General features: G+C 35.4%; 1 protein-coding gene across 1 annotated transcript; it reads right to left on the reverse strand.

Moving 5' to 3' along the window:
• Window positions 1-30815: 30815 nt before the first annotated feature.
• Window positions 30816-90575, reverse strand: LOC149934896 (uncharacterized). The gene is made up of 2 exons (XM_090153065.1): window positions 89547-90575; window positions 30816-31330 (listed from the first exon to the last, which is right to left on the reverse strand). Exons 1-2 carry the CDS (start codon window positions 90496-90498, stop codon window positions 30951-30953), a joined length of 1332 nt encoding a protein of 443 aa, XP_090009191.1. The 5' UTR covers window positions 90499-90575; the 3' UTR covers window positions 30816-30950.
• Window positions 90576-143037: the final 52462 nt, after the last annotated feature.

The following is a 143037-nucleotide window of genomic DNA, read 5'->3' on the forward strand; positions in this document are numbered from 1 at the left end:
ATTTTTATAGCGTACTTGATTTAATTGGCTTTAATCGATCCAAAAATACAGCTATACTTCGGCTATCTTTAGGTATTTTCCGTAAACAAAACCTTAACTAAAGACTCGGCTTTTACGAATTATCTGAAATCCAGCTATCTGTATATAGTGTTCGGAATTGTTTATTCATTATCCACTAATTTTCCGATTTCTTTAAAAAACGTTGGTAAAAAGAATATCATTTTAACTTATTTAATTAGGTTTTTTACTCAACCAAGCATTTATTTGAATAAAAGTGGTATTTATTTAAATAATTGTTTGTTTTATTTAAATAATAGGCTTATTCACTTTCGATTATTTAAACATTTTACAATTTTTATTCAACTATTGGTTATTTAAATAAATATTATTTAAATATAGCCTAATTTATTATATTCACGGATAAAAATTAATCGACTGCCGAACACTATCTGTATAGGAGGTATTTTCCATTTACAAAACCTTAACTGAAGGTCCGAGTCATACAAATTATCTGATTAAGCAAAGCTGGAGTATACGCCAATGAACTTTATAGACGAGTCTATCAGAAGGGGTTGACGTGATATATTTTATCCATCAAATGACGGCCTCTTTCCTTTAGAGGTGTTTACCTGAAATAAACGGTTCCTTTAACGGCTGGATGGTGTCGTCTAGCGGCGCGGAGTGATCTTTAAATAGCGGGGCTTTATTGAATGGGAGGACGTATAATAATATAACGTGAGGACGCGATATAATAATCCGTGGCCATTGAAATGTACGGTTGAGAGGTCTTCTCGGCCCGTTATTGGGTGAGTCTGTCAAACGAGCGAGCGTCAAATTTGACATTCGAGCCGTAATCCGGGGCCTTCTCGGCCCGACAATAGTGGCCACCGAATGCCTGTTTACTTCCAGACATCTCCGGAGAGGCGCGTGCACACCTTATCGCCCACCCTGGCTCGCGTCCCTCCGACCGCCCAATCGATGCCCACCTGATTCCCTCTCGCAATAAAGCCAGGATGGCGCTAGTTCATCAAAAGTGACTGCTTATAAATTACTCCTCCTTAATTCTAATCGGCGCTTGGGTAACCGCGAATGGCCACCGCCTTGTTTGGACGTTGTATCGCAATAAGCGTCGCCTGTTAACTTCCTCGTCGCCTTATAGATCAAAGGATGACGTCCGACGTATTGACCATAAGGATGAAAATAGGTTTCTGATTTCCAAATATTTCCGATATTTCTGAAATTTACGATATTTCTAAAATTTACGATATTTCTAAAATATTTCCAGTATTTCTCAATTATTTTCGGTATTTCTCAATTATTTTCGGTATTTCTCAATTATTTTCGGTATTTCTCAAATATTTCCGATATTTCTGAAATTTCCGATATTTCTAAAATATTTCCGGTATTTCTAAAATATTTCCGATAATTTTAATATTTCCGATATTTCTCAAATATTTCCAGTATTTCCGAGATTTCTCAAATATTTCCGATATTTCTCAAATATTTCCGATATTTCTCAAATATTTCCGATATTTCTCAAATATTTCCGGTATTTCTCAATTATTTCCGGTATTTCTCAATTATTTCCGGTATTTCTCAAATATTTCCGGTATTTCTCAAATATTTCCAGTATTTCCGATATTTCTCAAATATTTCCAGTATTTCCAATATTTCTCAAATATTTCAGATATTTCTCAAATATTTCTCAAATATTTCCGATATTTCTCAAATATTTCCGATATTTCTCAAATATTTCCAGTATTTCCGATATTTCTCAAATATTTCCGATATTTCTCAAATATTTCCAGTATTTCCGATATTTCTAAAATATTTCCGATATTTCTCAAATATTTCAGATATTTCTCAAATATTTCAGATATTTCCGATATTTCTCAAATATTTCCGATATTTCTCAAATATGTCCAATATTTCTTTGGATTTCTCGAGATTTCTAATATTTCTCGTGAATTTCAAATATTTCCGATATTTCTCAAATATTTCCGATATTTCTCAAATATTTCCGATATTTCTCAAATATTTCCGGTATTTCTCAATTATTTCCGGTATTTCTCAATTATTTCCGGTATTTCTCAATTATTTCCGGTATTTCTCAAATATTTCCTATAATTTTAATATTTTCGATATTTCTCAGATATTTCCAGTATTTCCGATATTTCTCAAATACTCCCGATATTTCTAAAATATTTCCGATATTTCTAAAATATTTCCGATATTTCTAAAATATTTCCGATATTTCTAAAATATTTCCGATATTTCTCAAATACTTCCGATATTTCGCAAATATTTCCGATATTTCTCAAATATTTCAGATATTTCTCAAATATTTCCGATATTTCTCAAATATTTCCGATATTTCTCAAATATTTCCGATATTTCTCAAATATTTCCGATATTTCTCAAATATTTCCGATATTTCTCAAATATTTCCGATATTTCTCAAATATGTCCAATATTTCTTTGGATTTCTCGAGATTTCTAATATTTCTCGTGAATTTCTAATATTTCCTATATTTCTTGTGGATTTCTAGATTTCCGGAAATAATTATTCGGATTTCTCGCTATTTGTACACCATATTTCTTAAGTGGCTACCCCTTCGGTGAAAATGTATCAACATTCTAATACCTGGATACTGACGTCGTAAGGCTATAATTTCAACGAATTTTAACATTTTGCCCTTTTAACATAAATTACTCAGTTCCAATTGAGGTATCCCCCCTCACAAGCGGGTTTCTATTTGTACCGGGTTGTAATTGTTCGGAGAAAGGTGAATTTTGCGGGGTACTAGCGAAAGGGTGCGATTCCTTATTGGATAATAATTAGTCCAATTATCGACTTTAATTCCAAAACGGTTGCTCTGGACGAAGAGTTTCGGGGCACGGTGAAAGCTTCGTTAATAAATTTTTCGGCGAGTCGACCAGATTAATCACGAATCAGATCTCGCTAATTGCTGATTTATGTAAAATTCCCCTTTTCCCTTTATAATTCGGGCCGTCCTTTCCGACAATTTGGGGGACCCAAAGCGAGGTAAATAGAGACATTTCCGCTCCTGCCCCTCCCCACCCGGTGTCCCCCCCTCCAGCTTCGTCCTTTTAATTATTCCGCCAGGCGCGTAATATTTCCAAGGAGGAAGAGAAATGATTGGGGCGCCTCTAACTTCGCTCTAACGAAAGAGAGCGTGGTCGCGGCCGACAATCCCCTTATAATGGGCCCAACGCTTGTTTGTTCTGCCGAGCGTACGCGATTCTAATGCTCGCTAATTTAGTTCCAATTACAACTGCCAACTGTTTGAGAAAATCGCTCGAGTGTGCTGGTTTTCATTTTATTGGAATATTTAAGAATACCACTCACTCTGTTTTGATTTCAAAATCAGGTATGGGTTACAAAGGGTAAGAATTAAGGCGTTAATATTACGGTATGAAAGTCGTAAATTGACTTACTTGATTGGGGAACTAAGTTGTATTGCCGGTTCAATAAAATACCCACCCCACTGTCTTGCCCCCAGCGTCATGCTGCCAGGCATTCTTTGTTGGAAGCGTTTTCCTTATGAAGTTACATTTGGACCTCGAATTTGAAATTTTGCGCGCTCCTAGGTCGAGAAAAAGTTTTGGTTTTTATGAAACCATTTTTTATACATAGAAATAGCTAAACCCACAATTCCCAAGTGCAATTTATCGCGTCAAAAGACGGGGAAGGAAATTAGATTTAATTTTCTCATCATTTTCATAAGGAAAACGCCTTCCGATTCTGAGCGCTCGATAACTTCGGTTCATTTACTTCTGGTTTTATTGAGTGGTTATTTTTGAGCCAAACTACGAAAACGCTACTGAAAAAAAGGAAACCTAGTACAATTTGAAACCCTGAACAATTCGTAAATTATAAATTCAATTTAATTTGGCTATTTTACCACTTAATTTGGGCTATTTCCAGCTTAATTTGGGCTATTTCCACGGCATAATTTATCAGTATGAAGCGTTGAAAATGGACGGCTAGCGTGTTAGGTGCACGAAGGAGGAGAGCGCTTGCTAGGAGATGTTGATTGGAACGCAATGAGGTATAGATTGGAGGAGAAGCTACAGCGCTGCCGCGAGTGTTTACGATCCAGCGCGATCTGCCGAGGAAACGCTTGTAATAACGACGCGAATTAAGACATAGACAATACAAGGCGCCACGTACCAGCTGTAGCCGTAGAGAGGATAGATGGAGTTTAAAGGCCACCAACCGGCGGAAGCCTTCCCGAATTCTTGGCTGCCAGTGGCTTCATAAACGAAGATTCCTAATAATAATAGACGAGAGAGTCGGTCGGTTATTAGGTCGACGCTTTCAAAGTGTTCCGGAGACGATCTCGAATCTATATCAGCCCATACAGCTCCTCTTATCAAGCCCAAGGTATTCAGCGCCCACCCAATTGGCCTCCTCCCAGTCGCCCTTTTGGTTAATAAGTATATTAGCGAAGTTAAATCGCCAATCGGATCGAAGCCGTATATAGGGTTTCCCTATTAGGACCATATCGATTACCGCTATTCGCTACCCCACCCCCTCCCATCCTTTCACTCTCTCTCTCTCTCTCGCCCCCCCCCCCCCTTGTAGCCCCCCTGTATCCCCCCCCCCCGTTGGCCCGATTGCTTTGTAAATGTTATCGAGTTACGTCTAGTGTATTATCGCCGTCGTTACCGGCCCAATAATACCCGTGTTAATTAAGCCGATACGGACTGACGAGTTTATCGGGAGCTACTGTGCCGGATAAGACCAACTACGTATAGTTACCCTCCCCCTGTGCCCCCCCCACCCGCGTTTTCCGCCTTGTATGTTGGGTTATACGCGTTTTAATCAGGCTCGAGACATTTTCTATACGGTGAGTTAGGCGCTCTAGCAACAGGAATTGTGGCCTATAACTAAAACGCTCCAACAATTTTGCGTTGATCGTTTACTAATTCCATCAGGTCTCGATTGGGTGGGGTGCTAAAGATATCGTGCTGATGGTAACTAGAGTAAGTTCCGCTTTTGTAGATAGGGTTTTTCGTTTAGATTCAGAGATGGCTAATATTAAAAATGTATTTATTTATAGTTAGAAATAATGAATATGTTGAAATGATTTTTAGCAGTTGAAACTTCAATTAAATCAGCCCGGTATTTTAATTCGTTCCCTAAAACCATTGAAACACGGATAAGTTTTTTTAGAAATATTATTTCCCGTATTTTAGGGAAAAGTCCTATCGATTCCAAGCATAAGTGGTCGAGTAGATAATCGTGTTCATTAGGAAATGATTGAGAATGAGTTCATTATAATATAGACTATAATATAAATAAATAAATAAATTAAGTCTTGGTAATATTAAAAAAGCTCTTTCCCAGAGGTAAGTCTTACCACAGTTTGAAAGGAAAACAATTGATATTATTTAAAATATTAATTATTTCTTGTTAAATAACGCAGGTTTTTTTTAGGAAATGAGTGTGGGCGAGTTCAATATAATATAAACTATAATATTAATAAATAAATTAAGTTTTGTTTATATTTTAAAAAGCTATTTCCCAGAGGTAAGCGACATTAGAAAGTCTATTTTCTAACATCCGAAGTCTTACCACAGTTTGAAAGGAAAAAAATTGGTATTATTTAAAATATAATTTTTTTCTTGTTTCATAACGCAGGTTTTTTTTAGGAAATGAGTGTGGGCGAGTTCAATATAATATAAACTATAATATTAATAAATAAATTAAGTTTTGGTAATATTTAAAAAAGCTATTTCCCAGAGGTAAGCGACATTAGAAGTCTATTTTCTAACATCCGAAGTCTTACCACAGTTTGAAACGAAGAAATTTTATATTATTTAAAATATTAACTTTGTCTGGTTTCATTTTGGGGATAGTTTTATCTGATTGGAACCTTTATTAAAAGTTTTTACATATAACGTTGCTTAAAATGATGTTAGAAGTTTTCCGTATAAATACTAAATTTTTATTTATAATAGTTTAAAATGGCTCCACTTAGTAAAAATAAAAGAGACGTACTTTTTTAATATTTGAATGAAAGATTTTGCTACATACAATTATATAAATTTTACGGGTGACCACGCGAAGGGTTGATAATATGTTCTGGTTTTTATTATAAACAAGTATTGGTAAATCGAATTTATTTTTTTGAAATTTCGTAAACAGCTTTAAGCGTTGATGCAATAGAAGCGTTGGGTGTACCAGATTGGTTGTCTATTGTCTAGACGTTAAAATAATATTTGTTAACATTACAGATCGTTGTATTATAATGGCGGATACAATTCTGGGAAATTGAGAGCCCATGAAAGTTAAATTTGTATTTGTTTTAAAGAGGGTCTATTTATATTCAGGAATATTAAGGTGGTTGGGGTGGGGGGACCGGGGGTGGTCTAAAATGCGTAGAGAATTGGAAGATGAGAAATGGAAAATGGACTTTGACGAATTAGAGGTCACGAGGGAGGCAAACCTTTGCGAGAAAATGGGGGTTTTATGGGATGCGCGCCGTATCAGCGCCAGGAGAGGTCAAGTGTCGGCTTGAAACTGATGGATGACCCCGCTATTTTTTTGGGCATTTTGACGAGACCTGGCCATTTCGCGATAACGTCTTTACTGCCCTCTACGATGTTATATACGCAGTTCGCCCTCTCTTCTCTCTGGAATATACATTTTTTAAGCGCTGTCACGTTTCCTTATACCTTTCTGGCACGCGCTCTCGACGAGAAAAGAAAAGGATAGAGTGTGTTGCCGGATGCACCTAAATCCCGCCAAATTGGGCGGTTTTGTCGCTAGTTTAATTGCTAAAATATTGTAGCATTTTAAAATATTTATATTCATGTCATAGAATTTGCAATAAGGTTTTATTAGATAATATTATTTCATTATGTTATTATAATACTATAATATTAATATATTATATTATTCATATTATTTGATGATGAATAAAACTACGTTAAATTTGCATATTTATTTTTATTAATCGTGATTATAAATATTATTTTATTATATTTATATATTACTATGTTATTAATATTTTATTATTATTTAATAAATATTATTTTATTTTATTATTATATAATAAATATTATTTTTATTTTATTTTATCATTATATAATAAATATTATTTTATTTTATTTTATTTTATTTTATTATTATATAATAAATATTATTTTTTATTTTATTTTATTTTATTATTATATAATAAATATTATTTTATTTAATGTTATTATATCTTTGATATATTATATTATTAATATATTATATTATTAATATATTATATAATTATATTACTATATTATTAATACATTATATTATTATATTACTATATATTAACATATTATTATATAAGGATATATATTATCTTCAATATCTGGTGTGTTTGGGTGATTCTGATAAAATGTTCGCGATTTTTGAAGTATTTTGCCACTCTATTGCCAATGTTGTTGGCTCGAGATTTGGCTCGCTGTTGCCTCCAATAATGTAATATCTCATTGTTTATTCTTTGAGGCATCGCTGAGTCAAAATGGAAGGCTATAAGAGAGGTGAGCCTCCCCATCATCGTTTTGTTTAACTTCTGAGGCGTTTAAAAATTCATTCTCACTGCCTCATCCTCGCTCCGAAACTGATGGATACTCTCTCACTCGTAATGCATTTTTTATTTGCCCCCTGAAGCTGCGCTTTCCTCTCGGGGTTCCTTGCCACCGGTCGATACATTGACTGAATCGTTCCAGTTTAAAGAAGTCTGCCCCTTCACGCTACCACCCCTTTCTCTTCATTCGGAAAACTTGATATAATTACGCAGAGACGGGAAAAATGTCTTTGAAAATGCGTTTAATAGAAAGACGCTCTCATAATCATGTTTCCGTCTGAGTTTTATCGTTATTTTTATCTTTATGGAAAAAGAAACAAAAAAAGCCTTAATAGCTTTTCTAGTATAATAAATATGAAATATTAGCCTAGTTTTTTTCCCCTTCTACTACCGAATAACTTTTTTATCTACGTTATTTCTTTCGGATTTAATTTTTTTCTTGTTTTTCGTAATACGCGAGAATCGATTGAAAAGAATTTACGATAAAATATACAATATTTGTCGTTAAGTACTTGGAAAATGTAACGTTGCCCCTAAAAGTCGGCTGACCGAAAAGTCCCCGTGTTTCGCGTGTACGTCGACATTTAGGCGTAATAGACCAAAATGTCTACTTTTAAATATTTTAATATTTATTATATTTAAATAAGGATATACGTACGAATTTAACAAGTACTTTTTACGAAGTAATAGTTTTTTCCACGGTTAGTATTAATATAAACGATTTACCTCGGTTGAAGAACAAAGTGTTAATATTAATAAATCTAGGTAGATTTTTTTGCTATTATATTTTTTCCACGAATAGTACGATCGTTTTACATAAAAGGTCGCTTAATCTTTGTAATTGCCTACGAAGTAAAATCAGAAAAGACGCTATTTCTTTGTCACAAAATTTCTTGGAAACGTAGAAGTGGCGTGGGCGTTTTCCACTGGTTATTATTTTTGGGGGTGACATGTCACGTCGTCCTGATTAAAAGGAGAGCCCCCTCTCGGTTCCTCGCCGAAATCTAGTTTCGGCTCGCCTAATAAAGAGCTAGTCAGCTCGCCTCGAACATCCCTCTCCTATTATCCGAGCTCCTCTTTTCATATTGTTATCCAGACCCCGCTCCGTTAGATCCCTGGACCAAAAAATCTCCCTCCGCTATCTCCGTGGGAAGCAGAATGCGATCGTATAGGTCGCCGCTAGTGCAGATTGAAGCTAGACTCGTCGGCTTTATTTCCGCGCTCCCTAGCGCCATCTAGCGCCATCTGAAGTTAAGAGGAAGAAACGGAGGAGGGAGAGGAGGAGATGAGATGGGCCTGGGGCTCTTTTAATAACTGTCTTTTATGATAGTGGCCGAATCGCCTCTTTAACGCCGCTTTCTGACAGCAGGGGGCGCCGCGAATTGCCCCGAATATATATATTTTTTATTTCTTACCGATACGGCCCCTTTAGTCGCCTATTCTCTTCCATTAGCGTCCGTTCGCACTATGATACGCCGCAAACGACTAAATTGCAAATCAAGCGCGATAAATTTTATACGAGTTACATTCTTACGGGTACAGTCACACTGTTATAGGGCCGTCGGTGGTAACGGATTAAGCTGGTACTGCAGGCCGAAACTGGAGTGGATGGTAACAGTCTTCTATGTCTGTAATTATACAATTCGCTAATCATATTCACCCATTGTATATTTTAGGCTTAGCTACGATCCCGGTCGCCTCACTCTTTTCTCTCGCGAATCTAAAGCTTTATCCTTGATCGTTTCTTCGCTCCGTTTAACCTTTCTCCGGTTAATGAGTAGGCGGAGCTTATCAACGCCGCCAATTATCCCTTCTCTACAGGCCCACCCATCGATCGAGGCACCCTGACTAGTCCTTACTCTTTAAGACTATTTTGTCCTTGTCCCTTTTATTCCAAACCCTCCTACCACTTCTCCAAATTCAGACTTATAAGTGGGAGTAGCTATTCCCCTCCAAATTGTTTTAAAAGTTTTCAGCGACAACTTTTCCCAAAGTGTTTCGCGTCGGGGTCTTCGCGTTTCCCGCTCTTACAAAAGTGGAGACTCTTCTAATTTTTAGACAGACCCTCCTTTTACTTTGTTCAATTAAGCTTTATTTCGCCAGCTGCCGTTTTTGATATCTCATTCGCTTCGCTCCCCGTTCTTTAATAATAATAATTCCACTCTCTCTCTGCACCCCTCTCCGGCCCTATTTGGAGACGCTACGGGGATAAAGGGCTTTAAAACCTTTGCCTCGAATCGAGGAAGAAATATGTTTTTAACGTGATATTGTGTCATCCACTCCAACCTCCTCCTCCTCGCTTGTATTTGTGATTTGGGGATATTAGCGATAGTTTTGACGTTTCCCTATATCACCGAAAGATGGCGGGCGTATCGCCACTCTGGCGAAGAGATGTTTTGTAGTAATTAGTTTCTAATGTCTTCTCGTCGCGTACCATAAACAATCACCCCGTTTTTAATCTTTTACTTATATTTATCAATACGGTATCTATCTTTCTGTAAAAGTCAGTTCGATGCTATGACGTGGTTTTAATTAGGAAAAGTTAGTTGGACGCTCGGAATTGACGCGCCATAGGACACGCGTATTTCCCGAAATTAATTTCATTTATTTATAGCGAAAATACCCTTTCCCGTTTCCCTCTTAATACCGAAAATATAAATACCTGTCTACACATTTTACAGACTGACTAAGCTGTCTTTTTAACCGAATATTTTGTTTTTAATCTTGTCCATTAACTGGAAAAATATCTAAACTTTGAACTTTCGTTAAAATAACTTATCTATTAACTATTAGTCTAAGCTTTGACCTTTCCTTAAAATAACTTATTTTAACTATTAGCATATGTAACATAATTTACCATAAGTATGCCACTGTACCTTTATTCCATTCAAAAATCTTCACTAACGGTTTGTTTCACCACGAACCAGTAAAAAGGTGGACTTTTTATTAATCCTATTAATTTTGGGAATCACACTATTGGCTACTAACATATTTATTTAAACTAATGGAAAAACTCTAAATTGAGAAGAAATGTTTTGCGTCGGAATTTTAGTCAGTCCCATGTAGTTTTATTGAAATTAATAAACTCGCTCGGTTTGTGCGGATGAAGTTAAATAATGAGTAGTTTAAAAAAATAAAAGGTTGGGGAAAATGACCAATACGGTTCGGTTCAGAGATCACTTTCCGAAAATGGAACAAGTCGTCGAAGTTTGATATTCCACCAGTGTTATTAAAACCCTTACCAAGCCTAGCAGAGTTAGGCCTAGGCTCAAAAGAATCTGCGCCAGAAAAGCTCAACCTGAATTTCAACTATTTTTTCAATAAACCTGCTTCTTTTATTTGACAATGCAAATTTATTTTAGAACCTGAGTCTCCGAAAATTTTATTAATTGCATTAACTGCTCTTGACAGTATATTGTAGTTCATTTTAGCTCCTAAGCCTTGGTTGTTCATACCGGTTTGTTTACTAAAATAATGGCCATCGGTTTATCAGAAGTAGAGCTAATTGAGCGACGACATAATCAGCATTTGAGATTCGATGACGTCAAATATTATATCAAATATGACGTAAATTTAAAGTAGGGTACGGATGACGCAATATCTGTGAAACAAACCGTTAGTGAAGAAATAGAGCTAGTTGCATACTTATGAGTAATTATGTTACATATGCTATTAGTCTAAGCTTTGATCTTTACTTAAAATAGCTTTACATAATTGGGGTAAATTCCGGATTTTACCCCAAAGCGTACTGGCGTTTCTGATTTTACGTGTCTTATTTTGCCCACTCACACGAACCCTTACTTTGTAACATTTTGTGTTAGGTCTTGATAAGGGTGCCAAATGGGCCTAGGGGATGTATTCTAAATAAATGATGAATTTGGCGACCTAAAAATAATTGTGTACAATCTAAAACACGAAACTACGCATAATCGATATAAAAATATTCACGTAATTTCTTTAAAATATTTTATCCCATTATGAAAGCCATGATCGCCTGGTAAAATGAAAAGTAACCGTTATCGGATCCTGCTTCTTAACAAAATTCATTTCGAAGAATTCGTTAAGACAAGCGTGGGCGGAAGGGTGGGCGCGTAATGGGGCGTCTTTTCAATCTAGCAGCCCCTTCACTGCATCGCATCAGGCTACCGTAAGATATACGCTACAGCTATATACAGAAAGGTGCCTTTTAACAAGACGATTAGGGAACGTCTTCGAGCTTTTTCAGCGGCCCTAATTTCGACTCTTTTAACTTTTTTTCATGGAAATGTTTTTGCCTATCTCTTATCGTGGCCATTTGGAAGCTAGCTCGTCTTTAGAAAAAAACGAAGGGTCTTTTTTAATCCTTCGGTGTGGGCGCTAGCTCGATGCCCCCCCCCCCGATGGAGATGGGTGGGAGGTTCAGGCCCTTGATATAATTAGCGCATTTTTGAGGGTTCCTCGGTTTCAATTCCCGGCCGTTTGATGAGCGGAAAATGAAGGCGAGCTCTCGATAAGACTTTGAAGGAGCAGCCACGTTTCTTTCACTCTTTTTTAACGCACTTAGTTTCTTAATCAAGAGCTAATTAAATTTCCTCGCCGAAAGAAGGATAAAAAAGAGAACGCCTAGAAGAGTGTGACCCTCTTTAATTTGATTGTTTGCCACCGATATTGCACTGCTTTCTTAAGTTCCCCGCTAAGAGAAGCAAAGTCTTATCAGAATGAGCCCAATATACGTCTCTCTTTTTTATTGGAGGAAAATTAATGGATATTCTGGTGTACTACTAAATCTCAAAATGTTTTTGTCAGCGTGCGCCTGTGTAAGGATTATATTTTGGAGGCGCGTCCGAGATATTTTTAATTTTAACTATAAAACAATCGATTATGGTGGCTATAGATGTGAAATGTTATTGGTTGAGTGAATCGAGTTCTACTACTAAAACTCGAAATATTTGTGTCCACGCATTGGGTGTACGGAATAAATTTTGGAGGCGCGTCCGAGATCTTTGCAATTTTAACTATAAAACAATTGGTTATGGAGGCTATAGATGCGAAATGTTATTGGTCGAGTGAATCGAGTTCTACTACTAAAATTCGAAATATTTGTGTCCACGCATTGGGTGTACGGAATAAATTTTGGAGGTGCGTCCGAGATCTTTGCAATTTCAACTATAAAACAATTGATTATAGTGCTTCTCTGTTTAGGTTTTAGTGTTATTCCGAAATATAGTTTTTAAAATAAAGGGATTTCTGAAACTCTCCTTCCTAATTGCATTTCCTTTTATAATAGTTTGAAATAGTCAAACCAGACTCGAACCATTTTGTTAATTTAAAAACGACCAAGCGCGGCAACGGTTCCCAATTTCGTTAGTTACGGATTATGTTACATGGTTTCTTTACGAGAACCTATGGTTAGGCATATTGTTTCAGTGTTTTCGTTGGTTTAGGTTAGGTTAGGCTAAGGCTAAGTCCCTATACTGTATGAAAAAAAAAGTAAATAAACTTTCCTATGAGGATTTAACGTTACGAAATTGGGTCGTAGATTTAACTAAATCCTAGCATTAATTTCATTATTATGATTTTTTTAGGTCTGTTTTATAACATATTAACATGTCAAATAAATGTGGTAATAATTGCATTGACGGTCTTTTGGTAATAGGGCAAAATCTAACAGTGTTTAGAGAGTGCCAGAGAAAGCTTACAGAATCTCTAAATTGTGGCTGGTTAGGGGCGCCAGTGGAAGCCTTAATGTTTTTTTTCCCAGCGAGGCTTGTAAATCTCTCGTTGTCAATGGAAGACCGTCAAGAGTTGAACGCCGCTCAAATGTTTCCGCTTTCCATCGTTCTATTAGCTTCGTCACTAATAAGAAGCGCTCTGCAGCCCATTAATCATTTTCCCTTTAATCGTAAGAAGCCCATTGAGGGATTGTGGACGACACAAGCTCCCTCTGCCGTCGTTCTGTCTAAACTGCGTATTTTAACTTTCCCCACTTCCTTCCCTCCCCCTCGTTCCCTTTATCCCTCAGTGTCGAGTAAGGCCGTTTCCAAGAAACCGATCAATTAATGAAAATGGTGATAGACCACCCTTTTACATTCACTTTATAGCGATTAAACATTCATTTACGTTTGCTCATACACCGTCACATATTTTACCAATGGGCGTTATTCCTATTTCCCTCTAGTGGCGGTTTTCGGAAGCTCGCGTGTTGAATATGGTGAAGCAGACCCTATTTCGTATGTATTTTTACGTTCAAAATTATTTAACATCGAAAATGTATGGCAGCCCTGTTTTTTTCCAGCGACTGATTAACAGGGTTGCCATACATTTTCGATGTGAAATAAATATTTTGAACGAAAAAATGCATGGAAACCCGGTTAAAATAGGGTTGCTTCACCATGTTCTACACGCAAGCTTCCGAAAACCGCCACTTGAGGGAAATAGGAATAACACCTATTCAGATTGGAAGTATATTACAATAGAACTTACTTTTAAATCTCTAATTAATATTATAACTTCTGGGGAGAAAAGAGTCGGCGGCGTAAATCAGCTTTAAATACCCCAGCCAGAATTTGATAACGTATAAGAGAATCTGATAAAACATCAAATTCACAATTGCGGGCCTTAGATCGTAAGTCATTTAAAAAGTCAGCAAAAGGTTGTTGAGATTTTTGTACTGTGTTAAAAAAAGCATATCTATGTGAGTCAGCATTATTATACGGTGCATAATAAGCATCAAAGGCTTGAAATATTTGGTCTAGACTCAAATGCGTTTGGTTTAGTTCCAATGGGATGTCAAAGTTATCATAGATATTACGCCCTACTGGGCCTAAGGTATATAGGAAACTGGCTACTTGCGAAACTCGAGGTTCATCAATTAGTTTAGAAGCTGTTGCAAAAATCTTGAAAGTCGCTTGATATTGTGCCCATGAAACTGCCGGATTTGTACTTCCTGGTTCAAAATGGTCCGGTGCGCGATAACTTGACGCCATCATTTGTGGCGGGCTTAAAATACGTTAAAGGCAATTTATAATTGATAATTCAAACTAATAAAATTCAGAATATTAAAATCATCCCAACTTCTTGACACCATATTATAAGTTCAAAGTAGACGAAGCGTAATCATAGTTAAAAGAGCGTTTTATTGTATCTCTCTGTCTAATGGCTAGGTTTATATACAGCATTTCTCCCGGGCAAGAAAGGTCAAAAGATAAGGCGCTATCTATTACTACAAAGGCGCCATCTATTATTACAATTAAGAGTGAGAGTGAAGCAAGATACTATGGTCATAATAATTATTGTAGATTACACCAGCGGGTGCTAGAGTCACCAGACGAATTTCGGATTTTACTAATAAAGCTCCATCTTGTGGACGAAATAGAAACTTTTAATATTTCTACTTCTAATCATTTTTTTATAAAAAAATATATATTCTTTTGTAATTTACCTAACTGTAGTTTTTCTTTCCAAGTTCGAAACGAATCAAGAAATGCTCATTTGAATAAATTCTAAATTATAATTTAAGAAAAAAATAAAAATTGTATTAAAAAAAGTATTTTATCGTTGAAATACGCGTAGAAGTTAATTAGTCAGAAATGTCTCTGGCGAATACTTGGGACCCTCGGAAAGTTTTTAATGTCTTACTTTTATGGCGTCAAAGATAAAGAAGTCCCCCCTCCCCTCGATGGTGATGATAATAATGAGAAGAATTTTCCTTAGATGGCGCTTAAATATAATTAGTCTCGTTCTATTATAGATAGAAAAACGTGGTCAAACCAGGCGAGTTGGAACGCGCAAAGCGGAAATATTATCTAGACCACGCAATGATAAAGATCCGCGGGAGCTAGTTGAGACGGAGGTGGAGGTGGTGTAGGTGGCGCGGTTAGGATTGTTGCCTCCTTTGAGGCCATAAAAAGCGGAATGATGTCGGGTATCGCTCGTTAGGGTCCCGGAGTCGTGGTCCCCCTTAACGAGCCCGCAATGCCACTAAAACAAAGCATTAAGGAGAAATGAGTAAGGAAAAAATAACTCTGGAATATGGCCGAATCGAAGTAAAAGACAAGCTTGGCTTGACTTGGCTTGGCTCGGTGACTCGCCCCCCCCCCCCGGATCGTTTTGCACCCATCGCGACCCCTTTGTTTTTTCTTCTATGGCGGCTTCCCCCTTTTTTCGGGGGGATGTTTTGATTAACGGTTTAATTAGGTCCTCCTGGCCAGGCCCGTCGTTCTTTCCTTATTTTTCTCTCCACCTAATAGAAACAAGAAGAACCTTAAGGGACTATATGACAGTTTCACCGGGGTTATAGGTAAAAATCGAGGGGTTCGACCAGATGCGTAGGAACTATAGATATATGAACTAGAATAGAGGCCTTACGCTGCATACGGGTCCGTGGAAAGAACACTGAGGAGACAGCTAGCAGAAGACCCATATTTTCTGGATGCGCTACTTAATAGTGCCATCTATCGGTGACCAAAATTACTATTTGGAAAATATTTTCTGGATGCGCTACGTAATAGTGTCATCTATTGGTGTTCAAAACTTTTATTTTGAAAATATTTTCAGGATGCGCTACGTAATTGCGCCATCTATCGGTGTTCAAAATTAGTATTTGGAAAAAAGAACAAGATAGATTAGGCCTAAAAATGGTGATAGCCAGGGGACCCTATAGTAACGTGGAGTTGAAGTCACGTGTCATTTTTTTTCTTTTGGTGGAAAAATGCTAACGGTCACTTCTGTATCAGTCCCTCGTAGAATTGTGGATCTATACTATTTCATATGTCTATGGTAGGAACCGGGGGGGGGGGGCAAGGAGGTCAATACGCCTCCCAAACCATTTGCTGGGGGGTAGGCAACTAAGGTAACTGCCCCCCCCCAACTTTATGTTCGGCTAAAAATTAAACTTTATGAAATAAAGGTAGGAACGGTTTAAAAGTGCTCAAGTATTAAAGTACAGTTCCTTAGTTTTTTTTTAAGAAATATTGGTTTTGTATAAAAATAAACTTGAATCTTACTCAAATATCTGCTATTTTCTGTTAATTATCAACTTAAATTAATCTTTAAAATTTCCAAATCAAAATAAAATACTAAATCTGGTTCGTTTTGGGTTTCAACTTGTTCTCGAAAATACATTTGACACATGATTCTATCATACTGAATTAATAAAAGTGAGTTTCAATAACCCCACCGCCATCTTTCGGCTTTAAAAACAACTATTGAGATAGTACTTTTCACAATAAAGGGAAAGCTGTCGTTAATTTATGTCATCGGTGACATGTTTATGACGACCACACGTCTGTTTTTCAGTCAGAAGGGCCCGAGATGACCAAATTTGCTCTCGGTCCCGAGATGAAATAATATGCGCCAGGGCCCGAAATTACACGATTTGCGCCAGGGCACGCGAGATGACATAATTTGCTATCGGGCCCGCGAGGACATAATTTGCTATCGGGCCCGCGATGACATAGTTTGCTCTCGAGCCCGAGATGACATAATTTTCCCCGGGGCCCACGATGACCATTTTCCCCAGGGCCCGAAAAGGGCCGTGTAGGTGGGAGGCCATTGGGGGCAAAATCTCACGGGCCTGATGGAAGCAAACGTTTTTGTGGCACGTTCACCATCACCCCATTGGAAATTTCAGTTAGAAAGGCGTTGACTAATTTGCACCAAGGCCTGAAACGTACATTCTTGGTATCAAGTAAAATTTCTTCATAACCCTTTTATCGTCCTACACAGTGGCTGATTACATTAGTTTCTAACAAAGCGTTTGAAACAGATTAACGTTTATAGAGGAGACGGACGAGGAGAAAAATAAGGTGCAGTATACAGTTATCTCTATCGGGGGGGTGGAGGGCCGGTGGTTCCGGGGGTGCTTCGCTTATTGAGAAAGCGACGGTTCACGAAATCCATCTCTATACATACACCGTCTTCGTCGCGAGCGAGGTCTTGTTGCAGAAGCTCTTAAGTAAACATTTCTTTGCGCCGTTCTTCCGCGGTATATATTCGACTAGCGTGGAGATGAAGACCGATCCGTAGCGGAAGACTTTATTACCCTGGACGGTGTGTAGGGGAAGCCGACGTGGAAGGGGCGGCCACCGGGTCGCTGAAATAATAGAGAGAGAGAATTAGGATGGCCCCCGGAGAATTGTTATTGTAAGAAAGAAAGGCCAGGAAGAAAGTAGTCTTTCTCTAATTAGCTAAAAGACGAAATTGAAATAAGTCTTTCCCCCGGAACATCGGCGAAAGAGAAGGGGGCGAATCAAAAAGAAAGAAAAAAAATCTCTCTTTTCTTACGCAAATACGAAGAGCCGAGCGTTTCCCAAAACGAGAGATGACAAGCATTTCCCCCTTTTCTACGAAAATGAGCTTTTTCTAACCATTCTTTCAACTTCCTTTGCCGTTCAATTTTTTATTTCTTAATTTCGCTCAAAATTCTTTCGTTTAAAAGATTTCTACTCCGATATATTGAATTATTACTTTTTTTTTATCTGTACCTATTTTAAATTAACTCTTGGTGATTACATATTTTTTTAAAACTTTAACATCCTTTTTAATAAAATAATAAGGCTACCTAGCAACAAGGGGGGAAAAGTTAATAACTAATTAGGTTTGATTTTGCCGAATTTCTAGCGAAACATTTCGATTTTATTATAATCAAAAATCAATTTTTTTATTGGTTTTGTGGTTATTTGGATGGTAAATGTGATTTTGCGTTCTGAAAGGGGTCGTAAGTCCCGTAACCTTTTCCATTGAAGTAGGAAACTCCGGATAATTTAAACCATACCGCGATGGGGTCGCCATCTAGTTTCTCAATTTTAAACTACTTCTTTTAAGTAATTTATTTATGGTATAAATTTGTTTTCAAAAATTGTTTATTTAACGTTTAAGAATTTAAGTGGTACTAGTTTTATAATCCTAATAACTATTAAAAAACATTGATATCAATAGCGACGATAGAGGGCGTTATTATCGTACTGTACAATTTTTATTGTAGTTTTTCCTTTTTCCAACAGATGGCGAGACAATCTTTAAGCCTCTCGAAAACCAATCGAAAGCGTAGGATATCAAGAGAGGTAGTTTGAATACGATTTGCAACCGCAACTTTGAATAAAACCAAAATAAAACCCACGCTTCGGAAAAATATAAATTAAAATTTACTCCAACGGGAATAAAGAAATAAATTGGGAGGTTAATTTGCATGGAAAAGGGCCAATTTTTCGGGTAATTCGGGCTGAAAGAATAATTCGCGGCTTGTAAAGGGAATAATAACGATGCGTACCGCAGAGTTGTAATAACATCCCCGGGGCTTCGATGAAAAACGTTACCATTTTATTAATTAAAAAAATTGCCGCTCGGAGTTAGGCCGTACGTAATTCGTTTGAACTCTTTCTTCGCGTTTCGTTTTTGGAAAATAAAAGATTCGCATTTACACGCTTCAGGGGTGGCATTGGGTGGTCCGCATTTTTTCGCTTTTCTAGGGGTACGCGCCAAAAGTGGTCGAAATTTGGACACCCCTTCGAAAGAATCGAAACGGGTAAGGAACCAAGTTAACTTGGCAATGGGCGCTTCTTCGATCGGTCAACGCCAGTTGTCAGTGGTTCGGGACATCTTTCCACCTTATCATTTTCACACCTGTCTCTGCCGGTGGGCCAAAGACGTGCTTTGTAATCAAATTCGGACGCCGCCGACAACACCGCTCCGGTTTCTCGCTATGGACGCTACTCCCACGAACCTCGCAATTTCTTAACCCATTGTTTTTACCTTACACGAGCCTTTTCTGTCTCGTCTTCAATGGAGAAATTAAAGGCTCCATCGATCCGTTATGGAGTTGAGAAGGTAATAGTAACTTATCACAATCTATCTTTTGGTTATTTTGAACCTCCAATTATTGGACGATTTCTACAATACTAAATTAATTGGACTAAATGTTTCAGTTTCTACTTTTGAATCTTGCCGAACAAAGAAGAATTAGGTTATGTGTTGTTATGAATTATGTAACGTTTAATGTTACCAGAAGTAAATGAACAGAAGTTATCAGACTGCTATACTTCCCATATTGGAGGCGTTTTCCTTATGAAGTTACATTTTGTTCTCGAATTTGTAATTTTGCGCGCTCCTAGGCGGAAATAAAAAGTTTTTGTTTATATGAAAAAACGTTTTATACATAGAAATAGCTATACCCACAATTCTAAAGTGCAATTTATCGCGTCAAAAGACGGGGATAGAAATTAGCTTTTATTTGACCCGATTTTCTCATCATTTTCATTAGGAAAACGCCCTCCAATTTTGAAGGCTATTTCGATAACTTCGGTTCATTTACTTCTGGGTATGTGTTGTTATGAAATATGTAACGTTTAATGTTACCTTATGCAGTTGAGACGGTAATATTTTGCAAGACTAAGTTAATTAATTAATTCAATTTATACTTATTAATTTGTCATAACAAAAAGAATTAGGTTTAGCGGTGATGCGTTGTTTTGTATAACGTATAACTTCTTGTAAAATGTGTCAAACCATGGTTTGATTTTGTTCCGGTTTTCAACGCTCGAAAATAATTAGGAACTAATTTGTTCCGCCTCATCTCTTTCCGGTACGGGATTTTCGGACTTGATGGGAACCAAATGCAAAATGTGGCTTTTTCGTATAGTTTTGACTGTCTCTACATCTCGCATCTTTAGCGGGCCGTTGAAGAGTTCGTTTAGTCATGGTGTGATTTTCTCGCCCTCAAATTTCGCCAGACTGATATTTCCGTATATTCCTTAGGAATGCTCATCTTTCGTGGACATCGTGGCGCCATGATATACCCCTCACGATGCCCCATCCACGCGTTTTAGCCTAGCAGCCACGAAAACCCTTTGATCAATTGGCTTGATCTTTTAACGTCCCAGCGTGGATCGAAAGATAACGTTTCGAAACTCTGATTTCGGACAGTCGTCCAATAAATTTCTACTTATCAGATTGACAAGTTTGTTAATTAGGATATGCATCAAGAAAGGAATTAATTTCTAAAAATAACATTTTGAAAATAACACAGCTTTACGTCTGTGACTTAAATGAAATAATTAATTCTAAATAATTAAGAAAAATTAATATAGTACTAAACGTATTTTCAAATGGAAGTGCGTAATATATCTCAAAGCAAAATACATAATTTGTAAGTTTATAAATCTATTCTACCGAAAAATTAAACTTATAAATAAATAACTATTCTTAATCAGTGTAATTTTGACATTTTACATAGCTAGGCCAAGTAATATAAACCATTACAGCTGTGCCGTGATACCATAAGTCTATAGTATAGTTCCATAAGTTTGTCACTTTGAGGAATATTTTACTGAGAGCTAGTAACGAGTTTTGAGTTTTTAAAAACGCTTAATATACTCTCAGTACAAGAAAAACGGAAAATAGCAAGTCTTTAAAACATGCTAAACATTACAAAAGTTTACAATTAAAAATTTGAACAATTGTAGGTAAGCTAATAAAGCCAATTATACCGAGTTGGAGCAAATATGGGGATGAATTTGGGACGCGTTCGCTAGTAACGAAGTGACGCCATCACAAGAAGAAAATATCCCCCTAGCGAGGCGCTGTCAAAGGCTATGTGACGCGTTAGCAAGTGGACGCAAAACGGTGACGAAGCCCGTAATGCTGTCTGTTTTGTAAAACGTTTGCATGTGAAGAATTGGAAGTGTCACACTTCTGATAATATACATATACACCTTTGATTTTAGGTATTCTCCGCGAAATGATCGTACACGGACAAGCGCGGGTATACGAATCGGAATAACTTTATTTTGGGTTCTTTGAAGGGCCATTTCTTCGAATGTCAAATTAAGAGGCGACGCCTTGGCTTTCTTCTTCTGGCGTAAGGAATTTTACAGAGGCGCTTTTTGCAACGACAGTTTCCGCGCACATCCAGAAGATGAGAGACTTAGATACCGTGAGAGAGAGAGCTGCCTCCACTAATTTAAAAATAAACTGGATCCGGTCCTCCTTCGACGAGAGCTAATTCCTGCACATCCATTTGTTAAAGTATTCTAAGCGAAACGCGCGCGCCAAAGAGAGAGATTTATTTGTACAAGATTAAAGGAATAAAAAGGTGCGCTAAAAATGAGTGTATAGGCAGGCGTCCTTCAACTGCCAACGACGGTTGTCTCGGGGTGTTTGCCTGGGTGTCCCACTTTGTCTTAGACGCGCCGCTAGAGAGACACGGGGATGGCGCTTTGCGCGTTAGGACCAACTTGGCCCAGCCCCTAAACTAATAGCTTTTTCCCCGCTGCCCGTGTACGTTGTTAATATTCTACTGAATTCTGTACTTCAAAATGAGCTTATATATTAAGCGAGTTTCAATCTTTCGGCTTTAAAAATAACAATTGTGTTGGAACTTTTAGCAACAAAGGGATAGACTAAGCTGTCGTTAGACCACGTCATCGGGAACGTGTCTATGACGTAAAAGCGATATCTTCAAGCGATATCTTCAAGCGATATCTTCTTCCATTTTTTCGCCGAGATGCGTATGAGTTAAATATTATTTAAATATTGATTAATATTAAATTAATATTACAAATTAATATTAATTAATATTAAATTAATATTAATTAATATTAAATTAATATTAATTAATATTAAATTAATAATACAAATTAATATTAATTAATATTAAATTAATAATACAAATTAATATTACAAATTAATATTAATTATTAATATTAATTAATATTACAAATTAATATTAATTATTAATATTAATTAATATTAAATTAATATTAATTAATATTAAATTAATATTACACATTAATATTAATTATTAATATTACAAATAAATATTAATTATTAATATTACAAATAAATATTAATTATTAATATTAATTAATATTAAATTAATATTACACATTAATATTAATGATTAATATTACAAATTAATATTAATGATTAATATTACAAATTAATATTAATGATTAATATTACAAATTAATATTAATTATTAATATTACAAATTAATATTAATTATTAATATTACAAATTAATATTAATTATTAATATTACAAATTAATATTAATTATTAATATTAATTAATATTAATATTAATTATTAATATTACAAATTAATATTAATTATTAATATTACAAATTAATATTAATTATTAATATTAATTAATATTAATATTAAATTAATATTACAGATTAATATTAATATTAAATTAATATTACAGATTAATATTAATATTAAATTAATATTACAGATTAATATTAATTATAAATATTTATAATTAATATTACAAATTAATATTATAAATTAATATTAATATTCAAAATGAGCTTATATATTAAGCGAGTTTCAATCTTTCGGCTTTAAAAATAACAATTGTGTTGGAACTTTTAGCAACAAAGGGATAGACTAAGCTGTCGTTAGACCACGTCATCGGGAACGTGTCTATGACGTAAAAGCGATATCTTCAAGCGATATCTTCAAGCGATATCTTCTTCCATTTTTTCGCCGAGATGCGCATGAGTTAAATATTATTTAAATATTGATTAATATTAAATTAATATTACAAATTAATATTAATTAATATTAAATTAATATTAATTAATATTAAATTAATATTAATTAATATTAAATTAATAATACAAATTAATATTAATTAATATTAAATTAATAATACAAATTAATATTACAAATTAATATTAATTATTAATATTAATTAATATTAAATTAATATTAATTAATATTAAATTAATATTACACATTAATATTAATTATTAATATTACAAATAAATATTAATTATTAATATTACAAATAAATATTAATTATTAATATTAATTAATATTAAATTAATATTACACATTAATATTAATGATTAATATTACAAATTAATATTAATTATTAATATTACAAATTAATATTAATTATTAATATTACAAATTAATATTAATTATTAATATTACAAATTAATATTAATTATTAATATTAATTAATATTAATATTAATTATTAATATTACAAATTAATATTAATTATTAATATTACAAATTAATATTAATTATTAATATTAATTAATATTAATATTAAATTAATATTACAAATTAATATTAATTATTAATATTAATTAATATTAATATTAAATTAATATTACAGATTAATATTAATATTAAATTAATATTACAGATTAATATTAATTATAAATATTTATAATTAATATTACAAATTAATATTATAAATTAATATTAATTATTCATTTTTATTATTAATATAAATATTAATATTTATTATTAATATTTATAATTAATATTTATTATTAATATTTATTATTAATATTTATAATTAATATTTATTATTAATATTTATAATTAATATTTATTATTACTAATTGTGTTGTCAATTTTCCGGAAAAATAAAATGCGGAAAATTTTCCAGAAAATTTTCCGCAAATCGGAAAAATAAAAAATTGAAACATAAATTACTTTTTAAGGGTTATTAATGTTTTTAACTTTTTATCGATATAAAATGTCTAATATCATTAAACATACTACAAAACATTAATAGTATTACATTGTTAATCAGTTTAAACTAGTCTATAGGTTTAGTTTTACTTTTAGATTCGAAAAAATGAGGCGAAAATTCCGCTTTATTTAAATTTGCAAACAATATATTAGACTAATCATGGAATGAAAACTTTTTTTACTTTTTGCGGAAAAATTCGGGAAATTTTCGGGAAAAAAGGCCTCGGTCATTTTCCGCGGAAAAATTTCCTACTCACAACGCTATTATTAATATTTATTATTAATATTAATTATTAATATAAACAATTAATAATTAATATTATAATAATATTAATAATTAATATTATAATAATATTAATAATTAATATTACAATAATATTAATAATTAATATTACAATAATATTACAATAATATTAATAATTAATATTACAATAATATTAATAATTAATATTAATATTATTTAATTATTATTAATACTAATATTAATTTTTATAACTAATAATTAATTAATGAAATGAAATGAAATGAAATGTTTTATTTAACGTGCACGTCAACAGTACATAGGTACCTTCTAGGACCTGCACGGGCAATTACATATATTGAAAGAGCATAGTTTAAGTTTTTTAGGAGTTTAAGTACATTGGTCGAAATCTTTGAGGTTTACATACATCAAAGTTACAGAATATTGGTTAAATATACAAGAGTTATAATACATTGGTCGATAAATATTTGTGTTTTACGTACATTAAAAGAACATTAATATTAATAGTAATTAATTGATAATTAATTACCGGAACTGCACCGGGACAGTGAAGTTAGTACATCCTTGGTTTGAATGTCATTGGGGCACTACTGACTCGTGCCCCGTACCGTTTGGCAAATTCCGGGGTCTCCTAGTGGTATTGGTTGAGGTTCGTCGGCCACTGTGAGTTTATGGTAACAATTTGAGCTAGCCATTTTTTGACTACTTACTATATTTTTATTTGTATTATAGGGCTGTGCTATTAGTGGATTTAGGCAAACGAGTCGGTTATCGAGTATCAATTTTTTTTCATCGAGTATTCGAGTAGAGTAATATTGAAGTCGAGTCGAGTAATTAAGGGGAAACTTTATCTTATTCGAGTCGGGTAACTAAAAAAAACTTGAGTAATATTTTTAATGAGTCGGGTTATCGAGTACTTGATTAGGAGCTGGTTTTATTCAAGAAATAATGAAATTAAATTTAAAAGGAGTATAAAGTAACTCTCAATGCTGAAAAATATTCCTTTAATTTAAATGAACCACAGTTTCCACAACTTTGTAGGTACCGTTTATTGCCTCCCAAAACGTTTATAGAGAGCAGCTTATTCGAGTAATCGGGTACCCGAATATGCAATTTTTTGGTACTCGGTAATCGAAGAGTATTCTCCAATTACTTATTCGAGGTAGAGTTCGAGTATTCGACCTCAAAAAAGGCCGAGTACTCGATGATATTCGAGTACTCGAACAGCCCTAATGTATTAGGATTTTACCATTTGATTGATTTCATACAGCGTCCCTTGTACCAGTTCTTATTTGCAACCATCGTGGTATACATACGGGTTGATCCAAGTATCGCTTCGACAATCTGTTTAGTAGTTCTTCTAATCGATTCTAAGATGACAGTGGCCTTATCTTACCTGAGCAAATTATTATGATCAATCAGATATTATCAGATCAGTTGATACGAGTGAAAATGCGAACCATATAGTATAAACCCGAAACTATAATCTGAATTAATTGTAAACTTACAGATGGAAGGTGAGTGACCAGATTTCAGTTACATATCCCACAATAAAATTCCATTCGAAATTTTATTAACTATTTTGATTTACTCCCACAAGGTTATATATCTCTGCTAAACGTATAAGAAAGATAAATGTCCAGGCAACTGTATCTGTTCAGAAGAATTTTACAAGACAGTTCAGATCGGTTACTTTGGCTAATGGATCCGCAATAATTTTACATCAAATTGCAATGTACAAAATATTAACCTGTATAACGAACTGATTATTTTCAGATAACCGAATATGTTCAGAAAAATATTATCAGATCAATTCCGATCGGTTACTTTGGATAATGAATCAGAAACGATTGGAGATCAGATTGGAATATACCATAAAATTACCCTAATCTGGTGAACTGATTATTTTCAGAAAACCGAGAATAAAGATCTGAATGATCTGAATTGATTTCAGAACATACTCGATCAAAATGTTAACCGTATTTGTGGTAGAAAATACGCATTATTGATTAAATTTAGTAAATCGAAAATATTTCCAAATGTTTATGAAAAATTATGTGACTGTAATTCTAGTGGTAACAGTAGACGGTACCTGACAGGGGGTAAACGCGCTTTACCGGTTGATTCTTCATCTTGGGTGGTTCATGGAGAGTCTGAGGTATACCAACGGGTTCCCTCACCTTGCCCGCCTTTTTCAAAAGCCGACAAGTACGCCAGTCCTATCCGAGTAATGACTCTCCCTCCTGGTACGCGATGCAATAAGAATACCATTTTTAAAAGGCAAAACTAATTCGAATTCACCGAGAGATGGGAGTGGATACGTTCTCCACTTCACCATATTTCGAGGCTGAAAAAGAGACTTAATTTATCACAACTCGTAAATTTTATGTTGAAAAAGCATTTGAAATCATTACTATCTTCAAAGGGAGCGAATTCTAAATCGAAAAATTGCTAATCCTGTTGGCAAAACTGTGAACTTTAGTGATCAACCGTAAATGTGAATTTGTATACTATTTTTTAAAATGCATTTTTAATTAGCATAATTTTATAGTAAATTAAACACGAAAGAGTAAAAAATAACATTTTATTTAATTAATTTCTAATTCTATAGCCCTAGTTAGTGTTTCCAAAAAAACTGATATTTTATCTGACGGCAAAAAAAATATATTTCAAATTAAATTTACTAAATGTTTTACAATCCGCAGATAAAAGTTGTCTGGTTACAATTAATAGTAAATATTGCATTTACTTCACATCAAAAGTAAATGAACCGAAGTTATCAGACTGCAAATGTTGGAGGCGTTCTCCTTATGAAGTTACATTTTGACCTCGAATCTGAAATTTTGAGGGCTCCTAGACCGAAAAAAAAAGTTTTTGTTTTTATGAAATTATTTTTAATACATAGAAATAACTATATCCACAATTCCCAAGTGTAATTTATCGCGTCATAAGACGGGAATGGAAATCAGCTTGTTTTTTACTCAATTTTCTCATCATTTTCATCAGGAAAACGCCTTCTGATTCTGAGGGCTATTTCGATAACTTTAGCTCATTTACTTCTGCTTCACATGAAATAATTATTTTGAAAAATTCCCTTGAACCTAAAATAAAACAACCAATTTCTTTTTTCCTGTTTTTATTATTTACTAATAGACAAATATAAAATATTATATTAAAAGGAACCACCTATGGACTGCATTGCAAAGGATGATAAAATTAGCTAATTTTAAAATATTATATAATTAAAGAATTTTTAAATTAAAAAGCTGGTCAGTTAGAATATTCAGATGAGGCTAACATACTTTATCATTCCTATAAATTAGAGAAAATTAAAAAAAATAAAATAATGTATTACACAATAGATGTTTCTATAAAATAAAGTAAATAAAAAGTAAAAAAATAGAACATGTTGTTGATCCGTCACAAAACACGCGCGCTAGAAAAACCTTTATACCTCGCGACTAAAGCGCGCGCTCGTAGACTTATTTTATAGCAACATCTATTAAATTATTTATACGTTGCTAAACCGCAAATAGAAACGTATAATTTTTTTTATATTAGTTCGGGTGTGTTTTAAATAATTTGTTTTTCAGTTCAACCCCTGCAGACACTAATTAAGTTCGAATTAAAAATTAAAGTATAATTTACCTATCCGTAAACCGCTCGTACATGCTAAGTAATTAAAATATTAGATAAGAAATTATTTTCCGTATTACCTGGAACCACTTACCATACGTGGCCCATGGCAATGTATTCATTACAATCCTATATTTATGGAAGACAAAAAATAGATTTTTTTGCGTGGTAATAATTTGATACCTTAAGATGACCTCGTTTAAAATTACATTATTTTTAAGTATTATGAGTGGATTACCCTCACCGTAGGTATGGAGGGGTGGGGAAGATTTTTCTCTCTAGTCTCCGCCCCCGAAATTAAAATTCCCTGAAAGCGAAGGGAGGAGAGTGATCGAGTTTCTAGTTGAGGCGGCCGCAATGGGCCGGCGATCTTCAGGTAGTTACGTTTACGATCGACGAGGGCGCTACGGTCGCGTAATTTAGTCGGGAGAAATAAGGCAACGGTGGTTGACTTAATGGGAAAGCAATTATAATAACAATGGCGGGCACTTAAAGGGGAGGCCACGTTGGGAGAATGTAGGAGTTGGTTCAAGTCGTCGAAATATACGAAAAAAAATATGGAGTCTACCGCCTTCTTTGATCTCGCCTACCGCGCCAACAATGACCGTAAAAATATTCTTTTATATCAGAGAAAACTCTCTCTCTCTTATTTTTGGCGAAAATTATTCACTCTTAATATGTATATGGAAAGGAAAGACCTCCGACTTAATGAGTGCATGGTGTGCTTGGAAATGAGACGGACGGGGGAGTTCAGAGGGGTCGGATTCTCGTCGCTGATTGGTCCATTTTTTCGAGCCACTTTTTGTACGCTGATTGAATGATTTAATGAGGGATTGATTGGGTGCAATTTTCCTGCCAGAGATCTCGCGTTAAGATTTATTATTTTAATTTCAATACCTTATTTCTTCGAATTGCTTTTGACTTATCTAGGATCGATTCCCATAAAGGTTCACCATATTTCACTTTCTAATGTAGTAAGTAAATGACAGAGGGCGTACTTATACTAGCGGTGCATATTGCTGTAAATAAAGAGTTATAAGTTGGTAAATACTGTCATAATTCTATAATTATGTTCCATAATAATTAAAATTAGCAAATAAGTAGATTAGTCCATTAGAAAAGGGATAATAAAGCTAAACCCTAAACAAATTTGAAGAAATTTAAAAACTTATTAATAGCTCGTACCGATAGGTCTTCGAGCAAACAAAAAGACGCGAAACTCGGACCAAATAGATCTTCGAGTGAAAACCTAAATTAAATTATATAAAATAGCCAGAAATTCCAACGGTAGACCGGTTTCGTCCTATTTTGGACTCGTCAGTACCGTGCGGGAAATCTGGCTTGCGTCTATTAAACCGAATAGAGAAACTAAGCCTAAATATTAAAAATTTCAAAACGAGTTGCGTAGCAACGGAAAGCCGAATAGTGGGAGAGTGGTGGAGATTAGTATATTCGTTAATTTTATCATCCTTTACAATGCAGTCCATATAGGTGGTTCCTTTTAACTTAACATTCCATAATAATTACATTGTTAGTCTGTAATCCACCAAGATGTGGATTTTAGAAATGGTTATCAGTAAAAAAATTAACATATGGAAGATTAAGCGACTGGCACACTTAAATTAATTATAATACAATTTATGATGCTACAATAGTGTTTTGTAAAAGCATGCAGAAACAGTATCGTTTCTTTACTTTACTCCTTAGATATTGTAGAGACACTCTTCGGCCATGATGTTAAATACGTCAAATTTAGGGAACCAATGATTTTGTTATTCTCCTTAATAAAATATAAAAAAAGATATCTTCGATTTGAAAAACTTGTTTTAATTTTCTTTTGAATTTTACCTATCTTACAAAGTATTTACATTTGTTATACTGAGTATGTGACTGAAATAAATCGGGAAGAAATATTGTAACTGAGATTTGAGGGTCGTAAATAATATATGAGACATGAGTGAATTATCAAATAAAATCTTTGTTTTTAAAATCGGCTGATTAACGGATTATTATTCGTTAAATAATAATAATTGATAATTAGGTTTGTTTTTTTATTCTTTAAAATGCTCGTATCAGAATTTTCCAGTATATCGTTTTATATTCTTCATTAACCTCTAAAAGGCTTTCTTAATTAACATATTTCCTTTTTCTATTTACACATTTGTTTAGCTTTTATTGCACGCTATATATAAATGTATTTCATTCACTGGCTAACAGATGGCAGCCTGGTCTGAGGAAACCAAATTACGAAAACATTTTTCGTTTCTTTTTGAAATATATATTTTTTGGTTCCTCGAGTAGAGGAAAATAATACTTGGAGAGAGAGGGGAGTTAGTATGGTAAAACAAATTTAAATTGGCTCGTATCTAACCAGAGGCTAATAAATAACAATAATTAATAATAATAATAATAATAATTATAATAATTATAATAAAAAACCGGCGATAATTGATTTGATTATGTACAAAAATATGGGTCCCAATTTTGCAGGGGCGCACGATGTGGTAGGAGCTGTTGTCTCGGTTCCGTAGTTGAATTGAGGTGCACTTTTGAACCTTTGTTATATCTTAGTATTGTCTTTTGTAAATTTAACGCGGAACGCTCGTTTAGAATCACCGCAATAAACAACTTAAAAATAACCACCCAATTGAGAAATCACGTTCGCCGTTAATACCTTATCGATTTGAGTATTTCACGGGTATATTGCGAAAAACCTTTTTTTTAAATATCACAGAAAAACATAAAAGAACGGCCCTTTTTTTTTCTCCAAAAAAATCAACCGATTTTTTGTTAGTTTTAAAATATATTCTTAAGCCGCTTTCGGGCAGCAACAGTTTTTTACGTGAACAATTTGAATTCATTTTCTCGATCACGCGCGAAGACTTGAACAGAATGAATGTTTCTAATGATTTGTTAGCGATATATTAGCGAGAAGGGTCCAGGGGGTCCAGGGGTTCCAGGGGTTCCTAGGTGGCTCCCCGTCGTTCATATATGTTTGGCTTTGTGTAACAAATGCGCGGGAGTGTCCTTTTTGAGCAGACTGAGGTCTTGAATGTTGTCCAAGAGGGCGGGCACTTGAAGAGTGGTGTGCACCACTTTGCTGGTGGCGTCCACGTCCTTCTTCAGTTCCTCCATGTCCCTCTTGAGTTTGGCTCGCCGGTTTTGGAACCAAGTGATGACCTGGGCGTTGGTGAGTCCCAAAGATTGGGCGATTTCGTCCCGGTCGGCCGGTGACAAATACTTCTGGTACAGGAACCGTTTCTCCAGTTCGAAGATCTGGTGGTTCGTGAACGCCGTTCGACTTTTTCGCTTCTTCTTTGGCTGTTGACGGTTACTGAACAGGTTCAAGTGATCCCTGCTCCCATCTATTGGGAAGAAAAAGGAATTCAACTTTAATTTCGTATCCATCGTTATTGTAAGCATTTAGAAGCTAAGCTTCAATGGAAAATGGAAATAATCCCTTTTTACGTATAACCATTAATTTTAGAGGTCGGGGATGGTTAACTTCTATTCAATAGATAAAGCTCTCAAAATTATTCGAAAAATGTTTTGATCAAGTAATTTATATTTCTGTATTATCCGATTAATTATTTGATAAATTTGTAAAATTAATCGGAAAATCGACGTTTTTTTCGATAAAAAGCTCAGATTTTACGAATAATACATGTTTTTTAATCATTTTCCGAAATATTAACCGGTAAATTTCTTTGTTTACATTTTTTCCCGAAAAAATCAATTTAAACATGGATAATGATTAACCGTCCCCGACCTCTAATTAATTTATTTAACCCATTAATATTCAACTGAATGATACTTTCTGATGCCTAGTTTATAACCAAAAGACACGTCGTATCACTTTATAGTTCTCTAACATCTTCAGAGATAAAAGGAATTTAGGTTTCTTAAATTAATTTTCAAAATCTGCTTTTTGACAGAGGCTGTGGTGTACCTTTTTCTTCAGATGCCTGTACGTTTTTTATATAAGTCGATCAAAAGCTATAGAATCGACAGCTAATCGTATCGAATTAGAAGGTGGTAAAAAGGTCTATTCAATATTCACGAGTTAAATAAATTAATAGTATAACCCTACAATTTGCCTACCCGCAATAAGCGGATTCAAAAATTTGGCAACAGTCAAATATATCCATGATTTATCATTTGAAACCAGTCTTCGTTTATCGCGCTATTCAATATAGGGCTGTCCGAGTACTCGAACATCATCGAGTACTCGGCCTTTTTTGAGGTCGATTACTCGAACACGACCTCGAATAATTAATTGGAGAATTCTCGTCGATTACCAAGTACCAGAAAATTGCAGATTCGGGTACCCGATTACTCGAATAAGCAGCTCTCTAAACTCGTCGAGTATTTGTTTTTTCTATCCTCGTTGCTTCAAAGTTCAAAGAGGGGTTTTTACAACTTTTTGGGGGACAATAAACGGTACCTACAAAGTTGTGAAAACTTTGGTTCATTTAAAATAATGGAATATTTTTCAGCATTGAAAGTTACTTTATACTCCATTTAAATTTAATTTCATAATTACTTGAATAAAACCAGCTCAAGTACTCGATAACCCGACTCGTTAAAGATATAATTTTTTAAATTACTTGACTCGAATAAGATAAAGTTTCCCCTTAATCAAGTACTCGATTACTCGACTCAACTTCAATACTACTCGACTCGAATACTCGATGAAAATAAAATTAATACTCGTTAACCGACTCGATTGCCTAAAACCACTAATCGCACAGCCCTATATTCAAACCTTCGTATTCACCCTGTACTTAACGATTTCTAGAGTCAACGATCATGCATTGTGTTTTAAAGTTGATTATCTTTTCTATACGCGAGGGTTGGTTTGACGGAGGCGGGTACGAAGGCGTATCTGTTTGTCCAGAATTATATTGTTTACCGCGCGTCTGTATGGGATTAAGGGAGGACCCTTTTCTTTAACACTTCGTGGGAAAGGCCATTCTCGACAAAGTATATCTATTTAATTACGCGTATAATTTATAAAGCGCGCTTTAAATAAAAAAATATTTTTTTAAAGAGTGGTAATTTCTCTGGAGACTTTCCATCGCCTGTTTTTTTGTCAGTCGAAGTATATGCTTCGTAGAATTCACACTCGCGCAATGGCCTGTTTTTTTCTTCTCCTTAATCTAACTGAGATCAGACTGAGCAAAGAAATTCCACCATCTAAGTAATTCGACACTCAAAAATTACTTTAAATACTTTTAACTTGTGTGGGAGATGGGAGAGAAAAAAATTCAGAAAAGAGGTTCGTCGTAAATCGGCTGTATTCTTTAATTTTAAATACGCGAGAATGCGAGATTAAAGGCTAAGCTTTTAAGATGCCATTCTAGATCTGGTAATTAAAGCGGTTTTACTGTTTTAGAAATAAGACGTAATAAATTAGGGTAGTACGTATGAGAGGAATTCCAGCGGTGTTTTTAATATATATATGACTATTAAAATTTAAATTTATTACGAAATGATAATAACTGTAAGGCTCGTATGTCACTTACAACTGCTAACAGAACAGTTAAATCAGGTCTTAATTTTCAGATATCTGAAGATAATCAGTTGCTCAGATCAACCTGATCCAAGCAACAGTGATCTGATCTCAAATTGTATCTGATTCATTATCCCAAATAATAAATCTACTCTGATCTGCTATACTTTTTCTGACTATATTCAGTTAGTTAAAAAGTTATTTGACTTAAGCGTTTAGTTGATATATAATCTTGTGGAAACGCAAATTAAAACATACAGGAATTAAAATTTCGAAAGGAATTTATTCGGCGGATATATAAAATCGATAACTGTGAGGCATCTGAAATCAATTTGTCCGTTTAAAATGAATTCAGATTCGGGCTTAAACCACCTGGTTTGTATTTTGACCCATATAATCTGATCTGATAATATTCGAACGTAATAATAATATGTTTTCTTATTTATCAGATATCGCAAAATGTTTTCTGATAATCGGGTGGAAGCACTTACTAAAAATTAATGTATGGTATGTTAATAACTGATCATGCAACATAATATTAATCTTTATTGCAGTTCAATTTTAATTTGTATACGAAAAAATATAGATCGGTTCGTATTAGTTGCTCATTAATAATTTGTTACGTTACCAATACAAACAGGTAAGAAACCATTATTAGTCTTGATTTTGTTTCGTTACAAATTGGGCGATTTTTCACAAGATTTTTTAGGGGGAATTAGTATATAGCCGTTGGTATTCCGTGAGAAAAAATGTCGTCTATTAATCGGAGTTCTCACGACCGTGTCTGCTTCCAATTTCTTTTCGAATTACTCCCATGAGATTATGCCCAAATATACCTTCGCACTAAGTAAAGTACCGTATACTCTGATCAATAAAAAATGCCCCTACAAAAAAAATTGAAGTTTTTTGGTTCAGAGGGGCAGATTCGGCGGTAGGTCTGAAGCTGGATCGCACGGCTGGTTTCCCATATTCCGCGGAGTTCCCTCGGGATCTTAAGATCAACTGCTCCTCGCGATCGGTTTCTCGGGAAAATGAGTCCGTTGGCTCGTTACAGGCCTACTCGATTACCGGGCGCTCGTTGTCGAATTCCCCCTTATTGAGTGGCCGTAAAGGTATCCTCAGAGCACGCCTGCTTAAAATTGAGGCGGTGTCCATTTGGAAGCATTTATATTAGCTAGCTCCCCGTGGAAATTAAGTGGAACTAATTCGCCAATGGCATCAAGCATCGATCCCCGCTGTTGCCGTTACGAATGCTCGGACGAAAGCGGCCCTTCCCCTCTACGCCACGCTTTCCTGGCTCGCTTCGATGCCAGTATTGATTGAATAAGCCTTTTCAATTTTAAGCTAAAAGACGCTGATTGTAGTATACCCGCGATTACTTTAATTTATATGTTTAGCTTTAATTTAATTTGATCGCGGACTTTTTAAATACAAAAAGACCTGGGCAATCGAAAGATTGGAGATTTTAAAAATGTCATGAATTTCAAGGGTTATATCCAATAGATGGCGCTGTTTTAGGGTGGCTCTCTGATTTGCCTTTGACAACGCATAAACATTTATTCGACGGTGAAATTTTGCGCCTTAAACAGACCCTACAAAAATATTATATAATAGGAGGCTATGATTTGCAATTTGTATATTACACATTATATATTATTCAAGTTATATATTATATATTATTCAAGTTATATATTATATATTATTCAAGTTATATATTATATATTATTCAAGTTATATATTATATATTATTCAAGTTATATATTATATATTATTCAAGTTATATATTATATATTATTCAAGTTATATATTATATATTATTCAAGTTATATATTATATATTATTCAAGTTATATATTATATATTATTCAAGTTATATATTATATATTATTCAAGTTATATATTATATATTATTCAAGTTATATATTATATATTATTCAAGTTATATATTATATATTATTCAAGTTATATATTATATATTATTCAAGTTATATATTATATATTATTCAAGTTATATATTATATATTATTCAAGTTATATATTATATATTATTCAAGTTATATATTATATATTATTCAAGTTATATATTATATATTATTCAAGTTATATATTATATATTATTCAAGTTATATATTATATATTATTCAAGTTATATTATATATTATTCAAGTTATATATTATATATTATTCAAGTTATATATTATATATTATTCAAGTTATATATTATATATTATTCAAGTTATATATTATATATTATTCAAGTTATATATTATATATTATTCAAGTTATATATTATATATTATTCAAGTTATATATTATATATTATTCAAGTTATATATTATATATTATTCAAGTTATATATTATATATTATTCAAGTTATATAATATAGATTATATATTACACATTATATATTATATATTATATATTACACATTATATATTATATATTATATATTACACATTATATATTATATATTACACATTATATATTATATATTATATATTACACATTATATATTATACATTATATATTATATGTTATATATTATATATTATTTAATTATATAATATATATTATATATTACATACTATGTACTATTATTAAATATATTACGACTAATACATTATACGTTATATACTATATACTATATTATATATTTCACATTATACATTATATGTTATATACTATATACTATATTATATATTACATGTTATATACTATACTATATTATATATTACATATTATACATTATATATTATAAATTATTTCAGTTTTCTTAATGAAACGATATTAACGAATAATTCGATATTTTTCGATATCTTTCGAAATTCCAATTTCCCGATTTTAACCTTAAAAAAACTATATCCTCATAATTATAGCGTATCGCATTTTCTAGAACCAATTGTAAATTTAACAAAAGTGAATTTTTATTCGAGCCAACCAATTAAAATTCCAAAGCACGTTTTTCCTCATATTTCATTATTATTATTTGGGCCCATTAATAATGTTTATATATTTAATAGAGAACAGTATAAATTCCCACCCTTTGAATACGATTTCCAAAAAAAATGCCTAAGGTTCCGTAGTATACAATTCGTTATGGCGCGCCGAAGATCATTTAAAAGTTATCAAATCAGCTTCCATTTTTTTTTATCTATCTCTCCGAGAGTGTTGATTTGAAATATAATAACTTAACGAAAGAAAAAGGGGGGGGGGGGCTAAACGAAGGGAAGGAATATAGTACACGTCAGTCTTAATTAAAGGGCCTCAATATTTTTTTTTATTTCTCTTTAACGTAACTACCCGCTCCACTCACCATCGAATTTCATCCGACAAGCTCCTTACTGCATTTTTATAAGAAAAAGCGCTAGACCTACCTAGCTGAATGAGAAATAAGGGGTATAACACTCGACTTATTGCGTTGTTAAAGGCGGGGTTTAAGGTAAAGTTTGCGAGGCTTGATTACGCGCGGTTTAGGACGGGACGTTTCGCTAGAGGAAGCAGCGAGTATAGTCGACGCTGTTTCGCTATTAACGCGAAGCATAATGTCTTTTGAGGGGGGCTAGATACGAAAATTCCGTAGAAACATTTCGGGCGGCGATATCAAAAAGTTTCGTCGGAGGTACTCAAAGAGAGCCGCGCCGTTAATTAGTTACACCCGAGGTGGCTGGTAACTATTGCCCGAGGGGTCAACCTCCGTCTCCTTCCCCCCCTCGCCTGCATCCCCATCTCGAGGAATATTTCATAACCACATCGTCTTATATTTTAGAAAAATATTTGGCGCATTTTTTCAGTTTCTAAGCAGATAAATAATTTTCAATTTGTGGTACGTTTATGACAAAAAATTATGACTATTTTTTAAATATTTGGCGCATTTTTTCGGTTATTTTTCTAAGCAGATAAATAATTTTCACTCGGAACTGAAAAAAAATTATGACTATTTTTTGACAATTCCAATTCAAATAACATCTGGGTTAACTAAACTTTAAAGTAGACGTAACCAACGAAGTTATGTTGGAAGTAAATCGAAAAACAATTTAATGGACCAGAAAATTGGTGGGCATTTCCTAGTGGGCGGGGTATCGAAATATCCGGCCCCTTAATTTTTTCTTCGCGAGAAAATGAGCTACGGAATTGTGGTTATTCGCTTTGGTAATCAAGCTTTGATTTCTACCGTCTTTAAGAGAGGGAGATTTTAATAAATGGAAGCCATAAAAAGTGCTCTGATAACTTCGGTTCTTTAGTAATTTCTGATATTTTACGGCTCATGTTCCATAAAATCAGGGATGAAATGAAAAATCTTACTATAGTCTTAAGCTGGTGCTGAAATATCACCTTAAACAGGATTATATTTAAACTGGTGAGGGCTAGATTTAAATTGGTGCGGGGCTAGATTTAAACTGGTGTGGGGTTATATTTAAACTGGTGCGGGGATAGATTTAAACTAGTGCAGGGCTAGATTTAAACTAGTGCAGGACTAGATTTAAACTAATGCAGGGCTAGATTTAAACTAGTGCAGGGCTAGATTTAAACTGGGGTGGTGCTAGATTTAAACTGGGGTGAGAGCTAGGTTTAAACTGGTGCGGAGCTAAATTGAAACTGGTGCACTTGGGGTTATATTTAAACTGGTGCGGGGATAGATTTAAACTAGTGCAAGGCTAGATTTAAACTGGGGTGGCGTTAGATATAAACTGGGGTGAGAGCTAGGTTTAAACTGGTGCGGGGCTAAATTGAAACTGGTGTGGGGTTATATTTAAACTCGTGCGGGGCTAGACTAAATATAGTGCAGAGCTAGACTTAATCTAGCGTAGGACTAGACTTAAACTGGCGCGTGACCAAACTTAAAGGGACACACTGGCGTTTGAATTTAACCAGTTTCTCGCTCTTGTTTCCAGGATATGATTGGTCGTGTCTGCTATCACGTGGTTATTCCGGGCCAAATATTTTCAAACGCCGGTGTGGCCCTTTAAACTGACACCGAAATAATTTTAAATGTCCCCCTATTCTTCATATTATATCGGTTATCGCGGGCCTCATGCGTAAGTGCTATATAAGCCTAGTTATAGACTATTAAACAGAATTAATGTGGTTATGTATCGCGTAAGGCATCTCTTTTGGAATCGTGGGCCACCAGCAACCATCCCGTGGTGGCGTAGAAAGAACCCCTATTGAGTGAATTCGTAGTCGGTGTGGGAGTCTCGAGGACTCGGTTCCTCTGAGAAAGATTTTTTTCGTTTCGGTATAAAGGCTATTTATCGGGCAACGTGTCTTATGGAGCGTTAAGAGAATGTAGCGCTTTCTTCTCCTCCTCGAGATAGCTTTTTAATGAGAATCTCAAGGCACCCTATAAAGCGCTTTGTTCGCGAAGAAGGCGAGACTGAGGATGAGAGAGAATTCAAGGTGTTCTTATTCTTCGTCAAATGTCAATCCCCCTTTTCACAATCTAGTTTTTCCATCAGATATTTTTTATCTTATATTCCGTTTTCGCTATCTGGTCTTGGGAATCAAGCTCTCGTTGTTAATCTCTTTAATTGAGGCCCTGCTTAATTGGATCGCTGAGTAAAGTAAAACCATAAACAAAACCATTTCTCAAGTTCCGGTTCGCCATATAGGATTTGCGAGTATTATATTGTTTCATTAGAATTTTTTTACGAGTCAAACTAGAATATTTCTGGAACACAGACTCTATACAGAAGGCTTCGTCGAAGTTTTGCGTCGGTTCATTCTCAAGTCTCTTTAATCTTGCGATAGCAGAGTATTCTACTTGCGACCGAAAACTATCGCTACGCTCCCTTTGGTTCGCTATTGAAACCTAGATAGGTAGCGGCTAAAGCAGACACTATTGCTGTGCGAGTAGTGGTTTTAAGCAATCGAGTCGGGTATCGAGTACCAATTCTTTTTTCATCGAGTATTCGAGTCGAGTAATATTGAAGTCGAGTCGAGTAATCGAGTACTTTATTAAGGGGAAACTTTCTCTTATTCTATAGTCGAGTAACTAAAAAAACCTCGAATAATATTTTTAACGAGTCGGGTTATCGAGTACTTTATTCGAGTCATTAGGAAATTATATTTAAAAGTAGTATAAGGTAACTTTCAATGCTGAAAATTTTTCCTTTAATTTAAATGAACCACAGTTTCCACAACTTTTGTAGGTACCGTTTATTGCCCCCCATAGAGTAGTGAAAAACCCTCTTTGAACTTTGAAGCAACGAGGATAGAAAAACAAATACTCGACGAGTTTAGAGAGCAGCTTATTCGAATAATCGGGTACCCGAATATGCAATTTTTTGATACTCTGTAATCGACGAGGTCAAGTTCGAGTACTCGAGCTCAAAAAATGCCCAGTACTCGATAATGTTCGAGTATTCGCCCAGCCCTAACAGACACTATTAGTTTTCCTCATCGTTATTGATAAATTTGACTTTATAAATAATAATACTTGCACTTAAATATAATTTTTGCAATCGTTTGATTATATTTCGATAAGTTTATTTAAGAAAAAAAAACCCTCTTATGAATTTTTAAATTGTCTGTAGCAGACGGTAGATCATAGGCCCTACCTCAGAGAAGTTACGCCACCTAGACTCGTTTCGGTCGCGAATAGACAGTGTAAGCTTAAAATAATTTTACACTTCGGTTAAAGGACATTTTAAAAATTGTTCAAGTCTGAGGTCCATCGATACATAATTGTTAGTGATAGTTTAGTGATAATTAAAAAATAACACAGATAGTTTAGATTCTTTTAGGTAACTATTTTCATAAATTGGTTTCTTATATTTCCTATTACAAGATTATACTTTTCAGATTTCAGTGGGAGTTCCTTTTTATGAGTTTATGGTTCGTAAGCCATGATTTAGTAAACCATTTCTATAAATCACGCATTGCTGCAGTCTAAGATTTAGAAAGTGTTCTTTTTAATTGTTTGCTCGCACGACCATTTTCTGATAAAACAAATCAAGACAGGCGAGACAGCTCGTTCTAATACGAAGTGGATGAAATTGAATAAACCCTATAGGTGCTACGACTATCTTTTTCGTGACACTTTCCCATAAAAAGGTCGTTTTCTTTTGACAAAGCGCGTTTCACCTGCTTCTAACAAACGTTTTATAAGCCGATGCGCAAACTTTGTCGCTTCTCTTTTGAAGTTGCCCCTCACTTTTTCGCTACAAGGTCCTTTAGTGCCAATCGATTACAATAAAGACGAGGCTGAACTAATCCGCTTTACATCCCTGTACGCGTGCTACGAGACATCGTCACCAATGACAGTAAACGTTCGGCGAAAGACGCAAACTTTACACTCTTCGTAAGTATTTAAACACGCTTCTAGATAAGGTAACGCGCTCCGGTATGGGTGGATAAGAGGTGAAGATACGAGCTCAACCTTCCAAAGTGGCCGCCTATTGACCTTATTCGTACCTTTCCCACTTTCACCTTATTATACGGTCCGCCATTCGTAGTCCAACCAGTTTTCCGCACGTTTTCAAATACAAAATGGCTACCACCGGATAATTCAACACTGAAAAAGGTCTATAAGTCTCCGGTGACAAAGCGAAGGCGCCGCGTGTTAAGAAGATGAATTTAGAAGTTGGCAAAAAAGAATCTCTTGGAAGTGCATCGCCGTCGCTTGGCACCGCCACTTGTAACACCCAATTATTGCCAAATATATCGCCTCGTATAATACTACCAGTATATACTCTAGCTAGGTATTTTTATTAGTCTCTTGTATACGAATTTGGTGGCCCTTTTGGGTTATTCGTATACGACTCGGGAGTTATTCTTTCACTCGAAAAATAATTTTTTCAACTAAAAGTAGGAGGGACGGGGGGAGGAATTCTTAAGTCAGATTTATATAAGATATATGAAAAAGGGAAAAAAATGTAAAACAGGTTATTTCTCTTCAAAGGAAGCCGCCGTCTATTCCTAAATATAAAACTTGCCATATTTCTCGGCGCTTTTTTTTTAAAGTTCCCCGTCGTGGCCGTTAGATGGGGCTAGCGTATACGTCATTCTCGAATGGCCCGTCCGGATTAAGACTGGATTTATAGGCTAATCCGGTGGTGACAGACGCCTTTGGGGTACTTTTTTTTAAATATCGTCTCGTACCTTTTCCCGTGTGTTTCGGGGCACGAGCGAACCCCTGCCAACAAGAAGAGCGAAATCACGCACGCGACCTACCCCCGATGAAAAATTATCCTTCAACTTCTTCTGCACACTCTTTCTTTCGCTATGGAATCCGCGACAATCGGATTTTATAGACGTTTTTGATTCGAACGTCGTAAATCACTGGCCCCTTTAAGGATTTCCCAAATGCAGGAGGGCCTCCGCTCAGCCATTCTATTACTTTAATTGACCGAAAAATGGCCCGGATTTAAGATATTTCTTTGGTCGAGTTTACATCGGTACTGGTTGCGGAATTGACGGATTTTGAAATGACGTTTGAGCGCGCGACACTACGGGTACATGTCTTCGGCACACAGCCTTCTTTGCGTGCTTTTTTGACCATAACATGTAGAGGTATTTTCAAGCGCAAAATGAATTGTAAAAGCCGTCAATTAGGTAACTACACAGATTTATTGTTTGGTGATTTGCCTTTTTTTTGGTATTTGTGTTTTTTAAATCTGTTATATCGTAAATTATTTTAACCCGAGGTAACATTTTTTAACACGTACTATTCTTATAACGTGGCTAAGGACTCTTCGCCAGTAGTCTTCGGAACTGCCAGCTTTTCAAGTAACGATGGCCGGAAAATCTCAACCGTCTTTTTTACAAAGTGGCCAATGCTTATTGCAATAATATAAATAATATTAATCAGCTTGGCTAGTACCCAAGGCACCACCATAGGCCTAAGTCATCAAGCGACTTTTAAAGTCATTAATTCACGTGGCCGGGTTATATTGCGTAGGAGGGTGGTGGCAAGCCCTTCATGCCACGCGAGCCAAAATCCCCCGATACTAACTATTACCGTTAACCTCAACAAGTTTTTATGGAAGGGGAAACCGAAGAGCTTCGGGGGAAAACTTCTTTAAACAGTGTGGAGATAACTTGCAAACTCAATTCAGAAGGAGTTATTCCAGTGCTACAATCTAGGACCGAACCCGACACCCCAATTGAACATTACTATTATTTGGTCAAAATAATGATTATCCAAAGTTAACATAACGATATTTATGAAATTTATATAATTTGAATGTGTTAGACTATCAATAACCGATATTTTACACGATCATCCTTACGTTTATTATGTTACTTATATTCTCAACAAACCCCGTGATAAAAGCTTCCCCCCTGAACACTCGTGTACTGAGTTTTTAACACTTTTACAGGCGTTAGTTGGCCAAAAATAGGTTAAATTATGTCACATTATTTGATGATCAAATCTATTTCGTAAGAAACGTTAAAAATTGTATATATGATTTCATATTTCAATTCGCAAACTTCTTAGAATCGCGCGTGTCTTTGCGGAACTACACCCGATGGAAAATTTTATCTATACATTTTGAAAAATCGATTTTGGTGTATAGACTTTAAGAAAGAAACATCTTAATCCTCAAAACTGTATATATATTTTCGCGGTAAAGAATGGAACGGGAGAGAGAGGAGAAAACACCATTAGTTATATGAAACGGCGGCCGAGTCAGGCTCCCTTCTTTTCTTCGACCTTTGATCGAAACGTGTCCCTTGAAAATTTAGACGTCTTTCGGAACTAGTGTTCCCCACGATTCACGTTCTTCAGCTTGTAATTTTCAGGTAACTGAAGATAATCAGTCAGTCAGATTAGGTTTATATTTTATATTCCACTCAATCAGCAAATCTTATATAAAATTTTATCTGATTAATTAACCCAAACGTAATCGATCTGAACTTATTTCATAATCTGCTGTATTTAATTTCACCAGATTCAGATAGCTGTATAAAGCCTGGTTTTCACTGGGCTTAAAAACTGCGAAAATTGTTTTACACAAATATATTTCCGGCGGATTTTCCAAGGTTTTTCCGCACCTGGTTTTCACTGGGGATTTTTTCAAGCGGTTTGCAATTTGGCGGTTTCGATAGCGCATGCGCTGAAAATTGTATCTTTACTGAATACTGACTCACAGAATTAAAATGGACGCCATAGATAGCTTCAATAGCAGTCCACCGATTTTATTTCATTTCATTGTTTTTAAAACATCTATTTGGTTTGTCATATAAAAAAGGATAAGCGCGAACCTCTTCTATGAATAACTCCCGTTGACTACCATTCATTCTTTTTTGTTTAGAAGTCATCGTGACAAACTGACTAAATTACAATAACAATGTTTATAAACTAAACGCGTCGCTTTTTAGGCCTAACAAATTTAATCAAACCGAGAGTATAGTGAGCTAGTGACGTCAACGCATGATCTTCACTGATTGGTTAGCACATTGCGTTGCGTTTTAAAAATTCCATTCCGCGCTTGTTCGGGGACTATCGCAAGCTTTCCGTAAAATTTTGTGGAAAATATTTTTCCGCAAACGGCGCGGAAAGCCAATTCCGCTGTTTTTTAGCCCAGTGAAAACCAGGCTTATACGTATTGTATAATTTAATTTTGCGGAATCAAATCAAAATAACAAGCGATTAAAATAACGAAATCCGCTCCCAATCTGCCAGTCCGTTTACAATAAATTCATATTAGTTTCGGTTTTAACCTATCTCGTTGGCATTTTAAACCATATAAACTGATCTGATAATATCTGAACATAAATACGAAGAATCTGATATTTGATTTATCACAATTTCTTTCTCGGTTCAGATAATGCAATTGTCATTTGAGAATCGGTTTTTAACTTTCCATAATCGACCCCGTCGAAATATTTTAAAACGCAAACTAAACATAGTTTACTATTCGATGTCCATTAGTACAAGTTTTAAGCGGTTATTTTGATATTTTGATAGGGACTTTATGAATTGAGTTTGGACTACCGTTAATAAATATTTGTTCAGTTCAGTTTATGTTAATTCCGTTTTTTCGCGAAAGTTATTAAGTATCGCGCAATAATCGAGTTTTACTCGAGCAATTTTCGGCTTAATAATAGTTCGCGTGGTAGTAAAATTAAGTGGAAAGATACTGCGGTCGTAACAACTTAACCAGTTTGACGATTTACGAGTTTTAATTTGATGATGGACAAGATCCATATCTCATTAAAAGTTGATCGAACGTTTAGAGCGAACGCTGATTCGTGTCAAGTTTGATTTTTTCTCACTTTTTGCGCCGGAAGATGAAACGCATTGGATAAATTAAATTAGGAAGGTGGAAGCGCAAACAGCGACCACGTCCCTCAAAGACACGCTCCGTTAACCTCGCTCCAGCCGAGTTTGAAGGAAGACGCCCCTTCAAGATCGTCGTCGCGAAGAAGTAGTAGAAGAAACGAACGGAGATTGTCGCAGTTCGGTCTAATAACCATATTTAACGCGGACAGATACCGCGCGAGTCCCAAAAAAAAACCTTCTCCCTCCCGCTTTCATTCGCGCTTCAGATAGCTTCAGTTTCTCACTAAACGACTTTAATTCTTTGGCCGGGGCTAATAATAACCATTCTGACGAAAACGGTCGCTTTTCTTCTTTGACCGACATCTGTCTTCCCAGTCGCCGATATTCAAAGAGAGAACTGACGCGCTTAATCATAGGTTGATTGCGATCCCGATGTCCAAACGACACACGTCAAAATTGAGACTTTTTGTTGGCAGAAATTTACAGAATTTGTAATCGTATGATTATAGATTTCCCACCGAAGATGGCGTAGATTTTAGTTCAAACTTTGTCTTCAAATATGGGTTTTGTAACCAATTAGGAGTTGAGTTCCTATTAACTGATATGTCATGGAATCACGCGAGAATTGTATTCAATTACATTTTATCTTAGGAGCAGAGTTAAAAGTGGTTTTTCCAGTTTACAAGTTGGGCAACTACTTGGCGAAGAGATAATTCTTAAATGGATTTTAAGAAACGCCTTATAGCTTGTAAACAAAGTCGCTCTGTATTTGAGACCGGTATACCTAGAAAAGAAGTTGCCAAAAAAAGGACATAAATGGATTACCAGAAATGACTGTTACTCTATTTTTTAGAAAGTACTGACAAGGAGACTACCCGAGGTGTAACTCACCGATTTTGTTTAAATTCAGGGATTAAGTAGACCTTCACGTAACTTAAAAAACCCCAAAGGGAAAAAATGCGATGGGCTTTAGTTTTACCATGGCAACTGAAAATGTTTTTGACAACTAAAATATTCTATGTAAATTAACATAGGAAAATTGAAGATTCCTAAATTATTCAATTTTTTTTAAACAATGGTGGTTAATTGTGGGTAAATATAAAATTGTGGGTAAATATCAAATTTGATATTTACCCAAAATTAACCAAATTGGTTTAAAATTTTTTTTAATAATTTCATAACGGGGACCCTTAGAATCTTCGATATTCCTATGTTAATTTACATAGAGAAATATAATATTTTAGTTGTCAAAAACGTTTTCGGTTGACATGGTAAAACTAAAGCCCATCGCATTTTTTCCCTTTGGGCTTTTTTAAGTTACGTGAAGGTCTACTTAATCCCTGAATTTAAACAAAATCGGTGAGTTAGACCTCGGGTAGTCTCCATGTCAGTGTTCCTTAAATATAAGACAAATTGTTATTAAATATTATCCGTGTTGCGGCTAAAAAGTCAATTTTAAGTTTAAAAAAATATTCAAATAATAATTTTATTTCTAAGCAAAGCTCAGCAATGAATCTAAGGATGGCACCGGGAAATAATTGTGATTTTAGAAACTGTCATCTGGTATTAGTGGTTCAATAACTATTGAGTAGATGGCGGTAGTGCGCTTACGAAATACGATTGCGGGATTTTGCAATTTGAACTCTAGTGCTACCAACCCCGATAAGTTAACTGTTATTTGGTCTGAATAATCCCAGTCAAAATCAGACTAAAACATTTTTATGACCACTGTAGAAAATAGTTAGCTGGTTCACAATAAACCTAATTTTCAATCCATTTTTATTCGAGATATCAGAACAGAAAATAAACTTTGCATTTACTTTAAGTTAGATAATGCATCCTAAAAAAATTATTTAAACGTAAAATTTAAAAACCTTCCTTCAAATATATTAATGATTTACTAATAAAACAATATAATTTTATTATATTGTGTTAACTGATTTTTAAATTAAAAATAAGGATCAGTCACTAGAACATATTCAGATAAGACTAATATATTTTAAGTCTGCTATGTCATCCGTATGATAAGCAGATACCAGATATCCATTATCAGTTAAAAAAATAGAACTACTACGCGTGACATACGTATATCTTACACTCAAGCGTTACGAAGAAATTCGGGACCACGCAACACCCAGTATACCGCTCAAAACACAAATTGGATACTATTTTATCTTCAAACCGAAAGAATTAGTCAAAGCTAAAGCGAAAAAGGATGAAAATAGCACGAACGAGACGTAATCGCGAATGGGAAACAAACGTCAACCTTTCAACGTCTTTTTTTGAAGCGCAATAAAAAAAATTAAATAAAAAAAGGGGCTCTAAAATTTTTGAAACTCCATCTTTAATAGATCGTGACAAGCCCTTCCTATGAACGAACCTATATATATATATATATATATATAATACTATAATAATAGTCAGTCACTTTAGAAAAATATACGCCAATCTAGTAACAACACAACCGAGCACAGACATCAGATTGATATAAAAAAAATCATATACATATATATATATTCCCCTACCTTTTATATACCGATAACAAAGGCTAATTTTTCTAGACAAGGAGACTACTATTCTATGGAAGGTAGGAACACGGACACATGATCAGGTCGACCACGTTGTTTAAGGCTGTCGTAGGGGTAATAGCGGCATAACTCAATAACTACGGGGGTTCCCGACTAAATTTCTCCCCTACAAATCTGTATAAGCTTTGGCCGGTTCTCTCGTTGCGGGTTTGGCATCCTCGTGTTTGCGAGCGGCGTTGGCTGATGTCTAATCTTATAAATAGGGAGAAACAAGGGGGAGGGGGGTGAGTGTAAAATTTCGCCGGGAAAAGAGATTCCTGAGAGGGGGCAAAAAAATAAAATAAAAAAATCTAAAATGGTCTTGTCGACGGCGTCGGCGAAGATTATTACAGCGCGGGAGAATTTTTTATTACAATGAGCGGGTATCTGCGTTCTCTCTCCGCTTCTCTTTAACATGTTTTACCGCGCCGTTCCAAATAATAGTTATAAAGAGCTGGCTACTTTAAAAGTCGCTTTCAATTTTCACACGTAAACAATTTTACGGCATGGGTTTTAAATAAGTTGTCCCTCTACGAGACATATTCTGAAATATGTTGTCAACCAGTGGGACCAAATATTCCCTATTTTATGATTATTTTATATTTATTTATTTTTATCCTAATACCAATAGCTATTTAATATTAATTTATTTAATAATACATTAAAGTAGGAAACTAACCCTACGCATTAAAAATAAATTAAAATTAAATTTACTACGCAAAAGTGGTTTTTAATTTATATGATTACTATTTAATAATATTAGAAATTTAATATTAATTTATTTTCAATTTATTTAATAATATTCGAAATTTAATATTAATTTATTTTCAATTTATTTAATAATATTCGAAATTTAATATTAATTTATTTTCAATTTATTTAATAATATTCGAAACTTAATATTAATTTATTTTAAATTTATTTAATAATATTCGAAATTTATTATCCAATTATTTTCAATAAATTGTAAATTGAATTAATTTTATTTTAAATTAAATACAAATCAGTAAATTTTATTTCAATATTAGAGAAAATTAAGTTAATAAGAAACTTAATATCTATTTAAAATTCAATTATTTTCAATTTATTACAATCCATTTAATTTTAATTTTATAGAAAATTAATTTATTTAATATTCAATTACTTTGAATGTTTTACAATCCATTTTATATGAATCTTAACATCCATTTAAAGTTCAATTATTTAAAATTTGTTGCAATTCATTTATTCCAAATGTAAAATAAAGTTAATAATCAATTATTTAAAATTTATAGCAAACCAATTTTATTAGAAATGTAATATCCATGGGATAAACAATTACTTTGATATATTATACTATTTAGTTAGGTAGTCCAGTGTTATTATCATAATTAAAATAAAACATTAAGTATCAAATATTTAGGATTACCCACATTGTTTTCTAACTACCTCATTATCCACCAAGGATTAGAAGGATTAGAAAATCATAAAACTGTTTTTTTCCTTTTCAAATTCAGTAAATCAAAAACTATTTAATTATCAAATTAGTGACGCCATTATCATTATTCCATATTATTTTCACGCTTTCAAATATTCATAATATTCGTAGAAATTTCCCTTTCAGAACAGGCGGTAAAAAGTGGAGAAAATTCAATATTTTAATATTAATAAGAGCGTTACGCCATAACCGTATATAAACTGTCAGGAAGAAATTATTTCAACGCGCTAAATACACGCTCGTAAAAGCTGGTGGTTCCGTTCCAGCCGAAAAGGACTAAATGTTTCCCTTTTAGCCCTCGAAAATAACAATGTTTAAGCAGACCATAATATGAGAACTCGGACGCCATATACCACCCGCCGCTTTTTGGAGGAAGGAGAGAGGGTATACTTCGCGGCAAAACGCCGGTGCCGAGCGGGGAAGTTTCCATGCGCGCGGCCCTCCAACTCAGCGGGTGTTCTAGCTATTCCGTATTATAGTTAGGTGATAAATAATGGCGATTAAATTTACTACAGTCGGAAGACCATAACAGGGTTAACGATTGGTCATTTTCCATATTTCACGAAGTACAGGCGCCAGCCAGGTTTAACTCTGCGTGAAAATGCGCTACCTTCATGCCACTTGATTTGTTTCTATACTTTGTCGCGAGGCTCTTCGTTTAATTATATTTTCACTGTACAGCGCGTATCGCTGCTTTGAAATATTTCCGCGTATAAATTTTTAATTGGTTGACGAACTGCTGGACGCGAATTTGTAAATTTTGAAACAGTTTTATTTTGTTACGTGCACTGTCCTCTTAAACTGGATGGTCATAAATTTACCGTTATTCCTGAAATAGTTTTAGTAACTCAGATCCACTAAGCCGAAGAACGGTTAATGCGTTTATTTAATTATTAACGTTAATTGCTTTAATTTAAGAGGAACGTTTCCATTTTTAGAATGGAGGCTATTATTTCAAGTGGTTTAAAATAAATTAGACCAAAGTGTAAATTATTATTACAGACATTTTAATATTAATGAAGGCTGTTATTTAGGTGGATACGTTTTGCTAAATTGTTTTAATTTAAACGCGAATTAAAAATAGAAGGATTCCAATGCCAATAGTTCACTGGCGTCTGAACAACAAGGTCTACTGGTGGACAGGGCCGGCGCTAGGAATTTCGGGCCCCAGGCAAGCGTTCTCATGCCCCGGCCCACCCCCCAAATTTGTTCACTCCAAAATTAGTTTTTTGGAAATAGTCAGAAAATTTTAGTTAGGCACGCGGGCTCCATTGCCACGCTTACCCCCCTAACGCCAGCCCTGCTGGTGGAAGACTTCTACAGGCATGGCCACCGAGAGCGGGCCCGGACCCCGGTAAAATATAAGCTCCAGGCCCTAAGAGAGCCGTTACTACTGGAGGTAGCTTTACATTTTCGGAGAGAAACAAGGGCCCCTAGGCTGCACGGGCCCGAGTGATTTGTACCGGCTTCCTACTATTTTGTCGGGACTGTCTACAAGTCTGCTAGTACTCTATTCGATTATCTATTTGGGTTATGTCTCTAAATAGAAGAACGAATATACTTATGAACTGAAATTTAGATTAAAGGGGCACACTGGTGTTTGAAAATTTTTGGTTAAAATCCAGTAGTTCTTCCCCTTATGTACCTCGTGATAGCAGATTCCACCAATCATATTCCGAAATTTTTCCGGAGCTCACGTGGGAAAATAGAAAAATTCAAACTCTGGCTTGGTTATAAAAATTTCATTTATAATAAATTAATTAGTACTGTCTATATACATTAGAGGACGTACCAGTAGCATAGTAGAAAATAGGGTTGCCTGTCAGAAGAACTTAAGAGGCTCAAAACGCTAGCACGTATGAAGGTACAAGTAGTCTAACCTACAGGTGTAAATATATAAACCGTGTCGAAACTTAGTAAGACTTAGGCTTAGCCTACTTAATAAAAAAAAATATATATTGAAATTTAAGAAGTATTTTATTTCCAAAACTGTAATAAACATCACGTGATTTTTAAAGATGTGCTTTGTTTTTGGGTGTAAAAGTTTCGTGGGCGATTAAATTTAAAGATATAGGGACTTTTGCTACGCGATTTCAGTCCAGTAGTTTATTTGTCTAAGTTTTAAACGATCAAGACACTCCTATTTCTCATTAGACCTAAATAAGCTCTTATGATACATAATTTAGTTAAATATATCCCACCCATTGTAAGTAGCGCTATAATATCAATAATGTCCCTCAGGCTTCATTTATTCTATGATTAATGATGATATTGGGTGTTTTTTACCCGAATAAAAATCATTTGAACCACCTACTTAGGAACATTACTTTGTCCAATCGATATCAGGGAGTCGAAGGCGGGAATGAAGGATATAATGAAACCATAAACTTTGGTATAAATAGAACGCCTGGTTCGGCCTCTCGCTATTTACGACGTATATCCAGCCCATTTGGATATTTTTAAAAGACTCAATTAGAATAACATTGGCGTCATGTTAGCAATGCAACGCTGCTTAATTTTACTCTACTCAATATTTTTATATAGTCATATACTATTATTGACTCTATAACTGGTTATTGTTATTCGACACTTTTATTACGGAAAGATCTAAGTAGAAACCACCTTCGCGCCAACTTGCGGGTAAACGGAGCGCTTAACCCTCTCTTTCTCCTTATACCAATTTAGATACACAGTTTCGTACTCTAATAGACGCTAGAAATTTTAACGCGAAAGATATAGGAGAGTCAAGCACGCGATTGAGTTTAAGCAAACTTTATTTTATCTTCGACCACGTACGTCGTCGTGTACCTCCGACGCGATTTACAGTCCCGTTGACGTACGCGAATTATCCGTTCTTTTCAACTTTATAAGCCGATGATTTACTGGCTGCAATTTAGTTCGCCTCGGGCTGCTGCGACCAAAATATTTGGGCCTCGCGCCGCTCGCCGAGTTAAAAAATGCGGGGACAGTGTGCATATGCAACGGGTAATTAAGGAAATTAAAGCTCTGGCTTGTAAATATCTTAATGACTCTGCCAGAAATCTAGCCAGCTCCAAAGAGAGGGAGAGTGAGAGTTAAAACAGAAGCTCGCTTGTATGTCTTCAGTTTCTAAAGGCCTAATAACGTTCTATCTCAGTTCGCCCTTTTATAAAAATGCCGCTGCTTTTTCTCTATGTAGACAGCGTTATGCTCGCGTGGCCCTTAATAGAGATACTGATAAATTAGTCAAAGCCCTCCACCCTGACTGCAGACAAGTCCTAATTATGGAGCTCGTAAATAATCCAATCTGATATAGCATTTTTTAACCAGTACGTTGCAAATACTTTGTCTTTTAGATTAGGATTACTTACAAGGAGACATCCCGAAGTGTAACCCACCGATTTTGTTCAAACTCGGGGGTTTGGTAGACCTTCATGTAACTTGAAAAATCCTAAAGGGAATTTATTCAATGGGCAACCGTTTTGCCATGGCAACGAAAAATGTTTTTGACAACACCAAATATTAAATTTTCCCATTGAAAATAACATGGGATTTTGACCTCAAATTGATCAAAAGTTGATCAGTTTTGATGTTTTTTTTTGTCAATTTATATCTATTTTTTCTATTTTAGTCATTTTCGAAATTTGTTAAATTTTTTCACAGGGGTGGTCCTAGGAATCGGTCAGAATCCCATGTTATTTTCAATGGGAAAATTTAATATTTTGTGTTGTCAAAAACATTTTTCGTTGCCATGGCAAAACGGTTGCCCATTGAATAAATTCCCTTTAGGATTTTTAATGATTCATTAACCAATCCCCCGAGTTTGAACAAAATCGGTGGGTTACACTTCGGGATGTCTCCTTGTTAGTGTTAAATATTTTATAGATTTATTTTGACACACTACAAGATTACCATGGGCTCAAAAGCTTTCTTTAACTAATTTATAAGCAGCGTAATATCCATGAGTAGGAAAGAATCTCTGGCTGAAATTTTGACTTTTGATATAGGAAGGAATCTATTATGAAAAAAACCGCAATTTTTAATAATAGTCCATTTTGTCCCAGGATATAAGCTGAGGACCGACAACTATCTGTGGAAATAAGGTTACGATTCGCGAGATATTTCTGCCGGAGGGGTTTTTTATGGAGCATTCAAGGCCTGTTTAAAATTGCTTATTTTGTCATAATAATGATGAATTATGGAAACGGAACGTAAAATTGACTATTATAAACACACATTTCGTTTCTGGAGTTAGTTATTTTGGAATTTAGAAAGTCACCTGGCTCTTGAGCAGATTTATTATCAACTGATGTCATTCAGTGTCATACTTATGGCTATTGCGTTATTTATGCTAAATGATGTTTATATTTCGGGTAGTCTCATTTTTATCAAATCTGAGATAGTGTATAAGATTTTTAATCACAGTTAATACCACACATCAAGTTACGTATAACGAGGGGTCTGGATTTAACGTACACTCGAGATGAAATTTATTTTAGAATTCCGTACACTCGAGATAAGTTATTTTAGAATTCCGTACACTCGAGATAAGTTATTTCAGAATTCCGTACACTCGAGATAAGTTATTTTAGAATTCCGTACACTCGAGATAAGTTATTTCAGAATTCCGTATACTCGAGATAAGTTATTTTAGAATTCCGTATACTCGAGATAAAAGTTATTTTAGAATTCCGTACACTCGAGATAAAAATTATTTTAGAATTCCGTACACTCGAGATAAAAATTATTTTAGAATTCCGTACACTCGAGATAAGTTATTTTAGAATTCCGTACACTCGAGATAAGTTATTTTAGAATTCCGTATACTCGAGATAAAAATTATTTTAGAATTCCGTACACTCGAGATAAGTTATTTCAGAATTCCGTACACTCGAGATAAGTTATTTTAGAATTCCGTATACTCGAGATAAAAGTTATTTTAGAATTCCGTACACTCGAGATAAAAATTATTTTAGAATTCCGTACACTCGAGATAAAAATTATTTTAGAATTCCGTACACTCGAGATAAGTTATTTTAGAATTCCGTACACTCGAGATAAGTTATTTTAGAATTCCGTATACTCGAGATAAAAATTATTTTAGAATTCCGTACACTCGAGATAAGTTATTTTAGAATTCCGTACACTCGAGATAAGTTATTTTAGAATTCCGTATACTCGAGATAAGTTATTTTAGAATTCCGTATACTCGAGATAAAAGTTATTTTAGAATTCCGTACACTCGAGATAAAAATTATTTTAGAATTCCGTACACTCGAGATAAAAATTATTTTAGAATTCCGTACACTCGAGATAAGTTATTTTAGAATTCCGTACACTCGAGATAAGTTATTTTAGAATTCCGTATACTCGAGATAAAAATTATTTTAGAATTCCGTACACTCGAGATAAAAATTATTTTAGAATTCCGTACACTCGAGATAAAGGTTATTTTAGCATTCCGTACACTCGAGATAAAAATTATTTTAGAATTCCGTACACTCGAGATAAAAGTTATTTTAGAATTCCGTACACTCGAGATAAAAATTATTTTGGAATTCCGTACACTCGAGATAAAAGTTATTTTAGAATTCCGTATACTCGAGATAAAAATTATTTTAGAATTCCGTACACTCGAGATAAAGGTTATTTTAGCATTCCGTACACTCGAGATAAAAATTATTTTAGAATTCCGTACACTCGAGATAAAAGTTATTTTAGAATTCCGTACACTCGAGATAAAAATTATTTTGGAATTCCGTACACTCGAGATAAAAATTATTTTGGAATTCCGTACACTCGAGGTAAAATTTATTTTAGAAATCTTAAAATCAACTTGAATATCCCGAAATCTGGGAGAAAATTAGTACCAAAATCTCTAATTCAGTTTCTGATTTCTAAAATAACTTCTAAATCCCGTACTCAAAAGTAAAAATCCCCAACGCAGGTGCCTGATCAATTTTCTCTCGACACTTTCTGTTACGCGTAAGACCGAAATACAATAAGGATAGCACTTCATTTGCATATCGTAAAGTTATACCGTCACGCCGTCAACCGATTATTACATTAAAGTTTCGATTTGGGAGGTGATAGGACAAAGGGCGGGAAAAAATCATTCAATTTGGCTCCATTTCGCGGCTCTACAGTTTCCAAACCAGCGGAAAAGAGCGCTATGGTCTCATTCCGCACGTGCGAATCCCTCTCATTGGAACGCGTTACAAGTTGGCTGCAACTCGCTCTAGCAATTTTCACTCTCATTGAACTCCGTGCCGCGTACAGCCAGCCTAAACGATTTCTTTTTAACTCTGGGATGGCTCTCCCCTCTTTCGCTCGCGTAACCGCGCCAGCGATAAATCTATAACGTTTTTTATTGACTTTTCTCGGATATTGTTAAAGGCCCCTCTCGCTTTTCTAGCCAGCGCTAAGCCTAATTCTTCGGAGTACCCTCTCGCGGCAAACATTTCCCCCTCGCTGCGGACCCTCTCGCCTCGCTCATTGCTTAGTCACGTGTGATCTCGCGACAAAAATCACGCGCTCCAGACCAAAAAATGTTTCGACCCGTTCGTCGGGGGTCCCCTTTTACTAAAAACCTTTTATAGGAAAGGAGAAGAGACAGATAATGGTTGGTCGATGAAAAGGAACGAATTTCGATAGAGCGCGCCACGCGATCAACTTCGCCGATACAAAAGAGAGTGCAATCTTCGCGTTTCGTAAGTACACTCGCCTCGATCTCTCGAAGGGATCGCGATGGTCTATATTATTCCCTGGGAAAATAAAACTAAAAAAGAAAGAGTCGATTTTCGTAAACGCCTCTTTCGTTTATACATTTGTATCACGAAAATTCACGGTGTATTGATTCTTATCTTGATAGTTTTGCGCGTTTTAATTGAAAATCAACATTTATATTCGCCTTTTTGGGATAGCACTCTCACGCGATGTCGGTCTGTTTACCGTGGGTATAGCTTCGCCACGATGTTCACTATACAATTTATCAGTGGAGTTAATAGTAGTGTTCGGAATTGTTTATTCATTATCCACAAATTTTCCGATTTATTTAAAAAACGTTGGTAAAAAGAATATCATATTAACTTATTTAATTATGTTTTTTACGCAACCAAGCATTTATTTGAATAAAAGTGGTATTTATTTAAATAATTGTTTATTTTATTTAAATAATAGGCTTATTCACTTTCGATTATTTAAACATTTTACAATTTTTATTCAACTATTGGTTATTTAAATAAATATTATTTAAATATCGCCGAGCTTATTTTATTCATGGATAAAAATTAGTCGAATGCCGAGCACTAGTTAATAGGAAATAAATTTTACGTCTACCGGTAAATAAACCAAATTGGAAATTTTAAGGATAATAGGAAATAAATTTTACGTCTCCCGGTAAGAAAACAAATTGGAAATTTTAAAGTAAAATGAATTGTTTTCTATTGAGGAAGTAGATTATTTTTATTAACGTTAAAAGAAAATATTTCGTTTAATGTATGTGAGGTTGTTTCAGGGGGGTTGAATGGTAGGCAGGTGCGGGCTGGCATCGTCGCCGTTAGTTACACGCTCTAGTGGAAAATTGGGGAAAAGGTCCGACAATAGATGGCGTTCCATCATTCTGCTCTTTTTGGCGTCGGGCATTTTGTTACGTAACATTACCCCGTCCACCGCGTTGGAGCTCGAGAAAAATGAAATAAAAAGCTACCAGCTTTTGGCTGGATGATTTTTTTGGGCGGTCGAGGAGGGGTTGGGGTATGTCGTCCATGATCTATCCCCTTTAAACGACTCCCTTCTTCCGATCCCCATCAAGCGAGACGATGCTTTTTCGCGCCATTTTATCCGGCTCCCATTAGCCAAGACCGACTCTCTCGTCCCTTTTTACGACGCGTTGCCGGTGAAAAGCCCTCCGTATACGCGTAAGGGATATACGGAGAAGAAAGGGGAGCCGAGAGCGGTCGCGCCGTGCGGGGAAGAGGCGAAGAGAGGGGCCGAGATAAGAGACCAAATCGAATCTACTTTTGGCGGCGGTAAGCGCTCCGAGACTTAACGCGCTTAACCACGCGGAAGGATAACCCACGAACACGCACGCCTACGCCCCGATTTTCTATAGAAGAAGACTCGCCAGAGAGGAAATCTCTCTGAAAGGAGAGGAAAAATCGACTTCTCGAGCGGCCGTTGAAAAGGCCCGGAGCGGCCCGAAGCCAATTAAATCCGGAACGCCAAGAATGAGCTCCATCAGTAATGGAGCGGGCTCGGCTCCGCGCTCGTTGTTGGAGCCAGGCCCCTCCTTTTCCTCCCTCGCGTCTCCTTTCCTACGTATCCATTGTATACGAAATACGTGGTTTATCTTCGCCAAAGCGCTGGCTCGCTTCGTACGCGGATATATTGTAGAAACCCTCCTTTTCAAAGGGATTTCAACTGGCGATATATGACCGTCGATTAATTCTGGCAGCCTATCTACCTGATATACTCCTTCGCGCACTCTCACCAGATGGCGTTACGTAACGGGGATCGGCGCGCTTAACCCGACCGTTCGAACTTTCCACTGATGAAGATCTCGGTCTCTCTATATACATTCGCGTAAGGAGGCCCGGGATGAGGAAGATTGCCCGGCGGAGAAGAGAGGGTTTGAACAACCCGATGGTTCCCCGAAGGAGAGGATGCGCCGGGGGGACGTAAGCGGAGATCGTCTTACCCACCCCCTCTCATCTCCTTAAACAAGGATATCTTCTGGGTCTCCCCTTCCAAGAAATCCTTAACTTTCGGGGATATCGCGTTTGCAAAATCGATAAGCTAAATTCTGCGCAACACCTTTGAATATCGCTGATATTGCGCGTAGCGAGGAAGGAGGGAGATTCCCGTGGGAGGCGTCATTACCTTAGCAGACGACGTAAATCGCTCTTGCATGTACGCTTCTCTTCTAAGCCTTGGTCTTTTTCTCCTACGCGCCTATAGTCTTGGACGATAATTCAAAATAACGGCTGCCAAAGACGCCAACCAGCTTAGGATAATTTTCCGGTGCGCGGGAAACAACACGTTACTCAGTCGACTAAACAAAAAGGTAGCAAGGTTGCCAGATTCGGATTATTTGGTTTTGAAAGTCACCTCAAATGTCGGACATTTCTAGGCAAATATGGAATAGCGTTGTAGACTGTTCGCGAAAGGTCATACATTTTAAATTGTAAAATTGTCAACTTAATTCTTCTGACACTTTAGAGGGAAATTTTAACGCGTTCGGTAATGGTCAGGCGCGTCCATTTGAAGTCAAAATGACCGGACAATCAAATGCAAAATAGTCCGCCACTTGAATTTTAATGGTTTAAATTTATATAATTTCGTCCGAAGACGAATTTTCAACAGCGGCGCGTGAATAATTTCTGAAAGGTTTGGCCTACCGTGAAATATTTCGTTATTTGGTTATCTAAACAGTTCCTAGATGGCGCGGTACGACTTTCTACTATCCCCGAATCTGCTTAATTTAAATAATGTATCGGTCATAGCCAAGCTCGCTAATGATAATGGGCTGGAATAATAAGCGGCTGTTTGAGACGAGAGAGACTCGCGCTCTAGTCTTGTAGTAACGTAATGAAACCACGTTAATTAGGACTCGGGCTGGTCGTTTACTGCCCTCCCCGCGTACCACCCACACGCCTCGCGACCTCCCTTTCGCGTCTTCCCCCTGGTGGCGGTGCGCGCCGATATTATACGTTATTAAATTAGCTTTTCTTCCTATTAAGAGCCCAAAGCGAGCGCGCTTTTAGCCGAAACACAAAGCTCTTTTGACTCGGTCGCTAACACTAATTTTTATTAATAAACTTAACGGGGTAATTTTAAAATTGCCTTCGGCCAAAACGCGTTGATGACGAAAACGGTAATTATAGCGAGCCCACTTTTGGTGGTACCCCCTTTTGACCCACCCCCCTCCCTTTCCTACAGAATTTCTTAATTTTTGAAATCCTAATGGAACTCCATTAGGTCGCTATTTTATATTTCATTTCATTTTATTTTTCTCTGTTATTCCTACGTTTTAATTACGATAAAAGCCACTGGAAATTGCGGACTATAGTTTAATTCGTTCCCCATTTATAATTAGAAGGAGGGGGGGACTGGAAATAAGCCTTTTCCCATTTGGCGGAAATGTCAAAATTATGAATTATTGCGTTACCTGCTTTTCCGTTCTATAGCGCCACTGCTTTCATTTTAACCTTTAATTTTATTGATATAATTTACGCGGATAATTTTTAGAATAACGTCTTCAAAATCTCTATAATGAGACGTAAAAAGCGCTTTATTTCATAATCAAAATTTATTAATTTCAATAAATGAAATTTAATTGATTGTTTGGCTCTCATTATCAATTTTCTTTCTTACATTCTGATCTATATGCTTAGTTTGAAACCCGTAAATTTCCTCCACCTGTATTCAAACGTAGAGAAGTTAAGCACGTTATGTTTGGACAGGAACGTCTAGACTATCCCTCAAAGCTTTGCAAACGTTTCGTCAAGGTTAGTTGACAGTGCTTTATAAGTTTCCTTTATAACGTCTGGAGAGTTTTGCTTAACCCCGCTTTCTTATTTTTAATTTGAAATAAACATTTATATAGGTTAATTTAAATTTAAACTAAAATGCAACTACTACTAAAACTACTACTAGTAGTCTACTACTAATAATAATAATAATAATCAGCTAGGCTAATACCCAAGGCACCACCTTAGGCCTAAGTCATCAAGCGACTTTTAAAGCCAATTATTCAGGTGGCCAGGTTACAATGCGTAGGAGGGTGGTGGAAAGCCCTTCAATCCACGCGAGCCAACAGCTCCCTACCAGTGCCGTAGCTGAAAACTCAGAGCCCCCTCCCACAAAAATTTCTATGAAGCCCCCCTTTTTAATTTTTTTTTTATGGTTAGCGGGGCCCCCCGAAGCTCGAGGCCCCTCCGCACCGCGGGCCCTGTGGACCATCAGCTACGCCACTGCTCCCTACACTAACTATTACCGTTAACCTCAACAAGTTTTTAAATTAAGTCGTTTTATTTTCGTTAAAATTTAAATTAATTTAAAGATATTGAGTTTAGTATATTTTCTTGTATCTGTTAAATATTAAAAAATATCAAGGTATTCTGCAAACTTAAAGGGCTAAAAAATGGATGAAAATCACGTAGCTACTCCTTTGCCTTATCTCGTGATAGCGAATTCGACCAATCACGTTCTGGAATTATTTTAGCCCTATTTCCAAATCTTAGTTTTAGGTGCTAGGTAGTGATGGAAAACCATTTTATTCTTAAAGGCCTAGGATTTCTTCTGCCAGTTTTCCTTAAAGTTTTCTTCCCGCCGGGAAAATATCCTGGTGGTAGGCCAACCGCAGAACACGTTGGCCTACCACCAGAAATCCTAGGCCTTTTAAAATTCAATTGAAGCACCGCAGTCAATGCAATCTTCTCAGCTATTTAATTCGAGTTAACCCTTACATACCCTAAATAACCTTTATTCGTAATTTTCAAAAACCGCCAAAAAGGTCATTCTATAAATTACCCTTTCGCGTATCTATACATATATAATTCTAAACAGTATATTGTATTTGGCAAGAGCAATTGAAAAGGATCGGAAATTGGTACTGGCCCTGCAGTTTAACCTTTTATCGAGGGGTTAGAGTCGAAAACGTGCGCCTGGCCATGCCGACGATAACTACTCCATCGAAGTGACTTCAATTTTTAATCGTCGTCGAGAAAGAGGACCATTTTGCACGTGCAATTTATTTTCTTAAAGAGAGAGAGAGTGAATAGACCATCCGAGATCTATAGGTAGTGGAATCATACTTCACCTGAGAGCGCGGCCTGAGATCTGGAACGGGGCTATCGCGCGCGAGCCCCAAGTAGAAGGTGAGGTAGTTGCTGGGCACAGTTAAATCTTGGCGGGCACAATGGCGGATGGTCGTTACGCCGGAGATAGATTGCCGTTGGTTACAGTGCCGGGCGCTCCCTGCAGTTCTAATGATAGGACCCCCCCTTTACCTCTCTCTCTCTCTCTCTCTCTCTCTCTCTCTCTCTCTCTCTCTCTCTCTCTCTCTTATATAGCTGGTGCAAGAACGCGGCGGCCGAGATCAAACGGACCGCCGCCCGGTAAAAAGGGGCCGACACATCCGGAGTGCCCAAGGGGCAAAAACTACAGAATAGAGCTTACTACTATACACGGCAAACTTAGCGACGCGGGGGGGGGGATAGATGAAATATGGCAGGAGGGAAGCCATGCAGGTCTTACGGATAGTCGCAATGGCTGACTGAAAACGCGCGTGACGTGGCCTTCTAGACCGCCGTATAATTAAACGCGAGAGAGGTGCAAATGATTTAGCCAGCATCGAGAGGGCGCGGGCTGACTGGCTGCCCGCGCCGGGGTCGTCTCTCTACTTTCCAACCGACAATTCTGATCCGGGCACGGGGGATCGTCTACAAAATTATCCGACTTGATTGAAGGTACGCGCTATCCGACACGTTATTTGGATGGTTTCATTAATTAATTATGAGAAGATCATTTAGGATTTTGTTATAGCAAAGTAACCTACTGTAATGTAGAAAATTAGATCGTATACGCCTGTAGAAGTGCTTCTCTGTATGGGACGATAGCTAGTAATTTCAATCTGCCACATCAACATGTTTATGATAAATTAATTTTATTATTTTGTTAGATTGTGTATTTTTTTTAAATACACCATAAATAAAATAGATAAATGTTAAATTAAATAGTAATCTGTTTAATTTTGGAGTAATTATAAAATTTCGAATCCGTAAATTTTACTACTTAAACTAGTGGTCCACCTGAGGTTACGTAACCTCTGGTGGACCACAAGCTTAAGGGTCATTGAGGGCATTACGAGGCGCCAGTGGCGTAACTAGGCACCCGCAGACCCCGCGACCGCGGGGGGCCCGTGACATTTTCACAAAATAGGGGGCCCTTTCGTTTTACTAACACACTTCCGAAAATTGTAATACCCCTTCATAGCAAATAAAAAAAATTATAAAGGACCCTTTTGATATCCCTGCGGGGGGGGGGGCGAAATTTGTCGTTACGCCACTGCGAGGCGCGTGGCGATCGGGACACGGTAGTTGTAACACTATAGTAGTCTTGTTTTTTTTGGCAAGACGCCCGTGGTTAACATAGACACTTATTTCTTTGTTTGCCAGTCATTGTAATTTGTTTGTACCAAAGGATGACGCAAAAAAAGTTTGAAATTACGCGTGTTGGTCACATTGAATTCGATTACAAAACTGTAGATTTTATTCGCCTACTTGGTAGCTTCGTTTAACTTTCACAACAATTTTATTCTTCATTTATAACTTTATAATGAAATCGGAATTATAATTTCAATATTTTTAGCAGTTTATTGATGAAAAATCTAATAGGTCTTTTTATAAAATAAGCTACGTTTGCTCAACTTGTTTTTATGTAGCTCATTCGTCACGAAATACGTAGAAGTTCAGTTCAGTTTATGCTTAAAAACATGTTGCTTCGTCTAATTTACTCTGTCTCTTATGTCCGGGGATTTTCGTAGTAACACGTCATCGATACGTCACCCGTGACGCAGCAGGATCAAAACAAAAGGCCAATGTTTCTTTATAGCTAATTCGGTTATACCAGTATAACACCTGGGAGGTGCAAGACCTGAACCGCTACCCCATACTCGTTATCTGGAAAATGGCAGGTACGTGGGTAATGCGCTCTTGTCTCATACCTGTTCTAAGCAAATTACATTTTCTACCGTTTATTTAACTACTTTTAAGCCTAATAAAAGTTCGTGTTTGTTTATTGGGTTCTGTTTTTATGGTAATAGTATTTTAATAGCTCTAAGTTTATTTTTCAACTTTGATTTTATTTTTATATTTTGTCGTTTTTTATGTTTGGTCTCATTACTTGGCATGTCCAGTATTGTGAGGTGGACGAAGACTGGACCAGTTCCATTACGTTTGAAAAGTGCCAATTCTATTAGCATTTTTTTCATTACCCTTCACTTTGACCTTTATTTAAAAGCTAATAGGGGCGTTTTCATACGTTTAATTGTCCCTAGGGTGTATTTTTCATAAATAATAAATTAATAAGTAATAAATCTCCTAAGCGCCCTTAGGGCATCTTTTTCATAATTAATAAATTAATAAATTAATACGAAATCTCCCTTTATAAGGTAGTGTCGGCAGCCTTATTAGCCCAATTGCAAAGACGTCCTTAATTAGCTAATCGAGGAAATAGTTAAAATATGCAATTTAAATGTTCTCACTAAATGTATTTTTGTTGTAGGTGACGTACTTTACGTGGGGGTAGGTACATTTGTTCGAATTTCAATCGTCCGAACGGTGGAACAAATGTTGGAATTTCATTCGTCCGAACCGCCGAAATAAAAAATGTTTCATTCGTCCGAATCGGTAGCATCACTTGTCCGAATTCTGTCGCTAAATTAGTATTTCTTATTGCTGTTTGTTTAGTCCGGATTTTGTTTAGTGCAAGAATAAAAAATAAAAAACTACATTGTAAATAACGTTGTTTGTTCAAGTTGTTTTTTCTTAATTTCGTTGAATGTTGTGGATATTTTAGGTTAGGTTAGGTTCACGTTATTGTTAAATTGAACGACTAAATCACCAACAAAAGTTGCGATTAATTTTTCGGGCGAATGAAATACGTTTTCGGACATACGATCCTGTTTTCCGGCATTCGGACAAATTATCATTCGGACATTTGTACTACCGTTCGGACGAATGAAATTCGAACAAATGTACCCAAATCTTTACGTGAAGTCCCACAAACTCGAGCGGAAGTGTTTTATGCACGATCCCTTTTTACAGCGAGGAACGCTCGCGTTAAAACCGGTTTAAAATTATATTTCAATAAAACGAAAACGGAGGTGGGAAATTCGCTAATATTTTATTTCTTTTTACGACTGCGAATGAGCGGACTACCATATATTATTTGGTAATAGCGACGGACGGGAGAAAAATTACGCTGTAAGCGGGCACAATAGGTACCGAAAAAAGTTGCTCTCTGTAAATCGTAGATGAAATAGCTAAAATAAAAAGAAAACTACCTTTTGAAACTTCAAAGTAGATTAGGCAAATCTAATTGATAAAAATTGGGGATAAAATATATTAAAAGTTGTAGACCTCGAAAAAAAGAGAACTATGATAAATAATATACGGCCTCAAATCAAATGACTTTTGACGATATAAAGTGATTAATCTGTTTGTTAGCCATAAATTATTTATATCCACGAGTGGCTAGGGGGGGGGAGATAGAATTTACCCTTGGTGGGGGGAAGGGAATTTGAACACGTTCTCTGTTTATTCAGAAACCATCTGCGATAAATTACCCTGAGATGACGCGAGGCTCATTCTAGAAATTGCTTCCCTAATTTAGGCTAATTAGCATTTTTTGAATCGAACTTTTTCCCGGCTTAAGTAACGTGATATCTCCCCTATAATTTATATTAAATTAATATATCTCAACTTATGTTTAATTAAACCGTATTAATTTAACATTAATTAATTAAAAATAATACTTTTATAATTCATATCTATAAGACGTATATTTTGCTTATTTTATAATAGTAAAATATTTTCAAAAATTAGTCAGATTTAAAATATTTCCCCCAGTTTTAGGTTTTTTTATTTTTTGCGTATTAGTTTAGAGGTAAATGGAACGAAGAGTTTGGAATTAGCTTCCTATTTGTTTATCCTAATGAGAACGAGTCGTAATAACTTTGTAAACAGGTTGTACATTAGCACTTATTTCTAGTTTGGAAAAATGGTCGCGACGTTAATCGACGTGTTTTCAACGGACGAAATCACGGCCGGAATAACTTAAAGCAAATGGATTTCTCGCTCATTTCAAATGTCCGCGTTAAAATAAGCCCAGATTAGAGGTGACATCTAGCGTCGGGAATAATAAAAAAAGGAACGCGATGTTTCCAAGCTTGTCATAAAAATTAGGCGCGCCAATGCCACGTATAGGCCAATTCTTTCCGAGGCGCACGCGTCAACCGCCATAGTGCATTATATTTTGATTATTTCCTCATCGCATTTATAAATCATTTCCAAATGTCCTTTTTATATTTGGCGAAATGCGTATAAAAAATATCTTTCGTCCGTTGTCCTATAGGACCCTTAACGGAGTTTGACTAGCTTTTTACCCGGATATGTCAATGTGACAAATAATCACCGTACGCCTCTCTCGCAACGTACTATATCAGAAATAAAATATTATAAAAGCCTAACTCGCAAATCGGCTTTACATTTAAGTCGAAGTATTAAGACTTATGCTTTAGTAGCGAAAAACATTTGTTTGATCTGGCGTTGACTACAATTTTCTTTTAACTTTTTTTTCTATCGTAGCTTGTAAGGTTTTAAACAATTTATTAGAACGTCAAAGTCGGGTCTAGTCCATCAATTTTGATAAACACCGTAAATATCTTGTTTAACACGTTTTAGTATTTATACGGCCTCTTTATCAAAGTTTTAATCTGTAGAGTGATGAAAAGGTTTTGTTAAATCGCTAATTTGTTGTAAGTTTACGAAATTGGGTAAACGATGAAAAAAATCATAATTTCTTGTAGTGTTGTTAATTTTCCGGAAAAATTTCCAGATAATTTTTCGCAAATCGTAAAAATTAAAAATTGAAACTTAAATTACTTTTTAAGGGTTTTTAATTTTTTTTTAACTTTTTATCGATATAAAATGTCCAATATCAGTAAACATTAATAGTGTTACATTATCAATAAGTTTAAGGCTAGTCTAGAGGTTAAGTTTTACTTTTAGATTCGAAAAATAAGGCGAAAATGTTGCTTTATTTAAACTTGCAAACAATATTAGACTAATCATGGAATTAAAACTTTTTTTAATTTTTTTTCGGAATAATACGGAAATTTTTCCGGATAAAAGGCCTTGGTCATTTTCCGACTTACAACACTAATGTTTTGCGTACTTTGACTATTAATCCATATTATATCAACCTAATAAAAATCTTTTACAATTTAGAACCACGCTTTACTGTTTTAATTTTAATTTAAGCTTGGAATAATAAACTTATAAGAAAAAAATCCCATTCTTAAAATTGTATCGCCCGGCAGCACTCCTACCGAGGGAATCGCGAAACATTTCCACCCAAATTCAAAACGTTCGAGTAAAAATGTTTGGATGACCAGATAAAGATATAAGACCTAACTTTGTTCGCTTATATTACGTACGTGTTTAATATTTGGGTGGAAATCTTTCCAATATCGGACACAGTGGTGCTACAAGCGGCACTGCTGTAAAAGAAACCAAACGCGTTATCTAGATTCCGATCCGGTATTTTATTTATCCAAGATTAAATTACGCGAACTGATTTAAACTTGTAGTTCTCTATTTTTGGGTTTTTTGCAATTAATCCCCTACAAAAAAATACCGTACTTTTTCATTTGAAATTTCTTATTTTTCAATTTCTAGGTATAAACGTAAAAAACCGATCAATCACTTGTATTGTGTATGAATCGTCCTATTTCTAAATTCCGTTTAATCAAAGGACATTCGGAAAGAACGCTGTATAATTTAAATTTAGAAGTCGTCCATTATATCTATTATTTAAACGCCAAAACACCTCCAAAGTGGTAATTATGAGGGGATAAATATAATTGATAACGTTTTTCGAAATGGGAATGACATAGCTAGAAATAATAATGAAATATACATTACAATATATTTTAATGGGGAAATACACGTAGTTTTAAGAAAAGGTATACCGTATATATTTTAAATTAATTAAAAAAAGAAAATATATCGTGGGAAAACTAGTAATTTTGGAAAACTCTCCGACTCCGGGGGTGATACGTTTCTAACTGGTTATTTTTATACGTGGTACATACCTGTTGTACAACATTTATATATAACTGTGGCTTGGAATGGGCCGTTCGGTGTCATCGCTGAAGTCTTTGAAAGCCTCGTTAGGGACATTATGGGACGAATACGGCGGGATACGCGGCAGTCGGCTTCGTTTGAACTCGGCACAATCAGACGAAGGTGTCGGCCCCGGGGAGGGCGACCAATGTAAAGATGCTTATAATTTAGACCGTCTCACCCGATCGCTTCTCTATCTACTCTTAATTGGGTAAAGTCGACGTTGCGGAGAGGGTAATCGAATGTCGAGTGAGGCCCTCCGCGTCTAAAACGAAAATATTATATATATATATCGTAGCTGTCTATGAAGGGCCCTGGGCAATTCTCTACACCACAGCGCGTCTACGACCCCTTATTTATAGGGGAATTAATCATTTTCTTAGCTAGAAAGTAATCAGGACGATAATTTTCCTGGACTTGCGTGATTTTATAGCGCCTTATTATATTAGATTTCATATGTAACCCCAGAAACTACAAAGAAGAGCCGCTGCTAGGGGAATTTTTCTACTCGCTCGACGCCCCTAGGGCAGGACCCCTATACCCCCCCTAAAAATCCCCCTCAGTTTTTATCCTTAATAGACTTTATTAGAGAAGATTTTTATCCTAATGTTCCTACCTGGATCGGAGAGATTTTTTTTAGGCCGGGTGGCGGAGGTGAAGCAGAGGTGGAATTGGGGGGTTGCGATGGAGACTCAATTGACTCGTTCAGGTATACTTATTACCCGAATTCATTAAGGTTGGTAATGAATACTTCAAAAGAAACCTATCTCGTTTCCACGCGTTGCTATCCGACCCCCTTTCCTCTCTATCCACACTTTTATCTGATATTTTCATTCCGTTTGTTTCTAGAGTAATTCTTCAGGGCGGTACCTTGTTTCGAGTCTTTAATGAAAATAGCGTATTTTTCTTCGTTAAAAGGGACAATTATTTTAGAGCCTATTTTACTATTGTCATTATTCGTAAATAAATTGCGAAATACGCGGGTCAAAATTTTCAAATGATACCTAAAAAATGTGGCGTCGGCGTCGGCGGCCTCGGTATTAATCCTTTAATGAATGTTGACTAATTAAAGGCCGAACCGAGATGTTATGTATCCTAATTTAGAGCTCTTTAAAAACCGGACGCGTATCTTTTAGCTTCTAATGGCATTTTCCAGAAGCGAGATAATCGCTCCTAATGACAACTAAATTTTGACGAGCTTATTATCACGGAAGATATTGTCGAGTTAATTATTGCTGGCGGCTACTTCTTACGCGTCGAATGTCGGATCTTCCCAACTTATATATTCCCAAATAATGCCAAATCTGACGGTAATTAATTCGGTTTCAGGGAAGAAGAAAAAAGAGCCAGTAGCAGTGCAGGAAGCGTTTTAACGTGACAACTTTGAATGTTATTTTTATCCTCGTTATCGCTTCTAACGAGGAATAAATATCGATTATTTTTCGCTTCCACACGAGAAAAAAACGCAACGTAGCCCTATATGATGTTATACATGGTTCGATAGGCTTCTATTATAATGCTTCGTTTAGGTTATATTTCCTTCTACACTTAGCGAACGTCGGACAGCGTGTAAAAAATGGGGAAAGTAGGGGGGTTTCAACGGTGGCGACCCCTCTTTTATTTCAGCAATGTCCATTCATCTTCCACCGATTAATAGCTTTTCGCCTCGTATGAAAAAAACGGGGGGTCGGATACTTGGTTAGCGCGGAAAGGGGAGGGGGCCACCAGGATGTTTTGGCACCCCTTTTCATTTGGCCAATTGAGATCAGCACGCTATGGCCTCCTCGGGGACTCCCCATATATCCCGAGTGCCGCCGCCATACCATATTCTTATCTATACAGAAAAAAATTATCTTCGCGAGATAAAAAAAAAGAGCTGAAAGAAAAGAATCAATGCATATTCCTACATAGATCTTGTTTTGGTTTCCTGGAAAGTACGGCCCTTTTAAAGAACTGGTCAGTTGATAGGTTGGCGTTAAATTCTTTTCTGAAATAGGCTTTGGATGTATACGTTTAACTGTAATTTTAATTTTATAAGTGAATTATTTGTATGCGGTTTCATTAAAATGTATATATATTTTTTTAGTTAATCATATTTTAATAATTTAATCATTTGTATGCGATTTCATTAAAATGTATATATAGTTAATCCTAATTATGAATGACTCATTTGTTTTCTGGACAATTTTTACTGAATAATTTAATATTCATATTATTTTAAAATATGGCCAAACATTTAAATATACGCCCGAATAACTTCACTTAAATCATGCAAAAATTTGGAAATCAATATAGTTAATCTGAATTATGAATTTGAATTATATGAATGCGGTATATTAAAATTCTGGACCATTTTTACTGTATAATTTAATATTAATATTATTTTAAAATATGACTAAACATTGAAATATACGCCCGAATCAATATAGATAATCTGAATTATGAATGTTAATTATATGAATGCGATAAATTCATATTCTGGACAATTTTTACTGAATAATTCAATATTAATATTATTTTAAAATATGGCCAAACATTTAAATATACGCCCGAATAATTTAACTTAAATCAGGCAAAAATTTGAAAATCAATATAGTTAATCTGAATTATGAATTTGAATTATATGAATGCGGTATATTCATATTCTGGACAATTTTTACTGAATAATTCAATATTAATATTATTTTAAAATATGACTAAACATTTCAATATACGCCTAAATTAATCAGGCAAAAATTTTGAAATCATTGTGTATAAATTAAGTTTACCGTGGGAGACAATTACGAAAAATATTCAAAATCGAATTAAAAAAAATTACAAGCGTAAATAGACTTAGTTAGTATACGCGGACAACTTTAAGTTGGACCAAGTAAGCTATAAAATGGTTGTAAGGCATCATGCAGGTGTTGAATTTCGGCACAACAGCGTTTCCCTCTCTCTCTGTTCCTGTACATTTATGAGAGCCCACTTTGTCTCCCCCCAAATCTTAACACCTATTACGAGATGGGGGTGAAACAATTTTTGAGAAGAGCAAAAAAAACAGAGAAGGAAGAAAGGTGGTGTGGGGGGGGGGGGGGGAGAAGGTGGAAATTCGGCTGGCGCTAAGATGAAAGAAGGCCACAATAGAGAGTTTGGCGGGAGCAATGACAAGATCTGATGGGAGAGAAAGGAGATGATATAATAGAATATAACAATTTTTTTTTATTAATCTTCTCTTTGATCTTTCCAACTTTTCTAGTATAGAGTGTGAACGGAAATTTCTATTTATTTTTTGCCCTTTTCAATATTATTGCGTTGGGAGCAAATTGACGGAATTTGGCGTAACTTCGTGTTTATTAAATTGAAAACGGCAGGAAGGCAAAAACAGCGTGGTCTTTTTTTTTTTTTGGTCCTTTGGCGCGTTTCGATTATGTACCCGCCTCCGAGTCCTATAATATCGCTTCGAGACCTTTAATAATAATTAATTGGGGAAATGAGTAATGAACGGGTATAAAAGATAGTATAGGCTAGAACCGCTTCTGTGTATCGCTGCGCTCTGCGTGTTTAAGTTAATTACTGTTTTAGGATAAACAGTGGCTAACGATCTTTCCGGTATACATTTATATAAGTCTCATATATATTTTGTCGATACTAGAAAATTTTATAATTGCTATATAATAGAATATTTTTTTCCCCGTTTCATTTTCGTCTTTTTTTTGTACGCATTTTCGACAATTTAGATTTTAATTTTTTTGATTAGTTTATTTTCTCAGGAATCATACCTCTACTTGGAATTTATCCTGCCGTATCTCGTATGGTAAGTTCACTCTGACGACTTTGGCCTCGCCTACGAGATAAAAAATTCCCTCTGCACGCACTCCCCTTTCACGTTGTTGTTTGTTAAGTTAAAATAGTGACGTCAAAAAAACCGTCAGCCACATCGAGAGGAAAATCGGCCGCTATAAGCATTCCTGTTTTTCTAGAAACGTTCATTTTTCGTCATATTTTAGTAGCCATTATCGACAATTTAAATTTTATACTTTTTTTGTGGTTTATTTTTTAGATATGTTAATTTTTTGTCATATTTTTTACTCATTTTCAACATTAAAATTTTTATTTTTTGATTCGTTATTTTCTAGATATGTTAACTTTTTGACATATATTTTCTACACATTTTCAGCAATTTCATTTTTTTATTGGTTTACTTTCTAGATACGGTACTTTTTCGTCATTTTGTTTTACCAATTATCGACAACTCAAATTTTAATTTTTTTTTATTGCTTTATTTTCTAGATATTTTCGTTTTTCGTAATTTATTTGTACTCATTCTCGACAATTCCTTTAATAGTTGATTTTATAAAATAAAAAGTGGTCTTACCCAACTTGTTAAAATCTTGCTCTTACTTAACAAGACACGGCTCTATTAGTATATTCTTCGCACGAGCGATTTGCACGCGCGCTAGTAAAAGCTATATTCCTCTGGCGACTGTAGCGCGCACTCGTAGACTTGTAAAAGTAAGAGACTGTGACGTAAGAGGCACATACAATTACAATTTTTATTTTCGATTGGTGTATTTTCTAGATCGAATACTAAATTTTATGAAATGACTGCATACAATAAAATCTTTCATTTATTGATATAGTATTTTACGAATTTTTTTATATCACATATTTAACATTAGTTAATTACCTTAATTGTATCTTATGATGAATGGTTGGTAATTTTTTCACTTTTTGTCTAAAATATTTATTATAATTTACTTTTTTACATTCATTTTAAATTGTATTTATTCCGTTTTCCAATTTTATTTCATTTTAGACAATTTAGCTTTTTAATTGGTTTATTTTATAGATGTGGATTCTGAAATGACTATCTTTTTATAAAGACAAAATTTTACGAAATATTTAGTACGAAATATATACCATTATTGTAAATGAGATTGTTGATGATTTTTTAAATAAAAAATATTATATTTAAACCTTTTTCAACCGGAATTTTATTATTATTATATTTAATTGTTGCGTCTCTCCAACTTTTTGATATTATTTACTTGTTATAATAGCGTAAAATAAACTCTAAATTCATTTTTATTCATATGAACTGCATTAATTATATTGTAAATTTTCATATACTAATTTAATTTCAATCATTTTTAAATTAAGCGATGAAAACAAAATGTATTTAATTTTTTATTTTATTTAATACGAGAAAAGTAAATCTTTTTTTCTATTCCACGGAGAGGCGTGTGTTATTAAAGTGCTTTGTCAATAACTACAACGCCCGAAAAGAGGTTTCGTATTTTGCTAATTTGATTTAAAATCAATCGCCAGGACTCTTTCCCTCCCATATCCGATTGGAACCTATTGCTTGTCACGTATACGGAACAGCCTCCGTTTCTGGCGATTCCATACTTCTATTCGATCTACCATTTGACCCTCCGTGGCGTCGGCGTTCGGAAGTTTACTCGATCGCTCGAGCTGTCGACAAACCAAGAAAGATCGATTACGAGTTTGTAGTATCCATTTCGACGTGACCGATGACGTAAACGAAGGATCCATTTGTAAAAATACCGACGTCGAATTATCACCCTCGAGGCTAAGGTGACGTCACGGGTCTCGAATATTAAGCGTTCGGGAACGTTGTTCATCCCCGTTGATAAGGGTATTAATTCTTGGAACGTTTCTCTTAGTTGGCGATTTCTGGCGTAGAAAAAAATAAACCTCTAAATATCTAAGCGGGGCTTAATAACAAGTTGGCGGCGTGAATTTTGGCAGGCCCCGGGCCATCTTATAGAGACGTATAGGCGCAGGTACACGCTACGGTATAGAGGCAGTGTCGGCTTCTTTTGAAGGGGAACGCGGTGCGTGTTGTCAGACACTCGTTAGGGAAAAAAAGGCCCCATTACGATAGCGTATAGCCGCGCGGATCTTGTTTAATGTGGAGAAGAGATGATAGAAAAAATCGTTCCAGCGAAAAAGAGACGTCCTACCCGACGCCTTTAGCAAACGCAGATGTCCGAAACACGGCTTTTTCAATCTCCATTTTTGACTCGCAACTACCTTTGGATATTTTGGAAATTTTGTTGGACTTCTGGAATTTAGTGCATTCTGGGTGAAGGGATATATTGCTTAATTTCGTTACGCGCATACTTCCGTATCGTATACAACTTGGTTTTGTTCTCTTAAACCGGAAGTTAATCGCTGTCATATCAAATCAAATTGAAGAAATTCCCATTAGTAGTTTCATTTAAATGTGTGTTTTAATTTAATTCGGTAGTTGGATAAGGTGTTTGTTAATCTCGTATTGTTAGAACTGTTGGTTACGGAGGAGGAAAATCTACAAATTCTACATAATTATCTTTTTTATCCATTTAATAATAATAATAATTTTATTAGTCATTAAAAGAAAGTGAAATACACTTATTGAGCCCTGAAACACGAAATATACAAACAAAAGAAAACAATAAGAACGAAAGTGACGTACAATATATAGCAGATAGAAAAGTATATGATAATTTATTTGCGGAAATAAACTAATTTCTTGATGTACGTTTAATATTAAAGGGAATATAACCTTAGTTATTTGGTGTGGAACACCAACGTTTGCATGCCCGTACAAAAATCGTCTATAGAAAATATATAGAAATATAGAGAGGTTTATATAAACCTCTATAGATTTTCTATAGACGATTTTTGTACGGGCAATTCTGGCCGCTCTTGCCTTTGGCTTTAAAAATGTTTGGCGCCACTGTACAGGGAAATTTTGAAAATTGAAGGGGGCTTCCGTAAAGATTGCGTTGCAGGTTATAGTCCCTTTAACATAAGTATATAAGATATCTCTTACGGGATAAGTATTCATTGCTAATTTTATTTGCTTGAAACACGTACTTGCACATTGATTATTCAAAAACATTTGGGTAGAAAAATAGTGTTTAAGGTCAAATATTGATTATTAAATAATATTTCATCGGTAAAATATGGTTTATCAATAGGTGTATCCCTACGCGGTGTAATTTTTAAATTAGACATCTTTAAGCTAAGTAACAAACTCGTAAACTTTCAGCCGTGATGCGTTGAAATTATAAACTTCTGATATAATCTAAGAATTTCCGTGAGTGTATTGTGTTATATTAAATCGATTATATAGTATGTTTATTTTTCGAGTACGCGTCGTCCATTTTTTTCCATGATGTAGTTTTTAGCGATTTTATTATTTACTAAGCACATGGACCAAGAATCTATTAAGGGCTTAAGTTTTAGTTTTTTTCATTCGGTATAGACGTGACCTTATTTGGAAGGTTCACTGCTCTACATATTATAATACTTCAAGACAAGTCAAAAACGACTTTTAATAATTCCGTACAGCTATCCCTGCGCAAGGCGATCAGATAATGACATAAATTAACTACAGCAACAGCAAGTTTATCCGAAATGATGTAAAATGCATCGTGATTTCTTCATTCTTGGTCCATGGTTAAGAGTTGTTCAATTGCTAGAGGGGTTTATCCTCCAGCTCTTCGTTTCCCCTTCCCGTAAAAACTTGTAGAGGTTAACGGTTATAATGAGTGTATAGGTAGCTGTTGGCTCGCGTGGCATGAAGGGCTTGCCACCACCCTCTATACGCAGTTTATCCCAGCCAACTCAGATAAATGCATTAAACGTCGGTAGATGACTTGGGCCTAGGGTGGTGCCTTGGGTATATTAGCATAGCTGATTTTTATGTTTGGTTGGAATCATGCTCCAATAATCGAGTTTCAATAACCTCACCGACATCTATAGGCTTTAATAAAATAACTATTATAAGATAATACTGGTCACCAAAAGGGAAAGTCTAAGCTGACGTCATAGGTCACTGAGGTCAATAATAAACCTCATCTGCTTTTTCGTCTAACTGCGCCTGTGTCAGATATTATTGAAACTCGCTAATTCGGAACCTAGGAGGTAATATGATTAAAATATTTTACAGCAAATTCCAAAAACACTCGAGATACTAAAATCAATCATTATTTTATCCGTATAATAAAAACGTTCAACGATCGGGATAATCTGTTCAATCCTTACTTATAGCCGCTATATTTCTTACAGCGCGTGTACTACATGTCCAATAAGCGATATAATTTATGTATATAACGTCGAACAGATGGTCGAACCGAGGAAATTAGCAAGATACGCTGTCACATGAATATCCGTTTACGTACGGATCATTCTTCCTTTTAATTGAAATCGACGGCACAGAACGAAACGACCAAGGAAAGAACTGTCTAATTACTGGTTTCGAATTAAGGCCTATTATGACAAAAATTCGGACGTTCCTATTATCAAAATATGCCGTTCCCACAGTGAAATGACACCTTAACTTCGAAGTGCCGTCGAAATGGCTCTTCAATTACGGAATATTAATACGAACGAAGGCGTTGGAAAACTATTAGGTTAAGATGTACTTGATAATTAGGACACTGGAGGCTTATCTAATTAGGATATACCCGAGGCGTCGCCATTTTCAAGACGAATGTACCGAAAAACATGAATAATACCAGAAAATGTTGAACCCCCTAATATACCTATAATTCCCCATTTTGACGATTCGCGTCACAGATCAAAGAATAAATTTTCCGAAGGGGGAAGAAGCAGAAACCCCCTATTCCAAAGCGCCCCGCAAATTAGCAAAACATTTTTTGGTGAATTTGTTAAAATATCGAATCGCTCCAATCGTTTTGTTTCATCATACGCGAATATATTACGTTAATTGGGACGTAATATTTTTAAATATTTCAACAACCACTTCTAAACGGCGGATGGCGATTCAGCGTGCAATTACGCGTAAAATTTCGTAGCGATGTCATGGAATGTGGACACGTTGAAAACTTTTAATTAACTTATTCGCCGAACTATACCTGTCTGATTTTTCATTTAATTCACTTTTCTACTATATTATTAATTTTATGACATTAGTTAGTTTTTTTTTAAATTAATGTATTTCCAAATTGAGGGCATGAATCGAAACTAACTTTTATAAATTTCGTACGAAGAAATTATCGCTATAATTATTCGCGGCTTAAGACCTAGATTAAGGATGTTAATTATAATAAAAACCTTTTAATATTTTGATTAATTACTGGGCTGCGTGTCGTCACTGACATGTTGGGGTCTTTGCGCGGTCACAGCCGAATTATGGACCTAAAAGCCACGTTCACACTACGCACTTTGGAAACGTTTTGAAACGGTTTCAAAAGATCAATCAAATTCACCATTTTCGGAGTCAACTGCATTAATAGCCATACGGTAAATACATTCGCCTTTGAGAACCGTTTTCGACCCTTTTGGAATAGTCAACTTGAAAATTTTTTGAGCCACTTTGATAGAGTGATCGTTGAAAAATAGAATTATACTTTTCAAAATTAATTTTGATTTCTCAAAACGATCGAAAACGGTTCTCAAAGTCTCTAGTTTGTACAGTACGACTAATTTGATATTTAGAAACTGTTTTATAACGTTTCCAAAGTGTCTAGTGTGAACGCGGCTATATAGAGAGTGTAGGTATCCAACGTCTTAGTTTTGATAAATTTATAATACGTGAGCTTCACTAATATAATATTCAATCTCCACATTATCTCATAAAATAATTTTAAACATTCGAGTGTTTTTCACGAATTAAAAAACAGGACTTTATAAACGGATTAATATTATTATTTTAAAGAGCTTTTTATTTAGCGTGCAATTTAATTTCGCATAAAATGGTTCGGCTCGTTCCGGTGTAGAGGATCTCGTTGGGCGCGAGTAAAATACCCTCATTATCTTATTACTTGGGCTGTAAAGACTCGCAAATTATAGCTAGCAGCGGCGGCGATGTATATGGCGACCGTGTGCTTTATTACCTATTTCGCTTTTGATTCTTTTTCCTATCATCTGCACGCGCTCAACAATGGTCTTAAATATATGAGGTTGCCTCCGCCGTTTGAACACACGCTTGAATGCTTATCGAACTCATTTCATCTTAAACTTCCATTTTACATAATCTGGCCGCGGAGGATCAAAGAATGTTTTTTCAATTAAATTATACACTCTTCAAAAAGAAGCGCCCAATTGCCCAATGGTAATAAACGTTTGTGTTGTTTATATTCAACGGGAATAAATAACCGTTCTTAAATACTGAAATGATACTAATGGACGACCGTATATTCTAATAATTTAAAAGCAAATACCAAGGCGTAAGAAGCAATCCTATCATTTGATCATCTAAGAATTGGGAGTTTAAGATTCCGCGAAGAGCAGTCTTTCGCAATTTTCCCCATAACATTCAATGCCATTTCTAATTACCACTAGCTTCTAATTACCTTTTTCACTTCGAATATGATTATTTATTAATTAAAGCCAACTTACATTTAAAATGATTTGGGTACATTTGTTCGAATTTCATTCGTCCGAACGGTGGTACAAATGTCCGAATGAAAACAGGATCGTATGTCCGAAAACGTATTTCATTTGCCCGAAATTTTTTCACAACTTTTGTTGGTGATTTAGTCGTTCAATTTATGTTGACTTTACTGGTGAGTTTCATTCGTTCAAATAATAGTTTCTCCGTTTTTTCGAACATTAGGAATTGTTTTTTTTTAAAATATTGTTAATATAAGAAAATAGTAACATTAACGTGAACCTAACCTAACCCAACCTAACCTAAAATATCCACAACATTCAACGCAATTCCCACAAAATACTAATTTAGCGACAGAATTTGGACAAGTGATGCTACCGTTTCGGACGAATGAAACAAACAAGTTGTCCAATTCGAACAATGGAAACATTTGTTATTTCGGTGGTTCGGACGAACGAAATTCGAACATTTGTTCCACCGTTCGGACGATTGAAATTTGAACAAATGTGCCTACCCCTTTAAAATAAATCTTACAGCATGGGGTATCCTTGGATATTATCAGAAGCATATAATATGTGTAACGAGATCAGTATCTATTTATTGGAAAAACAACTTGGCGATGTAAAATTAAGTGATATATATTTATTTATTAAACATTTTTTCTAATTTTAATCGTTTTAGACAAGTATACTTTCCAACTCGAGTTAGGAGCAACCTGCAGGTTTGTCATATACTTTCGTAGGTATTGATTGGATATTTTTACAACTTCAAATTACCCCAGCTAGCTAATCTCTGTAAACGTTTAATCAATAATTTAACAGACCTGTTTAGTTAACATGACGAAACGCTTGCAAAGAACCTTGTCATGACCAAACCAAAAAGGTTTTAAATTTTAGCAATACATCAATTGATATACCTCTATATTCTGTATACCTTTTAGATAGTCACATCCAAAATATTTAATTTTTGTATAAAATGGAGGACTTTGAATATAATATATCTTGTGAAATTCAGTAATTAGCATCTTCATTTGTTTGGTCTTTCCGCATAATCTGGGAAATATATCTTATTACATACACCATTAAAAATTGGATGCATTCTTGGTCGCAGATTCAACTAAATTTTATTACATTGGAAAACCACTTTCGAAACTCATTAAGAGTGTGACCCCGAAACATCACCACGAAGGTTTATATTTTCACCTGAAATTATCTTCTGTATGCATACAGTAATATTCCAAATTAGCCAGATTGCGTAGCGAATTTTTAAGAGGGCATCATGCGGTAGCGATACCCTTAATTTAAAACGAATCAACTAGTCTGGTATATTGTGTCAGGCGGTGTATGTCGCTCGCATGTTTTTTCCCCCTGCCATAATTCCAAGGTTCTTATGTCATAGCTCATTTTCTGTCGGTTCAAAACAATATCTACCGCCGTATAATTATGCTTTTGCATGGCGACGAATCTAAATGACTAAGCCCATGTATAGAGCGCGTGTTCAGGTGTCCGACCCTTCCAAAAATGGGTGCAGCTTAGTTAAACGTACTCGAACTGGGTGCGAGCTTCTACGGCTAGTGGTAATCATTTATGTCACGGCTAATTAGAGTATTAAAAAGAGACAATTCAATTACAACGTTAGCCCCACGAAGAGAGAGAGAGAAGCCCAGGAATTCGTTTCGAAAATTATTATAAAGCGCGCCCTTTTTTAACACCGTTTGTTTTTAGGATATTTTTTGCGCTCCTCCGCCGCGAAGTGTGGGTTGGGTTACACCCTGTGTTTATAATTATAGGCTGACTGGGTTCTGCGAATGCTAGTTACAACGGGAAAGAATTATCCTCGCTTGGCCCACGGAAATTCTGACTGTGGTAACTTTCTGATGGAATCTAATGCTCTCTGCGCTAATAAGTAGCTGGTTTTTAGAAGTTTGAAGGGTCACCGTGTGCCCCTCCTTAGTCATATTAATGCTTACACACATATTTCTAATAACAGAAGTATATAAAATGTATACGTATCTATTTCAAAGGAAGTATCCGTATTATTTTGCTTCAAATATATATCTTAAAGGCCTATAGTTTTCTTCTGCCTGCCCCCCTTTAAATTAGGCCAACATGTTCAGCGGTTGGCCTACCACCAGGGTATTTGTGCTCCACTAAGTTAATTTAAAGCGGGACAGGCAGAAAAAAACCTAGGCCTTTAACAGATTTACACTGATTTTTCAAAATATGTTAGTAAAAAGTCATCTACCAACTTTATAATACTATTACATAGGGGAAAATATGGTTTTATGTATAAAAGTACAAATATCTATGCAGTTTAATACTTTTAATTTTACATCGTTAGACGGAGTAATGCACGCGGTGAATGTTGAGCAGTGATGCAGTGTACACATCAAAGTGTCTCGAGCCTGCGTAAGTAGTGGCCTCTTTTGGTAATATCTAACGGAGAATTAAGTAGTTTTGTGTTGAAATACTACGAATATGTTGCCCTTGGGGTGTGAATGGTTCTCCCGCTGTTTTCTTTTACTAAAAGTGCTTTTTTTAAGAATTCCAAAAAAGATTACTGTTATTTTTACCCATATGATTTACGGTTTAGCCTAGAGCATGCATTCCCACGTTTAACCCCAATTAAGTAATAAAACTTGAAAGGAACAACCCTATTTTTTATGGCGTATCGACCTTTTTGTGTCACAATTTGACCTTGACTCTACGCGTTCGGATGGGCACCATAAATGTTTTTGTACTTGGAATTTTTGTGTATTTTCTATGGGCTATGCGTTTTCTCATTGTTGTAGCAAAAACCAATCACGATGTTAAAGTTAACAACCTATTGTGCCAAAATTTCCTGATAAGAAATTCTTACAATCTGTTCTCAAAAACTAAACCCAATTTTATTTTCATTTCAACAAGTTTTTATCACCCAAAATTAACGGTGCAGCTGTTTCATAATCTAAAAACATTTTTTTCTGTATATTCCGTAGCTATTAGGAGAATATCTTACGCAGGCCTACGAAGACCGTCATATTAACTTTTTAATACTATTTCAAAGGGAAAATGTCGAGGGGTCCGTCATATGTACAACTCCCGGACGTTCTAGAGAAAAATGATTTTAGAAATCTTGATATCAACTTGAAAATCAGTTTAAAAATCTCAAAATCAGCGTAGCGAAAATTTAGCTCTGAAATCTCAAAATCAGTTTCTGATTTCTGAAATCACTTTGAAATTCTAAATCGAAAAATATGGTTTATAAATATGTAAATAACCTGGACCACTCGTAAAATATTTTTTATCAATAAATAACCTGGACCACTCGTAAAATATGGTTTATCAATATGTAAATAACCTGGACCACTCGTAAAATATGGTTTATCAATATCTAAATAACCTGGACCACTCGTAAAATATGGTTTATCAATATGTAAATAACCTGGACCACTCGTAAAATATGGTTTATCAATATGTAAATAACCTGGACCACTCGTAAAATATGGTTTATCAATATGTAAATAACCTGGACCACTCGTAAAATATGGTTTATCAATATGTAAATAACCTGGACCACTCGTAAAATATGGTTTATCAATATGTAAATAACCTGGACCACTCGTAAAATATGGTTTATCAATATGTAAATAACCTGGACCACTCGTAAAATATGGTTTATCAATATGTAAATAACCTGGACCACTCGTAAAATATGGTTTATCAATATGTAAATAACCTGGACCACTCGTAAAATATGGTTTATCAATATGTAAATAACCTGGACCACTCGTAAAATATGGTTTATCAATATGTAAATAACCTGGACCACTCGTAAAATATGGTTTATCAATATGTAAATAACCCTACGCAGTGCGATTTTTACATAATTTTACATTTTAAAGTAAAGTAATAGACTAGGCAGGGTCTAAAATAGTGGGCAGTTCTGAAACTCAGATTTGCAGTTCTAAAATCGGATCTGCGCAGTGCTATTTATCGTGAGTTTATCGCAAAAAAGTCAAAAAAAATTTAAAATAGCCTCATGGGAGATGTCGACGGGTCTCTCCGGTACATATCGACAAACGCACCCAATTTTGCTGAACTAAGTACTTATTTACAGCCCTTTTTTCCCTCAGAATTTTGTTAAAATATTCGTCTGCTACAAATTCTGAATTCGGTGCTTTTATAGCTCATAGAAATTATGTTTTGGGGATTTAGTTTGTACATAGCGGCTCGATCGACGTTATTTTTTGGGCAGTTCTAAAAAATCCTTATTTTAGTACCTGAGACTAGGTAAATTTTGGCGTGAAATTATCGCATGGATACTTCTCCGGTAAGATATATTTTATAAATTTCTGCTATAAGTAAGGACACATGTTCGGACGTACGTAGATTTCGAATGATAGGCGATTTCCACGTTCGCGCGCCCTCTAACAGTTATCAATAACGTTTCGCAGCACATGCTAGCTATTTTTCCCGAATCACACCCAATATATCAAGTCTTAGTTGATCTGTTACGCGCTAACCGTATAGACTAGATAAACAAGCTGACAAAATACACAAAGAAAGGGAGGCAGAGATACGGCAGTTAGGAAGGAGCCGAGGAGGAGGTGGCGCGGGTGGCATAGGAGGGTAGCCGCTGTGCCCTTCGAAAAATAAACAAGAACCGCGTTTTGGGGAAGAGAGCGGTTATGTGGCGGATTTCGCGGTGATATCTTTTAGGAAGCGCGCAATGACAACAAATAAAAAAATCGGATGGAGATCGAGACACCCCCAAAGCGAGTCGAATGACAATGAACAGATACCGCCGGGATAATTTACAACTTAATATCGCGACTGTTTATATAATCGGAAAATACCACGACTGAAAATCGAGTTTTAAATTAAGTTTCGTATACATTTAATGTCTGATTTAAAATTTAAAATTGGTTATAAAAAATACAAAGTAATGGAATTTTTGTCGAAAATCAATGGGAAGTATTTCTAAAATCAATGGATTTTTTTTTAAATCGGAGGATATTGTTTGAAAAATCAATGGAAATATTTGTGAAAAATCATAGGAAATATTTTTGAAAAATCATAGGAAATATTTTGGAAAAATCATTGCAAATATTTTAAAAAATCGATGGAAATATTTTCTAAAATAAATATAAATATTTTCTAAAATAAATGTAAATATTTTCTAAAATAAATGTAAATATTTTCTAAATTCGATGGGTATATTTTGTAAAATAAAAATAAATATTTTCTAAATTCAATGGACATATTTTCTAAATTCAATGGACATATTTTCTAAATTCAATGGACATATTTTCTAAATTCAATGGACATATTTTCTAAATTCAATGGACATATTTTCTAAATTCAATGGACAAATTTTCTAAATTCAATGGACATATTTTCTAAATTCAATGGACATATTTTCTAAATTCAATGGGCATATTTTCTAAATTCAATGGACATATTTTCTAAATTCAATGGACATATTTTCTAAATTCAATGGACATATTTTGTAAAATAAATGGAAATATTTTCTAAATTCAATGGACATATTTTGTAAAATAAATGGAAATATTTTCTAAATTCAATGGACATATTTTGTAAAATAAATGGAAATATTTCAAAAGATTTTTTTCTAAAATCATTTGAATTTATTCTAAAAAATCAAATGAATTTTTTTTCCTAAAATCAAAGGAATTTGGTTTGAAAATAAAATTATTTTTTTACTAAAATCAAAAGAATTGTTTTTATAAAACCAATTCTGTTATTTTTCGAAAATCAGTGACCCAAGTGCACAAAATTGTTACGAAACACCCTTACTTAACAAACAGTTACCTAATTTGTTTATAAAACGACAGGGCCATAAAGCATCGACACATTTTTAGCACACTCATGATAAAAAAAGTGTGAAAATGATTAATTTCATCAGGTGATGAGAGTCATGGAACACGAGAGGGTCTCTTTAACTGGAAAAAGATTTGGCAGAGTTCTTAGTATTATGCATAATTTTTTTGGGTAATGACGGGGAGGGGTGGCACACGAGGCGACTGATGGGGAAGGGGGGTATCAGAAAATTCGGTTAATATTAAGCGATTATACTCGAATACAGCCCCCCCCCCCCCGGGTTGGTTTCCCCTTTTTACATCGTTCCGCGGCACGGAGAGCGAGAGCGCCTTGCCAACGAGAGAAGATAAAACGAGCCGACAACAGGCTGTGGCGTAGTAGATGAAACGCTTCACGGATGGTCAGTCCTTGGCTTAATTGGCCGTGCGTCGAGGAAACTAGCTTTCCCACGCGTGAACCGCCGGCCGCGCCAACTTACTTGACTGTGACAAAAAATATATCCGAAATTTCGCTCTCTCTCTATGGCCATCGAGTTGATATAAGTCATAGGGCTAAATAGGGGAAACTAAATCTACGTAGGCGCCTAGGTATTCATTAGCCATCTTTCACGTTTTACCTCAACACGCTATAGCGTCGCGCTGTTTGGCGCGTTTCAGAAACGTCACCACGAACTCGGTTGGGATTGTTTTTCGTTCGAAGGATATTTTGTGGAACGAGTGTTTTCATTTCCATTCACTCGTCAAGCCCTGTAATGACTTCAGAAAACTCCCTTCGCGAGGATGCGTATATACATGTTTCTGCCCCCCCCCCCCCCTGCCGTTCTGTTAATTTCGACCCACCCTTCCCTTTACGTCAAATCAGACTTTGACGTCTAAAATTACCGCACTTACATCCTGATGGACTATTAGTAATGAAAGAAATAAAAATAAATGTCAAATAATTTTAAATGAACCGTGAACGGGAAATCACACGATCGCGATGATGGTTGAGATCACATCTTGATGAATTGATTTTTTTAATCACGTTTTTTTTTGTAATTTGATATAATGTTAAAAGCGTGCTAAGCTATGAGGCATAACTGATTTGATATTTTATAAATAAATGATTATTGAATTCATAGAGTTAATTGATAATTTAAAAGTAAAACTATATAAATATTGTAGCTTTGCATCTCGAATTTAATTTCATAAAGTGGAAAATTTGTCGCGTTTATATCCAAATATACAGGGAATTACCTTACCCCTTGGTCCAACCCACGCTTTCCTGTAGCACTGGGGTGTCACGGAGCCACTCGTTCGTTTGCCCCGTTTGAACGGGCAGACTTACAATACACTCACGTGTAACTGAGAAACGTCGCGGGTTGGTCCAAGGGCAACGCAACACCGGGCTTTTGGTTTGTAGAAATGAAATTAGAGGCCTAGGTTTTTTTCTGCCTGTCCCCCTTTAAATTAACTTAGTGGAGCACAAATACCCTGGTGGTAGACCAACCGCTGAACATGTTGGCCTAATTTAAAGGGGGACAGGCAGAAGAACACCTAGGCCTTTAAAAGCTATTGCGTCCAAATAATGTAACGGATTCTACAAGCCCATACACTATTTCTATATATTATTATATTTCACAGTATTTAAATTAAATTTTCTTAACTTAAATAATCGTATATTTAACCTCTTAATTTAAATTTTTAACTTAAATAATATTATATTTAACTTTTTAATTTAACTTAAATTATATTATTTAACTTAAATAACATTATTTTTCACTTTTCAATTTAACTTAAATAATATTAAGAGTTACTAAGGGGAGACTTGTACATGAGGTAAAATAAAAATTTAAAAGCAGTTTATTGTGCAATAAAATGTACAATTTAATTTAAAAAAAATTTAGTTTCAATTTAAATAATCTTATATTTATAGAGGTCGGTAACGGTTAGTCATTATCCATGTTTGAATTGATTTTTTTCGGGGAAAAAATTTAAACACAGAAATTTACCGGTTAATATTTCGGAAAATGATTAAAAAACATGTATTATTCGTAAAATTTGAGCTTTTTATCGAAAAAAACGTCGTTTCTCCGAATAATTTTACAAATTTATCAAAAAATTAATCGGATAATACAGAAATATAAATTACTTGATCAAAACGTTTTACGAATAATTTTGAGAGCTTTATCTATTGAATAAAAGTTAACCATCCCCGACCTCTATATATTTAACAGTATTTAGCATAATTTTCCCACTTAAATATTTTATGCATTTAGTATACTGTAAGATAATTTCGAAGTAATGAAATCCGATTATATTTTGTTTTGATTTTATTCAAGGGTTTATCTCCTAAATTCAATTACAGTCGAAAATACTGGCCAGTGTCACGGGAACAGTCATCCTAGCGATATCGACTTATCCGTAACCGGAACAAGCTAAGTATAAGGCTCGCTTTTGGACGAGGGAGCGGGGACCCCAAAAACAATGTTTGAGAACCCCCTACTGGGCTCTCCTGATTTATTTGGCAAACTGCGTGGCACTCGTAGCCCTGCTGGAGCAGTCAGTCACGAGTTGAAATAACAGCGTCTCTGCCTCGAAGCGGGGACAGCGGGCTAGGACTCGAATTAGGAGGGCGATTTTTCTTTTGGCAGGGGTCAAGGGAAGGCTCTGATTTCCTCACTATTACGGGCCTGTCCAAGTACCCGTCGTTGAATGACGTAGTGGCTGCAGTGTGTTTTCAGAGAGCTGCTTACACGCTCGATTGCCGAGTGTTCGAGTGACGAAATGTTCGAAGCTTTTGGTTAACTAAAACTAGAAGCGCGTGATCTTAACCCCATCTCGACCCGGATATATAGACTACGGCACCTTTAGGAGGCTGGTGAGAGAAAAGGATACGCCATCTATCGCAAATAATAGTTATCACTGTCCCCTGACAGCTGCTTCGCTTCTTAAATGGTCCCGAATGGCTCCTTTACGACTGCTAGGTGCGAAGTTTTAAATTTGTTACGGACGTACTGAAAATCACTTGTGGAGAGGTTTGACGAGTAATTTGGTCCTAGGGTGCCAGCCATGACGGTGGAAGGGGGAAAAACCTTTCACTTCATAGATGACGTCAGGTAAAAGCTAGCTAGGCTTATAGTAATTTGTTATTAAAATTTAGAATTAGATCGTTAATTTTGAATTGATTATTATTTGGTTGTTATAATCTTCATAGATGACGTCAGGTAAAAGCTAGCTAGGCTTATAGTAATTAATTATTAAAATTTAGAATTAGGTACGTAAATTTTCAATTTATTACTATTTGGTTGTTATAATTAAGTATTATTATTTTATAGACATTTGATAACGTTTATAATAATTAATTTACTTTAAAACGTTGTAGAATTTGTTTAAATATTATGAAATAAATGAATCATGAAATCAACTACAAGTTAGGTGATATAATGATTGATCACAATATTAATATTATTCTTGAAATTACAGTTATCATTGGACTAAATATTTACAAAATTAAAGATTCTTAATATATTCTTGAATTTTTAAGTGCATATCCATGGTTCAATTTGATTAAGTAAAAAGATTATACAAAAATAATATATTTAATCTTATTAAAATATTCGGAAGCTTGTAGCGGCTGACGAAGGACTACGGTCTGAAAGCTTTCCAATAATTTAATTAGATTAAATATTTTATTTCCATGAAGTAACAATTCTTTTTTCCTAATTTTGAAAAAATATTCTTAATATATTTGACATTATCAATTTTAAATAAAACTATTTAACCTCGTTTAGATTTAAATTAATATAACATAATTAGTTGGGTCTTTTACTAAAAATATTCGTCTAAAATCACGAATAATATGAAGTCAATATCTGGCCGGATTAAAATTCGAATTCACATTTGTACGGGCAGTTCAAATCGTTTGCCTTTTGATCATGGAGTCTCGATTTTCGTGAATTTGATTCCGCTATCTTTCCAAATGCAATAATCCCCCTCGTAAATTTATCCCCCCTTTTTATAATATTCACTTTTTTTCTAATAAGCGTGTAAATAATTTTAGTCGCACGACCAGCCTATCGCGCGAGTCTGCCCAGTTTTTTCGGTATCTTTATTTGCCCGTGGACCTCTCACGTTCTCGACGCGCGCATTAGCTAAGAAACCATCTTTCATTCTTCTTCGCAGCCCTGTTTCTTCAATCTATAAATGTCCTTACGATATTGTATAATAATTGCTTATACCGAACCGGCGAATCACAAATCTTTTTAGAAAAAAGGCAAGACGAGAGCGTGATTGTCTTTGGCGATTCACTACGCCTATAGCTACAATCATTCGTGGCTTTTCCGATAATTGAAATGCAAATTTCTTCTTCAGTTTTTCTTCGATTTCGCCCCAAAAAGCGGATATTTCTATTTTTTGAAATGAACGAGAGGCGCCTTATTATTGTAACGCGCCTCGACTAATTAGCGTTAAAAGGCTGCGCTGGAGTATAGAAAACTCTCAAGCGGAAAATTTGTAGCAACGTTTTTCCATCAGATGTTACGTATCATTTGGATATACTACATTCGCGAAACAAAATTAAATTAATTAACTTAAGCTGATACGCTGGTTTCGTTATTCCTTGTTGTTTAAAATCGCGTGTTTAGTATTACTGGCTCATAGTCTTCATTTCATTGAGTGAAATCGTGTGCTAATGTACGCTATCACAGAATTATTTCGGACTAAATTCGCTGTGAAATTAGATTCTAAAATATATTGTATTTTGGTAAACTTTCATATTGGTTATTGGTATATTAAATTATTTTTTTTTGGTTATTGGTCTATTACATTTTTTTTTGGTTATTGGTCTATTACATTTTTTTGGTTATTGGTATATATTAAATGTATTTTTTGGTTATTGGTATATTAAATTTATCGTTTTTAATAGGTATATTAAATTTATTTTTTGTTTATTGGTATATTAAATTTATTTTTTGTTAATTGGTAAATTTTATTTAATTTTTGTTTTTTGGTATATTAAATTTATTTTTTGTTAAGTGGTAAATTTTATTTAATTTTTGTTTATTTATATATTAAATTAATTTTTGGTTATTGATATATATAAATTTCATATTGGTTGTAGTATATTTAATTTTTCTATTGGTTGTAGTATATTTAATTTTTCTATTGGTGGTAGTATATTTAATTTCCCTATTGGTTATTACCATTTAACTTTCCCATTGGTTATTAGTATTTAATTTTCCTATTGGTTATTATTGGTCTATTACATTTTTTTTTGGTTATTGGTCTATTACATTTTTTTGGTTATTGGTATATATTAAATGTATTTCTTGGTTATTGGTATATTAAATTTATCGTTTTTAATAGGTATATTAAATTTATTTTTTGTTTATTGGTATATTAAATTTATTTTTTGTTAATTGGTAAATTTTATTTAATTTTTGTTTTTTGGTATATTAAATTTATTTTTTGTTAAGTGGTAAATTTTATTTAATTTTTGTTTATTTATATATTAAATTAATTTTTGGTTATTGATATATATAAATTTCATATTGGTTGTAGTATATTTAATTTTTCTATTGGTTGTAGTATATTTAATTTTTCTATTGGTGGTAGTATATTTAATTTCCCTATTGGTTATTACCATTTAACTTTCCCATTGGTTATTAGTATTTAATTTTCCTATTGGTTATTATTTTATTTAATTTTACCACTGGTTATTATTATATTATATTTTACCATTGGATATAATTAAATTACATTTGACCATTGGATATAACTATATTAAATTTTACCATTGGATATAATTAAATTACATTTGACCATTGGATATAACTATATTAAATTTTACCATTGGATATAATTATATTATATTTTCCAATTGGCTCCATATAACATTTGTATTGATTATTAGAGTCTAACATTACTCTGATATTACTTTTTTATTATTTTTGACTATATTAATTTATTTAATTTACTAATTTCAATACTATATGCACCAGTAGTCTAAGCATGCATTTAACATTAATTTTGTTAAATTTCTCAAACTAATTAACGTTTAGCCACCTGAATTAATGGCTTCAAAACTCGCATGATGACTTAGGCCTAAGGTGGTGCCTTGGGTATTAGCCTAGCTGATTATTATTAGTCCTTATTAGCTATTTTCCATTTTGAGCAATATATCAATTTAAATATTGAAACTTTATTGAACTATCTGTTTTGTTCTATATACATTTATAATATAATATAATATAATATATCTTATCATAATAAGGATATATATTTCGGATATTTGTAATTTACTAATTAATAATGCACCGGAGATCCCGATAATAAATTGCAAGATTTACAATTTAACGAAACATCTACGTTTGAAGATCCTACCGTCTCAAAGCGAGAAATGGCTCAAAAGTGGTTTATCTGATTCCCCAATGATTGTCACGACCTTACAGTTTTATTATTATGATTATTATTAAGGGATCCTAAACAATAATTCCATTATTTTTATTGGAAGGTAATATCAGACATCTTTACCATAAAATAGGGGTACCTCTATGGCTGGCGGGTTTGGTTCGCCTTAAAGATGTTTAATAGCGTTATCTCACTAAGCTTCTGATGCGAGCGGGCGATATGCCGAAGAAAATGGGATTTTGATGATAGAAATAAAAGAGGGAATGTTGCCATTACGGGTTTAAGCCTCCTTCTTCAAGCGCGAACGTGAGACGCGTTTCTACAAGATGACAAGATAGCGATTCCTACCTGAACTTTTTTCGTTGGCTTCCAGGCCTTCGAAGGCTTTACTGGTCATTTCGAAAAGAGCGTCCAAAGGTGATGAATTGGCATTGGCGCCGTTGCCGCCGCCGCCGGCTCCTCCGCCCGCTCCGTTGAGCGTCAAAGACCCGGCGGGGCTCTCGGGGGAGTCGCTCTCCGCCGATTTCTCGGAGCGGGAATCGTCGTCAGCCGAACGAGGCCTCCGTCGTCCCACGGAGGAGCTGCCGCAGTCCCAGGGCCGCACTATTCCGCGCGGTTCTCCGGCCGCGGCCGCCGCCGCCGCGGCGTGAGCGGCCACGGCAGCGGCGACTGCCGCCGAAACGTGGTGACTGCCGCCGTTGTGACTCTGATGGTGATTGTTCGTCCTAAATCGCGTCGTCGAAGGCGGTTTGTGACTCAGAATGTCTCGGATGAAAAAGGAAGTCAATGGTTTCGTCGTGGGCACCGGAGCCCCTTGTACCACGGGCGGTGGTGGCGCCGGGGCCACTGGGGCCCTCATTCTGGGCTGCACCATGCAAAGTTTCTTAATGGGTTTAAAATATTCGTCGTCCAGGGAACTGGAGCAGTCTCCGGCCGACGGTGTCAGGCCGCAAGAGCCGGAAGTGGTGTTGTCGTCCGCCGTCGATGTCACGTCGATCTCGTCTTCTTCGTCTTCGCTCATTCGAATGTCTTCGTCCTCGTCGTCGAGCTCGGCGAGGTCGCGAGGGGTAGAGGCCGGGTTGGGGCCTCCCCTAGTGTGACCCCCGGCGGCGGCGGCGGCACCCGGCGAAGGCGTGCGGTCGCTGGCCAAGCGGAGTCCGGCGGTGGATCCGGCCGATGACCGGGGGCTCATGTTCTGGCGGTCGGCGGGGACGTCGTCGGCGCAACAAGGCGATGAGAGGGACCCCGACGGGGAGGAGGGGGAGGAAGCAGCCGACCTCGCGGGGGAAGACGCTGACATACTCTCTCGACCCGGGCTCAGTGGCGGCTCGGAACGGGGGTCATGACAACCCCCCTCCCAACCCTGCTGCCAAGTCGCTTCCGCTTCTCGCGACGATCTTCGCTAGAGTTTCTATTTTTCGAGTCAAATAGAATTCAAGTCTCGTTTTTCTAAAGTCTTCTTATCTATTGGAAAACAAGGAAGAGCGTTACGTTAGCCCCGTGGAAAAGTTCCCTCAAAGTAAGAACTCCTAGTTCAAAATAAATTTTTCGAAAACTCACGGTTTGAAATAGAAAACTTGATCGTCGTAACGGGGATCCTGACCGGTTTCGGTCGTCGGGATGGGTAACCGACTCGTTTGAGGCGACAGAGTGCGCGGGGGACCCTGGTTGGAGTCCGAAGATCGAGCTGTCCGAATGTGGCGTGTCTAAAGCGCGGGCTCGGTGGAAGCGGAGCGGACGACGCAATCCGCTCGGCGAAGCGAGAATCGCTAAACGAGGCGCTCCGGTTTGAGTTATGGACCGCTTCTGTCAACGCTTGACACGAGTTCTCGTACCTCTTCAGCCGCAAAAACGCGAACATACACGAAGCGAACTACACGCGCCTGAGACGTTTCCAAGCGCGACAGAAAGGCATCAAAGGCTCCAGACAAGCTTGATGGATAAAAAACGGCCCAAACAACCCCGTGGGCCGGACACTAGCGAGGGGTATCGATGCTGGCTCGCCGAGTTAGCGTCGAAACGGGAGGGTGCCGACGACCAAATCTCCTTTGTAGAAGCCGACAAACCAGGGGGGGGGCGAAGGGTAGCCGAGGGCCGAAAAGGGGTCGAAACCAACTACGAAGGATTGTATTATAAAAGAAGGGGATGCTACCTGAACAAAAGGGAGGGGGGGTTTCGGGGGTGGACTTAAATTTTCGGGGAGAACTTGTTTAGCAATAAAGCGAATGCCTCGGCTAAAGACGTACGCGATAAGTTCTTCCAAGAGTCTGACCGAAAAAAACCGCGCGCTAAGTTGCCTCAGACGCTCGAACCGAGCTAAAAGCCACGCCGAAAAAAAGCCATAGTCGATCCGGCCTGGGGGGGACGTCACTGGTAGTTAGGGAGGCCGGGTCGTTACGGGGGGTCGGGAAAGGGGACGGCGATGGGTGGGCTTTCGGCCGAGAAGGGTGGCGCCCGAAAACGAAGGCCGGAACCCAGAACCTCCACCCGCTCGCCGCTCTACCCAAAGAGAGTCGATCCGCGTCGGCTCTTCATTTCGACAGCGCCGAAGCGTCGCCCAACTACGCGTTGCCGAGACGGCATTCGGCTCCGGCTGCGGCTACGGATAGTCTGCCTCTATCTCCGGAAAGAAGGCGGCTCTACCATCCGACGTTCTGATTGGTCAACGCGACGGTGTCAGCGGCCGGAAAATTATGGCGTCATGATATACGTCTCCTCGCCGGGGTAAGTCGAAACGAAAGCGTACCGAAAGCTAAATCTATCATCCCTCTTTTACCTCCGAATTAAAGAACCGAACGATCCGCGCGGGGGGTTCGAACTTTGGGGGGGACGCGCGGATAAATGTATAAGCAGTTCGGGGGCAAGGCTATGAAATATCGTTAAAAAGGTGAAACGTTATCGGGAAAAAACAATTACCTTACCGTGTGGCGCCATCTAGGCACGGGTTCTCGAAATAAATTATCCGCCGCTTTCTTACGCGATATACGTTACCCTCTTTTCATCTTCCCTTAAATTGTATTGACGTTATGAAAATTTTATTTGCCTTTGTCGACCGAGAAATAACGTTCAGAGTCGGTATGTAGCCTCGCAAATCGCAATGGCGGCGGTTTATATTACACCGTTTATTTTGACGCGTTTTTTAATCGGACGACGATTAATTGTCCTTATCGTTACGTGCTCTGTTTCCCCAATTGCGTCGGAAAATGGCCTTCCCGTAATGCTACAAATTCGAACGCGATGCTTTCTGTGATTAAGTAAATCTGGCTTGCTGGCTATTGTCGCGATGACAATGGGTAAACAAATGGACCAGAGACGAGAGCTCTATGGAAAGCCAGAATAAATCGTGCATAATGATTACAACGGGGCAAGCACGTACGATAAAAAATGTTTCAATATTATAAGTTCGTGTTGTGTTAAATGACTCGGGATTGGTTCAGTTGATACGTATCATCTCATTAAATTCACGAATCTACAATATCGTTTAAATTAATGACATAGTAAACCAATTTAATTTTTATAACGAAAGATATACTTGATAGACATATTCCAATTAATTGTTTTCCTCAAATTTTCCGAGGGAAATATTTCAATTATAATCTTATGATGGATAAATTCAAGTCTTATAATGGACAAATTCAAATCTTATAATGGTTAAATTCAAGTCTTATAATGGATAAATTCAAGTCTTATAATGCATAAATTCAAGTCTTATAATGGTTAAATTCAAGTCTTATAATGGATAAATTCAAAATTAATTTTTCAACTATAGAGAAATATCTAAAATTAACACTGCAGTTGCTGGGGTTTAAGTAAATTCCACTTCAAAAATTCATCTGAAAAATCTTTGAATTAAACCTAAAATGGATAAATTCCAAATTAATTTTTGAGCAAAAGATAAATATTTGAACGAAATTTAAGTTAATTCTACTTCCAAAATTTGCGTGCGAAATATTTGAATTAAAACTGTAATGGATAATTCAAAATTATCGGAATATAACTCTGTATTATAGTAACTGCATTGGATTAAGTAAAATCTTAATTCCAAATTTTGAGTGCGAAAATATTTCAATTATAAACCTGTAATGGATAAATTCAAAGTTAATTTTGGACCCATAGAATAATATCTAAACTTATTTCAGCAATTTCTGGGGTTTCAGTAAATTCTAACAAAACATTTCGCGTGCGGAAAATTTCAATTAACTTATAAATTAAAAGATAACTTTTGAGCTTTAGAGAAACATCTAAACGAACTTTCCTAGCGTTAAAGTAAACTTTCAATTTAAATTTTTGCGTGCGAAACCTTTCAATTATAAACCCGTAATGACTAAATTAAAAATAAATATTTGACCCATAGCGTAAATTCTGAACGTAACTCCGCCACCACTTGGGTTTTTATAAATGAAGAATGCGAAACTTCCGTCAGCCGGCTGTTGTTATTTTTGGAGATCCGAGGGTTTACAAACTGCGGTAATGATCTCGTAAACGTGGTCCACAATAGGCGAAAAAAGGCCCAGTTCCGCTTCCCCACGCCCCTCTCGCTTGACCCCTCTCGTCCGTTGTGAAGAAATGCCGAAGAAACGCGGCTCACGCTGCGCCAAGATGTTGGAAGGGAAATGAAAGACCACCTTTGATAGAGACCACCCGACATGGCTTCTTTCTATTAATTTCTTCTCCGTGCTAGAACCATCCATAGCAAATGCGCGGGACCCATCAAAACGCCTTCCTTTTTGATCTCCATGTTTTCGGACCGCGATATGATGGAGAAATTGATTATAACTGAAACCATTTAAAACGGACGCGCTTGTTACGATAATAGGTTTGCGTTTAGTGGGACTTTAAATTAAAAGTTCTCGGAGATTAATTCTAAATTGATAAAAAATCTAAAATGAATTCTAACTTGGCAAAAAATCTAATATGAATTCTAACTTGGCAAAAAATCTAAAATGAATTTTAACTTGGCAAAAAATCTAAAATGAATTCTAACTTGGCAAAAAATCTAATATGAATTCTAACTTGGCAAAAAATCTAATATGAATTCTAACTTCGCAAAAATCTAAAATGAATTCTAACTTGGCAAAAAATCTAAAATGAATTCTAACTCGGCAAAAAATCTAATATGAATTCTAACTTGGCAAAAAATCTAATATGAATTCTAAATCGGCAAAAAATCTAATATGAATTCTAACTTGGCAAAAAATCTAATATGAATTCTAACTTCACCAAAAATCCAAAATTAATTCTAACTTGGCAAAAATCTAATATGAATTCTAACTTCACCAAAAATCCAAAATTAATTCTAACTTGGCAAAAATCTAATATGAATTCTAACTTCACAAAAAATCCAAAATGAATTCTAACTTGACAAAAAATCTAATATGAATTCTGTAACGATAGTTTTGGGTTAATTAAAATAAATAATTAACATCGCCATAATAATTTAAATATTATAATATAGGCCTAAAACATAATTTCCAAAACGTTAGGAAAGGGAGTGTTGGGAAAGATGGTCAATTTCCGCTCCTGGCCAGCTGGTTTTTACCCTAGAACGTCCCCTCTTTCTTAACATAAGTATTTTATGTTAATATTAAACGTGTTTTTAATCTTGAAACCTTTGTGTTCTGAATCGCCCTTAATCATAAAACAGTTTTGATTAGATTTATTTGTAGCGTTATAGATTACGCTGGTCAGGATGGGTAATCTCCTATCTTAACCAGGAAACCGTTACAATTCTAACTTCACCAAAAATCCAAAATTAATTCTAACTTGACAAAACATCTAAAATTAATTCTAACTTCACAAAAATCTAAAACTAATTCTTACTTGACAAAAAATCTAATATGAATTCTAACTTCACAAAAAATTTAATATGAGATCTAAATTGACCAAAAATTTCGAAAATTAATCATCAACTTGACAAACATTTATTTCAAAATTAATTCTAAAATTGACAAAAAGTTTTCGAAAACTATTTTTAAATTGACGAAAAAAACAAATTAATTCTAAAATTGATAAAAAAAATCAAAAATAATAATAAAAAATTCTCAAATTTTCAAGAAAATTATTTCTTAATTGAGAAATATTTCTCGAAAATTATTTGCAAATTGAAAAATATTTCTCGAAAATTATTTGTTAATTGACAAATATTTATCGAAAATGTATTATAAATTTACAAATATTTTTCGAGAATTATTTATAAATTGCCAAAAAAATTGTTGAAAGTTAATTTGAAATTGGGAAAAGATGTTTTTGAAATAAAATCTAAATTTACAAACCTAACATTTCTTGGGTGTAATCTTCCATATTCCGAAAATTTGTTCGTGTTTTTTATTTGCAACTATTAGATAAACACATAATTGTGTACGTGTTTTTGAATCCTTTGTACCTCAGTATTAAAATTACGCCTTTCTATGGCTATTTAGATCATTTTTATTTACTGTTACACCTGTATTATATGAAAAAAATATGTGGTATGCTTTTCTCCAATTCGCCATTTCTCCCGGATATTCTCCATAGAAATGAAATGTTGACATTTGAACTACGGTGGCCACCCAGTATTATAGGAGTCGAAAATTCTATTAACGAATGCAAATTTATGAAAAGAGGCATGAATATATATTTATTCTTTATGTAAGTGGAGAAAGCTTACAGGGGAGGACTGGTTATATGACGCCAGCGCGGCTAAATTGTGTCGTACGGCGCGGGGCTGCGCTGAGAAAATGATGTTTTGACCTCTCGAGGTCGTCAATTCCGGTCCGTTACCATTCCGAGAGGAGGTTCACTCTCCCTTCTTTGAAGTGAAAAAAATTGAGATAAATCTTTAATGTTGCGTGTGATGTAACTTTCCGCTTATTATAAAGGCGTATAGCAGCCGGCGTGAAAACAATGTTTTCAACACGTGTATACTTTTTAACTTTGAGCATATGGCGAAAGTTATTGCGCGGTGTTATACGCCGGGAGAGAGCGATATTTGATCATCGCCGCTTCGATGATCCTCTGGGATGAGGAGGATGGAGAGCGGAGAGACGAGGAGGAAGACGCGGGGGATCGAATCCGGGATGTCGCTGGGGATGATGGGGCACGCGTTTTCCGCGGCGACGCGCTCGCGACAATGGCCGCTCTCCTCCATTTCATCGCGCGTGCTTACGTCGTGACGTTCGTCCCCCGCACGTGCTCTGTTGGCTCACTTTTCACCTTTTCACTCCATCCGTATCTTTCGGTTGAAATCAAAAAGTCGGAAAACATTTTCGACGATTAATACGGTTGGCAAATTTATAATAGTTGAGAAATTATCTTGCGTTTGCCAAGTACACTTACGGTAACATTTGGCCGGATTTCTTTAGGGGCATCATTAATTGTAGGGAAAAATCTCTTGGGTTTTTAGAGATAAGGTTTCGATATCGTATTCGAGAATGTGATTTTCTATTTTACTTACAATGTTAGTTTTATCTTTTTGTACTATTTGGTTTGTAGAAAAGTCTCGTGTTTGATTAACGTGCGAATATCTATAGTGTTATCATTTTCGAAATTTAAAATATACTATTTGAAAATATATTTTTAACATTTCTTTATGTTGAACCTATAATAATGATATTTTTTAATTTTTGGAAAATTGGCGGTCGTAACAAATATACAATCGTTGCGAAATAATTCCATAAATCTTATTTTTTATCTGAAGTCATTATGTGCCATCATCATTAGCCTTTTTCGTTATTTGATGTTAATATTTAACAATTTATATGGAACCATTTACTAAATAATGGATATCTGTAATTGTGGAAAATCACTTGTAGGAAAAATTACGGCTCACTACAAAATAATATTAATATTTTAACAGTAATAACAATCACATTTGGCTGGAAAATTCAAACTTGAAACATACTTCATTTCATTCTATGGCTTCTTAGTTATTTTGACATTTCTTTACATCGAACCTATTGATATAATATTGATATATGCATATTTTAGAAAATTAAGTCATCACAATTAAATATCTCTGCCAAATAATAAGATGAAATTTTTAGTAAATTTGAAATTTTTAGTAAATTTTAAATTTTTAGCAAATTTTAAATTTTTAGCAAATTTTAAATTTTTAGCAAATTTTAAATTTTTAGCAAATTTTAAATTTTTAGCAAATTTTAAATTTTTAGCAAATTTTAGCACAAGTTTTATTGTACCCTTATAATGAGCTTTCTTCGTTAACGGTAATAGTTAGTGTAGGGAGCTGTTGGCTCACGTGGCATGAAGCTCTTTCCACCACCTTCCTACGCATTGTAACCCGGGCACCTGAATTAACGGCTTTAAAAGTCGCTTGATGACTTAGGCCTAAGGTGGTGCCTTGGGTATTAGCATAGCTAATTATTTTGATTATTTTGATGACCTATTACATTATTAAATATACCATTTAATGACCTTCTAAACCTATTACATCAATAAATTTATGGCTTAAAAGTAAAATAAATTCCCTACGTACGGTAATTTTAACATTTATGATAGTCATAAGCGGAAATACATGCAATAGAATTTAGTTGGTGTGAGGTTGGTTTCGACTGTTTAGCAGTGGCGTAGCCAGGATTTTATTTCGGGGGGGGGGGGGGGCACGCCATTGAAAAAAAAAGTAAAAAAATAAAAATATTTGTACGTACGACCATACGTTTCGGGGGGGGGGGCATGTGCCCCCTGTGCCCCCCTGGCTACGCCACTGCTGTTTAGCAGGAACTTATTGCTGTAATATTGATAACCGCTAATTTAAAAAAATAACAGTACTTAATAACAATCACATATTGCTGCAAAACTCAAACTTGAAATAAGAGTAATTTCGTCCCATCCCAATACTTCGTTATTACAGAGAGCTTTATAGCGTAAGATATATGATTCCTGATGCATCGTCGCAGGCGCTGCTAATGAAGACGAATATCCTCCACCTTCTATTATTTCCTCTTCTCGGTCTGGCTAGGGATGTTTTATCATCAGCCTATCCGCAAACAACGGGCGTCCCAGTCCGCATGGCCGCTTCATTCCGAGGCCCGAAGATTTAAGGGACCTCATCAGACCCCCTCCCCGAAATAGCGGGCCTCTAAGCCCGTAAAAAAACTCTCCAATTGTTTGCGAGGATCCCACGGGCCCCGTTTATAAGATAAATAGGACTGATCGTCCTGGCTTTACGAGACCAACGCGAATAAATGACCGCGGCTATATATGGTCAGTAAATGAGGCTGACCCCCTCCTGCGAGGTGTATGCGTGTCCACTCTCCGGGTCTCGAGGGGACGCTTAGCTAAGCGTCTCGACGACTAAAAGAGTGATAGAAGTTGGCTCGTTTTTGCTCGAGACACGAATTGTTGATTTCTCTTGGTGACAGTGAAATTAAGAAAATGTATCATACATTTGCTAAGTAGATCAATAGGAAATGGAATCTTTTAAGTTTATTTATTTAGTTCAAAATTAATTCATGGGTGATTTCGAATTTAACAAAATTTGTTCAAAATATTCTAAAATCTATGTATTTGTGAATTAAAGGTTTGTTTTCCTAGACCAAAAACGCTATACGACGTAGAGCGTCGACGTAAAAATATTGTATTAGACCTAACGGCGATTTTTTGCCCTAGTGTAAATTAGCATTAAGATTACAATAAAGCTATTTTTTTTAATTGAGATTGCAATAAAGCTATTTTTTTGTTAATTGAGATTGCAATAAAGCTATTTTTTTGTTAATTGAGATTGCAATAAAGCTATTTATTTCTTAATTGAGATTACAATAAAGCTATTTATTTGTTAATTGAGATTACAATAAAACATTTGTTAATTAAGACTACAATAAAACGATTTATTTGTTAATTAAGATTACAATAAAATGATTTATTTGTTAATTAAGACTACAATAAAACGATTTATTTGTTAATTAAGACTACAATACAACGATTTATTTGTTAATTAAGATTACAATAAAATGATTTATTTGTTAATTGAGATTTGAATAAAACAATTTATTTGTTTTTTTAAGACTACAATAAAACCATTTATTTGTTAAATAAGATTACAATAAAACGATTTATTTGTTAAATAATCTACAACAAAACCATTTATTTGTTAAATAAGATTACAATAAAACGATTTATTTGTTAAATAATCTACAACAAAACGATTTATTTGTTAATTAATCTACAATAAAACGATTTATTTGTTAATTAATCTACAATAAAATGATTTATTTGTTAATTATCTACAATAAAACGAGTTATTTGTTAATTAATCTACAATAAAACGATTTATTTGTTAAATAATTACCAGATAATAGAAATATGGTAGATTGAAAAACCAAATTGTGAAAATTTCAATTTTGAAATTTTAAAAGCTTTTCAAAGGAAGTATAGAGTTCCAAATTTATTTTGGATCACCTATTTCTAAATTTCCTACAACAGGTGTAACATAAGCTTGGTAAGTTAAGTTAAAACAAGTTGTAGACTATTTATTTAGAATATATTCCCTTTACGTAAATATAAGATACCGCATTTTTTATACTTTTATAGCAAAATCTGAATTATATTATTTATTACCTTATTAAATACTATAGAAAATGTTGAAAATAGAGTAAAGTATAAAGTTAAAGATGACTATATTTTTATTTTCAAGTAACGATTTTTCGGCTTCGCGTATAAAAGCGTGCTTTACGGTCTTTAAATGGGGGATTTCGTGTATTCGAGTTTCAATTCGATTTGATGGGGTCTGGGAGGCATGTTGATCCAATATCGTTGTAATGGCGTATCGCAGTTAATAAGGCAGAAAAGCGCCCCTTTTGGCCAGGGCCATAAATATCATTTTTAATGGCGAATCCTGCGGGCCTAATATAAAAGGCGTACAAGAATTCAGAGTGCTGACCGGTGCTTTCTCCGGCGGCCGGACTCGCTGATAAAGTGCTTCTAATATCCGGCCGCGCTGACCAAGTAGCGCGTGCTGGTCCAGTCAACGCGGCCAGTGAGTATATAATGACCAATAAAAGGTAGCGTCGACTTGACCCGCGTAGGATCTATAGACGTAATGGTTATTTGAGCCCACAAAGAAAAACCGTGCTCTCTTAATGATTATGGGCCACCTTATTCTCTCTCACTCCCTTTTTTTAATACGACCCCGAGTTAAGCAAAATAACAGCTAGCTTCATATTGCTTTTTACGCAACTGGGGGCATTAGGCGTGGGAGAGCTTCAGATTAAACTTTATCGATTGACATTAAGAAACGTATTAATGGTCGACTTTATGCCATCAATTTTTTTATCCGTTTTCTTTGCGAATTTTAAAAGCAATTCTCTGTTTCACATTGTTAAAAAATATACGTATCCAATGTTTGTGGAATTTGCAACCACCCCTTTGGTGACTTAATAACGCCAATAATACGTGATTCATCGTTGATTTAAAATTTTGATAGCTTAACTTCATCGATCGAAGCCTTGTTGAATCGCCGCGACTAAGTTATTTTTTTTAAATATTGATAGCTTAACTTTGTTGAATCGTTGCGACTAAGTTATTTTTTAAAATATTGATAGCTTAACTTTGTTGAATCGTTGCGACTAAGTTATTTTATTTTATATTGATAGCTTAACTTTGTTGAATCGTTGCGACTAAGTTATTTTTTAAAAATATTGATAGCTTAACTTTGTTGAATCGTTGCGACTAAGTTATTTTTTAAAATATTGATAGCTTAACTTTGTTGAATCGTTGCGACTAAGTTATTTTATAGGAATTAATTTTAGCCCCATGGTAGTTAGCTTTTCCCTGAACATTGGTGTATGACCGTTGGAACATTTCTACAGGCGTTCTGGCCTATTTTTGACCTACTCGGGGATTAATGGGGCGAAAATGCGTTAATATGAGCGTATTCTTTTTTAATATACGTCTCCCGAGAAAACGCTAAAAAGCCTTAAATAGTTCGGGAAAATTTCATCGCTTATAAATAAGCTGGAACGTGTGTAGGTTTCCGCGGAGCAAAAGAGTGAAAGATAACTCGTTACCGCAAAACGGGAGGGTTGGCATCCAAGTCGACTCTCCACTTTCTACTCGTCTCTCTCTGTCTGGATCGCTTCCGCGTATATTTAGTCGAGCGCTCGCAAATATTTGAAAAACTTTATAATTCCCTCTTAATCATTTTGACGATAGCTGTTAGTCTAAAAAAGAGACGCTCTAGGCTTAAATCCTCGCGCGGATACACCGATATGTTGGTTCGTCTCTTACTTAAATCTTCACTTTTGCGAGAGAAAAAAAAGCTGGTCTCTTCGCCAGGGTTTTTAAATGATTTACGATTCGCTTCGAGCGTGCCAAACTCAATTTCGCCCTCGGAGAATCCACGGTTTTCCAGTCGCTCGCTGATCCTTCGCGCCGACGTTAGACGCCGTTTTCTAACGGCGTACTTCTCGGCCTTTCATAACGCTATTTCGACAGGGTTGACTACGTGTAGGTAACGGCGTCGAACGCCAACGCGTACACCATCGTTCGTCAGGATCCCTTCCAACGCTTAGCTAGAACGGCGTAGTGGATTCGAATCAAAGCGAGGCGCGATCTGGTGGCGGTTACGAGCACTTTTTCTTCTTCTTATACCGCGATCTAGTTCGACTCTCGGCTTTTAGCCAAAATTACACGCTTTAGTCGCCTCCGGAATATCAAGTCTCTTAAAAAGTGTCGAATTAATTCCTATCAAAGACGCATTGGCTAATGGAGGGTAGGAATCCGAAAGATCCTGACTACGAAGAGGACCAGAGAGAACATTTTAACTTGAAAAAATCCTCGGGAGAAAATGTGGGAGAAAATTGGGCCCCTCTCTTTTGCACAGTCTGTTTTGGAGTAATAAGTAAAGTCAACTTTGCGGTTCCAAGGCGTTCCGCTCTGAATTTGACCATGACCCTTATGAGAGAATGGTGCGACACCAAACTCGCAGCCTGTCTGCCTGCCTAGCTCGAATACGTAGCCAGAGATTTTTGCCCATAGCGCCGCTGTAGATTTTTTCCTCGGTTTAAATGGCGTACGGAGCGGACGACTGCGGGGCCACTTCATTATTTTTAGCTTTTCACGCGCTAATCTTGGCGTCGCTTTCGACATTGCTTTTGTTTTTTTTTTGCCCCTCTGCGGGCGCGAGAACGAGAGGTTGACATCTTGAATCGCTTCAACGGATCTCCAAATTCTGTACCTCACTAATGCTCCCCTTTCCCGCGCCCTATATGAACGTTTTGTCTCTCGTTTTCTACGTACAAGTATCTCTCGCGCTATTTGTCAAATCTTGATTTAAATATACATCACCATAGGTTCTTATTTTTTGACGGTTCGTTGTCTTCAGAACGACTCCAAAACTTTGTATTTCTATGACGAATCCTTACTTGGGGAATTCCTTATAATATATGACTTGTAAATTGTATTTTTTTTAAGTTTCATTTATACGTCTGTCAGGAAAGTGAAGTATATTTAAAACCTAAGTCAAATTGATATTATTATTAATGATTATTAAATATTATTCATAAAGTGTATTTATAAAGTGATCCAAATTGAAATTATTATTCGTAAAGTATGTTTAAAAACTGAGCCAAATTGAAATTATTATTCGTAAAGTATGTTTATAAACTGAGCCAAATTGAAATTATTCATAAAGTATGTTTATTAACTGAACTAAATTGAAATATTTCATAAAGTATGTTTATAAACTGAGCCAAATTGAAATTATCATTCGTAAAGTATATTTATGAACTCAACCAAATTCAAATCGTTATTCGTAAATTATATTTATAAACTGAACCCAATTGAAATGATTATTCATAAAGTTTGTTTACAAACTAAACCAAATTTAAATTATTATTTGTAAAGATATATTTATAAACTCAGCCAAAATGAAATTATTATTCGTAACACTGAGCTAAACTGAAATTATTATTCGTAAAGTATGTTTATAAACTGAGCCAAATTGAAATTACTCAAAAAATATGTTTATAAACTGAACTAAATTGAAATATTTCATAAAGTATGTTTATAAACTGATCCAAATTGAAATTAGTATTCGTAAAGAATGTTTATAAACTGAGCCGAATTGATTTATTCGTATAAAGAATGTTTAAAAAACTGTGCCAAATTTAAATTAATATTTGTAAAGAATGTTTATAAACTGAGCCAAATCGAAATGCTTATTCAAAAAGTTTGTTTACAAACTTAGCCAAAATGAAATTATTATTCGTAAAGTATGTTTATAAACTGAGCCAAATTTAAATTATCATCCGTAAAGTATATTTATGAACTCAACCAAATTCAAATCGTTATTCGTAAATTATATTTATAAACTGAGCCCAATTGAAATGATTATTCATAAAGTTTATTTACAAACTAGACCAAATTTAAATTATTATTCGTAAAGTATATTTATAAACTCAGCCAAAATGAAATTATTCATAAAGTATGTTTATTAACTGAACTAAATTGAAATATTTCATAAAGTATGTTTATAAACTGATCCAAATTGAAATTAGAATTCGTAAAGTATGTTTATAAACTAAACCAAATTTAAATTATTATTCGTAAAGTATATTTATAAACTAAGTCAAAATGAAATTATTAATCGTAACACTGAGCTAAACTGAAATTATTATTCGTAAAGAATGTTTATAAACTGAGCCAAATTGAAATTATCATCCGTAAAGTATATTTATGAACTCAACCAAATTCAAATCGTTATTCGTAAATTATATTTATAAACTGAGCCCAATTGAAATGATTATTCATAAAGTTTGTTTACAAACTAGACCAAATTTAAATTATTATTCGTAAAGTATGTTTACAAACTAATCCGAACTGAAATTATTATTCGTAAAGTTTGTTTATAAACTGAGCCAAATTGAAATTATTCGTTAAGTATGTTTATAAACTGAGCCAAATTGAATTATTCATAAAGTATGTTTATAAACTGATCCAAATTGAATTATTCATAAAGTATGTTTATAAACTGATCCAAACTGAAATTAATATTCGTAAAATATATTTATAAACTCAGCCAAATTGACTATTTTTACAGATTATAGACCTCTTTATTTTGAAATCATACACATTTTTTTACTCAGAAATGAAATGAATATCATTAAAAATTAGTCAAAATAATTTGTATATTATTATCATTATAATAACGATAATGGTAATCGCAGTAGCGCTTGTTGCGGTTTTTCCGCGAAACGGCGCAGCTGTTTTTAAAATTCTTCCGAATCGTAAATTTCCTCTTTTTAAATGAGATAGAAAGGAAACGACGTTTTAACTAGTCACAACGACATTAGTCTCTTCGTGTAATTATCGTTATGTTTCTTCTACGTGATAATTGCTCTAAATTTCCCCCGAAATCATTGCCGCCTCTTTCTCTCGCGTCGCTACGAGCAACAGTGTCTTAAAAAGTGCCAAAATTGAGTGTCGCATCCTGCGTCACGGCGTGTCGCCCTTCCCAGTCAGCGCCGCTTTTTGGGCAAGCGGAGGAGAGAGAGGGAAATAAGACGCTGATCCTCATCCTTTGCCGCGCCTCGAGAGACATCGGGAACGACGGCAGATTTAGTGCGTAACTAAAAAGATGAGCCCTGCCTCCCGCGTCACAAGACGCGAGATTTACTTTAAAAAAAATGATAACCGCGTTGAACAAGTTCGCCGAGCGACGATAAAGTGGTTGCACCTCGCGGTGGATTTAACTTACGGCCGACGTAAACTAACGAGTTGAAGGTAGTAGGTTTGGTGGGAAAACGAAGATGATGGGTTCGGGTTGAAAATCCATAAGGCGAGAGATGAGATATTCTACGACGAGGAGGTGGAGCTGGGCAGGGGGAGTGAGTGGCGTCCTAAAAATGGCGCATAAATCGCTTCATTTGAATGGGTCGCCCGGATGCGTGGCCTGATGGATGACTCGCTGCATAGTTTGCTCCTAATCGGGACACAAAAAAAACCTTTCATCTTCCTCCTTCTCATCCCGCGAGCATCCCCTTCCCCCTTACGTAGCTGCATCTTTACCCCTCCCCCGTCTCTCGAGATCGGCATTCCATTCTCAGCTCGTTTTTGAAATGAGTCTTTTTCGCCCGCACCTCCCCCCCCCTAGCATTTTCTCTCTATACGGGAAGAGAATTAGTTAAGGATGAATATTACGTAACATCTCCTCAAGGTTTCCCATTACCACGGCTTCTTGTTCCTATTAAACCTAAACGTTAGAACCGCGACTTGGTCTTACCAGTGTTTGACAAAAATCCGCGTGAATCTGACCTATACGACTTCGATATTGTTTCGGTACTTCGTTATAGACGTAGGCTGTAATTCTTACGACAACTACGAACTAGACCGTATCGCTAATGAGAGTGCGTTTACCAATATCGTTCTTTCATCTAAGTAAGAGTTAATTAATTGGCGCCATTTAAACAATTTCTTTCATCTTGCGTTTCTGACGAAGTCGTTGAATTTTGAAAAAGGCCAGAACAAAATACCGAGCATTGCTAAGTCGCCACACGCGGCACACTCTTCATTTCTTCTTACAAATTATATAAGAAGTTCTCCACTCGTTTCGAATGACATCGCGTTGTTAAATACTGCGGACAAGAATTCCTAAACGCTATAACTAAATAAGGAGAACAACGCTGTTGCGATGATGATAGCTACCCACATACTTAAAGAGAAAGTTGCAGCGCTTACGTTTAAAATACCCAAATATAAAGTTTCGTAGTTAATTAGAAATGATTAGTAGAACGCCAAAAAAATTTGAATTTTAGCGTGGTGATTGACTACATTGACTACTTGTTATTTCTCATTGGCCGCTATCCCCAACATAGAGTTTAGTCTAGGATACAAAATGCAGATGCTACTGAATCCGTGGTCCAATCGAAAAATCTCCTATAGAATTATGGGATTCTACTACTACATTTTCTACCTGGGTGCTTAAAAACACACACTCACGCTTATCCTTTAGAGCTCGCGCTAACATGGCATCGCCATATTATCTAGCAAGGATATTACCAGAATCGTCTTGGTAGGATAGTGGGGACTATATAATCTACCAGATGCAGTGGGAAAAATTCAAACAGAACCATAGTCCATGACGTCACAAACTAGGCACGATAAAATTATCGTTCAGAATAACAGACGCAACGGGGCGCTGGGCGTAAATTTCATTTTAACATTAAATAAACTTAACGACGGTATTTCATCAAGTGAGTAACATTTTCGGGAATATATTTGCAACTATACTCTTTAAATTGTTGTGGCGTTCTTCCAACAAATTCGTTAGCTTTTAAATTTTGCGTTACCATGGCGACGGAATTGTTCGTAAACTCTCGAATACCGATAGATCATTAAGGATAGGAACCGCTAATCATCGCTTCGTTATCTCGTCAGAGTAGATTTTACGCAGTCTCGTTACAAAAATGGTAGTGGGTTTAACCGGGTGATTTTGAAAGAATGCGGCACCGATCCGAATATAGTTTCTGGAAAGGCCGCTAGAGCGGCGTTGCTCTCTTTAAGAAAAGGCGTTTCTCGCTTTTTGGTGTTTGTCACCAATTCAACCTTTCCCAGAGAAGAGCTCGAAAACTGCTTTTTCTGGTGAACTCCCCCGCGCTGCGCCGCAGTTCGCCCTCAAAGATAATTACCCACATGCGTAGTATACTTCACGTACGTTGTTTACATAAATTAAGCCCCATTTTCTCTCAATTTTCCCGCTTCTTTTACTTTTCTATACCGTCGTTTCAAGGCAATTAACAGTCTGACTGTTAACCTCGAAATTGAGGTTTTACGAAAACTTTTCCAATATGGCAGCCATGGATCAAAGGCTAGACGTTATGGTGGAAAGGGGGAGTTAGAATAGCCTCTCACTGTATAGAATTCGAAGTCTTTTGAGATAATGGACTGGTATTGTGAATTGTAGAGCCACATGGACCTAAAGTGCAAACCTAACTGAGCGTGAATAAAGTTAATTCATTAGTATCCCATGAGGATATTTTGATGGTGTTTTTATCTTGTTGTTTAACACATTTAAAAAATATATTTTAAATTTATTTATTTATTTATACTTAGGGATATATGTTGAGACGGTTTTTAGCGTTGATTCGAAAAGTAAGCTCCTTCCACCTATAAAACATAAAATCAGCCTTTTATCTCATTGGTTCCCAAAAACCAACGTCTTTGAGGGCGATTGAAGTACACGACGGTTACGTTTTTCTTTCCCCCCTCTAGTGGCGATGAAAAATTAGACGATTATGCCCTCGGATCGGTCCAACATAGCCATTCGACCTAAGATTAAATAAATACATTCTTGTTAATTCTATACAATAATTAAATTACACTGTTGTACGATTATTTCCCATATTTGGCTTCCATTTTGGTCAGGGGTTATTTCAAAGTTAATTAATTATGATAAGGCTATATAGATAATTAAATTACACTGTTGTACGATTATTTCCCATATTTTCCTTCCATTTTTGTCAGGGGTTATTTCGAAAATTAATTATTTATGATAAGGTAACATAGATAATTAAATTACACTGTTGTACGATTATTTCCCATATTTTGCTTCCGTTTTTGTCAGGGGTTATTTCAAATTTAATTAAAATTTAATTAAATAACTAATTTTAATATTTGTGAAACTATAACGTTCATTAATTAATTTTTAGCGACACCAATTTTTGTAAATCTCCTGGTATAAGACGTGTGTTTTTAGCTGTAGTTTGAAGGAAGAGATGTTATCTCTTCGCTACTACATCGCTCGAAGATGGAGACGACAAGAGTCTCGGATACGAGGGGGCGAGAGTGTTCCCATCTTTGCCATGGATAAAACCAACATCGGTGGTCGACATCGTCGCCATCTTCTCTAAATGGGAGCTGAGATGCTGTTCTCTCTCTCGCTCTGACTGATGAACGGAGCCAGATAGAGGGAGGGGTGGGATGAAATGTAAAGGGGGGGGGCGCTACGATAGAGTCGGGGGTGGTAAGAAAAAAGAAGGGGGGTGAAATGGCGGGTGGGGGTAAAAAATCGATTATTTTAGCGAGAGGGGATTGGTCTGAAAGTCGCCCAATGAAATGTGCCAGCCAGCGCCAATCTCGTTTATTAGGAAATCCAATAGAAAAAAGTTCCAAGCGTTGACAGTGCCAAGTCTCCAGCGGAAAAGTTGAATGTATCCACCGCAGTTAGGCCTAGCAATTACCAGGAGGTCTCCTAGCTAGGGGGGGAGGGGGAAAGTAAAAAGGCAATCTATAATAGACACACTCGGAGAGGCAAATTTAATATGACATTAAATTATAGTCCTACCAGTATCGTCTATTTTTACTTTGTCTTTTCTACACATGCCACTTTGAAGCAAGCTATTATTCGGTCTCCGCCTTTTTCAATTTCCAAAAGTCCTCCGATATATAGATTTCCAACAATCCCTCCTACTTCGAGTAAAAAAATTCCAATTCCGTCAACGGTAAATATGGCTTTTATGTGTCCAAATAATGATTCTTCTCTCTACGGCACAAGTCCGACAGTTATTCGAAATAATAATACTTTTTTTTCCTTATATCAAATTGGCCAAAAATCTCGATTGTTTTCGATTCGTCTTTGTGTAAATGCTGAACGTTATTTTTACCGTTCTATTACGTTAATGTTACCGAATTAGATTCGTAGTTAGTTTCGACACAAACGCGTTACATTGTTTATCAAGCTTTGAAATAAATTTCGAAATGGCTAAAACTGTAAATGACCGTGTACGGGCTAACTCGAGCGCCAGTTCGTCTGGCGGCATGATAAAGTTTAATTTGAGTAATGTTCCGCAGCGCGAATAATTGATTTAAGAGGCTGGCTATTTTTAATAAGGCGGCCGCTTTATATAGTTCATTCGAGGTCGATTTCTTCGTACAAAGTCGGACCGTTTACTCTATTAAAAAATCATTTGATGGAAAAGCCAGGTCGTTAAAGTCGTTCCTTGTTTTACAAAATAAGCGATTTCCGAAAAGCTGTACAAACAGAGCCGGAGAGATACTTAAGCGCTTTACTGATCAAACGTTACTTAAATCGCACCATTTAAACAAAGACAAATAAATACAAGTAATTCCAGCCCCAATAAAAAAATGGTCTTTAAAATTATTACCTAACTTTTGAGATAGGGAAAGTTTTGTAAACATAAATTCATTTTACAATGCTTAATAGTTTTTAAATTATGAAACTTATGAGATTTTCGAAAAATTCATGGCGAAGCTTTGAAAACAGCTCAGAAGTAAATGATATATTTTTAGAGCACGAATTGATTCAATTATATAATTATATACGCGCACATGTATTCATAATTATAAATAATTCAACAAGCTTAGAAGCAAGTATTACAATTTGTATTTGAATAATGCTTTACCTCCTTCAAACGTGACTTTTAAGGTAGAATGGAAAAAAGGCTATACCTCTCAAGGGATAATTTATAATGGTTTTTTGTTCAAAACCTACAAGAAAGGTCAGCAGAACTTTCAACTGGGAGCCCATTTGCTCATCTGTGGTGAGCTTAATAGGGTTCATAAAAGACGTTGCGTAATCGATTACACTGTACTAGAAACATTCACAAGATCTCTCAAGTAAAAATTTGTAATTATGACAAAAATATTTCCACTAGAAATAATTCAATCAATTTAAAGGAAAATTAATAACTGGAAAGTAAATTCCATGTTTCTGCGGGTTCATCTCTCAGTGCCATTAGATTTATCAGAAGCTACGATGAAAAGAAATCTTAACGCATGGTAGCAAACGGTTTTTTGGATTTTGAATATATTCCTTCTCGGAAAAAAGTCTTTAACTATTTGGCCCCAAGCCTTGGTCATAAAGACTTGGCTAAGGAAAGCGTTAGTATGCCGTGGAATATTTTTCTTCATTCACACGAAGCAACTGGATTTGCTATCCGTGTTCTCACATAATGTTTTTACCTCTAATTCGTAAAATACTCGAGAAATATAGTTGATTCCATCACTCTTTGTATTTCAGCAAATATTTGGTACGCTACTTAACTATACTGAAAAGTGTTTAGTCGAAATATCTGTCTTCCGTTGTCAGATACGATGACTTAGGGCAGCAGCTGCGAGAACGAACGGGTACACTCTGACAAACGCGGCGCTTAGAAAACTCGACTCTCGCGCGCTAAGAAAGTGGGTGTGGGGTGTCGTCGTGGCCCGTCGCGTCCGTCACAGCGGCTAAATAGGGTTCGCCTCATTAATATTCATTAAAGTTGCCAGTTGGACTTAAAATACGCGCTTAGCCCAATGCGCGAACTTGGCGGCGTCGGTCCCGATGAAAAGACTCGATTCTTGTATCGCGCGCGCTAAAGAATCTCATTTCGCGATTCTTTTCTTCGGATCTCGCGGTGCAGTGTACGGCGGAAGACGCTGCTTGGGTTAAAGAAGAAAGAAGAGAGCCGCTCTCGAGTCGGGGTCCCCTTTCAATTTCTTCCGAGAGACTGAATCGAACAGAGAAAGTTCTTGTTTTCGAATTTATGAACATAGCGACTTCGTGAGCAACCACGCGGTTCCTAGTTAGGCCTTTGCTTAATAAAAACCTTCAGCCCCCTTTTTATCGTCCGCTTCGAGATTCTCGCGTATATAGACCCCGAGTAATGGAAGAGAATGACTTCTCTTCACTCTTACGTGAGTCGGAAATTTTATCTCGCTAAGCGGGTCGCGCGAAGATGGGATGAAGCTGAGCTGGAAGAGAAAAAACGACCAAGAATCTCATCTCGGCGAAAAATCCAAAATACACGCACCCCCTTAGCAATTAGAAGCTCTCTCTCTCGTCTCCGGGCTCTTCTATTTCCCGGGAATCCCTCGCCATTTGCAATCTTATCAAGAGAGAGAATATGGCTCGGAGAGAATGCTCGAGGTGGAGAAGTTGGCCAAACAGTACTTAAGACTGCAAGCATTGTTAAGCTCTTCGAATGTCGAACACGCCAAGCACGTGTTTTTTGATTTTTAGCAAGGGCGCTGAAGACGGCGGGGAGAGGCAAGGAGAAGAACCTATCCTTAGGGGACGTCTCCCAAGACGCCAATGGGAACATCCGTTAGTAACATAGCGCCGTTCTCGACGAAAAGCCGTACTATACCGCCGCGCCAATTACGCGGGAACCCCTTTGTTGGTGTCGAGACGCAAACTGTACCCATCTTCGTAGTTTTACTAAAAGTGGCGACTAAGCGTTACCACCAACTATGGTAAGCGGGTGTCGCGCGTCTTGTTGTAGCCCAATTTTCTTTTCGAGTCTAATTCGAAAAATACTTTGTTGCTATCTGTCCTCCGCGAAGAACCAGGGATTCACTCCGGTGAGAGCGGGCTCCACAAGGAACGATTGTTCCCGGAATTGAGACAGACGCGAGTTATGTTTGTCGAATTGGCACGAGAGAAGCTGGCACTCGTAATTGGACCACTATTGGCGCGGCGCGTCTTCCCCGTACATTTCCCCCTGCGCCCTTGGATCACCGTCTCTCCCGAAGAGATCGTGGGGGAAATCTACGAAGGCAAGATTGGAAGTAAGAGAGACGATCTGTAGTGGAAAAAAACTGTTTGAAAACGGATAAAAAGAACTCCTTCATCTCCTTGGAAAATTGATTGGGCACAATTAAGACGTGTTTCCGGTTGCGTTTCTGACGGGCGACAGAGAGAATGATGAGGAACGATTCGAAATTTCTACCATCTCTCCGTTTTCAAATAACTTAAAGATAGTTATTGGCTCGTTAACTAATTCTTTAAACGAACGAGTGATTTAGCCTCGGAATCCTTTTTCCAAATTGAAAACTGACGAGTTAAAGAATTACCGCGACGATTTTTATACTTGAGAAAATGTTTTCGCCCCGAAAGATCCATTAAGAAAATGCTTATCGTCTCTATTTTCTTTTCTATCTTGGTAATGAGCTGCTAACGTCTAATTAACGTCGAGCCAGGTTATCTCGCTTTATATATATAAGCACTCGCTGACGGCGGTAGGTCAACGCGTACTTTAGGACCGAGCCCTCAGTTGGTATTTAGTTGGGACTCATTAGAAGAAACAAGGAAGAGGGGAGGGTAGCAAATGAGATTCTGTTGTCAAGGGGTGGCCTTTTACCGTCCTCCCCCCGCCTTTCTTAGTATTCGTCCCCCTCGCCCCCTCCCCCCCGGGCGGAGACCCTTAAATTTCATCAGGCGCGCTGTGTTTACTCGATTTCATAAACGAAGCGTCTTCCAGAGAAGAGAATGTAATGAGATTAAAGCCCCGCCTGAGGATGCGATGCTGGAGAAGATGTGGGGATGGGAAAGATGAGGATGTAGCGGAGACTGCAGAGAGAGAGAGAAATGAGATACGGGAGCTCGGTGCAACGGATCGTTGGAGCCTGGATGAGAGAAAGCTATCCCCCCCCCCCCCACCCGACTCCCACCTCGTTTCGAAATACCGCCGACTTCACTAACAAACTGTTAAGTCATTATAGTGTTACGTTATACTTTAGCCTTTGCGCGTACTAAATTCGCCCAAGATTTGTTTACTCTGGGGACCGCCATACGGCGCGTACGTATAGAGAAAATACGAAGGGAGGGCTGCATTTTGCGGGTTACGTTACCTAACTTTTAGGAACATCCCCGGTAATCAATGCGGGGACCTCCTGCCGTCTGGCGCCCGATTATCGACTTACTTCGCGGATATAGACTCTCTTTAATACGGAGTTGTCTTTAGATTGAGCGGAGCTCTCTAAGCCTAATTGCAACCCGTAAGATAACAAAGTTTATCTCGTCATTAAGGGCTGGTTTATACCTGTTTGTTTCGCGTGATAATTAAAAAATTTTAAATCCAAAATCTAACCAATCGTACTCCTAGATGGCGTCTTAATATTGCGGACCAATTTTCACCTTTTTAACGAGAATCTCGTGTGGTTTTTATCCGCTCTCAAAATAGCAGTACGATTAATAACATTTTGGGAATTCGTAATAAACGCTTCTATAATTTCAGTTTATCAAGCTCGATGCTTAATTTGCCAGAATGCGCCGTTATCAAAAGAGGCCGGTGTGTGTGTGTACGTCTAGCTTCATCCTCTGCCGTGCCTCGTTCAGCTTTCAGCCTCTTTGGAATGTCTCTCTCTCTCTGTGGATGCGAGCTCTTCACGGATGGGAAAAGGGGAAAATCCATAAGATCCTGGCCAGGGAGATGCGCCCAGAGATACACTTCGAAAGAAGAGAGCCGGGTTTCTACCTCTGTTGGCCCATTTCGGATTTTCTCTGTAATAACAAAAAGCTGGAGGTAATTCGAACCATACTGCTCTCGGGCCCATCACCGGATATGCCATGACTCCGTTCGCTGCAAAAAACATGGCGTAGGATGGGGGGAGGGGGACGGGCCTTATCTTGTCGACGAACGCCATCTATCGGGTTAACTAAGATACATTTTAATTCGTTACACCCCGGGCTTCCCGCTTCAAGGAAAGGAAAAAGAGATAAGAGAGATGCCGAATGTTTCTATTCCTCACGAAAGACTCTCCCGCGTGCGCTGTCTCGCTAAGAAACCGAGACGTCTGCTGCGAGCCAGATCCGGAAGATAGCCCGGCTTCTGCATCCTCGCAACTCGATTATTTTTCCCAGATATTTATCGGCTCCCAAAACTTAGGCGTCTTTCGTTTCGTACAAAAATTAGTAACACGGAAATTAATGTACGAATAACACCTTTTCTTTTGGGATATTTTTTTGGGGACAAAATATAAATGTTTGTAGCTTCTTCATAAGAGTAGTCCTTTTGCCAACAACTGTTTTAAAAGATCCATTAACATTTCCAAGCTTATAGTAAGAGATTTGAAACCTACCCAATTTGATTCTAAGAAACACTTTTTTTGGGATTTTCTAACTTGTAAGGAAAGAAACATTTAGTGCGAAGCCCTTAAAGGTTCGTTTTTAATGCATTTATATATACTAGATGGCGCCAATTTAAAAGTTTTGGTGGTAAGGGAATAACTACTCATTGGTTTTTGGAGAAAAAAAAACTACTTCTGTGTATTGGTATTAATGGGTGTTTTTAGATAATTTAAAATTTTAACGTTTCAAACTGTATCGCCATCTGGTAAGACTTTGGGTATTTAAAAATATACCTCAAATGGCGTCACCGACGTTCAAAATTCTTCTACTGTGGCAAATATGTAAGTATTTATAAGTGTATCTCAATAATATATGGAACACGTTGGACCTCCAAATACGAGCATTTTGTTGAAGCATCGACTGTTATAGATTTCAATCTACCCGAATTTTCACGTTCAAAAGCGTATGAAATAATCAAGGCTGCGCAATCTTGTTTCTTGGAAATTGTCGGATGGATATCGGGGGTATTTCGTGTCTGGTAGTAATGGGATTTCGGTGATATCTTGTTCAACTAGCGGACGAGGAGGGTGTGATGGCCACGTTGAAGCGGGTGTTTTTTCCGCCGGTGCACGGATCCATTAGAGAGGGGCACCGTCTTTCGGGGGCCGCGTGCGTGGGATGAAAAGGGAGTGATCAGCGAAACGCCGTAATCAGGCTTGGGCCGCGCGGTATTGCCGACCAGAAAACACCGCGACGAATCGCTCTTGATGAAGAGAAAGAGACTAGCTCATCCCTGGATGTGGATACGCACGCCGAGAGATAGCTAAGAAGAATGATAGTGTGTGGAGAAGACTTATAGGGATATGTCTCTTTTTCGCGTGGGGAATTAGCTCTGGAATTGGGCTTTCAATTTGGGGAAGGGAGCGCTATTTTCACGCCGACTTTTCTCGTAACGTTTTCGCGTGTGCGTCTGTTTTTAATCAGCGAATTAGTTCGGCTTTCATTGTCCAATATGAGCGGGAAATTCTCTCTTTATCTGCCCATTAACTGTGGCCGAAAACATCGCGCCCATACAACGCGTCTCAATATGGTACTGCTACGCATTTATTATTCGAGGATTAACATTTATATTTCGCAGTTTGGTACTTGAGGATTAGCATATATGTTCCACGGTTTGCAATTGGAAATTAACATATATCTTCAAACAGTTTGCAATTGAGGTTTAATATATACTCCCCAGTTTGATAATTGAGGATTAGCATATATCTTCCACAGTTTGATAATTGAGGATTAACATATATCTTCCACGGTTTGATAACTGAGGATTAACATAAATTTTCCACAGTTTGATAATTGATGATTAATATATATCTTCCACAGTTTGATAATTGAGGATTTACATAAATTTTCCACAGTTTGATAATTGAGGATTTACATAAATTTTCCACAGTTTGATAATTGAGGATTAACATATATCTTCCACAGTTTGATAATTGACGATTAACATATATTTTCCACACTTTGAAATTGAGGTTTAACTTTTTTTTCATAGAATGCAATTGCGGATTAACATATATGTTCCTTAGTTTGCAAAGAATGATACAAATATTTCTAAAGTTTGTAATTGAGGATTAACATATATCTTCCACAGTTAGATAATTGTGGATTAACATATATCTTCCACAGTTTGATAATTGAGGGTTAACATATTTTTTCATAGAATGCAATGGCGGATTAACATATATGTTTCTTAGTATGAAAAGGATGATACACATATTTCCTAATTTGGTAATTGAGGATTAACATATATCTAAAGTTTGTAATTGAGGATTAACATATATCTAAAGTTTGAAACTGAGGATTAACATATATTTCCAAAGTTTGTAATTGAGGATTAACATATATCTTATATAATTTGCAATCGAGTATTAAAATATACTCCACAGTTTTATATTGAAGATAAACATATAATCCACAGTTTTATATTGAAGATTAACATATAATCCACAGTTTTATATTGAAGATTAACATATAATCCACAGTTTTATATTGAAGATTAACATATAATCCACAGTTTGATATTGAAGGTTAACGTACATCTGCAACATCTTTAAAATGAGGAATAATATATATTCCGCATTTTGCAATCCATAATTAACATATATCTTCCACAGTTTACAATTGAGAATTAACATATTTTTTTGCACGTTTTGCAAATAAATTTCGTAGATTAAATGGCGAGATGGTGTTCTTTTATAGCGCGTCTAAAATCTGCAATATAGGCAAAACTGGTCTAAATTTAGTGTATTATCCTTTTATCACGGTGGTCCGAAAGATAATTATGTTGTCGAAGATCAAGAATGCGACGCCTAGCTTCACCATTTCTTCACGTAATTTCTAAGCTACCCGAGAAACACTTCTTTACGTCTAAAAATTCGAAAATAAGAGTGTCGGGGGAGGATCGTGGGACGCCAAGGAAGATTGACTCTGATAATATACGAATATACTTTGACATTCACTCGCTCGGGGAGGGGGGGGGGGGCGCCATTTTTTACTAATAGGAAAATAGAAATATTCTATGGAAGAACGTCTCGTCTTTTTACCTAGAAATGACTTTTTCTCTCAATAGACGGCGCTCTATACCTAGAGAATGAGGAGAGCGATAAGCGCGGAACGTGATCGGGAACGCTAAATAGTTTTCTTTGATGTAGCCGCCCGTATAAGAAGAGAGCCTATAGGGACGCCATTTTATCCTAGGTGGCGTCAATTTCCGGCACGTGGGGACGTATAATCACGCGCGCGCTCGCGCTTTCGAGAGTGCATCTTTACACTTTTTTTTTCCCATTCAAAACTCTTACACCTTATACGCGTATAGTCCGTGTCGTGTTCGGTTCGCGGCGCCAACTAGCGTTGCATCGCGACACCTACGTCTTTCCTTTCTTTGAACCTAGTAATAGATTGACGGTTTATCCCGGTATATTTACCAATCTTGGTTACCCCCTGAAATCCACCTCTGTATCACTCAGTTCTTTTAATTTTTGAGAGGGAAGGAATTGCTGACCTTTTGCGTCCCAAGTCTCATTAAAGAGATACCCACTCGCCAATTTCAGGAAAACTCCATTATAATATATATATATATATATATATATATATATCCACCGTAGACCTACGCCTCACATCTTGATAGGTGGTTTGTATTCAGCTCCTAAGAACCCAATCCCTTTTTCCCATGTATAGCTTCGTGGTGGTATTGCTTTTAATTTACGGTTTTCTACAAATACGTTAAAAATATATTTCAAATATTTTTTATACTCAAATATGTTAATCATTTTTAACCTCCCTATCTTAAAGGGATTGTTATTTAATACGTAATTATATATAAATTTTCAATATGATGGATCTAATTTTTATTCAAATTTAATAAATTACCTTTGCTAATACCATAAGTAACCTAATAATAATAAGTATGTCAATTAAGAAAAATTATCATCGAACTGATTTTTCGAGTTAGGTTTAGCTCTCAGCACAGAGACCCCTAGTGTTTAAGACGAAATATACTACTATACCAAGGACGCAAACGCGCTACTCAGTTCGAGTGCGAGTCCAAGTCCGAGCTTGGAAAAAATGTCAGTGTCGACGATAATGTCAGTGTCGAAAAAAGGTTCGGTCAGGAAGTTAGCAATTAATAGGAAGTGTCATACTATTTATTTTTTACGTTACTTATGCTAAAACTAAAGATAAAATAAATATTATATTGATGAACTTCTAATAAATTTAATGACCGGTTATTTAAGAGTCATTTTAATTCTTAATTCTCGGAGTTAAATAAATTATCTTCAAAATGAAATAGCGAGCTCTCTCTCTGTAAATGTAACGACGCCATCTTTATTCTTTAATTATCTTAATGAAAAAAGAAATAAAAATCTATATACATTTCTCGGATGAATTATATTTTCAAGACGTATATATTCGGAGCGCATTTTTATCGGCGTTATATCTGGAGGGCGATAGATATCTGGCGGCTGAAGGAAGAAACGGTAGCAAATTCCTCCGAAAACCGTAAAACAAAACCTGGCGCTAAAAACGTTACTCGCATAAACCACTCCGCGGCTGGCTTCCATTAAGCAGTGTACCGACCATTATTTTTCGCTTTTCATTTGAATAATTACCGGCTAAAAGTGGCTCATCTCCGAGTCCAGTCACGGAGAGCTAACTTAACCCCCCTCGTTTGAAGAGAAAAGAACGGGGGAAAGGTGTATTCCCAGCCCCCCTGTTCTTTTTTGATACCCGTTTATACTAGACGGAGCACCCCTTTAAGAATGCCCCCTCACTTTGGTCTATGGGCAATTAAGGCTAGACGAAGTACACCCGATGAATTTTTGTATACTTAATATTCTATCCTGACATTAGTGTGGAAACGGAGAAGGAGGTATAGTCGCTTCGGTCCGAATGTAAAGACGAATGTCGACTAAGACGAGTTTGATAGCGGCGTACGGAGAAAGCGTCCACCCTTAAAATATTTTAAGAAACAATTGCGGATGAGACTTGAAAGGGATGCCGAAGAAATGGTTTCCTTTAATTAAAAAGAGATTGCCGCGTTGACTTGTTCTTTTGCCTCATGTCTTTCTCTAATAGGAAACCGGTTTAGGCTTTTATTTTTTTCGCTTAAGGATCCTCAATTTGGTGTATTTTTGGACCACCTTTTTCGCGCCCGAGTCTCGTTGTCAAAGACACCTACGAATCTTTTATCCTAGCCCGCCGTATAAGTATATATACGGCCGGAGAACGCTCGAATATAATGAGGGAATTCCCCGCGTAATTTTTGTTATTATTATTACAGGCTGAGGGTATTTCGTACGTATAGGACCACGCGGCCCGGACCCGAATGCCTTGGCGACATCCATCTCAGTGTTCTTGCTGAGATTTTAATTTTAATTTTTCCGACGAACTTTATTACGAGTGTTTTAATTATGAGCGCGCTCTTTAATTTATTTTGGAGAAATATGAAGCACCCATATTTTGATGACTGTTGTTTGTTAGTCGTTTTATTTATTGTTTTGCGTATACCGAGTAATTGAAAAACATTTTGGATCATTAAACCGTTGTGAAATATATCGTTTAAAAATAATTGCGCTTGTATTATAATGGTATTGATGGAACATTTATGTTAAGTATAAGGTTTCATGTTTTTTAGCAATTGGTTCCGCTGTTTAATTTTTCTAAACAAAATATTTATACCGAAAAAAATTGACAATCAGTATTGAATTAATTCGAAAAATCTGGACAAAATTATGAAATATTTTACGGATAATGTACCCGTAATTATTCCAAAATACTAAAAGGTCATCCGAATGTAAAAAAAAAACTATTAAAGTACGATTACAACACGTTGCGGCATTTTATGAAGAAATAAAAACAGAAAAATATTTATATTAATATTTTGCTAATGCGTATATCCCGGTATTCAAAAACTCGATTGCGTCATCATCGGAACAGTATCTAGGAAATGATGCTAATGAGCTTAAGATTATGTAAAAACGCCATTTGAAATGCAACTTCTAATGAGCTTGTATTCAAGAGATCTCCCTCTTCCTTAGAAATAAGGAAAAATTTATTTAGAGTCTGTAACGATCAAGGGGGGGGGGAAGGTACCGGCAGATGACTTTAGAAGTGGCGAAATTAAAGGGGGAGCCTTAATTGAGGGGGCGAAAACTCATTAGCCAACCGAGGCCTCTTTTCGGGGGGTACAGTGTAGACCCCCTTTCTCTTTCTCTACTGCTTTCTTTATTACCAAAATATTAATGGATGATGGAGAAAAAATATCGAAACCCCCCTAAAAATGAGAAATAGCATTGGCGCACGGGGGAGAAAAAAACCCGAAAGAGGGCGGGACCGTATTGAATTCCCTTTCATCTTACCGACAAATAATTTGCGCCAATCTGACAGATTTTTATACCGAGGATACCCAAAACTACATTATTTTTAGCAAATTTTTACAAGTTCCTATATAACGAAATTTTTAATTATACTTTTTCCATTTTACGAATTCGTTAATTTCGCGGCAAAAGTGCTTTTTTACGTGCTAAAACCGAATTCAGCTTGGCCGTTTTAAATTATTAGGTATACCTGTAATTTCGATAAATGACCGGAAACTCTACAGATACCACGTTTATTGTCATCCGATTCCCGTTTATACCTTTTAATGGCCGAAATATAATCCTATCACCTGGGTTTTGCGGGTTGTTAAAACCTTTAGATTTTGGGTAATTTTCAGCTTTTGGAATTGGAGGATAATTTGAATGAATTTTGTCCTATAGAACGCGAGTGATGGGACAATTGCAATTTGTGTTATCGCCCCCAATGGTTTAAGTGGTTTCCCCCGAGTTCTTTAGTTTCTCCTTTCCATAATAGCTTGTTGAGGTTAACGGTGAGGATTGGGAGCTGAATTAAAGGTATTAAAAGTCGCTAGATGACTGATTAGTATTTTATTATTAAATTTCAATATCACTTTTCAAATCTGAAACTGAATCTGAGATTTTAAAGTATAATTTTCGAGTAAATTACACGTTTTCTATATACTTATTTTATGACTGATTTTAGAACCAGATTTCGAGATCTTTTCGGTGGAGTGCACAGGATATTGAAGAACATCCTCATATTAGGAATTAGTTGAATCAACGCTACAACTATTGGACCGTATTGAATAGATCGATCCGATTTTAATAATGTAGTTACTTATGTTTACCACTGATGCGAGGAGATACTACACTTTCATCTTAGCCAAACAACGAAGAACCTAATTAGCAAATTTGAAAAATAAAATGAATGAATTCATATATTTTGTACGCAAAATATTTTAATGTAGCCTATATAGCTTAAATATTTGCCATAAATTGTTCAAAAATTATTACACCAAATGATACATCAATTGATATTTTAAAAATTGCAACGTTTTTTACAGAAATCTACCGTTATAGGTGTCAGGACAAACCAACCTCAGTTTTGAAGTCTTCGATTTGTTCGACCCATAATTATTCTTAAAGTTTTTATCCGTTGTAATAAACTCTGAAATATATTTTGATCCATTGTAATAAACTCTGAAATATATTTTGATCCATTGTAATAAACTCTGAAATATATTTTGATCCATTGTAATAAACTCTGAAATATATTTTGATCCATTGTAATAATTCTTAAATATATTTTTATCCATTGTAATAAACTCTAAAACATATTTTTATCAAATGTAATAAACTCTGAAATATATTTTTATCCATTGTAATAAACTCTTAAATATAATTTTATCCATTGTAATAAACTCTGAAATATATTTTTATCCATTGTAATAAACTCTGAAATATATTTGTATCCATTGAAATAAACTCTTAAATATATTTTTATCCATTCTAATAAACTCTGAAATATATTTTGATCCATTGTAATAAACTCTGAAATATAATTTTATCCATTGTAATAATTCTTAAATATATTTTATCCATTGTAATAATTATTAAATATATTTTTATCTATTGTAATAATTCTTAAATATATTTTGATCCTTTGTAATAAACTCTTAAATATATTTTGATCCATTGTAATAATTCTTAAATATATTTTATCCATTGTAATAAACTCTTAAATATATTTTTATCCATTGTAATAAACTCTTAAATATATTTTTATCCATTGTAATAAACTCTTAAATATATTTTGATCCATTGTAATAAACTCTTAAATATATTTTTATCCATTGTAATAAACTCTTAAATATATTTTGATCCATTGTAATAATTCTTAAATATATTTTTATCCATTCTAATAAACTCTGAAATATATTTTGATCCATTGTAATAAACTCTGAAATATAATTTTATCCATTGTAATAAACTCTTAAATATATTTTTATCCATTGCAATAAACTCTTAAATATATTTTTATCCATTGTAATAAACTCTTAAATATATTTTGATCCATTGTAATAAACTCTTAAATATATTTTTATCCATTGTAATAAACTCTTAAATATATTTTGATCCATTGTAATAATTCTTAAATATATTTTTATCCATTCTAATAAACTCTGAAATATATTTTGATCCATTGTAATAAACTCTGAAATATAATTTTATCCATTGTAATAAACTCTTAAATATATTTTTATCCATTGTAATAAACTCTTAAATCTATTGATGATCATTATTAGTAAATTCAATTGAAACGGATTGGAAATTTTAATTTGATACTGGTATGAAATGAAATGAGAAGCGGTAAATGTAACAATGTATAATTTTCCAGACACAGGGTTAACTAATAACAGCGTTACTTTTTATGGCAGTCATTATAAAACATAAAATTGGATATTCGCGACAAACCCGGGTACAGGTAGATTACCAGTCGACGAAAGGAAGCCGAATACATTGAAGAAGAGAAAGATACACACTCAAACCCGAAATTGAATAGTCTGTGGGCGTATTGCCCTCAGCGGTGTCCGGCCATTTTCCTATACCCAGGCGATGACCGCGACTTCTCATCGTCTAACTCTATCCTATCCCTAGAGCCGTTTTCACGTCAGTGTAGAAATAGCCAACGGATAGCGTGGCGAAGTTGCGGCGGTCGTAGGGAGTATCTCAATTGCCCCTCCGCGGCGGAAGACCTCACGGGTAGAAAATTACGATTGACAAAAAAATATATATTTGGCATTTTGCGTTCAATTTGGCCAAATTGAATGTTTACGTCTTCCTTTATGGCGAGAGAGCTGATCTGAATGCAACGTATGAATCCACGACGACACCACCTCTGAGCGTTGCACGGAGGGCTTACCTTCTCGCGCCAAAACCTCTCATTACGAGAATTGAGTTTTCAAACTCTCCTCGTCTTTGCCCTGTTATTAAACTAGGACTATAGCTAGAGGGATGCGCTCTTTGATATAGTGAAGTGTGTGGTATACGAGCCTGCCGTTATTATTCGTTGGTTCTCGGGGTGGGCCTTAGCTACGATACGTTCGGCCGCATTTTTGAATAAATTATTTATTTTTTATTAACGCGATATAACATTACCGGTATTTGTTATGCCGTCTGTAATATTTTATGTAGATTGTTTTGGTTGTATATGATATTGTTTGGTTTGTTTACCATTTATAGTTTTATTTGAGTGTTGTTGTATCCAACGCGTTTTGGATCAAAACGCAATTTCATTTATTATGTGTTTTTAGTACTTACAATAACGATATGATATCTGTTTTTTGGTCTGAAAACACCCAGATTTTTTTCAACCGTATTATTATGATCAAGTTGACAAATTCTTTAACCATCTTCAGATTATCAAAGACTGTGTCACAGTAATCTGAATAAAAATATAAAAATAAAACAATCAACCGTTTTCTAAACATCTGTTTTTAACCGAGGTATGTAAACGTTAATGTTACTTTCCCTGAAATACCGTCGAGGGGTGTGAGACTTGTACAAATCCCGTACATTCTAGAGAAAAATGATTTTATAAATTTTGAAAGCGGAAGATAAATTACCATTAAATACTTTAATATCATGAAATTAAAGTAATTAATGGTAATTTATCTTCTGCTTACATTTCTTATTATATCTAGCTTATATGTAATGCATTCTAAATATATCTTCCACCAAGGTGTCGATACTACTGTAACTCATATGTCCGTCACTATGTAAATGTCCTCATATGCATTTCATTGTTGTTATATTTGCTTAACCTACATGTAATTTTACTATTACCGAATACATGTGCCTTGCTCTATTGTAAAGAATTCACTTTTGTAATATTTGTATTGTAACTGTACCCCTCATCTAAATACATTTAAGACAAATAACTTCAATACGATTCCTTCTTGATCTGTTGTAATTTGTATAACGCTCATGTTTGTCATCATGGTTGTTAAGTTATCTGTCTATTTGTTCTTAGTTATATTTTAAACATTGGGTCCTCTTAGGCTTTCTAAATCTGCACCCTTATATACCATAGCTACTTTATATACCTTTGCTTCGCAAATTATTGTTTGTTTCAAATCCTCTTTGCAGTGTGTTGCCATATTGGTACTTTTTGTACTGTTGTAGTGCACTTTAAATAAAACATTTCATTTCATTTCATTTCAACTTGAAAATCTCGAAATCTGAGCAAAAATCAGTTCCAAAATCCTGTACGCAAAATTTGAAAATGTCAGATCAATCGAATATTGCATTTTTAATAAACCATTGACTAAATCTACAATACAATATATCTGCAATATATTTAGGAAATAATTAATCCAATGGATCGTGGACCATAAATTTGTAATCAGTAGCTGTATAGATCTGTAATAAAAACTTATATTATTATAAACTTTGAGTAATTTATAATTATTAAATTAATGTATAAAACTATATTTAATTTGTTATTTACGCGATACTAATAAAACTATGAAATTAATATACACCTCACAACCCTTACGCGTATGTAGTGGGCTTAAAGAGGTTAATTAAGTTAAAACTTGTCGATTGTAAATATTATATTCTTAATAGAGTAAATAGAAAAAGAACCTTAAAGTAAAATTAAAAATTATGTAATATTAACAAATAAGCAAATAGCTTTTTAATTAAAGGATTGTTAACTTAAGAAACAGATTCACATAAAAATAACAGACTTTATGTGATCATAAAAAATGTTTCTATTTAAAACAAGAGTATATGATACTAGTTAACAGAGAACCACAATCCGTTATTACGTTGCTTTAAATTAATTTGATCAACGGAAAAAATGAATTGCAGGCGTTAGCAGAAATTCGTAAAATCTGCGCTCCATAATTTTAAGATTAAAAGAGCCTATTTGCAACCCTGAATTTTCTAATTAAGTTGCGTTGAAGCACCTGTCATTTTCTTTTCTTTGAGTGAGTCCATTAATATTATTTTTTGCGGTTTCATCATATCTTATTATCGTTCCTTAATTCGACGGGCGTTGTCACTTTTTGGCCTTTGCCGGAGAGCGGCAACCGTATAAGAAATATTTCAAGTTCGCGCGAGCTATTGTCCCTAGTGGACCTTGACGACAATTTTCTCGCCTTCAGAGGGATGTAAGAAGGCTATTAAGCGAAATCCTTAGCCGTGAAATCGATTTTTTTACTCCCTAACTTGGTTTCGTAATCCTTTTTGACTCGTCTCGAATCTTTTATGGAATTAAAATTACTCCATACATAGTATTTTTTTCAAAAAAAAAACCAGCGTGAAGCTCCAAAAATTAATTTAACGCAAGCTGGAGTTTAAAATTACAGTGATGACAAAATTGAACCGTATACTTGTCACGCGTCGCTTGTCCAAAATTAAACCTTATCTAGTGTCATCTATTTCTTCTTATTATTATTATTAAGATATTTATTTTGATTGATTTTGCAATTTTCGCTATATTATAGTAGAATCTTTTGTGATATTTCTATCAATGTGTTTCACGGCAGTATTTGAAATTACAACTGATCGTACCGAATTCTTCTGATTGATTTTGTATTTTTCTTCTAAGTCAAATCGTGTGTGATATTTATATCCATGTGTTTCATTAAAATATTTGAATAATCACTGATCTAACAGAATTATTTTGATGGATTTTGTAGTTTTATTCTAAGTCGAATCGTGTGTGATATTTATATCAATGCTTTTCACTAAAATATTTCAAATTACCACTGATCGTACCGAATTCTTCTGATTGATTTTGCAGTTTTCATTATGTCGAATCATTTGTGATATTTCTATCAATGTGTTTAACGAAAATATATGAAATTACTACAGATCTTACCAAATTATTTTGATTGATATTGTAGTTTTTCTTAAGTCAAAATTTTTTAGATATTTCTATCAATGTGTTTAACGAAAATATTTGAAATTACTACAGATCTTACCAAATTCTTCTGATTGATTTTGTAGTTTTCATTAAGTCGAATCGTGTGTGATATTTCTATCAATGTGTTTAACGAAAATATTTGAAATTACTACTGATCTTACCGAATTATTTTGATTGATTTTGTAGTTTTATTCTAAGTCGAATCGTGTGTGATATTTATATCAATGTTTTTCACTAAAATATTTCAAATTACCACTAATCGTACCGAATTCTTCTGATTGATTTTGTAGTTTTCATTAAGTCGAATCGTGTGTGATATTTCTATCAATGTGTTTCACGAAAATATTTCAAAAAACCACTGATCCTACCGAATCCTTTTGATTGATTTTGTAGTTTTTTTCGAAGTAAACGTTTTGGAGATTTTTCTATTAATGTGTTTCACGACAATATTTGAAATTACCACTGACCTTACCGAAAAGTGTATTTAATGTCTTTGGAACTCGATTTCATTTCAACTTTTATTTCGTGAAAATTCAATCCCATACGATTTGACGATACGTGAAAATTATTAATAATTATTTTGTAATCTAACCAAACATCAAATATTTTGCAAAGAAATATCTCCACGGTACTGTTTCTTTGGAATCTTTGAATTATTTTTCTTGTCGTGAATTTGCTAAATCTACTAACGACTTATAATCGTATTTTATCGAGCTGGAACGGAATGAAAACGTGGCAGAGGTCATTTTGGGGTCAAGCTACATTAGGGCGATACGAATGGGAGCTGACCTTTTGCCCTCTTCATTTGACTAACGTCGCTTTTTTCGGATCGTGACGAAAATCGTTACAAACGTGAAAATTACAAAGATCGCAACTTTTTGTATCCTCACTGAAAACGGCCATTAAAAAGACGAGTCAGTGTAAATATTTTTATACCGTTGAAAATTATTACGCGAGAGATCCGTGAACGAAATTTTTGTTCAAGGTATAGATTAGTCTTTTACTCTGGATTTGACGTCATGTCTTTGAAGGAAATGTAAATTTCACGTTACGCCGTGTGTGGTTCCATTTCGTGATACTTTTCCAAATTTTTACGGTCGAAATTATACGTTGACGAAATGTGATATTACAAAATGTAATAAGCGACTTGAAAGTTAAGATAATTGTTAAGTAAAGGTTTAAATAGCGAAATAAATTTTACTACGCAAACGTCATTTGATTTCTTTGTTATATTTCTTAATTTACAAATGGTTCTACGATTTCTTTTATAGTTTTATCGCTCACGGTGATCCGTACAAGCAGGAAAATGTGGTTTTATTTGTTAGTTTCGCTAACTAGGAGGTCGTATGTAAAATATTATATCGCGTGTATAATCTTCCTGCTAATCCTTATAATTTGTTAAGCTATAATTTATACCAGGAAACATTTCTAAGCGTATTCTATTTCCTTTAAAACGGTAAATGTTTCGTCAAAAATGAGCGATTAAATGCAAATCTATAAAGTTAATAAATTGTTGGTAAATTTTATCCAGTAACTTAATACAATAGTTACTTATTAAATATTATTTTTAAAAGAAATATTTAAAACTTCCTATATACGTGGATTTCTTTAAATATAGAAATTAATTATTGAACTTATTAATTACCATGGTATAGTATACTAAAAAAACAATGAAACTGGAGAAGATCACACGGTATAAATGTATACATTGGAGAAACCAAACGTTCAATTACCGATAGAATTAAAGAACATAAAATTTGTGTAAAGAACTGTGATTTGACAAATGGTATTGCGAAGCATATTTGGGAAAATGACTCTCACTCGATAAAATGGGATGATTTCAAAATTCTAAAGAGAGAATCAAATTGGTATAAGAGAAAATTCTTAGAAGGCATATTTATTCGAAAAAAGGGTACTTTAAATTTAGATAGAGACTGTTCAGAAATAACTAACTGGGGTCTACTTAATGTTTAAAATTATATTTTTATTGTAGTATTTATTCCATTTGGTATCTGTTTTGTTTCACGTTCTTTCTTTTTTTTTGTCACACATGCGCCTCACGCGACATGCTTTAAAATCTCGTGTTTTTTAAATTTATATTAATAGGCTTAGAAAAGTGGATTGATAAAGGGCCACGGCTCGAAACGTCTCCACATAATAAATTTATACCGTGTGATCTTTTCCAGTTTCATTGTTTTTTTTAGAAATTAATTACTCCAGGAGTTCTCATTAAAATATTGCTTTTAAAATCTGTGATTTTTTAACCCCGCCGTAATCAGACGTAGAATTTCAATTATACCGTCGCAATTAGTTTAATTTGATAATTTTAATTCGGTTTTTAAAGTGAAAAAAATAATTGCGACTTCTCGAGACCCGGCAGGATTTGTTTTTTTTTAGAAAAAAAGTAAGCGAACAAAATGGAATATTTAACCTCATTAGTTTAAGCCTTCAGGTGTCGCTTTTTTCGTATGCAGAATTTACAACGAAAGTTTTTAGTCGCAAATACGACATTTTTGAAGGGGAAGCGACACGGGGGTGGGTGCACCCTCCTCAAATCACTCCAAAACTGATCAAAGGGCCCTCATTATGGCTATGAAGCGAAGAAAGAAAACTCTTATAAGTGGGTTCCGTCCGAATTTCGGGGGTCAACTGGGGTCAATGATGATGAGGGCAGACTGGAAGCCGCCACTAAACGAGAGCGAGCGATGGGTCTTCGCCGCGCCATGCGGAGTCGGTCCACGGTGGCGCCATCGAGTTTGCCCGCAACCTCGGATGATCAAAAAGACGAATGTCGGGACGAGGCACAGTTACGGCGACTTTGGGCACGGGTGAATGGGCGACCGCGACAGAGGTTGATGCCGGGTTCGAGCAAGATGTGTCCCAGCGGACGAGTAAGAAGATCTCGAGGACTGATGATGACGACGAGGAGGAGAGGATGATGCTTCGGTTCCCGTTGCCAAGAAACTCAAAGGGAAGCCGCGGCAGCCCTTCGCCCTTCTGTCGGGGAGAGAGCTGTCGCCCGGGTATCACGCGCCGATGTTTCCCAATGATGGCGGGAACGCCCACGAGTCCCCTAAAAGTGATATTTTGTTTGGGTTCCCGTTAATAACGTGGGTAGAGAGTTGATTCCGCGCCCATGCACCCCAGAAGACTGATAGCGAGAAAATTAGACATGTCACGTACAAGGAACTGCCGTTCGGCTTTTATCCACTGATATTCGAAACCAGCTTCTCTCCATCTATCAACTCTCGGATGGCTCCTCTTAAAACAGTTTCCTAGCGACGGATCTCCCAGATATGTCAACAATTTAGTCGGGCGCCGAAAATGTTGTCCACGAAGGGTTGTTACAAAATGAACTCTCCAAATAACTTTTAATTGGTCATTACTTTTTTATATTATTAATTCTTCTACTTTCACTATGCCCGCGCCGCGTTTAATCGGTTAATTAGAATTTTAAATTTAAATCCGTCTTAATGGGGAAAAGGCGCTCCGTACTGGTTTTATAATTTATCTCGGTTTGGCGCTACCTGCTTTCCGCCAACCTTAATGAGTCGACCTTTGCTGTCGCCACTGCCGGCTCCTTACCGGGTGGCACGCTATTAAAATATTAAAATTCCAAATACGCTTCGTTAAATTTTTTCCGTCTCCGATTACATCGGGGTTACCAACCACCCGTATACGAAACTTATAAGCTTATATTTTGGATTTATTCAAAATTTATTTACAATCAATAATTTTTATTACAATTCCTAAATATTTGTGATTATCCAGAATTCAACAAACATCCATTTTAGGTCTACTAAATTATAGAAAATTTAAAATATTTAGGATTTGAAATAAACATTAATGATTGTAAATAAATTTTGACTAAATCCAAATGGTTACAACCTTTCCATGGAAATTGTATAGAGCTTTATATTTTTTATGAATAAAATTGGTCTATGACAATCGAATTAAGCAAGAGCCTCATCTTACTGATACCTTCTCTACAATACTTAGTTTATTCTTTAAGTAATTCTAAAGAAAAACTATGAGGTAAGGTCATTTTAAAGGGTTTCTTTAGATAATACTTCAGTTATTCTAAAGAATATAATTTCAAACAATTACACTTACAAGGAGAGTACCCGAGGTGTTTATTGCCGATTTGGTTCCAAGTCAAGCGTAATATAGACCTATATGAGGTATGAAATTTCCCAAAAGGAGACGTTGCACTACCCATTCGATTTGCTATGGCAACCGAAAATGTTTTTAAAAAACAAAAAAAACTCTATTTAAAAAAGCATGCGATTTTCTCGGTTACGAATTTTTTTTTTAAATTTGAAAATCAAGAAATGGGTAATTTGGACCACATTTAGGTAAATTTTATCAAGTTTAATTAAATTTGAACTTTTTTTAGGTAAAATTGTAAATAAATTTGGGTAAAATAAGGAAAAAATCTTATTTTGGTTTTAAGCGTAACCAATATAATAAATAATAATCAGCTAGGCTAATACCTAAGTCATCAAGCGACTTACAAAGCCATTAATTCAGGTGGCCGGGTTACAATGCGTAGGAGGGTGGTGGCAAGCCCCTCATGCCAAGCGAGCCAACAGCTGATCCCTACACTAACTATTACCGTTAACCTCAACAAGTTTTTATGGAAAGAGGAAACCGAAGAACTCGGGGGAAAACCTCTTTAACCAGTGGGGAGAGAACTTGCAAACTCAACGCGGAAGGAGTTGATAATATTAAAATAACCTCATTTCCGTTACAAACAATTAAAAATATACCTTTTATTTAGTGATTTGTTTATGGACGTGTTTAGGTTTTTAGCGCCTTGTAAGTTATATTTAAATACGAATAAAGGTCACTTAGTAGTAGTTAAATAGGTAAGAAGCGGCTTCGGTTCTATATTTAAATTGGCAACAGCGAACAAGAGAGCGAATTGATTTGGGGTCTGTCACTGGCGAAGAGACAAACCGCGTCTAACCATAATCGAGAATAGTAAAACGTGTTATACGACTAAAAATAAACCAAACAAGAAGGGATGTACGGAGAGGAGAGAAGGATAGATGGATGGATGCTGATGAAGCGGATGACTGGCTGATGATCCCTGGCCCGATAAAGAGCTCCGCGAGTTTGGCGCTGACTGGAGAACGACTTTATTCCGAGTGAAACATCCTCGCCAAAAGATCCAAATCCGTCTCCTCGGAGCTCGATCCCGCGAACAACGAACTTCGCTGTCTTCCCGCGGATCCCCAAAAAATAGCGACCCACTTCTATCCGGCGCCCGCGTGCGGCTCTGTTTCGAGAATATATCCCCAATAAATTTGACTCCTGCAGTTCGTCTAATTTGTTTACTAAGTAAAAACTACAAACGAGAAGTAGAAATGGTAATACGCCCGCAGTTCCCAACTATTAATATTAAAATCGTATTATTGTCTAGAGTATTTATTGAGTTGGCCCGATAGAGCAAACTAAATTGAAATCTCAAAAGGTTTGTCCATAAGAAATTGGTAAATAGGCGATACTATCAAGTCCATGGGGGCTGAAAAAGATGGTAGTCACGTGACTTTGTGGAGAACCGCAGAGCCATCTATCCTAAGAAATACGAACTATTATTCATTTTATTTTGCTAATAATGGTTTTAATTTGGATCGATTCATAAAAATTATATAATTATTATTATTATTATTTAAAACATTTTGTAATAGAAGGGTGTAAGTTAATTAGCTGTCTGCAGAATCTGGAAGGAATAATTTTTTTCTTTACCGTCGCACGGCCAACTATGAACACGAGTTAGCAAATCGAAGTTGGCTATGAAATGGTAGTCACGTGATTTTGTTTTCCCATTTTAACAAGTTGGTTAAGACCAAATTTACTTTATAGTTTCCCCTAGATAATGGCAGAAAAAACGTTAAACATTTTTGATCTACTTTAAAATTAAGACTTTATCGTTAAAATTTAAAATTAAGATTTTTTAAGCAGTTTCAAAATTAAGACTTTTTAAGCAGTTTCAAAATTAAGACTTTTTAAGCAGTTTCAAAATTAAGACTTTCTAAGCAGTTTCAAAATTAAGACTTTTTTAACAGTTTCAAAATTAAGACTTTTTTAGCAGTTTCAAAATTAAGACTTTCTAAGCAGTTTCAAAATTAAGACTTTTTTAGCAGTTTCAAAATTAAGACATTTAAGTAGTTTCTAAATTAAGACTTTTTTAACTACGTTAAAAAATAAGATTTTTAGCACTTTTAAAATGAAGACTTTTGTAAGCACGTGAAAAAATAAGACTTTGAAGCACTTTCAAAATTAAGACTTTTGTAAGCACGTGAAAAAATAAGACTTTGAAGCACTTTCAAAATTAAGACTTTTAAGTACTTTTAAAGTTAAGACTTATTAAGCACTTTTAAAATTAAGTTAAGTCTTAAGCACTTTTAAAATTAAGACTTAAATACTTTGAAAATTAAAACTTAAGTTCTTTTAAAATTAAGGCTTTATTTGTTACTTTTGAAAATAAGGCTTTATTTATTACGTTTAAAATTAAGGCTTTATTTGTTACTTTTTGAAATTAAGGCTTTATTTGTTACTTTTAAAATTAAGAATTAAGTACTTTTGAAATTATGACTTTATTTGTTACTTTTGAAATTAAGAATTAAACACTTTTGAAATTAAGACTTTATTTGTTACTTTTAAAATTAAGGCTTTATTTCTTACTTTAAAAATTAAGACTTTTTTAAGCAGTTTCAAAATTAAGACTTTTGTAAGCACTTTTAAAATTAGGACTTTTGTAAGCAATTTCAAAATTAAGACTTTTGTAAGCACTTTTAAAATTAAGACTTTTGTAAGCAATTTCAAAATTAAGACTTTTGTAAGCACTTTTAAAATTAAGACTTTTGTAAGCACTTTTCAAGTGTAAACGTCAGCATTAGCGAGACTAGCGACATGATATATCGTCCGGCTATACAAAAGTCTAAAATAATTTTACGATATTTACGATAGGAATACACGTTTTAATAAATACATTTGGTTGATATATGTTTATTTTTGCATAATTAATGATTAAAATACGATAATAACCATTATCTTATTTACGTTAATTGTAATTAACCTTTAAACCTTAGACAATGCTTCCTTGTTTGGACCGATACAACAAATTCATTATTTAGGTTCGCATTTTTTCCTCTTCTATCTAATTAAGGAACAATTATTATTACTAAACAATCAATTGTATGGTAATTTGATATAATTACGCATTAACGTTTAATTGGTTCAATTATTTGAATATTTAGCCGAAAGTTTTAGGCCATCTCTCTTATAAATCAGCAAGCTAGCTGACATCAATTTGTATATTTCTACAGTTTAAATATTTGAAATATTTCAAATACTAGCTAGTGTTTTGATATTTTTAAAAACCGAATCTTGTTAAATAGGTAATTCTCACTGTCAAATGAAATATTTTTTTTATAATGTATAGTGTAGAATTGTTATGTTATAAATAGGCATGTAGTGTCATTTGTTGGATTAGGGAACCTTCCGAAACATAGGCCCATTAACCAATAGTCTGATCAGGTTATAACCTAGGGCCCCAGATGATAAAGAGGGCCCTTAAAGACAGTATGAACTAATTTTAAAAAAGCATTTGGTATACGACTTGTTGTTAACGTAACTAGCTTCTATTAAACCTGGTGGAAGAAAAGTTAATTTCGTTGAACCACTTCCTTTAATGTAAAGTTTTACTTGGGGGTATTTCAGATGGTGTTGGTCCATTTGATCGAAAAATATGTGATCGACAGTCTATCATTATACGTTGCAATTGATCGAAATTCCATTTGATCGAATCCCATTTGTCATTTGTTTCATAAGATCGAACCTTCAAATGATCGAATACTATTTGATCGAATTCAAAAGTATTTATAGTAGCAGTTGGTATGTTTTTATTTTACCGAATGTCAATATGAATTGCAGAAGGAATAATGATGGAATAATTCATTGCTTTAACTGTATTAAGCCACAAAGATGAAGAGATTTTTACTTTATACACTATATGATGGAATTTTTTATGACATCGACGATAACGGCCCGTTGTTTTTGATATATATAAATAGGGTCAGGTTAGGTTAGGTTAGGTTAGGTTAGGTTGATGTACGCGCGCCGTAGGCGCGTATGCACCGTTGCCTTTTCGATTTACTCCCAAAAACTAGTAGTTTTACCCTACAGTAGCTTTCGATCAAATGCCATTCGATCAAATGCAATTCGATCAAATGGAAATTCGATCAAATGGGACCCGTTCGATCATTTGGGAATCGATCAAATAGACTCAAACCTTTCAGATGGCGGGGCCAAGATGATCTCATAAGAAAAATACGTATCCGTCGCAAACTTTACCTGACCATAAACAATAATATTGAAACCATTCTAGAATTGCGTTTGTGGCCGGAGTTGCAATTCGCAGGAAGAGACCCTCAAGTACCCGGAAGATATCATCGAGTACCAGTACTGCCAAGAACCGCGTGACAACTGTGAATCAATAATTGAATTAATAGATAGTGTAAGTATATTTTGGTATCGCTATGTTACTAATTAATTATTTTATTAACACTCAGAATTAGATGAACAGTTTTGACAATAAATTGATTTAAATTAAGAAATAAAAAGAAGTTTGCCACAAAATAATAATAATCAGCTATTCTAATACCCAAGGCACCACCTTAGGCTCAAGTCATCTAGCGACTTTTAATGCCTTTAAACAGGTGGCCGAGTTGCAACGCGTAGGAGGGTGGTGGAAAGCCCTTCGAGCCACGTGAGCCAACAGCTCCCTACACTAACTATTACCGTTAACCTCAACATGTTTTTATGGACCTAAAGCTTACGAAATTCATCGATGGGATTGTAGAAATTGAATTTTTGTTTAAATGGTAGAATAAATGAAACATAAATAAAAGAGCATACCTAAATTTAAGGTAATAATAATTAAATGATAAATTAAAACCAAAATTATTTGACTTCTGAAATAGACAACCACATATAAGCTACTTAATATAAGTATAAGTAGATGAAAAAAGATAAAACCATATTTTGATGCAAATTCTTCATAGTTTCAAAATGATTTAATGATTTTCGGAAAATACAAAAAAGTGGACATGGAAATTCTACGTTTTGGTAAAGATTTGAAGGGTCGGAGTTAAGGGAAAGGTTTTTAAAAGTATATAATTTCATTTGATAAATACGCCTATCAGATTACAAACACGAGAGTTAATTAATTATTAATATTCATAACGGCGCTAATTATGTAAATCGTTTGGTTTTCAAAGTAAAAGCGACCGCTGTCTAAAAAAAATTTAATTTCCAAAAATATACGTCCATTTTACCCCTCCCCTTGTATTATATTACGCTAACGTTCAAATTTGTAGTTACAAATTTTTCTTATTTTGAGTGTTCCGCGCTCGACTGCGACATGCCGCGTGGAGTCGAAATGGACTATTCATGATTAAAAGCGCGCTTTAAACGAGGCAGAGGCATGCGGTGAAATCACGCGAAATTTAAGTCACGTCGCATTTGTAGGATATGCAAATTGGCGCACCAGAAGAAAGCTTTTCCTATAGAAGACGTGCTTGGAAACGCTAATAGGGACCACCCTCCGCCTGGTGGCGCTCTCACTGGCGCTTCTCTCCTATACGCCATACCTCTAACCGAACTATTTTCGAACTCCTACTTGCCCGTAGTTTTTAGACAAGTTGGGACCCCTCAGTGGGGGAAAGCTCTGGGGGGGGGGGTTCATTTAATAGGAGTTGAATATATAGCGGCGGCTTTTAACTTTTGTTAACTTTCACGGTTTAGGTATATTTCTAGATATAGTCTAAATCGCGCTCAATCGATTTTGGAATCAAGCGCAAATTCGACGCGTAGAGACTGGGTTCGTTTTGAGGCTTACTGTTTTTCCATGTAACCGGGGAAATACCTATTTTTTCAGGGTCCGGAATTGGCACTCTTTCTCTCTCTTCGCGGCGCGGTGGGGTTGCTCCAGGCGGTTGAGGATCACCTTGTAATCTCCGCCCCTTTAGCACCTTTTGAGATTGTCGGCTCCTTTCATGAGATAGAGGGGGGGGGGAGACCGCAGAGTAATAAGCAGGGGGAGAATTATAACCCGTTATTGCCCCTGCTTGAACCCCTTTATTCCTCATCCCAGTCATAGCTCCTTTTTATTCGTGTTGCTTACATTCTCTACTCCCCTAGACTTGTACGTCTTCTTATAAAAATGATACTTTATTTTAATTATTAAACATATTAATTGTATCATTTTGGAGATGATCGTAAATGTGATAAGATAGCATTCATGAGAAAATAGCTTTGATCGATGATTGTATTGTTTCTGAAATAAAACCAATTAGTGGGTCCTACCTAAGAGAAAATGTTAAGCAAATTCGAGATACTTCACTTTTGAAATAAATTATGAATAAGAATCCTTTAGTGTTGTTACACTATTAATGTTTAATAATGTTTGAAACCTTTTTATAAGTAGTATAATAACAATAAATATGTCAATTAGCAAAAATTATCATCGATTTTGAACAATAATCCTTGAGTGTTGTTACATTATTAATTTTTAATAACTTTTAAAACTTTTTTCAGAGACAGTGGCGTAGCCAGAAATTCGTCGAAGTATGTGAATGTTAAGAGGGGGGTCGAGCAGGGGATTTGGAAATTTAATGCAGCCAAAGGTAGGCCCAAGGGGGGGGGTCTGGACCCGGAACCCCCCCCCCCCTTGTCAACGCCACTGTTCAGAGATATCACGCATTCAAGATTTAGTTCTGCATAGTGCCCCCTAGTTTCTAAATATACCCAAGGAGATATATACTACTACCATGGACTATAATGTAAATTGAAGTTGGGCGAGAACATCAGTTGTGGAAAAAGGTAAAATAAACGCCAAAACAATAGGAAGTGTCATACTTAAGTAATTATGTTACTTATGTTAATATATTTTTATTATTAGGTTACTATTGTTTTATGTTTTTAGGCAAATATAGGGTGTACTAAAGCCTTTCGTGATCGGTTAAGATTATAAAATAATTTGACTTCATGATCGTACACTGTGAAAACATTGTTGTTTTCATGCCTCATAAATTTCTCTAATGATGTAAACAGCAAGAAATGTTTTCGTATATTACACTTTCTCAGTTAATTCCCAATCTTGAATGTTTGAGTTGAATAATTCGCCTTTTCTAGCTAAATATAAAAAGTTTTAAACCAATATAATACTCGTTGTGTTACTAATAAGAACTTAATTATCGATAAAACCTCTAAGACCATTGGTCAAAAATATACGTCGTACTTAGGCCCAAAATTATTTAATGTTTTAGATCTCCATATAAAAAATAGTATGAACATGAATATAATTAAAAACAATATTTCTAAATGGCTTATAGCGTATGGATATGAGCAGCTGTATAATTTCTTAGAATTTTAAGTTATATATATATTAAAATATTAATGTTTGGATGTTTTTGAAAACGTTTTGATCGCCGTTCCAAAGGCTATATAAATGTAAATCCCCTACCACGCACAGGCTTGTAGCTTATGTGGATTGGGGGAGATGTAGTAACTGAAGTTATCAACTAATGTATTTTCATAAGGCCTCAATAAATTATTAAAAAAAAAACTTTAATTTCCATAATATTTTTCCGAAATTTTTCATCCTTAGAAAGGATACTCGGATAATGCACCGCCCCCAAAGAGCGCTTGAATATCGAACTTCGTATGACGGTGTCGCCATCGCGTGAGCGCATCGCGAACTAAGAAATATATTTCGTTTCGGCCTCTCATCGTTATCGGGTATAGATGAAACGCGGTATATTTATCGCGTTAAAAAATCAGCTTTTTTCTCTTCCCGGAGGCAGTTGAAAATGACACGAAAACTTTACGAATGAGCCTCATTAAGCATTAAATCGGGGTTATCAATAAGGTAGAAATTGTTAGTTAAATGGACGCGCGTATGTCATTAGAATATCCGATTGCGACGTGAGCGAAATAAAATCGGAAAACGATTTCGTCTGAAATAATCAGAAAACGTAAGTTAAAAATTGCCATTTAAATTTCCGAGTCACGCGAACCCTCCATAACGCCATAAATTAGTTCCATAAATAAGACCTTATAATTAAAATATATATACCTGGCCTCTCCGAATCTACGATTGATAAATATTATTTAATTACCACCCTTCATACCTTTTGAGAAATGTCGATTTAAACCGGAATTGTTAAAAAGGGCGTGCCAATTTCGAAAAATATTACGTCCCTTTTTCAAAAGATTTTATTGAAAAGCGAAGAATGTAAAAACAGGGGGAAGTTTTAGAGATTATTAAAAAAGGTTAACTTAATTTTAACTAGTATGTAGGTTTTACTAAGGCGTGAAATCCAGCCAGCGGCCGGCCATATTTGCTGTTGGAATACAAATTATTCGGTTATATTTACTACTTAGACAGAAAACTCGTTTCTATGGGAATATATGTCGCTTAAATTTCATTATTTTCTGCAAAAGCGATTTCGTTTCCAGATAAACGCGATAGCTGGGGGAGTTACAATTAGTTCCGGACTTTGCATACTTAATCACTACAAAGCTACGAAGTAGAGTTACTGGTATTATACGCCGGCTTAGAATATATTAATCATACGCTAGTTAGTTAACTTCGTTACCTTGTTCTTTCAACCTGATTTTAATCCAATTATTTTGAAATTTCCGATAAATACTTTCTTGGAGTATTTATGCAAATATGGCCCTGTCCCAACTACCGAAATCGGGTTTTCGGATACAATCTATTAAATTGAAGCCAATTAAAAACTGGCGTCCCATATATCTAGAGATATTTTTAATTACCTTTCTTCGGGCTAAATACGTCATATTTTGTGGTCAGTATTGGGTGGGGCTTAAAATGGATAAATACTTTATCAAATTACGTTAATTAAGGTCTTACAAATGTGGATATTTTTAATTTTACGATTGCGTTTATAAATTTGAATATTTTTTAAATATTTTTTTGCACCAAAAAGGGTTTTTTTTTAATTTCTTAATACATAAGAAGTATTAAAAAGTCTAGGGTGCGTTAATTAAAGTCTTGCAAATGTGGATATCTGAAATTTTACTATTGCATTTATAAATTTTGAATATTTTTTTAAATATTTTTTGCACCAAAATGTATATATTTTTAATTTCTTAATACATAAGAAGTCTTACAAAGTCTAGGGTACGTTAATTAAAGACTTACAAATGTGGATATTTTTAATTTTACGATTGCGTTTATAAATTTGAATATTTTTTAAATATTTTTTTGCACCAAAAAGGGTTTTTTTTTAATTTCTTAATACATAAGAAGTATTAAAAAGTCTAGGGTGCGTTAATTAAAGTCTTGCAAATGTGGATATCTGAAATTTTACTATTGCATTTATAAATCTTGAATATTTTTTTAAATATTTTTTGCACCAAAATGTATATATTTTTAATTTCTTAATACATAAGAAGTATTACAAAGTCTGGGGTACGTTAATTAAAGTCTTATAAATGTGAATATCTTTAATTTTACGATTGCGTTTATAAATTTGAATATTTTTAAAATATTTTTTGCACCAAAATATGTGTTTTTTAATTTCTTAATACTTAAGAAGTATTACAAAGTCTAGGAGGAGACGCATTCTGAAGAGTTAATTTCTCAATACAAACAAGGACCACCCCTAAGAGGTGAATGCCGTACGCGGAAAATTAGAATATGTCGCCTCAATTGCCGCCACGCAGAAGGGATTGAGATTCTACTGATAATTACGTAATTTGGAGTTATTCCCGGAGTACTAAGGTACCGTAGCGTTTTCGCTGTGATAAACTAATTATATCCGATATTATTCGCAGTGACATCTGGCGGTTAAGTACCGCGATATACTAGTATTATTTTTTTTAGTCTCTCGTATATGAGAGAGTGGTTTACGGGAAAATGTCTTAATTTCCCGGGCAGGCTGCGACCCACCATCGACGCCACTTAGACATCCCGGCTAATCGTCCTAATGGGTTGGCCATTTGCGGATGCCGGCGAAGAACTTCCCTGGCTAGCTGAAGAGGGGCGAAAGGCCAATATTCGCGTATCCGTGGTGGTGGCGGTGGTGGTGCGCTGGTGGCTGACTTGAAAAGGAACCCGCCGCTGCCTCCCCGCGCCTCTAAAAGCTGAAGAAAACGTCTTTCTCCCATAACCTACAATTATCATCCATCGATTCTCGAGGCGAGGCAATTTTTCCTCTTCTTTTAGGCCAACTCGCGCGGCAGTACAGCCTTCTCTAAGCGAGCTATTCTGACAACCGTAAAAAGAAGACCAATTTAGCTCTCCATTATATATTAGTGAAAAAATGAGCGTATCACTCCAACAAGAGAGAGACTCGGATCCCCGAAGAAACCCCCGTATTTCCGTGGCTGTCCGCCTATCCTTAAGGCCGTAGTCGAACGTTCGATGGTAAACTGCGGTTCTATTCCTCGCAGGTCTTACCCCGTCCGAAACCTGGACTTAACTTCGAGGTGAAAACGATCACGCGTGCCATAGGTATGGCAAATTTTGACCAGAAATCGCTAGCGTTGCGAGCGTGGTACGCTGAGCAGGCTGAGCTAGTTGCCAGTTAAATGGAGCCCGTCTTGTATGTCATTATAGAGAACGCGAGACAAATTCGGTTCGCCGTGGGAAAGATCTTACGGTAATTGATTTGTCAAATGATTTGGGAGAGAGAGAAAGAGAGCTCTAATTAGAAAGTTTTTAGTCTCAATTTGAGAAGTTGGCAGGTGCCCTCCTCTCACTCTCTGGCTGTTGGAAAGATGGTTGGCTCACGTCCTCGGCCTTTGCCACTCAGACCTGATCATTCATTTCTTAGTCGATCGTCTTCTTATTATTGGAAAAAGCTTATTTGCACGCTTCTCAGACTCGAGTTATAGTGTCAGATCCACTTATAGCTGGACTCGATCTAGGAATTATTAGAGATACCTAATAATTTATATGGGCTAATCCGGTCTTCTATATAATCTAATTAATCTTGGCTCGTTAATCGAGATTTATACTTAACCTTGACGCCGATTTGATACGCCGTGTTTGGATTGGCGTTTAGTAGTCTTGACGTCAAAATTAAATTGCGATTATATTTTTTAAATCGTGTGGCGGTATTTTTAATGCGCTGTTTTTGCTGTGGGTTTCTTCCAAGCGTATCCATTCGCTCTTGTAAATTAACTTTGGCCTGAACAGTTGCGAATAAAGGAAAATTGAAATAACTTACTTGTTTGTATGAAACTAAAATTGAAAAAGTATTTATAATGATCAATTTAATGTTTGGTGTCATCAATTATTTTGACCTTTTATTTATTTTTTATAAACCTTGGCTGTTCCGACAATAATGTTGGCTACAGAGATTTCTCAGTCACCGATAGATGGCAGTTCCCAAAACTAGAAACAATTGGCGGGAGAGTTGTTAGTCCTTATAGCAAATTAATGATTTAAATGGTCATCAATCTATCACTAATAAAACTCGAGTTGAGATAATAGAAATTGTCAAACTTATTGAGCATTATATTATTTATGATATCGCGTATTTAAATTTTATATTAAATTTTAAACAGTTTGGAAAGCGATAGATTTTTTAATTTCCCTGGTGAAAAATAAAGCATTGAATTAACATTTATTTATTAATTCTAATTCAATCCCTTTGATAACACCATCAATTTTGTTAATCCTTAACGAATAAATGATTTAAATGGTCATCAATCTATCACTAATAAAACTCGAGTTGAGATAATAGGAATTGTCAAACTTATTTTGCATTATATTACTTATGATATCGCGTATTTAAATTTTATATTAAATTTTAAACAATTTGGAAAAGAAGAGATTTTGTCTCTTCTCTGTGGAAAAAATAAAGTGTTCGTTTATTCTAATTCAATCCCTTTGACAACACCACCAATTTAACTTGACAAAACTGTCGAGAAAATACTAAGGAAGTGAAACGTCGATGACTTTACCTCCTTAATTTATTATTTAAACTATTTCGTAGGAAGAATTTGACCTGGCTATAAATTCAGCGCGTTTTACTGTTCGAGAGATAATGGACGATAAAGAATGAATTTGGATATGGGCAAGCATTAGAGCGTGATTTATGGCTGCAAGGGCGGCGCTTTTTGCAAGTTTTATAGATATCAATTGGCGGTTCGTCGTGCCGAGTTAATTTTTGATAAGGACGCTATCGAGGTGGGCGCCTGATGGGCGATCTTCGCTGCCTTACTGTCTCTTTATTAAGTGTCCCGTTTTACATTCTTCTTTCACTGCCCCGAAATCGGTTCCACCTAAGAGAGGTCCCTCAGCTCCAAACCTCCCATCCGCTTCCCCTGCCATACTCCAAAAATCCTTCAGATGTAATCAATCAGGGCCAAATAACAGGGGAGGAGCGCTCCAAAGTGACCCCCCCTCCCCCCTCTCGCCAGAATATATAAAAAAAAGACTTTCTAAGTCGTACGCGCGTGGTGCCCGGATATCGAGGGACCCTTCGTAAAATTATCGGGATAAAGATGGAAGGTTAAACAGCAAATATATATTACCAGAAAACTATATAGGTATACACTTAGAATGTCCAAGGAAGATTTTTACGGCCGTGATGAAGCTCGTAGAAATGGGCGTGTCTTAAAGCGCGGAAAACTCACGAGATAAACTCTCGCGCCTCGCTACCCTAATTCGACGAAAACTCGTCATTAAGCCTAGTCATGGTTATTATATTATTAGCTTACCCGATTATCTCTTTTATAACCATACAAATACCTCAAATTAGGTATCACTACACTTCTTTCGCGAAGAACATTATAATTACTTCAAAATATTAAGTACCATAACAAATTGAGGTTTTTAAATCCATTGTTTTATAAGCCTATTTTGCGCGGGAAGATCGCCTATTTGTTAACATGACGACGCCTTCTTTTCGCGTCAAACCTCCAGCCAATGAATTTGAAATATCGTGTTACGTCTTACACTTGACGTAGTTAAGCCCCGCCTTTTTCTCGACGCACTTTCGTATCACCGTCCCAATGGAACCTTAGACATTCCAAGTGTCTACCTCTATAGTTTCCTGAAATCACTGTATAGCGTCGGGTACTTTATGAATGTTCCTTCATTGGGGCCTCCTCGTTGATTGGTCCGGTGTGGGTTTGTTCTTTTGACGGCGTTATTACTTTAAGACAGGTGCGCAATATTAC

This window comes from Leiobunum rupestre, chromosome 7, assembly GCF_980474605.1.
Source record: "Leiobunum rupestre chromosome 7, qqLeiRupe1.1.hap1, whole genome shotgun sequence".
Lineage (NCBI taxonomy): Eukaryota > Metazoa > Arthropoda > Arachnida > Opiliones > Sclerosomatidae > Leiobunum > Leiobunum rupestre.

Excerpts from the sequence above, each read along its gene's own strand:
- LOC149934896 (XM_090153065.1), bottom strand. The coding sequence starts at position 90,498 with ATGTCAGCGTCTTCCCCCGCGAGGTCGGCTGCTTCCTCCCCCTCCTCC. Across the intron at positions 31,331-89,546 it reads AGCCAACGAAAAAAGTTCAG|ATGGGAGCAGGGATCACTTG; the intron begins GTAGGAATCGCT and ends TCTTCCCAATAG.